The 140,193-nt window shown below is 35.4% G+C and overlaps 7 protein-coding genes across 11 annotated transcripts; 3 read left to right on the plus strand and 4 right to left on the minus strand.

The window, feature by feature from the left end:
• The first annotated feature begins 2,502 nt into the window (after positions 1–2,502).
• LOC110371131 (titin) lies at positions 2,503–11,338 on the plus strand. 3 transcript variants are annotated; one of them, XM_049850130.2, is made up of 7 exons: positions 2,503–6,415; positions 6,656–6,867; positions 7,264–7,471; positions 9,357–9,475; positions 9,840–10,018; positions 10,310–10,419; positions 10,658–11,338. In XM_049850130.2, exons 1-7 carry the CDS (start codon positions 2,611–2,613, stop codon positions 10,954–10,956), a joined length of 4,932 nt encoding a protein of 1,643 aa, XP_049706087.2. In that variant the 5' UTR covers positions 2,503–2,610; the 3' UTR covers positions 10,957–11,338. The 3 variants fall into 3 exon arrangements, with proteins under 3 accessions (XP_049706087.2, XP_063897305.1, XP_049706088.2); XM_064041235.1 differs by having other exon boundaries at positions 9,843–10,018; XM_049850131.2 differs by having other exon boundaries at positions 2,504–6,403.
• Positions 11,339–12,277: 939 nt separating this feature from the next.
• Positions 12,278–40,097, minus strand: LOC110371171 (hyaluronidase). 2 transcript variants are annotated; one of them, XM_064041163.1, is made up of 8 exons: positions 39,865–40,097; positions 23,465–23,802; positions 20,806–20,945; positions 17,685–17,860; positions 16,169–16,358; positions 15,223–15,757; positions 14,567–15,129; positions 12,278–13,203 (listed from the first exon to the last, which is right to left on the minus strand). In XM_064041163.1, the coding sequence occupies exons 1-8, from the start codon at positions 39,921–39,923 to the stop codon at positions 13,096–13,098; spliced, it is 2,109 nt and encodes a 702-aa protein (XP_063897233.1). In that variant the 5' UTR covers positions 39,924–40,097; the 3' UTR covers positions 12,278–13,095. The 2 variants fall into 2 exon arrangements, with proteins under 2 accessions (XP_063897233.1, XP_063897234.1); XM_064041164.1 differs by having other exon boundaries at positions 14,545–15,129.
• Positions 40,098–40,613: 516 nt separating this feature from the next.
• LOC135118633 (uncharacterized) lies at positions 40,614–43,416 on the plus strand. Its single transcript, XM_064041165.1, has 6 exons — positions 40,614–40,809; positions 40,894–41,106; positions 41,398–41,475; positions 42,141–42,206; positions 42,910–42,996; positions 43,214–43,416. Exons 1-6 carry the CDS (start codon positions 40,764–40,766, stop codon positions 43,399–43,401), a joined length of 678 nt encoding a protein of 225 aa, XP_063897235.1. The 5' UTR covers positions 40,614–40,763; the 3' UTR covers positions 43,402–43,416.
• Positions 43,417–60,584: 17,168 nt separating this feature from the next.
• LOC110371150 (uncharacterized) lies at positions 60,585–77,438 on the minus strand. Its single transcript, XM_064041027.1, has 19 exons — positions 76,587–77,438; positions 75,205–75,352; positions 74,758–74,949; positions 72,091–72,162; positions 71,457–71,567; positions 71,074–71,180; positions 70,434–70,583; positions 70,001–70,120; positions 69,388–69,498; positions 68,726–68,849; positions 66,598–67,184; positions 65,521–65,647; positions 64,651–64,839; positions 64,296–64,367; positions 64,080–64,187; positions 63,627–63,733; positions 62,551–62,703; positions 62,017–62,136; positions 60,585–61,066 (listed from the first exon to the last, which is right to left on the minus strand). The coding sequence occupies exons 1-19, from the start codon at positions 77,207–77,209 to the stop codon at positions 60,739–60,741; spliced, it is 3,549 nt and encodes a 1,182-aa protein (XP_063897097.1). The 5' UTR covers positions 77,210–77,438; the 3' UTR covers positions 60,585–60,738.
• A 3,576-nt stretch (positions 77,439–81,014) lies between these two features.
• LOC110371128 (uncharacterized) lies at positions 81,015–115,563 on the minus strand. Of its 2 annotated transcripts, XM_021327242.3 has the most exons (10): positions 115,403–115,549; positions 97,188–98,774; positions 96,529–96,693; positions 95,929–96,127; positions 86,887–87,100; positions 86,368–86,495; positions 85,665–85,810; positions 85,071–85,161; positions 84,057–84,101; positions 81,015–81,784 (listed from the first exon to the last, which is right to left on the minus strand). In XM_021327242.3, the coding sequence occupies exons 1-9, from the start codon at positions 115,455–115,457 to the stop codon at positions 84,083–84,085; spliced, it is 2,604 nt and encodes an 867-aa protein (XP_021182917.3). In that variant the 5' UTR covers positions 115,458–115,549; the 3' UTR covers positions 81,015–81,784; positions 84,057–84,082. The 2 variants fall into 2 exon arrangements, with proteins under 2 accessions (XP_021182917.3, XP_021182916.3); XM_021327241.3 differs by lacking the exon at positions 84,057–84,101 and having other exon boundaries at positions 115,403–115,563.
• Positions 89,448–91,566, minus strand: LOC110371130 (uncharacterized). Its single transcript, XM_021327243.3, has one exon. It carries the CDS (start codon positions 91,192–91,194, stop codon positions 90,238–90,240), a length of 957 nt encoding a protein of 318 aa, XP_021182918.3. The 5' UTR covers positions 91,195–91,566; the 3' UTR covers positions 89,448–90,237.
• An 11,666-nt stretch (positions 115,564–127,229) lies between the features above and the next one.
• Positions 127,230–128,822, plus strand: LOC135118600 (uncharacterized). The gene is made up of 3 exons (XM_064041028.1): positions 127,230–127,612; positions 128,126–128,142; positions 128,659–128,822. The coding sequence occupies exons 1-3, from the start codon at positions 127,230–127,232 to the stop codon at positions 128,820–128,822; spliced, it is 564 nt and encodes a 187-aa protein (XP_063897098.1).
• Positions 128,823–140,193: the final 11,371 nt, after the last annotated feature.

The following is a 140,193-nucleotide window of genomic DNA, read 5'->3' on the forward strand; positions in this document are numbered from 1 at the left end:
TAATATAAAGAGTTTTGCATCAAGTTGCCAAACATTGTCTGTTTGGTGTCCACGCCCCTGATCGATATGTCAACGTTCTTTGATACATAATCGAATAGAGTATTTTTGATATCCGTCTATCAAGTCTCTTGTTCACACAATGTTTTGTCTGCCGGTATGTAGGCACGGGGGTTAGTTATATTAGGGTCGAACCCGTGAAAAAGATCTCTATATAGTTAGGAAACTAACTACTCTCTCTTTTATCCCGCTGGACCGAAGATTTGAAGATCGGGAAGTGGGTGCATGCAAGCTACCCATGACAAGGATGGCCGAAGCGATTGGAGTTATATGCTTTTTAGTGGAAATTTAGTAAATATATCGCTAGTTTTCAGATTCCTTTGTTTTTTAGTTTTATACTTTTATTCATTCATAATAATCAATATTAATCTATAATAGGGAAATATTAAAACTAGGTATCAAAATATTCATCCGCATCGCTGTCAGCTGGGATCGTGCCCAAAAGGCTGGCTGCATTGCCACGCTGGATGGCAATGCATATCCTTTGACCGAAGTATAGGCCAGCCCTTTGGTCACGAGTGGACTCCACTAATCGCTTACTAATTTCTCGAAATAGTCTGTGGGCACTTGGGCCCCATGGTCCCAGGGTTTCAACCCCAAACGGCTCAAAAATGCAATTGCCGGTGAGGTTTACATATTTGTGCCGCTTGAGGTTTTCCGCGGCCGCAGCAGCTGCACCGACACAGCTCGCCGTACTGGGAAGGTGGGAAGGTGCAAGGGTGTCGACGCAGGTTGCGTCCCACACCAAAGACCTTCCCATCTTCCAAGGCATTATAGACATCCCGTCTGGTCTCTTGCCATCGTCGCGTGCCAAGCCTCTGGGTTCTAAAATGGCTGGCACTCCGGCGGTGACAAGAGCACGACGGATAATGTCATTTATGCTGGCGTGTCGTGCCATGCGACCAGCACTTTTGCTACTTTTGATTCCTTTGTTGTATTTTCTGATCTTTCATTTAGAATTTAGAGTATTTGAAATTATTATCAATTTACAACAAGTACATTTATAGTTTTAGTAGTTTTATTTGCATTTGATGAATAATATTCGGAGTGGGTCTTTAATTAGTGTTTATCATTTTCCTAAAACTATGTTAATCTTATAGTGATGTTATTATGATGCAGCTCGTGCATTTAGCTCTTCAGATCTCCAAAGCCCAGTTGTCATATAACCCGTAAGACTGGTTATCTGACAAGCATAACTTAACCTTGATAGATTGACTCGTGCTCCTGAACCACGAGCCACGAGCCCCCTCTAACATTGTACTATTCAGTAAAACCTGCTTTAATATTAAACGGTGACAAATAAAAGAACAGTCGCGTGCAAAACTACTTTCGAACAATAAAAAAGAGAGCTCCCGGACTTTTTACGAAGGGTTCCCTACGCCAAATTAGCATTTAAAATAAGGGGGAGAAAAACCACATTTTATCTAACACTTCACTTTGACAAAGTTCAATCTTATTCTGCTATAAATAGAGACTATATTTGCTTGAGTTTTAGTCGCCCAACTGCAGTTTTAACGTGGTTTATTTTGGTGACTATACTGAAACTGTTGCTAGCTCTTAGCTTACTCAAAATAAGGTTGAATTTCGCTCGATTTGTGTTGCTTGAGATGTAAATGAAATTAGTTTTAAGGCCCCTTAGCATATGACAGTAGTTTTCAAGTGACCAGGGGTCCATAAAAGATTTATGTAGGTCACAGAAAATGTTCGATTGTGACGAGATAATATTGTTAGAGTTTTTGACTCGGCTTGTGTCAGTTTTTTCAAAAGTGACGCATGAATGGCTTTGTTACTTCAAATGACGATGGGAACTAGTTTTGAAAAAAAAGTATATATAGTAAATAAATATAAACAAATATGAAGCTAATTTGAAAATGTATTAGTTTATTACTTATTATTAATCCATATACAATACATATAGATAGATGTTTTGAAGCTAAAATAGTGAAGAAGAATGTTGTAGACTTCACTAGGTTATACACGGATGATGAAGTACCAAATAAGATGTATGAGATTATTACTATTATTGATTACACTATTATTGGTTAATTAGACAAGATAACGAGATTCTACACTAACAACATTAAAATCAATTTACTTGTAATTAACGATGATTTCGTTCGGCGTTGAAGTACAAATTAATAACTGTCAATAAAATACATCAAGATGATTTATCCCTTTTCATTTTACATTGTTGACTTCAAAAGCCAATACGTCAAATTGTCAAACGGTACAGTATTGAAAATCGATTCGCATACAAAAGTGACATATTTATAGAACGTATGTAACAGATATATGCACTTTTGGCACCCGTCTCTTCCTTATGACTCGGAGCATGCACAAATTATGCAACAACGCAAACGAAAATAGACTACAAAACAAGAACAATAGAGTCGGTATTTCCATAGCAAGTTTCCAGTGACATTTAGTAATTTCACGTGGACATTTCTGACTAGAAATGCGGCCCAACATATCGGTCAGACAAAATCTGTATTTAGAAGCTCAGTCACTCCGATTTCCCTGTAAACGTTAGTCGTTTGTGTGCGTTTTGTGAAAATGAATAAAAAAGGTAAAAATAAAAAAGGGAAGGTGCCTAATCCTGTGCCGGTACAAGAAGATAAAAGTGGCGATAAACTTGAAGATGTGGGGAAAAGTGATAAAGTTGAAGATGTAGCCGTTCCTCTTGGTGACAAGAAAGAAGATATCGGAATAATTGGTGAAGTCATTCAAAATATAGAACAAAAAGTTGAAAGTGATAAAGAAAAACGTGTGCCAGAAATTGTTAGTGAAATTATAACACCTGCCGCAGATGTGAAGGATGATGAGGCTCCTAAAAAACCTAAACGAAACAGAGGAAAGAAGAAAAAAGGTAAAGATGATGATTTCGATGATAATATTGAAGAAAAATCAAAAGAAAATGATAACCAAGTTCCTGCAGAGGAAACGAAAGTTGATATTCCAGAAGCTGAAAATAAACCAGAAGAGTTACCATTGATAACTCCGACTGCTCGTAAAAAGAAAAACAAAAAGAAGAATGCTGATCAAAAAGGTGAAGAACTTATTACAGGTGAAACTGACCAAGAACCAACTAATATTCCGTTGAAATCGGAAGAAAAGGCACCGGAGGTGAAAGATTCCGTACCAGAGATAAAACAAGAGGATTTGAAAACTGAAATAATAGAAGAAGTGAAACCCGCAAAAAAGAAAAACAAAAAGAAAAAACGAACTGATTCAGAAAAATCTGAAGAGTTTTCATGTACTGCAGCCTTCCAAAAAATACTTGATGACAAAGATGAGCCTGAAGTCAAAATGGATGAAAAAGTTGAAGATTCTAACATTCTGTCGGAAAAAATAACAGGTGAATTTGAAAATATTGAAATCAAAACTGAAAAGACTGAAAAAACTATACCAAAACCACCTCCACAAGAAAAAGCAGCAACCCCAATAAAGGAATTGGAACCAATACAAGAACCGCCGGCAGCTGAAAGTAAATCCAAAAAGAAAAACAAGAAAGATAAAAAGCAACCTAAAATAGAAGAAATTCCTAAGCAAGATGAAATAAAAACAGATCAATCTGAAACGTTAGTAAATATCGGGACTCCAACATCCAGCGCTATTCCACTCGGACCAGTTGAAGGCGGGCCAGTAGATATACCTAAAGAGACTGCAGTTGTAGAATCACCTGAACCTATAGTTGGTGATTTAAGTCCAAAACCAAAAGCAAAAATAGCTAAACCTGTAGAAAAGAAACGCAAAGGAAAGCAAGAAAGTCAAACTCCTGAACCGCCACAGGATATTAGTATATTGGAAGCTTCAAAAGATACGGAAAGTTCTGTTCCAGCTCCGTTAGAATTACTCGAATCAAAACCCGTAGAGACAGAAAATACTAGCAAAGTTGAGATTCCTACTCAACTTGAATTAACCAGTGATAGTACTTTAACAGCACCTGATGAAGATGAAAAACTTATAGCACAAGAGTTTGAGCTGCTCGCTGAAAAAGCGATGGGTAAGAAACGAAAGAAGGGAGCAAAAATGCCAAAATCACTTGACATAGCTGCTGGAGTTCAGGAACTAAAAATAGAATCTGATATTAAACCAGCTGATGTAAAAGATACAACAAAAGAGCAATTGGCAGTTATAACAGAAATTCTTACCCCACAAACTGATCAACAGGAATTCATAATAATGAGTCAAAAGTCTGATATGCCCATAACAGTTGACAATGTAAAAGAAACAGTACAAGAAGCACCTAAACCAATTGAACCACCTGAATCCAAAGGCAAGGAATTATTTATGCCTGACTTCAAAGGTAAAGAACTACTAATGCCTGAATTCAAAGGTAAAGAACTATTGACGCCTGAAAAAGTCGATGAAGAACTTGAATTTACCAAAACTGAGGGAGCGGCATCACAGACTGAAGATAAACAAAAGACTGATAATAAATCCGGTAAGAAAAGAAAGAAGTCTCCTAAGCCCCCGAAAAAGATGGAAGAAGTTCCTAAAGTTGATGAAAGACCTGTAACTCCAACACCTGTAGCTAAAGAAACATCAAAAGCAGAGGATGTTACACAACAAAGTTTATCAGAGAAAATAGACGCTTCTAATATAACAAGAATGTATGACATTGAAATAAGCAGTATTAAAGCTGATGAATCTGAAGGCTCTGCTTGTGAAACCGTACCAGACATCACATATCCGCGCGCTTCTAGTCAGCAGTTACGTGATGATAACAATAATACTGTTATCAGAGAAATATTTCCTGTTGAACCGGTATTAGGAGATATACCAGTTAGACAAGAAAGGGTACAAACTCCTGTAAAACAAGAAGAAATGAGAATGTCACCTAAAGATGAGAAGACGGATATCAAATCGAAAATGATGGAGGTAAACCAAGACATGGAAGAATTGAGGTTATCTATTGAAAGATCATTGGCAGAACTAACATCTATAGAAAAGAGTGAAGAAAATATTGAAAAAGAATTTGAAACGACAAGAACGAAAGCTAAGAATGTCTCAGATCTTTTATTTGATACTGGCGAAAGTGCCCCAAAATCAACACCAATAGTAGAAAAAGAAACAGATAAGGTTTTGTCACCAGAAAGCAGTATGAGCGTTCCTTTAGAAAAAAGCAAGGAAAGAAGCAAATCACCGATGGTTTCTAAAAATAAACAAAAAGCAGAGGGTAAACACAAACATATTCCTGAAACAACAACTCCCGACCAAAGCAAAGCTACCTCTATTCCACTGCCTTTTGTCGAAACTATAGTAGCAGAAGCAGCATTAAGTCCTGACAACAAAACTATTGAAATGCCCCCGAAGGTGCAGGAAAAGTTAATAGGATTTAGTCCTACTGAAATGTTACTAGGCTTTGACAAGCCTCATATTGAAGAACAAAAGCTTAAGGAAAGTTCTGTACCATCAATACCGCAACTGCTGGTGGAGGAAAAAAAGACTGAATCCTTAGATAGCGAGAAAAAAGTTACTGAAGAACCCAAAGAACAAATTACAGAAACAGCAAGTGATGTACCACCTGTGTGTCCTGCAAGAAAAGATAATAAAGGAAAACACAAAAAGAAGAAAGGTAAACAAGATTCTCAAGCGACCCCCGCTGCACAAAGTGCAACACCAGCAACAACGTCACAAACTACACAAGAAGCAAAGAAAGAAGAAAAAACTGATTCCAAATCTGAAAGTAAATCTGATTCCAAAGGTAAAAATCAAAGTTCAGAAAAAGGTAAACAGCAAGCAAGCAACGTTGATTCAGAAACTACAGACGATGCATTGCCTGACGCGGACTATGAACCAATCGAAAATTTTGAAGACGCTCTGACATCTAGCATCGATGACGTGAATAAGACTTTCGAAATGATTGTTAAGGAATCTCAAGAACAAAACAATCCTAAAATAAATATAATAGCACCAGATGAAGAAAAATCACCAGTTTCGCCGCCAAAAAACTTGCTAGGCCATCCCGATATTCCTGTACGATCGAATAGAAGGGATTTCAAAAAGGAAAAAGATAAAATACCAAATGAAATCACAGCTCGGGTTAAAATAAAAGATTCTGTGGAAGTTGAGAGGAAACAGTCTAAAAATACACAGACGAACAATTCTGAGTTGAGTAAAGATTACAAGATGGATGATAATAATGATTTTGTGTACAAGTATAGTTTTAGGAAAGTGTTTCTGCAGAGTTCTTGTCACGTTTGTAAGAAGAGTCTGAGTGGTGTTCGCGTGCCGTGCAGTTACTGCAATCTGTTGTTCTACTGTAGCAATAAGCATAAAGATGAAGACTGGCCGCAGCATCAAGCTCTGTGCTTCGCCGTGTCTACCATTGTTCATCTGAAGGGTAAGAGTTCAGGCACGTATTCTTTACTTGTCATCTTTTCCTGATTTCTGAGTGATTTATCGTAGTATGTACTAATAAGCTTCTTATAGAAAGCTCCTTCGCCTATATAGGAAATAATTCTGAACTTCTCTGATTTGCTATTTATATCAGTGCTTAGGTGCACTGAAGTTATACATAATGTAAGAAAAACACATTAGGATATTTAGATTCATAAATACTATAAGATGATTATAGTAAGAATGCTCTTCACAGATCAAAAATTCATATACGGAGACGCAAAGAACTTGACAGGCCACGACTACCGATTGATCAGGATGCAGATGATAGTGTCCTGTGAGAAGGTTCTGAAGAGAAGGCTGGTACCCTGGGAGCAGGAGGCGCTGTTGTATCCCAGGGTCTGCGCTCATGTGCCGTGCAGAGAGTGGAGGCAAACCAAGCTTAGTGACTGCCAGGGATGTGGGCAGGTCAGTTAACAGAATATGGTTGTGTGAGAATTCAGATGGTATAAGACGAAATCATCATCATCATCATCAGCCTATCGCAGTCCACTGCTGGACATAGGCCTCTCCAAGTGCACGCCACGAAATCACTATACCATACTTAAATTTTTAAAATTATGAATTTACACTAGCACAAACAGCACGCTCCAGTTGTTAAACAACGTACGAAGATAGTATGAGTTATTAATTTGGGTACAATGCCTGATGAGTTTGCAGCAAACATTTTAAATTTGAATGCGGGGGTCCTATATACAGCAGTAGATGCTGAACATAGCTGAATGAATTATGATAGTGATTATTTTTTGTACTCACATTGATATGTCACCAATTGTCAAATAACCCCTTTTATCTTGTTCTCAGATATCATTCTGCACAGAAAACCCCGACCACTTTCCAAAGACCCACTCCCGCTGGTGCAAGTCCTACTCCCTTTACGAGAAGTTGGTATGCTACCAGCAGACCAAGGGTCGACTGGAGCCGAAGATGCCCACCAAAGTGCTGAGAGAACCTCAGATGATACCAGAGAAGATAAATGAAGTACTCGCTTCTATGTACGAGGAGAAAATCGGTAAGATCTTGAAGATGTTGCTTTATGTATTAGTAGTGATGCCTAATTGTTGATTGGTTTTAGCAGTATTATGTCAAATGCATATTTAAAAACACTTATGGACACACTCAAAGTCATTTAGTTGTTACTTAAGCCGTTCCTTGAAGTGCAGAATTTTATATGAGAATCTGTCACTAGGAGTGACTTAAGCAATCATTAAATGTCTCTGAGTGCGGGGATGTTGTATATGAAAATGTAGAGAAAATAAGAAATAAGGTGATGTTGATAGACGAATAGGTAATGCGTTTCTTAATCGCGATAGTTAAGGATGAAAAAGTGGTTGATAATCTACTAAGATATTTAACCTTATACCCTCAATGAGACATGCAAACAATTCATGATTCCTAATGGCACTATTAATAAAACTTATGGTACATGAAACATTTTGCATCAAAGTCATCTGTTATCTTTGCAATGAGATTGAAGTACTCATTTTTAAGCTGGGAACAAAACGCACAGAACATTTGTTGATGAATAAAGAGAAAGCAAAGGGGTAGTTTTAATAACAACTAAAAAGCATCATGAAATTATTCATTGTCGAAATCGTTGGGGAGTGACCCTAAGTCTGGTTGACCTAGATTTTAATATAATAAAGTCTGACAGTTGGGGGACTGTATTATTTAAAGTATTGCAAATTATTGATCTTGAGCTCAAATAGTGGTTGGTTGACCATGTGGGTAAAAGGATAATGAAAAATGTTTTATTAAAAATTCCATAGAATAGTTAATCCATTAAAGCTTACATGGGGAAAAAATAAGCATTATAATTTGGAGTATCGATTATTTTGTCAAAACTTTCACCTTAAATCTATCTAACACTACACTTATGTATAGCAACTAAATGCGCCATCACACATTCCAAGTTCTGCGTGCTGTGCTGCTGCTGCCGCTACGGCTGCGGAGAACCTCAAGCGGCGGAAATATAGTGGCCTTGTCGGAAACTATATTTTCGAACCGTTTGGGGTTGAAACCCTCGGGTCGTGGGGTCCGAATGCCCACATTCTATTTAAAGATCTTTTTAGGCGGCTGGTTGACGCTTCTCGTGACCAGAAGGCTGGCTATTACCTCGGACAAAGAATCAGCACGGCGATCCAACGAGGTAATGCTGCCAGCCTCTTGGGTACGCTCCCAGTTGACAGCGATGGGGACGAATTTTTTGACGCATTTTAGTTGTTTGTTTTACTAGGATAGTTTTTGATATTTATTGTAAATATATATTGTAAATATCTTACTAAATGTACATTTCAAAACGTTGATCCATCAATGTGAATTTCCACCTTTCTTTTAAAATAATCAAGATGATGACGAATTATAATTGCATTTTATCTCTACGCAGTTGAATATCCGCGATATTTATAAACTCGCATCATGCCCATGATTCAGGCCACTAGCTTGTACGAGTAATAATGCTAACATACAAACAAGAATAATATAATACTACAAGTAAATGAAGAATAGCATAATGACGAAAACCTATAAAGCTCAAACATTAGTTGGTATTTGTGAGTCATACATACTGTAATAATGTTTTGTGTTTCAAATGTAGGTGATGTTATAGTAACGGCTGTAACCAAGTTATGGATTTTAGATACCCATGTATAACTAGGTACACTATTTCCTACAGTTTTGATCTTTCTAATCAATGTTATTTTCATTTCTTCCTGCCGTGCTTCTAAGTTATGTCTGCGCCATATGTTTTCCGCTTCCATTTCTCTCTATCAGCGGTCATACTGACATGGACTCCCTTCTTATTCATGTCTTCTTTTAGGCAATCAATCCTTCTTTTCCTTCGTTTAACTTTGTATCTCCATCCATCCATATTCATATTTCTTGTTATTTTGTTACAGATATAAACGATATCCAATACGCAGCGTTAACTCAGTTAGCAACAGCTCCTCTCACTGCTGCCTACTGCCACCAGCTCTGCAGGTCCAAGGCTGGGTCCATTGCCAATGGTGTTAATAAGGTAACAACTAAAGCAAACTTTATGTTCTAATGTGAACTTTAAGTGCAGATGAAGAAAGTCTATTTTACAATGACAGTGGACTGAAAATAAACTTTTATGTGAGTCGAATGAATTACATCTGAATTTAAATTCTTCAGACTGAAATAGGCTTTTAAAGTATTGTACATCCAACAGTACAGAGTCTGCTAGACTTTAGATTCCAAAGTTACCAGAGACAGCTGAGTACCAGTGTACTTTCATAAAGCGATTCCCCATCTGTTCTCTTCAACTCATTAACTTGGGCAACACAACACCCACCACATTAACCTTAGCAAAAAACACAGCTTTTATAATTATTATCATTGAACATGAACCTTAATTCCAGAAGACCTCATTCACCATCCACGTGGTAGGAGCAGAGTTACAGTTCGAAGCTGATGCCCTCAACAAATGGGAGGTGTTCTTCTTGCACCTGAGACCTGACCTGCAGGAACTGAGAGTCGTGCTCATCAACTATAACCTGAACCCTTCGAATTTGCCGCTGGAATTGCTTGGGAAGATTAAGTAAGCTTTTTATAAGTAGGTGTTTAAGCATCGAACTAATATCGAGTTATAAAGAAATAGAACCAAAGATAAAAATTCGCACAGAACAGTGGATCCCACAGTGGTACAGTGGACCCTCTCCAACAGCGCGTTGATCATATTATCATTGAATATTGTAATTCTAATAAGGGAAATTCTAAGCGATATAAGATGTCTAGCAATTGAGTTTAAAATAATTACACTGACGATATATTAAAAACGGTCAAACCCCATCATTTCAATTATTAAAGTTATTATATTTGTGTTTATCAGGTTATGTGAGAACTGTCGTCAGAGCAAACGTCGTGTGGTGTTCAGCTTCCAAGACAAGAGGACCTACGCAGATTACAAGTCTAGCGATGACTTTGTCATCCCTGATATTGGTGAGAAACAGATGCAATCACTATGTCATTAACGTAAAACTTTTGCCCACATTGGTTAACAAGATTTCACCAAGATGGACAGAAGTACTATGTCATGTAGCCTTCATAGATTACGCTGATTCCTATGTATTTGACTATCTGGGTGCAAATATTGTTACTACAATCTTTGACCATAATGCAATATTTCACACCCTTTTTGCTGTTCACGACAATTACCTGATTTTCTTCTTATTTGCAGTATGTGCCTTCAATCCCAGCATCCAGCGTTCATCAGTCTACAATGGCAAAGACCCCTGGCCCTCTGCCATCAACGCCATCCTTAAACTGAAGGTTCCTTTCATCATCACCGGTTATACCATCACCGAACTCCACAAGGACTGCATCAGGATCAAGGAGTGCTCCGAAACTGGATACAACTTCATCGCAGAACCGAAGTATAACAACTTTGCTAGCGTCAGACCTGATAGGAACTTTATCTCTGATGATGAAATGCCTTTGTTGTTCAAAAATTATTGTTTTGCTATTATTTCTGCATGAGTTTTTTAATATTGTAGTTTGGGTGTAAGAGAGTGACAATATTCATGATTGGAGGTGTCCTAAGATTCACTTGTGTCAATTCTTTCAATGAATTTCTTAGGAGCACCTGTATATGTAACTTTAGGTACACGACAATAATCTTCTATCTCTATCTTAAAATTGATGATTCTAATCAGTGTGATAGGGATAACAAGTGTTTTGTAACTTCTGTTTATTGCTGTAGTGTTTGATTTTGTATTATTAGTACTAAGTTATTTATGATTGACGTGTAACTCTGTGTCAGATGGTTTGTAACGTAATTTTACTTAATCATTGTTGTGGTTTCTGTTTCTTCAGTTTGTTTCAGTTTTGTCTTCAATAAACGTATTTATGTGAATGGAAATACTGTTTCTCTGAATTATACCGAACCTACAGTTCAACCTCAAGGCCTTGTTTGCCACATTACTACTTATTGCTATCATTTTTTAATTCAACACCATTCTTCACTTTTAATCTCCTTATTACATGCTTCTTCTTTCTCCTGCCCTGTTCCCAAATTTTACTTGGGGTCGGCGCAATATGTCATTTTCTTCCATTTTCCCCTATCACTCGTCATACTGACACTCACTCCTTTCCTATTCATATCACCTTTCAGGCAATCCATCCATCTTTTCTTAGGTCTTCCTCTTCCTCTCCATCCATCTACATTCATACTTAGCACACACTCCTTATAACATGCATTACACATTTAACAATACGGATACATTCATCTATTCAAACATTGTCTCATACTCCACTTACCGGTTATTTTTGTCCATAGCGCCACTTACAATTGTCACTTGCATTTGCAACCACAGCCAAAAATACCTCGCTTCAAATTGAGAGTGTTAGGATTCTCCGGAACAAATTGTCTGCGAATGTCATCGTACCTAGTTTGACGAGAATAGGAAATTCTGTTCTCGTGGGTGGGATAAACAAAATATTGGCTGCTGTACAAGTATTTGGTTATGAAGGTATATGCCAAAGTATTAGTGTGGTTACGTCATTATATGTGACATCATCGATACCACGACATATGGTATTGATTGGGACCTATGTCTTGCTGGGGAGTTTGTTGAGCCAATTCTTCCCAGAAAAAGCACATAGATAGTGGTGAAGGGCGGGCGTTTTGGGCTCTTTTGTTTTGACGTTCTAATAGTTCGATTTATCGTTCTAATTTGGATCAATATTTTGGGTTACTCATGTTGCCAAGAATTATATTCAGATAATTTCTAATTTAGATCTTCTACAGCTGCACCGGCCTTTTTTGACGAAAAGAAGTAAGAGAAATAAAACTAAAGAAATACATCAAAATATAATATTTTAATCCTAGATAACTGACAATTAAATTGGCAATATTCACAAAAATATCTAACAAAATTATATTAAACATATCACAGATAAAATGATTAGTCACAAATTATACATTCTACTTAGATAATGTACTTTTTCAAAACTTACTTATTGGACCAAATCTTTTAGCTATCGAATTTTGTCAGAAATATTCAATTCATGACAGAATTCTCTCTCTAGTTGCTTGAAACCAATAATTAAGTGATTGAAAATAGCTGTAGGTATGAAGCTAACGATTGGTTGTTGTGATTCAATTGAAATATAATAAAATACGGAGAACTGTCATTAATCATATATTTTAGCTGTCGCAATTTTTATGAACTGTATGGGTTTATAAAGACATTTCAAGAATAGCTGGTTTGTGACCGGATTGCACTAAATAGTCAATCCCAATATCAAATATAGAACTTTCCTCATCTCTCCATTTAAGGCAATCAGTCAACATAAGTTTACCACTAACTGAAACCTAATCCTATAATCTCGAATACTTGTGATCTTAAATTGTACAAATAAGTACGTCAAGTCTTTAATATAACCTTACCCGATTTAACTGAGGTAATAGAAAAATAATACAGTGATGCTAAAGATTAATCTACTAATACTTTACAAGAAATAAATGAATCTATTACAAATACTAATGACTTTTAAACAATTGAAGAATATAACGTTAACGATAGAAATGAGAACGAAACAGATTAATCAGATAATAATAAGGTAATTTGTGAAGAAATAAATGATGTATTACATAAGAAACCAATCGTTAGCCCCTTAGCAGGTCCCAAGCAAGAGGCAGAGACATTTGGTGATAGAGTAGAAATAGAATAGAGAACACGCGAGCGGCTTACTGACGATCGCTCTGGATACAGACCCCAACACCTACACACAGATATGGATTAAACACAGGTCTCATTACCCATTTTATAGCAGACTGATGAGAAAAAACTGGCTTATAGCGATTTTGACTCGCACAAAGGGCTCCTTACCAGTTTTGTAAAATGTACTAAAAAGACGTTTGTGGTATGGGAGCCACTTATGATTTTATCTTTATTTAAGTATTCAGTATTTGTTGTTATTATGGCAAAAGTCTGTCTTACTATCACGGTTCATAAGATAGAGCCTGGTGTCAGGTGGACAGACGGACAGTGAATCTTAGCAATAGGGTCCCATTCGATCCTTTAGGTATAGAACCCCTATGTATGGTCTTTATAAATGATAAGACTTTCCGAGACAAGGTGCTGCTAAAAATAGGTATTCGAGACTATAGACGAACGTAAAAAGCAAAGTAGAATAAGAATAAAATAATTGTAAATTGACACACAAGAAAAATAATAAAGACATTGTAATAACATTGAACACAAAGTTAAGTGCAGTGTTAATAACATTAACTAATAACAAACTTTGAACTGAAATGCCAGTTAATGATAAACTTGAAATTGGTAAAGTTGATATATCTAGATTCAGTATTGATAACGAAGACACAAGCAAATTAGTTTGTATAGTTAAAATTATATGGCTTTTCAATCCAGGTTAACAATATAATGCAAAAACAAAATGCTTAAAACTTAACATAAATACATTAGTGGTTATTTAAAACACTGTGAAATTAATCAGGCAGGTATTAAAGAAATCATAATAAAATTAGTTGTGCAGAAAATGTAAGTGTACAATCATTCATTCACTGAGCAAAATAAATCAGATTAGCTAAAAAATTAACAATGTTAAAACTGATATTAAATTAGTGGAATTAAGTACAGCAGATGCAAATTAAATTGTAATTAGTATGAACAACTATCTACTAGAATTTTGGTTTTAGGAAGAATCAGATCTTTTCAAACACTTGTAGGAGCTAGTCGGTTAGTTTTCAATCATGTCTTTGCTTTTGTAATACGATAGTTAAAGGGCAAGTAGGCTCTGAATTTTTCTGAAGGGCTTCACATAGTGCATACGCAAGTTAGTCGACTGATAGTTGATTTGATGGGGCTCATTAACCGGGCCAACGATCATCCGGTCGGTATCAACGTATCAGACTTTCGACCGACCATTTTAGTCTACAGTCATTAAATGCTGCCAAAATTTCATCAACATTGACATTTCAGAATCCTTCTCAACAAGAAAATTACTTTCAACACAAGAAACATGATCCTATTGACATTACTCTTAAACTAGTAGACAGTTGTTCTTCAAAACGTAAAATTAAAACAACAGTTAACAACAAACCTTAAACAACTGAAACAACAACCTGTTCTGTGATCATCGACGCCATCGTTGTACTGCTATCGCTTGTATTACTATTCACATCAACTGTAGTACTTTCTACAGTACTAGGATTAAGAGTACTAGTTCCATCAACAACATCAAATTCGGTTTCTACTGAATTGAAATTTATACTGCTTTCAAGTATGTTATCATCATTACTAAATGCAGTACTTGTTTCTTCTGGTTTTTGACTTGTAGTTCTATAACTAGTACTTGTATCTTCTATGCTAGGTTCAGTAGCACTTGTGGGTGTACTACTTTCAGTAGTACTCGCTTCAGTAGAACTGTAGGCTTCTGTACTTAAATCTTTTATATTACTTTCTTGTGATTCCATTTTAACGGGTTCTGTAGTACTAATAGTACCACTTTCTTCATTACTTAAACTTATAGTACTACTTAATTCTGTACTTGTACTTAATGTAGTATTCTCAATACTTTTAGCGGTTGTACTTATATCAGTGTCTTCAGTGACATACAATTGTCCTACAGTGACGTCACCGGCACTTGTATCGTAATCGTAAATATCTTCTTCTGTCATCGATGGCACTGCAATATATGAAATAATAAATTAGTTTTCAAAAACATTGTAGTTAAATTCATTATCATAATTTTATTTAGCTTTAATGATCTCAAACTTACCAGTAATTCCAACGGCAGTGGAAGTTTTCTTAAAAGGATCTTCAGTAACTAAAACTACTCTAGATTCATTTATATTAACGTCATCTCCTTCATCAGTCCTTTGCACTTTACTCTTATTATCACAGCCTTCAGCACAGTAATTAGCTATCTTATGTAAAATTATATCAACTAGAATACTTTCTGTTTTTTCTTTATCTTTATGTATTTTCGCTGCCTCTGCTTCTTCCTTTAATTCTTTTTCTACCATTTTTTCAACACTTTGAGTGTAGTTTGCAGGTGGTATCCAGGTATATTCTGGGTCGTATTTGGATGCATTGCTGGGCTTAAAAATAACGTTGTACGATTCATCAGGGTTATCCTCGAGTCTTATAATAGGTTTAGTGTATTTGGCTACAGCTGGGCCTAGTATATCAGTGACGTAGGCTTTCAGGTTTTTACATTTTTCAACAGTGTTGACGTCGTTGGAACTTCCCCAGATGATGAAGCCTGAGGCGTTGGATTTGTAGAATGTGCTGAATGCTGTGTCCAGGTCACTCTGAAATAGAGAAAGCAATGTGTTAGTTAATTGTTCATATCATGGTGAGACTTTCATTTACCGATATCTTTAAGATCTTATTGATTACACTTTGATATAGCAATGTTTAAATTCAGTTACTATTAAAGATAGTAAGTTATGTATTCATTTTGACGACAGATTTCATCATAATTCAGGTCACAGTTGAATTAGTATGTATTGACATGTAAATGACTTTCTTCAATTGAAGCCTCTTGTAGGTAACCCTTTACGACATTCTTAATTTTAAACTCCTAAACAAGGGTTGCCATAAGTATGACTGTATCAGTGGCACCATAACTCTTAACCACATTTTTTGGTTTGTCTATGAGGTGATAGATTCACCATTGCAAGCAGTGAAAGCATTTATCTAGACACATACATCAGTCTCACCTCATTAAAATACCCCTTATCCCTATACCGGTACCAGAAATACGGCAGTATGGTGGTTCCCCCCGCCGCCACTCTTGCAGCTTCGCGCACGCGCCCGCGCACGAGCGCCGCGAGCTGTGAGGCGGTAATGTCATCGCTGCTGTACACTGATGGGTACAGTCCTGTGCTTTCTTCCCAGAGCCAGCTTATACTGGAATTAAAGAACATGAGTTCACATAAGTGGAGGCGGTATAGTGGGAAAAGAATTAACCTCACCCATTCTTCGATAACAGGTTAGGTAAAGCACCAAAGGAGCTTAAAAGTGACGGAGAACATCTTGAAGAAAGCTAAACTGTAAAATCACCAATGCGCGTAGAGTAAACGTTCAATTATTTACGTGTGAAAGGAGGCCGCAGCCCAGCAATGGGTAAATTTTTTATATTTTTTTAACCACCGACGCAAAAAGATGGATGTCACAAATTTAATCACTATGCGTCGCTAGTAGCACTGTTGCGATTTGGATGCTGTCTTTTAGCTGTAAACTGGTCTTCTAGCCGTAGTTCCCAGATACGTTTCATCAAAATAAGCTAAATCATTTTAAAGTTTGCAACAGCGTAAACGGAGACTCAAAACTAAAATACGATATTAATAAAGTAGGAGATATTAAGAAATATAGTATTTTTTAAGTTTATTAAATGGCCATTCCTATTAAAATCATATTCGATTATTATTAGTTAATTAGGATGTTGTTTGTGCGTCATAAAATAGATGAACCGATTTTAAATGCCACTCAAAAATATTGCAACCAGTTTTTTTTTTCTTGTTAAATGTCACAATTTTCCCTAGTCTTCCTTATTGTACATTTATGTGTCTGACGTCGATCTATGTGCATTAGTTAACATGCATTAAATTGAAATGACCATATTATTACAGTCTATTGAAATATTTCCACAGGTGGAATTATTATGGCCATGATCTTCGTTTGGGTCTCAAATTAAAATCACTTCATTATTTTAATCAGTCAGTATTTATTTTTTCTTTTTATGTGCTTTTCTAAATGACGAATTCGTTAACGTTCTTACCGGAGCAACCCTTTATGACCAACAGTCTTATTATTTTGTAACATTGTTTGTCAGACTTACTGACTTCTAACTACCTGAGATGATTGCCAAATATGTTCAAACTAAGAGGAGAGAAACCGCTACGATATAGTCGCTCTTCAACGGACAGACGGCTTACACAGAGGGCTTCCGTAGGATCGGAGGTAGGTTTTAGAAAGTAAAAGTCTGACACTCCCTCACGCTGCACCCACAGTGGGAGACATCATTTGATGATTCAAAATCAAAATCAAAAGTCATTTATTCAAAGTAGGCTGAAAATCAGCACTTTTTTAACGTCAAATCTACAAAAGACAGCCTCCAAAACGCCCGCCCTTCACCACCACCTTTTTGCTGGGAAAAAGAAGTGGTGGAACAAACTCCCCAGCAACACAACCCATTACCCAACTAGGAGCAGATGAAGGTCTTAATGTACTTACCGATCATTCTCCTGAGGTACTTTATCGGCACAGGTCTCTTTCCTATTATTATAAGCCATGTTGAAGCAGTATGGGTACCCATAGTAGCCCCATAGAGCTTTCGGACGCATCTTCTTAGCTAGAGAGATGGTCGCTTGCATGAACTCGCGGCCGGCCCCTTCGAAACGACGTTTTGCCTGAAAATTGAGAATTGGTATTTTTATTCTTTTATTTCTGTTATCGATAACTTTATGCGGAGACGTACTTTTTTTGTGAGACCTAGTGCATATATATTTAGCGCCTATGTTACATTAGCCTTAGTGAGGTATTACATTATAAATAACATAGGTAATGTAATAAGTTCACCAAAATAAACGTCAAACTTACAACAGTAAACTTTTTCGAAGTAAGTTGACGGTGAAAATGTGACTTATGTGTCATACTACATCATACTGAAAGTTTCGACGTTTGTTAGAGACGAACAAACGCTATATGTTCTTTTCGCGAACTTTTTATTATAGGGGGTGCAGGGCAATCTGCTAAAATGATGCCGATTGTTTGTGCGCAAGACTTTTGGCATGTCACGCGACTTTTTGGCTTGAAATAAAATTTACATTCATTCAAGATTTCGGGCACTAACCTGCATTAACCTTTATTTGAATAGGTTAGGGGTTATCACAAACTGGATACAAATAGACCAAAAGGCCATCTTTGTATCACTAATTAATACCGTGCGCAGTTAAATTCTAGATCACTTGTCTAGACTATAATGTGTCTAAAATAGACCGGTCTAGACTCAGATCAAATACAATACATATTTGTTTGTGGCATAAATACAGGAACTATTGGACGCGGAAGGCGACGTAAGGTCGTTTTGTAGTTGAAGAATGTTAAGCTTCTTAGGAATTTAGAAGTACCTCTAGCTTATATAAATATGTTGATAGCATATATTGTATAGAGGACCGTATAATGTAACTCTATTTTCCAGTAAGACCAAAGATCACTGACAAAAACGTAAGTATTCTTAGGACTGTTGAGGTGCCTACCTATTATGAATTTTACCGTTCAATTTTCGAAAACGGATGAATATCTTCCCTGTGAAAATGGACCTTGGATTACAAGTTAGTAATGCATGTACTTGTCTGATTTGTGATACCTTATAAACTATCGGCCGACTAAAATTTTGCAGTGCGCGGGTACTGTAAGTCAAAATCTACTTCTTGCAAACAAACAATCAAATCTTTGCCTTAACAATACCAAATATAGATGACAGCTATACAAACAATCAGACATATGTAGTTCACAAATAAATAAACAGTTATGAGGGCACGATGATGAAGCCAGATGTAATGCAGGCGGTATTGTCGGAGCTGAGATCTCAATGATCGGTAGGGGATTGTGCAACGGGATGAAGCGTGTAAGTGTAGCTATACACGGACTTGTTAAATCGATGACGGGCACAGTCAGAAGTCAGTTTAGTAATTTAGCGTCTCGTTTATGAGTAAATAAATAATAGTTACTACATAATGGAGTCAATAGAAGTACGTATATTTCGGAAAAAAGCTTTTGATCGAGAACTGTTGGTAATTTATTCTCTAGAAACAATTATCAGTATTTATTCATTATTAAAAAAAAATCTCCAGTATATCTCCAAAATATCCGCAAAATTCAAATAGTTTTTTTATACTGTAATTTAAGTCATTTAATTATACTCTTTTCACTAGATAAAAAATATAATCATTATTTTAAAAAGGTAAATAATGAAAACACATTTTTATAACCCCGCACAAGATGGGTATCATAGTTAGTCGATCCATTGTCCGAAGACCGTGTATGAGGGCTCTAACTATTTCGCCCTAAATACCCAAAGCATTAGTTTGACGAGTGCATGCCGACGTCTGATTGATAAATTACTATCTTACTATATTTGTTGCGTATCTGTGAGTCAAGCAATCTGCTGTATGTTTGTTTGATATAGTCAGGGAGCTTATTGTTTATAGGGTTTATGATAATGTCAATAATGATTCAGATCTTCCTTCGAGCCTATATTGCAGAATAAACCTACGATACATACTAACACATAAACTACGTATTAAATGTATTAAATTTAGAACAGCGTCCCGTACCCAGATAAAAGGTATCCTATTTCCGTGTCCAGAGTACAACTTTCCAACCGCATCTCCATGTATAAGTATCACGTTTCAGCGTGAAAACGTAATAAATAATCTTGCTTTAATAAAGGTAATTGATACAAGTGATTTCTCCCACTCTCTGTAACTACTTCCCGCACATGGATAAAAAGAAGCCTAAATACTACATATTCTTATGTATGAATAAGCTATATTACGTCAAGCTATATCTAGTGTTTATCTAAACTCTACTCGGTCATTTCTAAGAAGTACCTAACAAACACACACACACACACACACATATACTTTCCCCTTTATTAGTATGATTACTAAAGACTATAAAGCTAAACACAATATGGAGCACAGCAGATTCCCTTCAGTTGGGCCGGCCTAATTAACGCGAGATAATTGTTATTACGATTGAGCAATCACACAGATGAACTTTACGAGTATTGTTTATATGGAAATGTACGGCTACGGTATTCTGCGGATGTTTTAATGAGATAAACAGTTAAAGCGATAAAATTAATATTGTTGAAATAGATGTTTATTAGTAAAAAGTATTAAAAGTAGGTGTAATATGAAGAAAGTTATTTTGTATTTTATTTTGCCTGACACAGGGATCAAACCCAGCTGACCCAAGAGAGCTTTTGATGAAATCGCAGATTTGAGTCATTAACGGTTTAATGCAGCTAGTTTTTTAGCTTAATTATTTACTTCGATAAACTATATAATGTTTGACTAGGAGGTTAGTTCATCACCCTTTCTTCTTTGCAGCCATAACACTACGAAGTGGTAAAGAGAGCATTTTTGGAATACTAAAAATACACCTGTTTTAATTAACCAAACAATAAACGTATTTGACTTTGATAGGATCTTAATACTTTTAAATTAAGTGCCTAGTTTTTTATCTTGAGCAAAAAATATTTATTTGACTTTCATGAGAACTTATATTTTCTTAACTTAATTATTTAACTTGAGCAGAAAACGCTTTAAAAGTTTTAAACACATACCTCTTCCTCAATCCACTGCTTCTTCCACCACCAGTGGCGTTTCTTCTCGATCTCGTAGGAGACATCCTTGTATGGAGTCAGGATGCCGAAGTTCTGACGGAGGACCGGCTTCCACGACTCGAAGTCTATTATACCGACGCCTGGAATTTGTAGAATATGTTGTTGAGAGAAGTTTCAGTTACTCCTTAAAAAAACTGTTTGAAGTGGCTTTATAAGTTGGTGGAGTAACACAGCAGTCACTTCAAGATACCGATGAGTCGATAGAAAAGTCGAAAGACGATTTTTTTTCAAAATAAATCATTATCTGCCTAATCTTTTCCTGGATAACTGGATGCAACTGAGTAGGTACCAGCATGAAGTTATTACCTATATGTAACCTTTGATAAAACTGGTAATCAGATTTTCTGGCATACGCGGATAGTCGAACCCGTAAAGTCTACTAAAAATGTTTAAATGACAGCCTGGCCCAACCAATTTAACCTTTCTTCCGAAGACTTACCTATTAATAGAACGTAATATTTTATTCTCATGAATGACTCAACCAACTCAATCACAAAGTACCTCTAACGAAGGGTCTAACTTCAACAGCGAAGTTGACGTTATTAAAGTTCTGCCAACACAAATGTCAAGTTTAATTGGTGTCTGTCGTTAGCACAAAGTTCTAGCCGAGGGGAACTTCAGCAATACAACTTGTTAGCTGATGTTTGCACGTTGCAGCTTACAGTGGTACAAGGTTTCAGGAGAAATATTATGAATTATTTCCTGCCAGCGGTATTATTCGAGACCCTTAAGAACAACTTTGGGTACACGGATAAAAAACCTAGCCTAAAGCTTGGCTTGTTAAATGGGCAACTTTATAATGAAAGAATGATTGAAATCGGTCGAAAAGTTCCTAAGATTTACGTGTCCCAGCAAAACCTAACTGTTCAGCAGGTCCAATTATAAAAATCATTCACTCCCAGCCTCTGTTCTGGATTTATGAATAGGCCGTATAGGCCGCGGCCTAGGGGCGGCAGCGTCACAGGGGTGGCAGATTTCTGAAGATAAGTAAAAAGGTCCTCTTGGCCGAATTTACTACAAATAATGGAAAATTATTATTTGTAGGGTTTGAACATAGGGCGGCGGAAATAAAGTGGCCTACACTCATTAAAAATATGAATCCGGCGCTGCCGAGCCTAGGAAGAAAGACTAAAGACGAAATTTTTCCCGGTACTCGAGTGAAAACGCTAGCGGTAGAGTGCTATAATATTTTGACAGACTATGCAATAGAAAGTCAATTAATTCATCGAAGCGTTAAGTTGATGACATTATTAGCCTTATCTGGCTCAAGGTCGGGTCGGGCTGACACTGGATTTATAGGGATGGCCTTATAGGTATGTATTATACTTACTTATGTTCACAACATCATGACAACTACAATCTTACCTACTGGGTAAATAAAAAGCTTTTTCATCTTTAAGTATTAGTTGTTCCCTGAGGTTCCAATTACATCTCAAGGGACCAACTTCCCACAAGCGGAGAAAACGAAGTCTACGAAAAACTATCTGTGTACCTTTCGTTAGTAAATTGGTGCCAAAGTTTTGGCCCCAAAGCGCGATAGACCGACATATGTACATAAGTATCTTAAAAGTATCAAAAATATTCTCGGAAGATGCTTTCGCAAGAACAATACAAAAATTCTTGCATTTCATATGCAAACCAGGTGCACCATATCGTTGCAAGCGAACAAATTCGACGAATTGAACAATCAACAGATATGGCGTTACGAAAATAAGCGGAACTGTTATGGCGGACATATTGAAACGTTTTATAAACAAATAGAATGGAGAAAAATAATGTTTGTTTTTTAATTTTCAATAATCGTGTTAGACAATCTAATGGCGTGATTCCAATTAAACTGATCTGCAAATGTATGTGTATGCATTGTCGCGAGTCTACAGTTAGCATGTGTTTCGTTTCGTGGACAGTATAGAAATGTTTGTCCACAATTTTTTACTGTTTACTAAAGCGAGTAGTCCTGAAGAACATTTTCACACCGGTGAAATTTTTCCATATTTGTGTTGTTGTTCTCACACGTCGGTTAAAAAAGTCTTGAGCGCGGATTGGACCCACTATTCATACACGTAGGTATGCAGCACAGATAGTCGTTAATTGACAACTTTAACTATTTGTATTCATCACTGCTCCTACAGAACACAACTAATTGGTTAATGAGTAGCAATTAAGCCCGCACACCAGTTAGATGTAATTATTAAATTCTAGGTGTTTAACTAAAATAGATGTAGCACAATGTCACCCGCATCACAGTTTATAGTTGGATATGTTTAAGGAATTTCGAAGGTTCCACAGCCTCTCCTTTTATATATTATCTGCTTTTTTATCTCTTTTTCTACAGAGAAGAAAAAGAATGAGCGGCAATTACCATGCTTGCTCTAAGCGGATGAGACCAGATCTTTTGGAGTTCGGAGTTTCCTCAAGACGTTTTCGTTTACTTTTACTCAGTCATTGGTGTCAAAGATATAATCAGAAAAATTACACTGTTTCTAGCCTGACCTGCAAACGAACTCTTTCTCAGACATGGCTTTCACAAAAAAATACTGGTGGAAACTAAGTACGCAAACATTGAAGTACCGAAAATAAAATAACAACAAATCCTCACCATTAAAATCCTTATCCGGCACACTCTGTTCCAGAACCTTCTGAAACGTATCCAAATGCTTAATCAGATCCCCTTCCTGTGGAACTCCCCCATTCCTATACTTCAACTCCCCACTGGTGCTATTCCTCAACAGAGCGGGAAAGTCCCCCGGATCATAAAGTATGGAGATTTTGTCCCCTCTGAAACTATCGCCGGTGTTCTGGATAATGCCGTACTTTTGGTACAGGTCTTCGAAGTAGATGCGTTTAGACTTGCACTGCATGGTGGGGACATTCCAGTAGACTTTGAACTCTTTGGTGGGGAGTACGTCGTTGTCTGGCATCTGGACTACGTAGTAGCTGTAACAAGAAGAAGGCTTTGTTTAACTTTGTTAGTTTACAACCTTTTTATCGACATATTGGACATATCTGTCCATTGGACACCATAAATGGTTTACTGAATTTCTGCCCAAATTTTTCATTGAACTTACAGCAATTTTAAAAGTACAAAAACGTCAATCTTTCTAAAACCCTGTTTATGATGTCTTATTTTCACAGTTTTTAAAGTAAAAACTTGTTTAAAAAAAATAGGTTTATGTTGACGGTGAACTTAGGTCTTAGTCATCTTCGATTTGAGATACGTAAACGTTAAATTATATTTTTACATACACTAACTCTTACTGCATCCTTTAAACTAAAGCCCAAATACCAATTTTATGATACGTGAGAATATAATCCGTTTTAGTATCATGAATGAAAAATCTGAAAATATTTCTTTGTAAGACAAATACCGACTCACTTTTGCGTTTCGTAATATTTACTTACGAGTTATGAAATATGTACCTACTACATATAATTGATTTCTACGTATTATTACATGACACATGCAGCGTCAAGACCCAGTTTATTATTTATGTTACAATAAAATAATAATAAAACTGTATGTATCGTCATTGTTTAAGTCAATGTCCGACGTTATGTCATGTGGTCAACTGACCCTAATTGATTGCAATTGTTTATCAATATTAATTAGATAGTCATTATTGTGTGTTTTTTCATTGAGAACGATTGATTTGTTCTTTGTTTTACAATGTATAGAGTTAGTGAGAGGAAAATTTATTGACTAAAATACTCTCCTTCGGCAGTTGGGTAAAAATGTAAACCCGTGTTTATAGGACGCTGTAACGATAACGATCTTTCTTATTGAGGTTTCTCTTCTTAAACATCTGAATAATACTTCATCATTATCTGTCATTGACAGTATTTAAAAAAAATACATTTTCATTTTAAACCTAAGTGAAAAACAGCAAATGAAATTGATCACTTCATTACATTCACTATACTTACATACAATAACATAGTTTAAGTAGAGGCAATATTTAAAGTGGTAAATAAACTTAAATGACTTTACAAGTTCTCACTCATAAGTCCTTAATCATCAGTCTGCCAAATATCCTGCTTTGCTTTAATTTACCTTCAAGAAACATTAAAAATTAAGGCACCCGCCCACTAACATGTAATACGCACTGCAGGTCGTTGACCGCACATTGTTCTGTTCGCGTTCGGTTCGCACTTGATTGAGCTGTGTGTTACTAGTATTTGTGTCGTACACTTGACCGTGAAGCTGGTGAATGAATTTATTATGATGTCATAATGGATATGAGTCTTTATAGTTTAAGAGATCAATTAGGTACGTGAAGATTTTTTGTGTGTTGTGGTTTTTAGTCTAAAGGTTTTCATTGCGGGTCTTTTGTTAAGAATGTTTGTAAGGATAATAATAAATAATAATTTAAAGTTGATCTATAGTTCTGTATTTTGGCTAATGTATTATTTTAATTGAAGAAGTATTTTTAACATGGATATAATATGATAATAAGTAAACTCACTTTCCGTAGGTTTAGTTACCAAGATCAATTCTGTAGTATAATTTATACTCATTATACTGTATGTAATATAATGCAGAAGTTACCAATTGCCACAAATTTCATCTTTTATAGTATACAGTGCTGGGCCAAAAATGTTTGCAAACTATGTTTGTCTCTCCCTGTGACATTTCTTAGCCATTGTTCCGATTGCAGAAATCGATTAGTTGCCTATATTTCCTAGCTATAAACTTAGACTAGCAGTTTACGAGTTTATGCTCTAGTTCTCACTTTATTTGTAGTTTCGTACTTAAGCTTCGAACAGCTTGGTTGTGTTGGTGGAAATTCCGATTTGATTTTTATAAATTCTGAAGGGTTTGGGGTTTTTAATTGCACTCCCAACTTGGATAGTTCAAAATAAAAAAGAATGTGGGTACTGTATTAACAGTAATTTAAGGCAAATAAATGATTCTATTCTACTTTAATCGTCTGTCTTCTTTATTGATTATTTGTGTGTACAAAAAATTTAAATAAAATAAATAGTTTGTTAGTATGAATATGTATATTATGTAACGCTTTTTGTAATCAAAATGTCATAACTTCCTTAAACAATATGTCATTATTTTAGAAATAATAATTCAGTCATGCTTTTTTAAACTATGCCTTATCATGAAGGTCTAGAAACATTAAATACCATTTAGCTAGATCGCTAGAGGTGTTGTTTTCCATCAACAGTAGGTATTTTTTCTACTGTTAATCACAATAAAATCTCCAGTAGTTTTAATTACGAGCGAGTGGTGACGCAACGCACAATGTTAAGGTTAAATTGATATTGGTCTAACACTGGAAATAGATTTTTGTACGTTATTTTTGTAGTAATTAAAACTGTTACGTATGTATACTTAGTAGGTATAACTGAAATGGTGAGAAGGAATATTGCTTATGAGAAGAGCTTGGAAGAAGAAAACAGCTGCGCCAATCCTAAATAAAATTGGGATTAAGGCAGGAGGATGATGATAATATACCTATAGACATCTAAAAAGTTGTAAAATTACTGAAATTATTGAGATAGAATTCAGTACGATAGTTAATGGCAAACTGGCGATGGTTATACTTAAAATCTATTTTTTATAAGAATATAATAAAATCTCGGTTTTGTATAAAATGTGATTGATTCCGAACGATGATGCAAGAGGCAGATATTGTTATTGTAGGAAATATACTGAGACGCTTTTGTTTATACTATTATTGCCATGCACACAAAAACTTATGCAAATTGAATAAATGTTTTAAGCATTTATTCAATTGTTTATTGTTTATTTCTGTAAACTAATAGTTAATCTGTCTCAGTATTTACATATACGTGACCGTTTTAATACGCATTTATTTAATCAAAGATGCATTTTATTAATATTGATTTTATTATTTATCTGCTATTTTTAATACCTATGTTATGTAAATTGGGCAGGTTTAACTAGATAATATTAATACTAGGTACTAAAAATATCTTAAACAATATTTTGCTTTGAAATTCTTTAAAAAATTGCGTCATTTTGATAAAAGGGATGTATAAAAAAATGGACTTCTAATAGTAAACAGTGTTACACTGTAGTGGGCGGAAGTCTTTATATAAAATAATAAATAGGCATAGCGACCACTTACGATTGTATTTACTGAATGAATTAGATGTCACTATAAATTATAGATACAGAATTACAATCATAAAGTGTCGCACTCTAAATAATCGACTATTTTATTAATCAACGAAAGCCTTTTTGAATCACCGTGCTATGTTGGGGTCGGATCCATTTCAACCGAATGTAACGAGTACTAGTGTGCTACAAGGAGCGACTTCCTAATTGACCTCCTTAGCCCGGGTGAGTTACCCGGGCAACCAATACCCCTTGGAAAGAATGTTTGTCAGGGTTCCTGGCTTCTGACTACCCGTAACAACCGCCAAGATGTACAAATGGCAGCCGGGGCCACCAATTTAACGTGCCTTCCGAAACTAATTAAAACATACATAAATCAAAGATAGAACAGTTATATAAAAGTTAGCATGTTAACTTGCAGTTTGGTAGATTTTATTGGTCGATTTCTCGTCACGCGATTGACTACATTTCGATAATAATTATCCTTCATTAATTAGTTTCGTATCGGTATATTTTTATTGATTTATTTCAGGTCACGAGCCTCTTCTCATAGAAAAGAAAATAGCGTAAGACATTACTCTTGCTTAAGGCGGATTGGTGATTTCAGACTTTTCAATGTCTAGATTTCTTCAAAAATAGTTTCATTCACTGTCATTGATATCTAAGATTTAAACTTAATCCAGGTATTTGCCATACCTGGAATCAAACCCGGTCTTAGTTAGATATTATATAGGTGCTTTAAGCTGTAATAACAATCCCACTACGAATAAGTTGTCATATTACTATTTCGAATCCGCAATGTTGTATTTCTGTGAAATATTTTGTTTAGTGAGTCTAGTTTCATTTATCGCCTACTTGCGAATAGTGACACTACGTATAAACAATGTTATGTAATTATTTATCACGCACACATGTGAAGGTATGCAAGGTCAATATTATATTGAATTGTTTATTTTGTATAAGGAACTATTTTGACTTTTATATATTTTACTCTATTAGTTTACTTACCGTGGTTTCACCCGTGACCTGAAGGAACGATTTCCCGCATCCAGATAAAAAAACTTCATCGATAAATGGGCTATCTAACACTGAAAGATTTTTTCAAATTGGACCAGTAGTTCCTTAATTACCGCGTTCAAGCAAACGACGCTAAAATGTCCAGCTTTATAAGATTAGAAGTAACACAGATTTGTACAAATAGTGCGATATTCTTATTTTTTGGTGGAATTCAACATTACCGGGAAATAAAACAAATGAAACTCAATATCACAAACAAAGCTGACCATGTAAATATTGGTTTTAAAGTAAATAAGTAATCAGTATTGATTCGGAAGTGACCTCTATTTTATGTCAGTTATGCAAACATTGTTGCTTTGAGTGACATAAGTCATTATATTGATACCGGAATTATGCAATAACGTAATATAAGGGACAACAAGGTTTTTGAAGAGCAAAATTAGGATATTATTTAGTGTTGTTCTCATATGTGGAGATTAACCCGCTGCTCAGAATATAATTATTACAGTGCACAAGAATTTGCGTAGACACAGGTTCACTCCGTGCACTCACTAAGTATTCCTTTACTCCCTGCGCCCGATGGATGGGACAGCAATCCGACATGACCGGAGAGAGATCACAAACAGGACCGACATTTATATACACGGGTGTATTAATCACCAACTTCCAGACTCCGGGCTGCTTTTTGAAACTTTTTCGAAACCATCAAAAAAAATCCTAGAGAGGAATCATACCCGACAGGGGTCTACACTACCAGACTAAAGACCAAGAAATAACATTATGCCTTCCACCGAACTGACTAAGGTTCAATGACACAGTTAAAATGACCGACACACATCAAAGGCGCCGCCAAGCTGTTAGCAAAGCAAATGTTTATGTAACTTGACCGTTTGGTTAAGTTAACCGAGTCATATGCACTCGCTATCGATTGCTGTAAGTGGGTCAGTACTTTGACCAGTCAATTCTAACTAGACGGTCATTTATTATTGTTTTGTGTTTTACGTCTCATTGCCTATATTATTTTGAAAGATAGTTGCTAGGGAGCTTTTTTCTGCCACTTTTCTTCTTCCCAGAAAAACACATAGATATTATAAATCATTCAACATTAGATGCTATCTGGCAATTTTGACAAAACTGAAACGAGGGCTCGTTTGGTAAAAGCAACTCCCTCAATATGAAAAGGACTTGGTAATATTATCAGATATTGCTCAGAACTGTTAATTTGAACTTAAATAAGTATTATACCCTACACTAACTTGCGTCTAAGGTTCACCCAGATTAGTGCTTTCAATAAACAAAAAAACTTCAGCTTTATAATATTACCTTTCAGATAAAAAAATAAATTATAAACGTTTATCAACTAATTTGAAGAATCACTTGAAACCACTTAAGACAGTCAATATTAGCTCAATATAACTTGATTAAGTTATTATCTAAGTGGCTGCCATTATCGATGGGCTCGGCAAGGCGGGTCCGATAACTTAGGGGACATAAACGAAATACCCATGATTCATAGCTTTTTCACATTGTTTGAGAAGTCATTTAATAAGTATTAACTTAAGCCGGTGGTTTCACTCGAGTTTAGAGGGAACTACTTTCCGCAACCGGATAAAATCTAGCCAATTAACACTGCTTTTTTGTATTTTTTTCCATTCGGACTATTCTTGATAATAGCGCGTTCAAGTCATCATCTTCTATCTAGCCTTTTCCCAACTATGTTGGGGTCGGCTTCCAGTCTAACTGAATGCAGCTGAGTGCCAGTGTTTCACAAGGAGCGACTCAAGCCAGTTACCCACGTTGGTTGGTTGTTAGACTTAAAAATTTTCAAATAAAATGATAGCGCGTTTAAGTATAGACGAGAAAATCACACTTCTAACTTTAATTATTAAACCAAAGTAGCCTATTTTTGCCATTATTAAACGGCCTAGAGCCACGAGGTTGCATGACATAAAGACATACAGATCTGTCTATTTACGTATATGTACATACATATTATGTTCACATGTAGGTACTGGAATTGTCTGGTATGTGAATAGTTGTGGGCTTTATCTAACAGCCTTGACCATGGTATGAGCTATAGACATACCTGTAAAGATATAGTTAGCCATAGGGTTTAAAAGAACTGAGATATAAATCGTGGATATATTGAATTTACTGGTTTCCACTCGCGGTTTCGCCTGCGTACAGTGTAAAATCTTTGCGCTCCCGGATTTAAAGTAGGTAGTTCTTAACTTTTCTCGATGTTAGAAGTTGTAATTTGTGAGATTAGTAAACAAAGTAAGCTTTAACTATATCGATACTTGCGGTTTAGTAGATTGTCGTTTCACTATAATAATATAACGATGTTCGATGTAGAATTCGCTACCTACTGAATATTTGAATCCTGTTTTTGGAACCAAGGCTTAAAGCCTATGCGGCCCATGGATTGGATAATGACTTTTCAAAATTGACTCAGTAGTCCTAAAGAATATTACGTGCAAATAGATATACAAACAAAGTTATCCAACTGCGTAGTGTAGGCATATGTACTTGTATTCATAGGCAGTGATCTGATATGTGGGAGTGGACCGAGCTTTGTGAACTCACCTTGATAATCATAAGGACACATTGTTAGGGCTGGCAGCGAACTAGCATTTTTTGTATTTATTTATACTAAAGATTTTATTGTTTGTTTCAAATCTAATCAATCAAATCAAATCGTTTATTTTGCAGAGAATATGGGTACAAAATACTAATGTTAAAAAATACAAAATAATAATGTTTTTGATGATGATGTTTGTTTGAATAGGGAAATAAAGTTGAGAACTACTGAACCGATTTGAATAAGTCTTTCAGTGTTAGATAACCCATCCCATGAGGAAGGTACTTAAAAGGATTTTATTATCTGGGTGCGACAAGTAATGCTCATGTATCGCGAATGAAATTGTTGTTGAGATCGAAATAAGGCGGTGGTGGCCACACATATTGATGATCGGTCAAACAGTTATCTTGGGCAGGTCGGTTTATGGATGGGTGACCACCTGTCTCGTAACGAGTAGGCGTCAATGGCTGACGGTAAAGGGAAACATCTTTGAGGAAGGTTAAAAAATCTTAAATCACCAATCTGCCATGAGCAAGCGTGATTACATGATTAACGCTCATTCCTTCTCTGTATGAGAAAAGAGGCCATAGCCCAGCAGTAGGACAGTAACACATAGGACAGCCCTAATACGACAGACGTATAAAAACTCCATAGCAATTCGGTAGTGATTTATCTGTAGTTTTTACTGCGAGAGACACACGCAAGGTAACAATTGATGACTAATTAGCCCGACTTGTGTTCACTCTAATATACAGGTTGAATGAAACTTCTTAACCAACTTCACATAAAGGAGGAGGTTTTCTATTGTGTTTACATTTTTTAAATTACAGTTTTGAATAAATGGTATTTACATGTTTTTGAAGATGGAAGTAAACAGATGTTTACATATAATTTATTGTAACAGAAGCGATTTAATAAAAGGAATATTCTAAAACAAAACAATAACAATGAGAGAATATATTTCAGGTAGAAATAAATAATGAAAAAATATTTAATTTACACATGTGCTTTCTATGAATTGAGGTCTGTATCGTTACATATTTATGTAAAAAAAATACATCGATTTTTTTTTAAATAATGTATCGTTACCTTTTCCATTGAGAAAAAAATCTTAGTGACTTTTATGACAATGACACAATATAATTTTCAAATTGCTCTCACCCTGTATACAGCCTGACTTCATTCCTATTCTTTTTGGGTTGTCAGTAAAGTCTGCAATTTGATGAATTGCCTCATATTGTTTAATAGTTGATAGTTACCGCGGTTTGAAGAGCGTTATTATTTCTTTATATCGGCCCTTGGTTGGTATATTAACATAAAATTGCTCTCTGGAGAGTATATTTTTCACTTTTTTTGTTGTTTGATTCCGGAATAAATTGTCCTAGCTCTACAGAACGAATTCATTTGTTTATTACATAGTATATTTATGGGAATAAGAAAATCGTTAATGAGTAATTTAGGTCCTTCTTCTAATATTATAAATGTGAAAGTTTATGTATGGATACATGTACTTATTAATATTTCTGATAGCCATCCATCTTTCACTCTTAGATAGTACTGAATAGATTTTTAGGAAATGTGACAGTGTGCTACTTTTTATCCATTTGCGGGAAATTGTTACCTCAGAGTTTGAGTGATTGAGTGACAAAATTGAGTGTGTACAAAGTATATAAAAAAAAATTGAAGAAGATAAATACACAGTTACCCATCCATATTCTGACCGCAGTTAACTCAGCTTAACGTATCAGATATATCTTCATATTGATGTATCTATCTGCATAAACAAGACAGGTCATTGCTCCTGACCTACTAACCTATCGTATCAATATTTGTTTAGTCTTCTCGCAGTTTGTAACGAAAAGTAATAATATTTATACAGAGCAAGTTCATTACCGTTGGTGTTTAATCAGGTGTGATTTTCTTTTTAAATAAGGGCTTTTACACACGATATGTGTACCTGTGTGAAAGAATTTTTCGAATCGGTTTGGTAGTTTAAGAGCTTTTTAGGTACATATAAACAAAAAATGTTTCCTCTTTATTATTATATTAGTACAAAAGTATCTAGATTTGATGACGATTTTAAATGATGCAATTTCCTCTAATAGGTATGCACAAATTAAATCAAAACAAGGAACATCAATGCACTATGTAATGAGATCAGCTGTAAAAAAATAAACAAACCTACATACCTACGTATTTGTAAATACATTATCATATTTTAAAACAATGCAAGCATATTTTATTTATCTTAGAAATTGGAAATTGAATCTTATTCCGTTCGTGTAAAGTTGGATATAGAATAAAGAGTTTATTTCTCTAAAAAAATTATAAACAATTGAAATTCAATCTTATTTTTAGAGTGCTAAAGTTGTTTTTCCGGTGAATTAATGAAAATTAATCTGTAAATCATTACCAATAAAAACAAAAAAAAAATCGACTGTATTACACATAATTTTAGAGTTGAATTTTCAATGACATAACTTGCTCTACTTTTGCTGACTAAATCATCTGTTCTCGTTGCCTAGCAACGGATAAACAAACAACAATAGATTTTCCTTTTGTTTTGACTTTTAAATGTGTTCCCGCTTTCTTTGTCACTAGTTTCGAAATGTTTCATTTGAAATTAAAATATATTTAAAAGAGAGTTTTCTTAATGCAGTTTCTGGTTGTATATTTCTTTTTCAATGAAGTGTTTTAAAACTTAGGCTTAACAAAGAAATCGAAAAAGTATTGTTGGAGTTGTTGTGACAGTTTCTCGCTTGTAAATTCGCCTTAATGACGATACTAAAATACTATCTACCTTATCATCAATTAAGAAGTATGATCTAGTAGGTAATAATCTTTTAATAGGGCAACGATAGGAATGTTTTTAATTACCCTAATTTTATTAAAATCAAACTCAAAATCATTTAATCAGACTTGGTTGCAAAATAGATCTTTTTGAATGTCCAAATTTTACCTCTATATAACACAACTTCATCACCTGTTTTTACTGGGAAGAAGATCTTAGTATTCGAACCCAAACCTCGAAAGCAAAAATCCAGATCCAGACAGACTAGCTAAAAACCCCAATACCACTTTACCCCTACCTGACATCGAACCCCAACACCCCTAGCTCTCTAACCACTGCACTCGTGGTGTAAACATATAAACGTCACTAGTTTAGGAAGTGACCGAGTCAGTAATGTGGTTAGCTCAGCTCACTGAACACTGCGCTTGTGTTCACGGTCACTGCCGATGCACTAGTGCACTTGCACTTTTAAAAGCGATGCTTTGATGTAATTAATTATGAGCTTAAAAAGACATAAAAATTTGGCTTGAATATTGAAAATACATATCTTTATTTAAAAAAATTTAAAATCATTTTTCTTTCATATTACTACTAGCTTCTGCTATCAGTTTCACCCTCTGAAAACTACTCCGCACACGCAGATAGAAAGCCTACCTATACCCTTGATAAATGACCTACCTAATGCCTAGTGAAAAATGATTCAAATTAGATCAGTAGTTCCTGAGATAAGGACGTCCAGCTTTATTAAGTTAAATAGATAGATTAGACTTTGTTTACCGTCAATTTTTCAAAACGAATATAAAGCCATTAAAAAAAGCTTGCTGCAATACATTAAAAATCTAACAGTTGTAGTATAAAATGTAAACAAATCACGTGACAAAAACATAGTTGCCCTTAAAGTAACTGGAAGCTTATGAAAGAAGCCTTCTAACTGTAGCTAATAGAGTAATAGCATTACTAGTACATAATGCTAAACATTACATTGTAAGGTTAAGGACAGGACCTACGTAGTAATGAACTTGTATCTAATATTAGATATAAAACTATTTTTGTTATTTAAGAATGTCTGAATCGAAAGGTCCTACACTGTAATAAAGCTAAAGAGTTTTTTTGATTTCTTGAACTCGCAAATCTCGGGAACTAATGAGCCGATTTAAAAATTTCCGTGGTAGATATCCCATTTATCGAGAGAGGTCACGTTTTATTTAGGCGCGTTGAAATAGCAGTGAAACCGCTGGCAAAAGCTAGTTTTTTATAAGATTGTATTCTACAACTAACTGTGCTTTTAAAACAAGTAATAAATTAGAAATATTTTCTTTCTTATTTATAGATCTGTTTTTTATCGACAATCGATTTTATTTTCATTCGATTATGCCTACAAACCCACGATTTATCGCACCTATAAACAAACTCGATTCTCGCACTTGAACTTTTTACTCCATAACCATTATGAGTCATTGACTTTTTAATTTAAAAATAAACATTGCTTTACTGCCAACTGCCAGAATATTGGACAAAGGAGTTTTTATGTCCATTAGTTGGTAATTGTAGACTGTAGTGAAGGGCGGAACTCTATGGTACCTATTTGTTGATTACCTCATACATGACTGTAGAATTTGGCTAGGAAGATAGGTTGATAAAAACGGACAAGTGTGAGTCTGACTAGCTCACCGAGTGTTCCGTACATAGGATCATTATAAAAATTATGTCTATACTTTATTATAACTATAGAGGCGTGATACAAAAAATCTATAGGAAAAAATGGCTTGTCCAAAAAATATAGAGCAAACTATAGAGAACACGCAAAGCAATAAGCACGCCCTTCATCACAATTAAGTTTATTTTGCTGAGTCAGATCAACTCGGTACTTTAGGTAGGTACTACTCTTTTAACCACTTACGCGTATGTATGACAATTCATTGATATTAACTTGTCTATATTTCTATATAAAGAGGAATTCGATTGTTTGTTTAAATTGAATAGGCTCCGGAATATCTCCATCCAAATCTATGTATTGTCCGGGTGTTGGTGTTAAGTTTACCCAGGAGGCGGGTGAAACCACGTGGAACAGCTAGTCCTAACTAATATCATCGGTCACAAAAAGTGTTTTGCACAGTCATATTAATATTGGGTCTTTTTATCGGGGTGATGGGAGAAGTTCCAAGTTAGTTACTAGTTGTAAGAATTGTAAAGTTTATAAAATTGTCTTAGCGAAAATACGTGCTTGAGATACGGTAATAAGTTTTCTGAGACGCGATCAAAGCTACGACAAGAAGCTAGTAATACTATACTAGTAGTAATTTGTCATTAGTAGTTGTCAGTCATCATATTTGGCGTGGTGACAGTGATGTGAAGACACGTGAGCACTTGTTTTAAGTGGATGGTATAGTATCTCAGTTTTTTGTCAATGTACGTATTTGTTAAGAATTAGATCATCAACTGGTTTGGAAGAAAATACTGAGAAAGAAAATTTTTAATTAAAAAAGAATGAGTTTTCTATGTCTTGAGAAGTTTTTATGGAAGCAACAGATACCCGTCTGGTTCATCTGTATTTTATAAAACTTCTCAAGACATGTAAGTACAATTTTATACAGAAAATAATAACAACAATGTATGAAGGTTTTTTGATGTAATAGGGAAGCATACACTTACCTATTCTTTTAAAGCTGTATTTTATATAAAACTCAACTGTTTTATTTTATAAAGCTCGTAAAAGCAAACAATGATGACGAATGTTTTGGTACTTGTATTATTAATTAATTGAATATAATTTCTATGAACACTATTTTTCAGTAATTACCCTATTAGTAATAAATACAAACATGGGTTATCCTCCTATTAAGACGTCACACGCGGTTTTATGATAAAGCTGTTTACGACAGACTTACTAAGTATGACTGTAGATTCAAATTACGCTTATCTAGTTTATAATTGTTTATGAATTAACGAAGAAAAATAAACATTATTGAGAACTGTGAAGTTATTTGACGAGATAAAAATACGCTAACAATATTTCCACTATACCTAGTTAATCAACTTGGAGCTTTAAAAGTTAATTATTGCCGAGAACTGCAACTAGCCGCAGAAAACGGCTAATCTAACAATTATAGATTAACCCGCACCCAGGAGGGGTTTTTTCCTGTAATCGGACAAAATATAACCTTTGTCTTACCTTTAGGTAGTGTAGTCTTTGTCTTAGGGGACAGTGCTTCCCAACAATGAAAGAGGTTTACAAAACGGCTTAGAAGTTTCGGAGTCCTTTCGGAGCAAAGAAAAAAAAAAACAGTTTCTCGTTACTACGTTATATTAGTTTACACTTTAAGACTAAATGAGCTTATAATTACGATTTTCAGGGTTTACTTATATTGGCATTATGCAAGAAGTTCAGCATTATTTTTACAGCGAGAAGATAAATAGAAATTGTGACAAATGACGCGCTTCACAAGTGCGTCTTGCGTGCAATTTGCATTCCGATAGATTTTTGTACTATTTTCGTTTTCAGAACAGAACAATAGTAGGAACTCTTTTATTAACCCCCGACGCAAAAACGACGGGGTGTTATAAGTTTGACGTGTGTGTGTGTGTGTGTGTGTGTGTGTGTGTGTGTGTGTGTGTGTGTGTATGTGGCATCGTAGATCCCAAACGGATGATCCGATTGTAATGCGGTTTTTTTTGTTTAAAAGGTATGTCAGTCGGGAGTGTTCTTAGCTATGTTTGGTGGAAATCGGTTCAGGTCTTCAAGGTCATCAGCTCGATTGTTAGGTGTGATAGGTGTGTGACACGCTCAGTTTACTTGCAAGCATATGTGGGATCTGAAATTTGAAACACTAATGTCTTCTGGAACCACTGAGCTCGTCTGCTGGTAGGGCACGAAGGTAGGAGACGTAACCCTGAACTGCCTTTTAGTAAACCCATCGAGTTTGGGCTCGTTGAATTTGTCTTGACGAGTTCTCTTCATGTTTCTGATTGACGAGAACCTGATGCTGGAAATGGGATGTGGCGGATGAAACCCTGGAATGCCGGAATGAAACGGATAAACCGATTTACATTTTTACTGAAAATCTAGAATGACCAAAGGTTAATCTTTATTGTTTCTCAATCTGTGCAATTCTCCCAGAGCCAGTTTGTCATGAGGATTGTTAAACAGCTTCGATCGAACAGGCTGAGATCGCATAGGTATAGCGACCCCATCTTAAAATAAAAGAAATTAAACGAAAGAAGGAAAAATTAAGGAGATCCTTCAAAAAGCATGAAATAAAATTAAATTATAAATTTAAAAACCCCAACCCAAAAAGTACGCAATAATTATGACAGAATTTAAAATGCTGAACCCTATAAAAAGCATAAAATAACTTTTAACACTACGTAAGTACCAACTAAAGCATGTCAGACTAAACTAAATTTTGACATGTCGGGGGACCGCTTTTTACCTTCAAAAATACTTGCATAAATCAAATGATACCTACCTAATTACAACATTCGTATAAAAAAACACGTATCTAAAGTAATGAATTAGAGCGGTCCCCCGACACGACAAAATTTAGTTTAGTCTGACATGCTTTAGTTGGTACTTACGTAGTGTTAAAAGTTATTTTATGCTTTTTTATAGGGTTCAGCATTTTTAAATTCTGTCATAATTATTGCGTACTTTTTTTGGGTTGGGGGTTTTTTTAAATTTATAATTTAATTTTTTTACCAACCAATTTTAAAGATTATTTATTGGTTTAAAAATACACAATATTAGGGCAAAACAGCAAAGTAATGTTCCCTCATATCTTCTAAACTAATGATCTGATTTTGATGCAGTTTTTAAAAACGTATTTGTGTTGTATGAGTTCATGTTCTTAGATAGGTGTCATGACTGTAACACACTAGAGGGCGCCACAATATTAGGGCAAAACAGCAAAGTAATGTTCCCTCCTATCTTCTAAACTAATGATCTGATTTTGATGCGGTTTTCAATAACGTATTTGTGTTGGATGAGTTCATATTCTTAGACAGGTGTCATGAATGTAACTCACTAGAGGGCGCCACAATATTAGAGCAAAACAGCAAAGTAATGTTCCCTCCTATCTTCTAAACTAATGATCTGATTTTGAGACAGTTTTCAATAACGGATTTGTGTTCCATAAGTTCACGTTCTTAAACAGGTGTCATGGCTGTAGCTCACTAGGGGGCGCCACAATTTTAGTGCAAAACAGTAATGTTCCCACCTACCTTCTAAACTAATGATCCGATTTTGATGCGGTTTTCAATAACGGTTTTGTGTTCGATGAGTTCATGTTCTTAGATAGGTGTCATGGCTATAACTCACTAGGGGGCACCACAATATTAGTGCCAAACAATGTTGCAATATAATCAAAACGTCTGATTACAATTCTGTTTTCATCAGCAATGTGTACGTGCTTAATGCATGTTCCCAAATAATAAAAATTACGCCAGTAACTCACTAGAGGGCGCTACAATATCAGTGCAAAATAATATTGCAATAACATATTATGTAGACTATAATTCGTATATGCTCTCTAAAAAGTCTGAAATAAAATTAAGCAAAATTAAAAATTTTGAAAAACCCCCGACGGTAAAAATCTTATTGAAAAATAATAAAATAACTCAAAACCCCCGACTTAACCCAATTATATAGGAATATCCGTCGGGGGCTGCCATTAAACCAGCTAAAGGATTCCTAGTGTCGTGAATACAATTTTTGAAGAATTGTAGATGTTTAACGATGACATAAAATACACTCAATTAATTATTGAATTTTCATATAGAAAAGGCAGCCCCCGACGGTTATTCCTATATAATTGGGTTAAGTCGGGGGTTTTGAGATATTTTATTATTTTTCAATAAGATTTTTTTTGAGGTATTGTTGGTGTAATCTGTTGATTTATGAGAGTATGATTTTTCTTTTTCTAAATATAGGTTACCTACGATTAACATCACCTAAATACAGTTTGTTTAGGTTTGTTTTTTTAAATCGGCAGTCAAGGTTTATCTGAAGAATATGTTCGTCATTTTAAAGTTTTTTTTTTTATTTTTTTTTAATAGAAAATTCACCAAACGACTGTATTAATTATTGCACTGATGACAAAAAATCGACCGTTAGTAAATTATTTTTTTAAAGTTCAGTTGTAAGTTTGTTTACCTCTAGTGGTATTGCCGGAAAGTATGGAGTTATGCCAAATAAAAAACAAAGAAAGTTGAAGGCCAAGTAAACGCGCTTGTTTTAAACCTTAGTATTTTTTTCCGGTTGAAAATATTGTTACTAATTTATTATTCCTGTGCATGCCTAAATGATTTATTACGATTAAAATAAGTATGTATAAAGTTTATGTCAAATAAGTTTCGCCTTTAGTTTTATTGCTTTATCTGTGTAATTTAAGTAGACAAGAAATAAATACATAAATAATCCAGGTAAAACAAAATTAACAAGATATTAAAAAAATATACACGCTCTTTTATTTACTTTTAAATTATTTTCGTTTATTTTAATCTTAAATTAATAAATAAACTTACTTAGAATCATCGCATCTCACAGCGTAGGCCGCCAAAAAAATAAACAACAAAGTTCTCATTTTCACAAGCACTAGAACACAAGAAACTCCTCAAATCAATCTCCATTCAAAACTAAAAAACTGTTATTCATTTCACTAAAACTAAAAATCCGTTAAAAAAAATTACGATGAAAAATAAAAATGGCGTTTCGCGCCAATTTTTGACGGATAGTGATGTGCCGTTGGGAGCGCGCTCTCGACCAGGGGTGACAATCTTAATAGTGGCAAACGAGAAAACGTATCATTATAGGTCTGCAAAATGAAGTGAGACAGTAAATACATTGAGGTCCTTACATGGAAGTGTCATTTTAATTTGGTAGTATTATAATGTAAGATATTAAAGAAACTGAAATATAGATGGCGTTATTTGTAATGACGATGATGCGCGATTGCGTAGTAGTTATGCTTAGGTGTGTAAGAGGGCGCTATCACATCTTTTATTGGTTCTACTCTTACCCTATCTTTTTTTTCAGCTAAAATAAAAAAATAAATAATAAAAATTTTGAGTTGCATATTGAAGCAATTACTAAAATTTAATGTTTATTATCAATTAGCCAGAAATAAAATAAAATTCAAGAATTTATTTTCTACTGGCAACATTAAATCCATTTTCTACATGCAACATTATGCAAAAATTGTCAATCAAACAAATTTGGCTGCCGGTTTGCGCTGAAGTGCTTTTCGGTGTCTTGTTTGTTTTCCAGATTTTATCCCTATTAGTGCTTTATCCACCTAAGTCCGTTAAGTTGAGCCTCTGCTCCTTCGGCCGTGTCGATTTTGTGCTTGAGGTGATCGAAATCTTGTGAATTTTGTGCTTGAGATAGGACTCGTTGACCCGTTTTGTGATAATTAATATTTATCATGTCTAATAGAAAGTGTTGTGTTCCCGGATGTACAAATGGCTTAGGTAAGCATTTATCAACATCCTTAAAACAAATAGTCGTCATTTTGTCACGACTCCACTGAATTCTAACTTGTTACCCTTTTTCAGACACTACGGGGTATTTACATAAATTCCCTAATCCAGATAAGGATAGGCAGCTATTTAATACATGGGTCTTTCATATTGGTGGTGACATTTTGCAACTTGAAAATAACCATATTTTCAAATACCGCCGCGTCTGTAATGATCATTTCGAACCAAAATATTGGTGCCGGAATAACCGACTTGCCAAAGGAGCTGTACCTACAAAAAACATGCCAGGTTAGTTTTAGTAAAATACCCAAATTAAGGTACCTGTTTACCTTAAAGAGTACCTAAGTCTCAAATTTCTAGAGTTGATGTTAGAAAGAAATAAACAGTCATGTTATTTGAGTTTAAAGTAAACTTTCCAAATCACAAAATGAAAAGCTGCAGTAAGTCTAAAACATCTGAATAGAGATTTCTTTGGAGCCACAATTTCTGTATGTACGCAGTATGTCATACAAGAGTTTCTATATTACATTTCAAAATTTACTATATTTATAATTCATATTATTTTATCGTTGTTTACAGGATTATCTTGCTCGAAATTCAGCATTGAAAAAAGAGCACTAAGACCTCTTCAGATTTCAGGACCGTCTACATCAAAAGGTATATTTTATCATATACATATAAACAAGCAATTCATTTTTATACATACATACATACATTTACATTACGTATGTACTAGCTTCCACTTGCGGCTTCGTCCGCATGGTGTATTGATAAAAAGTGGCCTATGTCTTAATCCAGGGTATCACCTATCTACATACCAAATTTCAACCAAATCGGTCCAGCCATTTTTGAGTGAAGTTATTTCAAAGATCATTTATTCCTACAAATTAGGCTGAAATTGAGTAACTTGAATGTCACATTTACCAAAAATCCTTTGCTATTTTTAATTTGTTGTAATACTTAAATAGCACTGCATTACACAATTTTGGTACCCTCTTGACTGAATGAATAGGTAATGAATCATAGATCAAATGTTCCAAACATAATATGTGGTATCCATAACGTCTAGTTTTCAAGGTACATGTCAATTATGATTTCTACTACTCTCACTTAGGCATACAAAACCATTACCATGTCTGAAATAATTTACTTTTGTATTACTTTGTTTTGTTTAATACTTGTTTCTTTTCAATAATGTCAACATATTTGTGCATAATATGCGGCACCCATGCGGACAGCATATAGTGTAATTGATAGATAGACACTAGCAATAAATGATGTAATAATAACATATACTAATCACTGAATATTATTATTTACAGAACCTGCGCATCTACATATACACTCACAAGGTTCAATTGAAGATGTACAAATGAAAGAGAATCTTGGTGAGTGATCCTACATACAAGCATTTAATCAGCAATTATTTTACACATATTCTGTCCTGGAACTCCTTCATGCGCCCGGATAAAATGTAGCCTCTCTCGATAAATGTGCTAATTTACCTTAAAATCATCTTAAATTGAATTATTTTTGTTGTTCCTGAGTTATAATTTTGCAAACAATTAAAGTAAACTAGCCTCTCTATAAACCTATCCCTTAAGACAAGAGTGATTGATGAAATACAGTTTGTTAAATTACATTTATATGTCATATGCATAAGTCCTAAAATGTTAACATCCTTATCACTACATAGTATAAAACAAAGTCGCTTTTTCTGTCATGTGTCATGTTGTATGTCCCTATGAACGCTCAAATCTTTAAAACTACGCAACGGATTTTGATGCGGTTTTTTGTAATAGGTAGAGTGATTCAAGAGGAAGGTTTTATGTATAATAACATACATTAAATACTGGGAAATACTGTTATCCCGTGCGAAGCCGGGGCGGGTCATAGTTGATATTATAAACTATATAAAAGAAAAAGTAACTTTGTCTAGTAGTGGGCTGGCTTTAATTAATTCAATATGATTCAAATAATGGTTACTCAATATGAACTGCTACATTCATGATGATGGTAATGATCATCAGCTTAATTGGTTTGTATATAATAGGCACACATTTCTTACCAAATATGTTAATGACCTTTCAGATCCTGTCACTTCAGAATCTCAGTCTGTACACAGTGATAGACAGCCTCATAGTGAAGAAGAAAATGTTGAGGTGGTGAAAGATCTTGGTAAGCAACACAATTGTAATCAAACTTAATAACTTCAAAGCTGAGTTTGCTTGTTACACTCACTATCATGGTTTATTAACTAGGTACTGATTTATAGATTTAATACATATTTCAATCATGGGATACTTTCACACACAACTAGCTTTGATGCTATCTCACTCATATGTACTCTTAAATTCTGCAATTTTTATTCATATGATTCTTATTATTTTTTCAGTGCATCGCAAAGTTAAATGTGTTAGTAAGAAGGCGGTAAAACAGGTTGCTGTTACGAAAACTGAGCGTGCTCTGTATCAGAAAATGCTGCAAGTTGGTGTGAAACTCAGCAAATGCCGTAGCAAGGTTAAAAAGCAGGCAATCAAGATCAAGGCCCTGCAAAATATTACTACAAACCCTCAATTTTAGAAACTCTAGACAAAATGTCTAGCACATCAAAAATTTTAACTTTGCTGCAGTTCAGGGAGCACAAAAGGAAAAAAGGCCGGCGTTTCACATTAGAGGAAAAATTGTAGCTTTGACTATCCTCAAGCAAAGCCCAAAAGGATACAGATTCCTGAGGAAAATCTTTATCCTGCCATCACGCCAAATTTTAATAAAATTAATTAATATGGCAGATATAAATGCTGGTATCAATAAAAATTTGATGGCACAAATAAAAAAAGCCACACTTAAAATGAAACCAGAGCACAAATTATGTGTGGTTCTTTTGACGAAATGTCACTAAAACCGAATGTGGCATACAATGAAAGGAAGGACAGAGTGAGTGGGTTTGTAACCAATGGGCAAGAGACACTGCCTGAGTATGCAGATCATGCGCAGGTATTTATGATAAGAGGACTTATAAAATTATAAGCAACCCGTTGCATACACATTTTCTCAGTCTGCCACAAAGGGACCAGAACTGGCAAAACAATTAAAGGCTGTCATCACAGAACTACAAAATGCTGGTCTTAATGTGGTAGCAACAGTGTGCGACCAAGGAACAAATAATGTTAACTGCATTAAATTCTTGTTACAAGAAACAAGAGGTATTCTGTTAAGAAAATCAGAAGAACCTGAGGGAAATATTATTTTAATAAATAAACAGGAAATCATTCCCTTGTATGACCCACCTCACTTAATGAAATGTATAAGAAATAATTTAATAACGAAAAATCTACTATATAAAAAAGACAACAAAATGCTAATGGCAAAGTGGGAACACATAACTGCACTGCACCAAGAAAACCCAGGCTACAAAGGCATAAGACTGGTGCCAAAATTAACAGACTCCCACTGCATTCCCAGTAAAATTCCACGGATGAAAGTTAAATTTGCTACGCAACTATTCAGCCAAACTGTAGCATCAAATATGGGCTACCTAGCAGGTAAATAAACTTTATTACATAATGTTTTCACATTGCATTATTTTATCGATACTTATATATTATAAAGCTGAAGATTTTTTTGTTTGTATGTTTTCTTAACCATGCTAATCTGAAGAACCAATCCAATCACCAAGGTCGATCAGGTCTAATTTGAAATAATCTTTCACCGTTAGATAGCTCATTTATTGAGGAAGACTAAAAGTGACTTTTAATCTGTGCGCGAAGTAGCTTTCACGGGATGCGGTAGAACCGCGGGCGGAAGATTGTATAGTAAAAGTTTTCACAAATTAAAACTGCTCCCAGTTCAGATTTAATAATAACAAGTTTCTTATTGATGACTAGATGCCATAGTAGCCAGTGTATCTGCCTGCCACAGGAGGTCGCGGGTTCGATTCCCGCATAAGTCAAACATTTATGTGTGTGGGTGTTTCTACATATGTACACTATGTTATGTTATTTATAAAATATTTATATTTATATAAGTTCATTTATTGGTTGTCTGCTGTACCCAAATTACAAGCAAGCAATGCTTTGTTTGGGACTAGATTGCGTTGTAAGAACGTGTGAGGAATATTTATTAATATTTTTTTCTTATTTTTGCAGAAAAGGAATAATCTCTCAAGATGCGCAAAATACAGCGGACGTCATCTTGTTTTTTGACAAACTTTTTGACTCCATTAACGGAAGCTTCGGGAAAAGGAAGCACAGTAAACCACTGCTGGGACCTGCGACGCCGAACTCAATACATCACAAAACATGGATGGAGGCAAAAATATTTTTAAAAAATATGAAATTTGTGAATGTAAAAACCTCGAATGTGGAGTATGTTCCCACCTTAAGTAACTGGGTATGGACACTAGAAGGAATAGAACTGCTTTTAAAAAATTGCTGCGAAGTACGGAGTGACATCGGTTTGGTTGCGGCATCTGAATCAGGATCCAATAGAAAATTTTTGGATCGATAAGGAGTCAAGGATGCCGCAACGTAAACCCTACTCCAGATGGATTTGAAGCAGCATTTAGCAGCCTTTTAATAAACAGCCTATCTAGTGTCCATGCCCCAGGGACAAATTGTGAGGCAGATAATTGCCACGCTTTGCATGAAGTTCTCATCACAAGCGGGGCCTGCAAAGAACAAATAAATTGTGAGCTCTCTGAGATTCCGGACATTGAATTTACAGCCCTTGAAGACAAAAGCGACCCCGTATAATTGGGGGCTACAATATGTTAGCGGTTATTTTATTAAAACCGCTAAGAAGAAAGTCTTCAAGGGTTGTAGTGAATGTAAAAAATTTAATGTCCGATCAGGAACACGATTATTTAAAATATAGAGAGTATGCTAATAAAAATGGCTTTGCAGTCCCAGCGACTCTCTCTTAAATTGTGTTTCGAATCTGCAGGATATAAATTACACAATAATTAAAAATGTTTGGAAAAAAATATTTAAAAGATTTCATCAAAACATTAATATTTATACATTTGAAATTCGATTTCATAAAATGTGAAATTCATAAAGAAAAATTAATAGACTTTTTAATCAATATATCCTGCAGATTCTTTATTTACAATTACTGTAAAGATATTAATAAAATATTAATAAATAGGAGAGAGTGTGATGATGATACGGATTCCTATAAGCTAAAAGCGAAAAAATTATACATGAAATGTTTTAAAAGAAAAAAATAAATTATATTAAAGGTTATCAGTGTTTTATTTATTGAAAAACATCTTATAAATATTAAACAAAAAGAAACAAAAATCTACCTAGACCCAGTAACCACTGCTTTATGTAGCTATATGTATATATATTGACAAATAGTTTCTTAAACCTGCGTTCAGAAGGCGCCACTTGTCTTACTTAGTTTGGTAGTCGAGTTGGACCTCTATTTCATAATATAAAAAGTACTCTGTGCTCTCGACTGCACGTGCGACTCGATTATGACAATATTAAATACTATAGTGCTCGATTGTTGAATGTAGTACAGGAGTCATGGTGCGTTCCGCGTGTCTTATATGTAAGTTAGGTAGTGTTTGTTGTTACTGGGTCAGGTTTTTACGTACTAAGTATTTGTATAATTATTTATTTACGTTATAGAATTGGTTATGGTATTAAATATAAGTTTTTTTTTTCGATAAATCTTGACCGAGAGTTCGGTAATCGGTCTGTGTTGCAGCATTAATGGAAGTAAAAAAAGAAATGTTTTAATACAATTTAAGTGTGTATGCTCTTATTGTTAAATACTTTATTGAGGTTAATTTTGTTTATAAACAAGAGCACTGTTTATGTAATAAAAACTTAATCAATTATAGCGATAACACAGTTCTTATTAAAATCTGAAGTTACGTTAATTCCCGAATAAAATCGTAAACATATTGTGTTGGAATACTATTTAACGGTAAATAACAAATGGAATTTTTCAACTTCTTAGGATAAACAAAGTAATAATTTACAAACGTTCAATTGGGATTTTTACCAAACATATGGCGACAATATTTTGGATGGCAAACTTTAAATAAATTAATAGTGTGGAATAATACCTAGTTTGTACTATTATAATTCTTGTCACATGTTAAATTGTAACGACATAATTAAATATAGATTTGACTGGTTAAACCACGTTTTTGTTCCCAAACTTAAATGACTCTACCTTAAACATAAACTATTTTTGAAAAGAAATAGTAGCGAGACTTTTATCTCTTACTGTGTGAAAGTAGGACATGCGATTAGATAATATTAGATCAGTCTGATAAAACGCATCCATTCATGTGAAACTTTAAAAATAACAATAATTATAACAAACAAGATTAAGCACTGATTTCTAATTGCACAGAAGCAAATTTATATAACTTGTATTTAGGTAAAATTCATTAATTATCGATAAAAACTTTAATTCTACATTTAAAGAACAAGCATAAAGCCAGTAACTCGCAAGACAGACAGAAAACTGATATTATGATACCTACATCAAATAGTTTTTTGTCATGCCCAAAGAATTTTACCATATAAAACGCATACGACCAAGACAATACCTATAGTCTTAACAAAAAACAAAAAAATCCCTCACGATCATAGCAAGCAGTTCTTATTGTATTATTTTTCTAGAGTACGTGAGCCGAATGTGTGTTATAAGGAATTTTCAGTACTTACGGCGTTGACAATAAAACTGCCGTAGACTCGTGTGTATCAAATGTTGTTTGTAACTTTCTGTAGATACAGGAAATTATAAAATTTTATGTCTTAGTTGTTCTTGGGAGGTATTAGGTCATATTTTTTTATTATTCTTTATTGCACATAAATATATTTTGTATGACGGCGAGCGGAACCCAGTGTTGGATTCTCTTACAGTCAACCTTATAGTGACAGAGTGATTTATATTTTTAGGTAATAAAATAGACCTCTCAAAAATATGGTATCGTTATCTAAGTGAACCAATATGATGAAGCCTCATAGTTATATTTCAATAACTTTTTGAGGTATTCCATTACGACTTAAGTATTACTACTACATATTATAATACAGGTCCCTGTTTATAGGTCTTTACAACACACTGCCTAGTTCCTAGGTAATATAATCTGGGGTAAGTAATCACTAAGTCAGAGCAAGTCAACTGAAAACGAGGGGTATTGCATATAGGTCAAGGGGAAGCTGAAGGTTGCTTAACCTATTAGAATGTAATAGCGTTTGCTATTAATAGAGAGAAGATTATGCACTCGTTGGAGATTCGCGAAAGTGGAAAGATATAGACTTATAGCATACTTATAGCAAGCTATAGGATTTTTATTGTTAAGTTTTTAAAATAATCAGTACAATTCTGTAGTTCTGTAGTAATTTGCGAAAATAAACTATAGTTAAACATGTGCTTTCTTTACCAAGAGTTTGAGTTACTACAAACATATTAAATTACTAATATATTCATGAACCCATTCCTAAACTTCTATGATTAGAAGCAATAAATCTGTCCTGTCCTACCGGAAAAGTACCGCCAAGAAAGTTTATAAATAACTAAAAAAAGTTAGAAAGGACATTGACACGATCATACTTTCAAATCCAATTAAACGTAGCTGTTTTGTGGTTGCTATGAATATTTTAAAACAATTCATAACTTATTTGAAAGTTATATACACCAAAATAATTTTTATTGAATTTAAACAATGTTGTCCTTAAAATAATACAAGAATCGAACATTTAATATTCACTTGTTTTATTTTCTCTTAAGCACACATTCCTTTAACAAATTATTGCTTAGTCATGATCCAGAAAAAATAAATCTTATCATAGCATGTCCAGCTGTCCATTGAGATGTGCCTATCTTTCTGTTTATAGATCACAAAGACAAATCAATCATGTTTGTATTTTTTCTATACATTGCTCAACCATGTATGCTTATCCTCTAATAGCTTTGTAGTCTTCGCAGTGAAGATAGATTATAATTATTTTTATCTACCATTTACCAATAGGTATATTCAAAAAGCCTACTTTCTATATAGGAACAAATATGAAGTGTAAATGATTCAAGCTTTTTAACCTATGTAGATACCGGAAGGAAAAATTGAAACACTTAAACTAAACACATACCTAAAAAATCTTCGGCACCTATTACACTTTCTCCGCACAAAAAAAACTTATACATACCTCTGATATGACTACAAAGTAGGTACCACCATGTAGCTCAAATTCTGCTGACCACTACAAACAATGCCAATGTTATTACATCAACAACAAACACTCTGTCAGTTTGTTTACTTATTACAGTGCGTCCTAAGTGAGAAATCTGGACGCGAAAGCGAAGTGGGGCGGTGCGAATGCCAATAAAGTGGCCAACATGACGTTGCGCGGTTCGGCATGGACTCAGCATCATTGACGACCTTTATGTTCCCAGGTTCGATTCCCGGTTCAGTCGGCATTTGTGTGATGAGCATGCTGTTATAATATTTACCACTATATGTGTCATCAATATGTAACATCTATACTTAAGTAGTTTACCAGTTGAAATGAAATCATTTATTTAGCAAATTGGACATTACATCACTTGTACACGTCGGTATTTCCCAAAGACTATAAAACCACTTGACTGCGCATACAGTGCCCCGACGCTCGCCAAACGTTAGCGATTTTGCGCGTACTATAAGGCTACGATCAGTACGATCCTTTAGTAGCGACCAAGTCTATGACCTGCGAACACGCTGAATTATTGAGGATTTTATTTAGTAAAAAACAAAAAAAAAAATGCCTACATGCGCGATGAAATGGTGCGGGAAACAATCCAGGACATCTAGTTACAAAAAGGATGGCATCGGCAAGTATCAATACCAAAATTTGGCTTTGATTTAATTGTATTACGAAATACCACAGGGGTCTATTTAAATTGGTGGTTGGTGAACCGCGCTCACGCTCGTTGATGTCTTTTGAAAAAGTCCCTTTCTTTCAATAAGAAATTCTAATACGTCCATATCTTTCTTGCCCTTTGTATTCTTATCGATGAAATTTGGGCTGTTGCCTTTAAGGATGAAGTGGATATCGATAATAGTAAAATTTACATTGATTAAAAATGTTTTATTTTGGCTAATGAGGTAATTAACTGACCATAGACCAAATTACTTTTAATGTAATAAAAAATATATATTTTCATTTTAGATTTTTTAAGATTCCAGAAATATGGAAAATTGGTCCCCAACAATAACAAAGTGCTGTTTGCTCGAGGCACTTCACTCTCAATTGTTTTGAATATTTAAAACAATGCCGACGTTTATTTAGTTCAGCGATTCCAACAATGTTTTTGCCCATCTTAGTTTTTATAAACCTCATAATTTTGGAATAATTACATCGTGTACCTATTTAAAATATATCAAGAAATATGTAGACGTTCGATTATCGTTTTTTACCGAAAACAATCAGGACCCTAAAACGTTAATTCGAAAAAGTTATACTAAATTAATTAGTATAACATTTTAAGAATCAATAATTTTCTTGTACGGAGGTCTTTTTTGTAATAGACTGATTTTTATTAATTATTCTTATACGATTTTTATTGAGTATTTATTACTACGATGACTGCCTCGTTGGTCTAGTTGTCGCAAGTGCGGCTGCTAAGCACGAGGTCTCGGGTTCGATTCCCGAGTCAGGCCGAAATCGCTTTGTGGGTTTTAGAAGACTTTCACAAAGCAGCCCGTAGTCTGGAAGTTGGTGATTGATTCACCCGTGCATCGGAGAGCACGTAAATGTCGGTCCTGCGCCTGATCGCTCTCCGGTCGTGTCGGATTGCCGTCCCATCGGATTATGAGAGTGAAGGAATAGGGAGTGCACCTGTGTCTGCGCAAATGCTCGTGCACTATAATATGTCCTGCGCAGCTGGCTGATCTCCTTACATGAGAACAGCCGCCGTAGCCGATAATCGGCTAGGAGGACATCACATCATCACTACGATGAAATACATTTTATCGATATTTTTTAATTGCAAGAGAGCAATCCCTTGCTGAGCGTATTCATGCAACTCGACCTTGAACTGACCAATAGTAGCCGCGGATTATGCCGCGTCCCCCGGCCCGCAGCGGTGAGTTGCGTTCTTAGAAGAAATTGGCGAGTGCGCTCTCTAGTGGTTATTTACTTTATGGTATTTCCTAACTGACTGAGAAGAAACGCCGAAACAAACTCAAGGGTAGCACCATAACACAAGTCAATTAATAATTTGCCATGGGGCTAAAGTCAAAGTCAAAGTCAAAGTCAAAATCATTTATTAAAATAGGCTAATACGATTAGCACTTTTTAACGTCAAAATTTTACAATGACAGCACCCCCAAAACGCCCCCCTTTCACCACTTCCTAGTGTTATGGCTGGAAAGAAGAAGTGGTGAAGAACAAACTTCCCAGCAACACAGCTGTCTATTACAATTTAATTATTATTAATTTATTTTACAATTATACAATTCAATTTTATTAATTATTAATTTAAAACACCGACAAATACAAAATAAAATAAAGGACTTTTGTTCCACTTCAGAGCTGCCATCTGCGTTTATCTGTGAAATAATCATTAACATTATAATATGCCTTTTTAACAAGAATTTCTTTGATTTTGTTTTTAAAAGAACTGTCCGTTAATTCCAAGAGATGAACCGGAATCCTGTTATAAATGCGTACACAAAGCCCCACAAATGAACCGTGCACCTTATGTAGACGATAATTAGGTGCGGTTAACTTATGTTTATTTCTAGTATTAAAATGATGTACGTCGCTGTTTTTACTATAAGAATCTAGGTTTTGCCTTACGTATATTATATTGGCATAAATGTATTGAGACGCCACAGTCAGAATACCAATATCCTTAAACCTTTCCCTAAGGGAGACTCTAGCACCAAGTTTATATATAGCACGGACAGCGCGCTTCTGTAGTACGAAAACATTCTCGATATCGGCAGCATTGCCCCACATAAGAATTCCGTAGGACATGATGCAGTGAAAATAGCTAAAGTACACTAGACGCGCCGTGGCTACATCGGTGAGAGCTCTTACTTTCCTGACAGCGTACGCAGCAGAGCTTAATTTACCCGTGATGCCAGTTATATGCTCACCCCATTGAATTTTGGAGTCTACTGTTATCCCTAGAAAAGTCGTAGCATGTACCGTTTCAAGTTCCTCATTGTTCAAAATTACACCGGGACCGAGATTTTTTACATTAGGCAAAGCAAATTTAATACATTTTGTTTTCTTCGTATTCAAAACTAAATTATTGGCTGTAAACCATTGCGTTACTAGTGAAAGACAAGAATTCACGTCATCAAAATCTACTCTATTCCTATCAACTTTAAAAATTAGAGACGTGTCATCAGCAAACAATACTACATCACACAATGATTTTAAATAATATGGCAAGTCATTAATGTATACAAGAAACAAAAATGGACCCAAAATCGACCCTTGCGGTACGCCCAAACGAACGGGTAGATTGGACGATTTGACACCATTAACGTCAACACATTGCATTCTACCGCTTAAATATGAGCTAATAACACTAAGTGCGCTGTCTCTAATACCATAGTACTTTAGCTTCTGGGTAAGCGTTTCATGTTGGACGCAGTCGAACGCTTTAGAAAGATCACAGAACACCCCGATAGCATTCTGTGACCTCTCCCACGCACTGAATATATGTTTCAGTAGAGCAACTCCGGCATCCGTTGTGGAGCGACCCTTTGTAAAACCGTATTGTTCCGCATGTAAAATATTGTATGAATTAAAATGCCGGAGGAGTTGATTTAAAATTAGCTTTTCAAAAATTTTGCTCAACGCGGGCAGAATTGAAATCGGTCTAAAGTTGCCTAGATCGTTCTTGCTCCCGGATTTAAAGAGAGGTATAACTTTACTGTATTTCATAAGTTCAGGAAAGGTACCTGAGTCAATGCACTCATTAAATATACGAGCTAAATAGGGCGCAATATCGTCAATAATACAGTTTAAGACTATAACAGAGATACCCCATAAATCACCTGTCTTTTTTGAATTTAATGACTTGAAGGTTCTTACTATGTCATAAGGTGAAATATAACTAAAGGTAAATGTGGCTTCACATTGACTAACACTACTACGTAAAAGTTTTCGGCGTTGGTGGCAGAGGAGTCTAAGCCGCTAGTGGTCTTGATTGGAATATTAGAGAAGAATGTGTTAAATTCGCGAGCTACATCAGAATCTTTCTCGTAAACTTGATTCTCATTAATGATTTTATACTGATTATCACGCTGTTTGATTTTCCCGGTCTCGCTATTTATAATATTCCACGTCGCTTTTATTATACTCTTACTATTCTTAATTTTATTACTGAAATACATTGATTTTGCCGCATGACAAACTTTTTTAAACAATTTAGAATAATTCCTAACATATCTAATAAAATTTTCATCAAAATTATAATTTTTCATTTCATACAACTCATACAGCTTAGCTCTACTCTTGTAAATGCCGGGGGTAGCCCACTCATTGAAGTTAGCCGTTTCTTTTAGTACGAGCGTTTTGGTTTTAAAACTAGAATTAAATTCGTATTTTATTATATCAAATAGTGCTCCGTACATTAAATGGGGATTGTTTTTATTGAATATTTCATTGTCTAGTTTCGCGTTAATATTATTTTTAAAACTATTAAAACGACTGGTTGTTAAGGGTCGACATGTTATTTCCCGCTTGATTTTATTCTTTTTATCAGGAAACCGTGCCAGTTGACCACGGTGATCGGAAGGAAGGCCATTGGTAATCAGAGTCTCTGTGGCGCTACAATTAGTAAATATATTATCTAAACAGGTTGACGAGGTTGCCGTAATTCGAGTTGGTTCTAGAAATAAATTTACTAAGTTAAATGATTTAAATAAGTTTAGCAACCTTGTAGTTAAAGAAGATGATTCTAAAATATTAACATTGAAGTCACCGCAAACTAAAAGTGATTTACTAGTGGAATTAAGTTTAGAGAGAGAATTTTCCATTACTGATTCAAAAGTGTTAAAATCACCTGAAGGAGGCCTGTATACACAAATTATAACAAACTGCTCCAGTTCAACACATGATAATTCTACATTGCGCTCGACTGATAATTTTACTATATCTGAACGTTCCTTACACTTTAAATTATTAGTTACAATTATAAGAGAGCCGCCATGGATGGCTTCCTTTCTAACGAATGAACTTTGTACTGTATAATTACTGTTATTAAGGAATATTATTTCACTATTTCTGTGCCAGTGCTCAGTTATGCACATAACTTGTACCATATAATGTTCAATGAATAAACTTAATTCTAAATCCTTGCCGGAAAGGGCCTGAATGTTTTGATGTACAACATTCAGTTGATGTGGCCCACCCTTTGTCGCACCATGTAGTTTAAACTATCAGGTGTATCAATAGTTGTATTAGTAGAACTACTAATATTATTAAAAGAAGAGGTTACCGTAGTAGAACCCGGGTCAATTTGTATATTATTTGCTATCAATATAGCAATTTGTCGTTTATAATAAAAACTTAGATACATTGTATCATTTGTCACTACAAAATTATTTATAAATTTATTTGTATCAAAGTACATTATTCTATTATTGTAATGCCTAGTTATATTGTACATTAATAGGTTTAAATTAAATATGTACTGATTTTGTTCTATAGTAAAATTTTTAGAATATGGTAAGGCACAGATTATAAACTTGCAATTGGTTGTATTATTTAATTTTATCATTGATTCAACACTTTCTATTATATTTTGTTTTTTGACTGCTAGACTATCTCCAAATAGCATAATGGCAGTTGAAGTGGTATTAAGGTTTGTCAATTTAATTGTTTCTATTATCTCATTGTAGCTGGCACCGGGTGAACAATTGTTTATTATTTTACTTTTACAATATTGAGAGATTAATTTACCAAAACCAAGACCAAATCTATCAGAAAATATTTGTGATATATTGTTTTGATTTTCCGAATTATTATTATATGAAATGCTTGATGGTGGAATTTTGCACTGAACATTGACAACAGGTGGTATTATGTCACTGCTCACTGCTGACTGCATAGTACTAGGCGACGTTAACTCTGGGACAGCTTGTACTGCTGGTTGTGAACAAGTACAGTTGGTATATTTATTTTTAAGAGAATCAAGACGGTCCATATTTTCACTACCTAACTGGAGCAGCTCATCGGTAGCCAAAATATGTGCCTTTACTTGATATTGGGCTGTCTCATATTTGTGTGTAATTTTTGTTAATTCGCGTTGCAGTTCAAGCATTTCCTGTTGCAGAACTAGTGTGTCTTGGTCATACATTAGCCTACTTTGTAAAAGTTGGTTAGTGCACAAATTTAACTGATTTTTCAAGTCAACTTTAGTTTTAAGTAAATTATTTAATTTATGTGTGGATTTATGTTTATGACACACTTTCTTAATTTTTTGTATCAATTTGTTTAATCTTATGTATTTTTTAATCTTTTTGTGACTCAAATTATTAATATGAAGTGGATTTGAAGTAACAAGCTCACTGAAAAGGCGGTGAGTGTCATCACTTTCCTGTTGTTGTTGGGTTTGCTTGAAGCATATTATTGACTTGTGAGCATCATTTAAGCTTGTCTCCAGTACCTTAATGCGACTCAAAGCCCTCTCATGAGCATCACTACATTCACTAAAAGAACCTACAAAATCCTGTAACCTATCCCGCTGATCCAGCTCATCCATATATTGGATGTGTAATTCTGCAAGTTGAGACTTCAATTCAGAGTTTTTACTAATTATTTTCTGAATTTCTTCCTCGCTGTCATCACGTTCTAACCGACCGTGTGTGAAAAGATGTCCCGATATGAATTTATTTATCTCTCAATTCGCTTCGGATCGCTTTGCCCATTCGAGATTCGCCCTTGCAGGACGCAGCCTTAGTGATTGTTGTTTGTACTAGAACGTATGTCACAGGCTTATTGTAGACTGAGCCTTATCGTTATGTTTACGTCAGCTAAATGTTCCCGGGAAGTGCATAGTTGCATGTTGTGGCTGGATGACGACGAATTTATAGGTAAATGACGCAGAATTATGTTTAAATAAATATTGGTTTTAATAAAGCACAATAAAATAATAAACATGATAAAAAACGCTTTACTAAAATTATTATTTTAATTAATTCAAAGGTATCATAGTGACATAGAAAACTGAGAATAATTATTTATGTATTACTTAGGGCACACTTTAAATAAGCCCCATATTCATTAAAACTATTATTTCCCATAATAAACAAAACACATAAAACATCCTTTTACAAGTCGTGATTCACAGAACAAAATCTCAGTTTCTATAACAATGAAGAGATACAGATATCAATGCCTATTTACATTTCATAATAGAAAACAATAATGTACAGTGACAAACAAACATTACAATAACTTTGCATATATTTAATAGGTACATCTTTAGCATATAAATCAACAACATTGCGTATTTATCCCGTTACTAACAGTTTCCTTAACAAAACTGGTTTTCAAACGTAAATTATAAACGTTTATTGTTTTATTGACTTATTAATACTGAATAATAACGGTTGTTAAAGTAACTGGGACAAGTTAAACGTCATAGTTAACTATAAATCATTTTTATTGACGCAATATTTTAAACTAGATTTTTTTTTATCATCCTTCTTTTAAATATTTAACTCATTATTAAACAATTTTACCAAGTACCAACCAAAATATTAATAAAAAAGAAAAAAAAAACGAAAAAAAAAGAAAAAAAAAAACACTTGTAATTAAGTAAACCAAAATCACACCCAGCTCTCTTACTACAGCAAGGCTGAATTAATTGCCATAGTCAGCAGACTCCGGAAGCCAGACTAGGTGCACATCGGTTAATATCGATTACTCATCCTGTGATTCATTCGATTGTATATCGATACTGTTGGTTGTTGCCGAGTTTCACATCTCTTCAAGGGCTTCCAATTTCAAGATTTATAAAAAAAAAATACTAGTGCTTTAATTGGCTGAATGGTTACCTTAGTAACTTTAAAACACAAGAGTTTAAAATTCGATATCCAAGTAGTATTATTGACTCTACGGAAAGCAAAATACAGTGTAGATGTGATCCTAATTAAGGCACATGGCCCTCTGTCTATCAAATAATTAAAAATGTAAAGAAAAGTAGGTAGGTATTAATACTCTGTCTATCATTATTACAAACTTGTTGATATTATGTGATATTATGCATTCTAGTAATCCTACGTGTTGATGTAAATAACAAACAAATTGCTTATTAAACGATTAAGTTATTACGTACATGTCAAACTGTTGATATGTGACTGAACTGTACTTTATTTTATATTGAAGAAGTTAAAATAATCACGATCCATTTGGTAACAAAATATCTGATGTTTTGTCTAGCTCATAGTTCGATGAGACGGCAAACTGATAAGACCGGAGCACTTGAGCTTGAAAGCCAGGCTTTTAATATAAGGATCTTTTAACCGACTTCCAAAAGGAGGAGGTTTTCAATTCGGATGTTTGTTTACTTTGTAGCTTGACCTAGCCAAAAAGAACCACGATTGGTAAATACATTTTATCAATGAAACTCACCAACTCAACTCAACCCATTTCCTAAAGAATAACTCCGATCATCTGGATAACAAATAGTACCTAGTGTAAATTTATCTCAATAAATGGGTATTTAACTTTGAAATAATTGTTCAAATCGGACTAGTACTTCCTGAGATAAGCGCTTTCAAATAAACTCTTCAGCTTTATAACATTATTAATTAGCATAGATAATAATTTAATGAGCCGATCTCCCATACTACATTTAGGAACTATCAAATTCGTAATAACCTTTTTAGATAAAGTTTCGTCGGTATTACAAAACGACCTACCTACTTAACTTGACACCTGCAATTCCGTACATTTTATAGTATTTTTATCGCATTTCCGTACAATAAATGTATTTGATAGATCAAGTTTGACTGGTTCGTTGCACATCAACTGAAGTTTCGATAATTTTTGCCAACTTATTTTTGCACTCAATTATGGGAAAATCGTCTTTATTTCAATAGTCATAAGGATTGTTTTGGTAGTAATTATAAGGTGGTGTATTCAATTCGCTGTTTTTATTGCAAGTAATTGAGCTATTAGACACAGTATACACGAATGCAGTATGTCAGTCAAGGTTGTGCAAATATTTTGGTGAAGCTTGTTGTCTTAACCTGCACAGGTGGACTGATTTACTGTGTAAATATGTTTGCGGAAAATTTACACGCACAATAAACTTATTGATTAATTATTTTGTGTATCGAAAAGGAGGTTTTAATGGTTCTTTGTTCTTTATTCCAATAATATCGTATTAATAAGTAATTTACGCAGAAATTAAATTTGGATGAATTTATAGTCTTAACGGTGTTAGTTGATCTCTCTATATTCTTCAAAATAATATCTCTCCATAGTCATAATAGACCAATTATCGAACACAATTTCTGGACTATACAGGAAACGTAAGTAAGAGTGTTATAGTATTCGTCATATTTTATAGCAAACTCTGCTGTGTTGCAAGCACTATTGAGATAGGTACTAACTGTTCCATAATTTTTAACATCTTCCAAAATACAACTTAGTTATTTCACATTTTAAAACCCAACCCACTAATAGACAACTGAATAAACTTATAGAGCTAAACTATTCTTATTAGGCGCAATAATTACATTAAAAATTATTTCCAACAAAACATCGAAATTAATATGAATTGTCATACTGCTATAACTACTCTGTGACAACTAACAGAAGCGACAAACATTTGTTTAACATTGTAACAATTACAAAAAGCTTTATCAACTGCGATAGGACTGTTACGAAATCATAGGACATGCGAAGGAAACATTAATTAATAGTTCGTTTAGTGTTAATTGATACTGAGATGTAATAATAATGATTGATGGCTGATGTTAACGGGTTAATAAATTAGAGTTTCGTTTTAACTGTGTGGTTGCTAGGTCATCTTATGATAGATGTTTTGTCTGGATTACCCAATATGTATTTTCAAGAGTTAAAGTTTGTGAAGTAGTACGAAGTAATCTATAGTGCTTAGCCTTTTTTAAATTGTTGATATATTTCTCCTACCTTTATCCCAATTTTATTTCGGCGCAGCATGTTTTCCCTCCTTCCATACTCTTTTATCTGCCGTCATCTCACAAGTAACATTATTTCTCATCATGTCGACTTACTGCATTTTTCAAATCTGTTCAGTAGTTACTGAACATAGCATGATGATGTAAAAAAACACAAACAAACTGTACTGTTTTATACAGATTTGTGTAGATAAAATGTATCGGTTTAAATCGACTAAAAGTCGATTAACAGTCGTTCTATCCCGTGCTCAGAGTATTAACAATTGCATTAGATTCTCATTACCTCATTTTACTTAATTACCATAAGGATCTAAGACAAAATCAATTATTCAACAGCCCTAAATACATTGACTATCACATTAATGAACCTAGTTATTTTTTTATCTGAGGGTCAAATATGGAGTTTAGGAGAACATAACGGGTCAAGGCTTATTAAAGTTACCTTAATTACATTGCAAAAACATTAGTCTAAATAGTTGCCCAGTTAAGGAAGTAAGGCCGTAGCATACATACATACTTTTAAAATACATTACCCTCTTTTTACAAGCTATAGTTGGTTAATTATGGCGAATCCTTACGCGTTGAAGAGAGAAAGTTACTCTATAGACTTACCTAAGTCTATGTCTTACTTACCTAGGTACGTGTCCGAATTCTTGTTAGGTATCATAATGCAAAAGGCATGTACCTATATTTGTATACAAATGACTAAGTAAATGTTACGGATTTTTTTTGGAGGAACTGGGATTTTAAAGTCTGAAATCGCCTATCCTTGGTCATTCGTTGTCATTTTTACTTAAAAAGGTTGGCAATGATGATGATGATGATCAATTAATGAAGAATTAATGCAATTGGAGAATGAATGAAGGTTTCTGATCAATTTGTCGGTTAAATAATTTAATGACAGATACATATACTATTGACGTATATATTTTACTGTTGTTAAGTTGGTAGCATTTTTAGCCCTTTGTCTGTAAGTAGTAAGTTTAAGAAAAATGTGGTAAAAGCAAGTGACCTATAAAATTTTGGTCTCCCGCAGGCTTTCGTCCCACAAAATGCCCATATGGTATCAATAGATAAAAGTTACGCATAAATAAATTTGACACAGAAAAAACTCTAAAATGTGTGAAAATATCAACTCGGGCGAGAGGTGAATGACCCGAGTTATACAGATGTTGTTTTTTGTGTAAATATTATTAAAACTGCGTGTAACGGTGTTGTGGTATATTTTGTTTGTATACAGGATGTTTCTAAATAAAGAAGGAGTTTATATGGTGATTTTGGACGTCTTTTGTTTCGGAACAATGTTTTTTAGTTGTTTGTTTATTGACTTTGTGTTTGAAAAACAAATGCTGGATAAAAAATAAACGATTCATCCTTCTTAGATATGTGTTAGGCTATATTTCGGTGTATCGGGAAAGTTTCTTCTATATTTCAATAAGATACCGACTCATTAATGAGTGATAAATAAGCAAGACCGTTTTTTATATTTTTATTTTATTAAGTTATATATAAAGGAGGTATAATTAATTTTACAATAATTATATTGAAATTGACTAAGTACTAGCCTAATGTCTAGATCTAAGCTAATATGATAAAAAATAAAACATATTATACTAAGACTAGAAAAATAATAAGACCAGGTAAGTAATTGATTTATAACCTGCAAAATAAATGAACATAAATATCCCTATTTTGAGCAGAAACTACGTGATTTTAATCTTCATTAATAAACGAATTAAGACCATAATAATAGGCATTGGAATACAATTTTCCGGTTATTCCCTCTTCTCAAAATTCCCCACATACTTCTCAGGCCTGAACCTTTTAAAGTTCCATCCAAAACTCCTCTGCGTCCCCGTTCTATTCAGAGAAGGAGTCGAAGGCACGGAATCTCCCGCTCTAGAGAGAGTAGAAGAGTCCTCAGGAATAGACAGGTCGGTAGGAGAGACGGACATGTTGGGAGTCGAGAGGAGATTGGTGGAAGTCTTCAGGTCCTCCTCGAAGACCTTCAGGTAGCTGGCGCTGCAGAGAGGCGTTTCTACTTGTTCTACTGTGTTGAGGTGCGCTTCGTCTATTTTGTAAGCTTCTTCTCTTTTGCTGTAGCTGTGGGAGAATTTAGTAGCTTTAAATAATGGTGTTTATTATAGCATAGTATCTAAACTACTCACAGCTTTGTCCTGTCCAAGATAGTGGACAGATTCTCATTAGTTAAAAGGCGCTGGATGCAAGCCACACATAATTAAGAGTGAAAGAGTGGTGTTATTTGGTCCTGGGTACTATATATGTACTAAAGTCTTAAACAATACTGTAAGGAATAACAATCGTCAGGGATCGAGTTCATCAATTTAACCTACATGGTGCGAAACATAAAAATAGACATATAAAGAATAATAATAGCAACAATATGACGTCATCAAATGATGATGAATAAATGCACGCTGTTGCAATTGCAGTTTTTGCGTCAAAACCATTACTCATGAAAACGATCGGATAATGAACTTCTCAGTAAAAAGGTCAGGTTATATTGAAACAAATTACTCGTTTATGATGTTGCAAACGATATAATTTGCGAACAAATATCAACTTCCTGTCGACCTTTTGGTAATAATGACTGAGTAATGAGTTAATTTGTATTTTAAAGGTCACTGAAGATTGAAAATTATATCAAAAGTAATAATTGGTATCTCTAGATTAGTTGCTAGCTTCCGCCCCCGATTTTGTAAACATCCCTGCTTTGTGCACCCGTTTAAAGTAAAGTCTTCCTCAAGAAATGGGATGAAAGAATTAAACACTATATTATTTGCTTTTACTGGACCAGCGGTTCCTAAGATTTGCTTTCATGCAAACAAAGAAACTAGAGAGGCAGACCGCATGGTCAGCAAAAGTGCAAAGAGATGTAGTTACCTAGGTCTCTTCAATCTTCATTGACAATTTAATGCTTACAAGCAAAATGACTGAAGCAGAATGATATAGAAAGCCAACTCCCATTGACGGCAGTAAAATGCGAAGAAAAAGAAGAAGAATAGTCTGCTTATGCTATATATAATACTTACTGTACTACATTCTTGAACCGGTACCCCCACATGATCTCCTTGGAGAGGTACGAAGTCCTGCTTTGTGTCGTGGTGCCCATGTTCTTGGAGGCGCCGGTCAAGCATACCACGATCTCGAACCTTAAATAGGAGATAACAAAGTTCAATTTCTTTTCACACACTTCATCACATTTGCGACATAATTTTAATGTAACTGCAGGCTGTGAATTCGTTGGTGAAATTCTTAAAGATAACGTTTTAATGGTTTTAATGTAGGTTATTCAAATTAATATATTTAATATTAACTTTAAAATATTATTTTCGTAGGAAACTGAATGTAGTGCATTAATCGTAATTGATACTAAAATTGCAAGGTTCTTTCGATTTTAACTACGGGTCTACTGAGGCCCAAAGTAAGGGAAATGTTTGAAAGCACCAAATCAGAAACACTTATAAATCAAATACTATAATAATTCAAAATACATATACAAAGCCGTAGAGACATTACAATATGTAAAAATAGTCTACTTATTCCAATAATTGTATCCATAGTACCTGTAATCCATCATATCCTGGGCCGAGAAGTCGTACAGAGGACTGGCAGCGTTGATGACGTGGACCACAGTGATCGGCCACAAAAGAAACGCTCGGGATTCCTTCAGCTCCAGCTGGTGCATGTAGTTCTGTACCAGCTCACCTTCCAATGTTCTGAGGAATGGAACATAAAGAATAAAAGATAGGAGAAGAACGTAAAATAGGAAAAATTCGTTGAGAATCCTTTCTAGCTGCATTCATAATTATAAAACAATGTCGGGTCAATGTTGGGACACTTTTTCACACATTGCTGGTTAGCCCCATGGTGAGTTTTTAATTAACTTGTGTTATGGGTGCTAACACAACTGATAAACTTCATATAGCTACATATATATATATATTTATAAATACATATTATAACACCCAGAACACGGCCAACAAGCATGCTCATCACATAAATGTCGACCGAACCAGGAATCGAACTCGGGACCTCAGGTTCGGCAGTCCGGTATGGATTGTCAGGAACAGGTTTTTCTATTCAGAAACTATTTTTCACTTTCACATGTATAAAAAATATACACATAATGTCTAATCTATTAGCTTTCGCCAGCGGTTTCATCAGCGTCCCATGGGAAACATTTCGCAAACCCGGATCAAAATAGTCTATAGCCGTTCTCAATAAATGGGTTATCCAATACTGAAAGTTTAAAATAGAACCAGTAGCTCCTGAGATTAGTGCGTTCATACAAACAAACAAATCTATCAGCTTTTTATATGGTCGCGCGAAGTAATTCCCACAGGTCAAAAAGCTGACACAAGCTAGTAATGTTACATATCATTAGAAGAAAGATAGACATGTGTTGCTAGGGAGTTTGTTGCATCACTTCTTCTTCTCAGCAAAAACACATAGAAAGTGGTGAAGGGTGGGCGTTTTTGGGGCGGTCTCATGTAATTCGGACCTTCGAAAAGTGCTGTTTTTCAGCCTAGTGTTATAGTAGGCTTATAGCTAAGAACAATTGTGAACCCTGCAATTGTGAATATGCTAATGCCACGATTTCATGTGGTAATGTGAAATGATGGAAGTCTAACAATAATACCTAATAGGCTTCAGCATATAAGCAGTGATGGTGCTACCGATGAGGTGTACGTTCATCAAGTCCCACACCCTAAACTGTAGGCACAGCTCTCCGTCACGACGACAAACCTGTAAGAATGAACAGCATTTTTTTAGAAGGCGCTTATAAAAAGTGGTGTAAGAAAAAAAAACCGTTTGATATTGGGAGCCCACAGTAAAATACCATCAGTGACAACTGCCTATCATGGTTTTTAAGATACTCGGACATACGTGACATACGGACAGATAAGTGGACACCGAGTCAGTGGTAGGGTCCGGTTATTCCCCTTGGGTAACGAACTCCAAAAATGTAATAAAACTGATCTTTACTGACTACTGTATTATATGATATCAACAGGTACCACAAGTTTCAGGTGCCATTGTCAAAAACAAAAATAAAATGTTTCCTTCCACTTTATAATGTGATTGTACTTACTGCAGCCTTCCTACTGAAGCCAACGGAGTTAACATGTCGGTTCGGCCTGATGAGCTTCGTGAACAGCAAACTGGATAGTCCGCCGGAGAGAGCTGTACCGGCTACTATCTGAAATGAAGAAAAATAAGCGATCATGATTCTTACTGAAACATTTTTTTTAAGTCGTTTAAAGACTACAGCATTAAAATTTTTATACAAAAGTGGAAGATGACTTACCTCTAGTACCATGATTATGATGGCTTCAGGACATTCTTCATTTGGAAACCGTGTTCCGTATCCAATAGTCATCTGAAAATTAAACAATATTGTTTGTCAAAACTATAGGTACCGTAATCTACTTCTTCAAGCCCTGCTTGGGTCTTACGTGTGTAATATCATCGAATATTTTAATTCTTAAGATTTATCAGAACCCTACACATAAAGAGAGCCTTGAACACGTATGGATATACACTGTATAATTTATTTTTATTTATAAGAAGTAAAATCTCATCAAAAGTTGTTTCAGTAGTTTGACAAGAATATCATCCTCTATTATGCCATCTTAGAAGCAATAACATCAGTCATATACTACCTGAGTCTCAACCGACATCATAAGCAACCCAGCGAAGGAGGTAGTCCCGGTAACACAGTGCTCCTTTCCATCCCCTATGTCCTCCTGGTAGGAGGAGGAGACGGCGTACCAGATCGCCGCGAACACGAACCAGAAGATGAAGTGAGCAGCCACCATCATCAGGAGTATGAAGCGCCATTTGCTATTGATCTGAAGGGGAGAGGAGTACATATTATTTCAATCATGTAGTGGAAAGTTATGACCAACAGTGATACATTAAATATGGTGACCTGAATTTCCTCTTGTCACTAGAGCGACAAGATCCACACATCTCTCCATGTTGTTTTCCTGAATTGAGTTGTTTTGAGAATATTTAAGTGTCAGTTTGTTTTAATAATTTTAGGTTTTCTTCACACAAACATTCATTTTATCAAAATCATCATCATCCTCCGAGCCTTTTTCCCAAACTATGTTGGGGTCGGCTTCCAGTCTAACCGGATTCAGCTGAGTACCAGTGCTTTACAAGAAGCGACTGCCTATCTGACCTCCTCAACCCAGTTACCCGGGCAACCCGATACCCCTTGGTTAGACTGGTGTCAGACTTACTGGCTTCTGACTACCCGTAACGACTGCCAAGGATGTTCAATGACAGCCGGGACCTACAGTTTAACGTGCCATCCGAAACAAAGTCATTGGTGTCTAAGATATACTTAGAAAGTACATACAAACTTAGAAAAGTTGCATTGGTACTTGCCTGACCTGGAATCGAACCCGCGCCCTCATACTCGAGAGGTTGGTTCTTTGCCCACTAGGCCACCACGACTTTTTTTATTTTATCAAAATAAAAGAATGAAATTATTAGATGCACTTATTTACTCAAAGTTTACTTACGACGGTAGTGACAATATCCCTCATGTATTTGATGGACTTGGCTGAAATATTGCTCCTCACTGGAACATTCTCTTCTCCATTCTTAAGCACCACTCGCCGTGAACGTCTCGGTCGACCGTGCCTTTGTCTGAAAGTTAATGCAAAACGTAATCGGCCAGTTTCGTCTTATATACTATCGAATATCGTGTAGTAGTTTACGCTACTATGGTTCCTTTTGGAATTATGTTATTTGAGATATGTACATGACCTTATGAAATGCAATAAAGTTATTGAGTATTGAAATAATAGCCGTTGGGTGAAGCTCTTGCACAAGCAGGCGCGCACAGTCTCTTGCTGTTTTCAAGAGTATGGTGAAGAGCTATTATATGAAACTTTAACACTCTCTCTACTTTCTTTATATTTATTTTTTTTTTTCTCCCATCCAACTTTCCTTATATATGTGTATGTATTGTTTATTTGCTTATACTTGTATATATACCTTTTTAATCATTATTTGTACGCCTACTACCCGTAATATATCTATTTAAAATCGACTCCATCCAAAGGTTGTCTGTAAGAGATTGCTTTTGAGCGATAAGACCGCCTATTGTACTTACACGTATTTTTTTTGTAATGTCCTTTTCTGTTTATTTTGGTGTACAATAAAGAATATTCTATTCTCTTCCCGTTTCCAGATACCCACCAAACCAGCCAAACATACGATTATTTCTCCGAAAGGTGACTATTATTATTTTGAAGGGTGTTCCTATATTTTTTGCTTTGATTATTTTGACTTCCGATGACTCAGTCATTCGCAATTCTTTTACCAATAATTTCGATAATCTATACTACCCAAATATTATCTAATCTAAAGTCATGGTTCGCCTTAACATCGACACATTTCGATACTGTGACTGTTATTTTGCCTTTCAATATTGTTAAGGAAGGAAGGAATTAATTTTAAGAAATTGAGAAAGTATACCAAGATTATTTTACAATCTCAGTCAGGCTTCCAAAATCATATTTAAGTGACAAACAGTTTCATAACAGAACCCATTCACATTTTCAAGTCGTAAACGAAAAATAACAAATCCTTACCTATGTGTAATCCTCTTCCTCCGTTTACTATAAGGAGTGGAATACCCGTGAGCTGACGGTCCATACGTCGTCTCCCTCCCATCAAATATACTATCAGGGGTCTCGATCGTCTCAATAGTATCATAGATATGATTAGTATTAGTATCAACACTAGAACTGGCTATCGGCAAAGTAGAACGCTCAGAAAACGGCTTCGTAACATCAGAATCTTTTGGACTTTCTTCCACATCAATGGACATAACCAAACCACGGTCTGTTTGGTCATCTTCACTTGAGTAAATAGAAGATTCCTGTGATGCTTCATCTATAGGTACTTTTAAATAATTCTTGTTGTCAGTATGTCCTGATGAGAAAGCTATTTCTTTGCCTTCAACGTATGTTTGGGAAATTCTGTAGTGTTTCTTAAGTTCTTCGTTTGTGTATACATCTGTGTTGACGATATTTGGTATTTCTATGGAGGATCTGCCTGAGCCGTTGCCTATGGCTTCGGAGTAGCTTAGGGATCGCTCTAGTGCTCGGTTTCGACTGCCTCGCCGTGATTCGCTGATGTCGTAGTTCATCATTGTGAATTCACAATTGGCTACTTTTTATGAACTTTATTTGAAAATGTCTGCTTTGGAAGGTAAAGTTGTTTATGACCTATTGTGTTGTTAAAATCACTTTATAAAATACACCAACTTAGAAACCTATATCACTATTTTATTTGTCTTTAAAACATCACAAAAGATTTCGCTGTCAGATAAAGAAAAATATGTAGGTAATATTTTATCACGTATTCACTCTTCTATCATTTATCTGGCGAATCCATTGCTAGTTCTTTTCATAAAATCTTCTAGCACCAACAGTTTATCTCGAAAGTCACCACATTTCACTGGCTTTACAAATAAATGCTTTTATAACACCAAAATATTGACAAGATGCGAATTTCTTACACCTCCACACACAACTAAAGGTATCGTGCTCACTACAATAGTTATCTTTGAAGATAAGGAGCACACCTTTATCCGAAGATAAGAAACGAATATATTTGTACAAGTTGTTTTGATCTAATTATGGCCTAGAAACTTAATGGGACGTTGACTTAAATTATTGTACATTCTGATGATGTTTCTCCTTATCATCTCAGTTTGAGTATTCTACTTTCTTTATAAGCCTTTTCTAGACAGGAAATTTATACATGATTCCTCTGCTGGGGGCAGTAAAATGGAGTACCTATCAGATATTTTCAGACTTAAACTCACCTTTTTTTTTACAGGAGCCCTGTGTGCAAGGATTGGGGATTCTCTTTCCTTTAGTCTCAGAGGATCTCTATAAAAAAGTTATTTCAAAACCGCTCGATGGCCTCTGACATAGAATTGTAAAGCTGTGGATAACACTGCTTGACTTAGGCTCCAATGAACCCAGCTCCCAATGAAGGGTACCCTGCCTTCAATTGTCCAAACACCATGTTCATCACTTTCTTAAAGAAATTGTTAAAATTTCCTTGCATGCCGAAACGCGACTCCAAGTTAATAATATTTAAATTGCTAATTGATATAAATTTGTAAATTTTCTTACTGTTTACAACAAGTAAATATTGCTAGACAAGACGGTAGACTAGAGAAAGTAAGCACGTGATATAATACTCACTTATGTAAGTGTTTCTAAGAATACAATGGGAGAAAATTACTGTCGTGATAAGATTGATAAAATACAGCTCTTATTTCAAGTTGTTTATATTGTGTCATATCTTTGTCTGCAGTGCAATAAATAATTATGTTTTATTCCTCTGTCATTTCTCATCGAGACATCGCAAAAAGGAGGACTTAGATGGTTGAAAATAATCTGGAAATCAAACATTAGCATTTTTTTTAAAACAATTCTATTTCGTACAATTTCGCTACAGTGATAATACAATTATTATTAGGTATATACTTTCAATATTAAAGTTTAATACATAATACTGATATGTAACACAGTTTTTTTTAAATATTACTTAACAAATTCATCAAACAACACAACCGTCCGGGACCACGTCTGGAATCGAGCGCAAAATTAATGTATTTTAAATACCTTACAATAAAACTTATACTAATAATCTCTTTAAATAATAACTGTGATAAACAATAAACCTACTGCTAAAGAATTATCCTTTATTATTGTTAGTCTTTTTCCTGAAAGACGAGGATCTCTCGAGATGGAAGCCGGAGACAGTTTCGCTGAAGGTGCCAGGAGTACTGGGAGTGGGGGGCGGGGTCTTCACTGGTGTAGAACTGGAACAACAATTAAAATATTATGAAAGAAAACTTATAACTATTAAAGGAAATCTGAAAATTTCTCCTCCATGGTTGTCAACTGGCAAATAAGTTTATGTTGTTTTAGAAGACTGTTCATTTAAAAGCAGGCCATATACCCAAGTTATTTAAACAGAAGTCAGAAAGTTTCATAACCAGTCTACTGAAGGTTATCGAGTGCCCTGGATGATTAGCTCAGAAAGGCAGTTACGGCATTTGAAACACTGCTACTTATTGGACTGGAAGCTTATCTCAAAATAATTGAGATGAGTATGCTAGCATTTAGAACTCATGCACAATTATTTAACTGATATTATGTATGATCCACTTTCTCTAAAAACAGTTTTAATATTCCAAAACAATACTCCTTTACAGGTCTGAATACTAAATTGCGACGTTATTGTATCAGATCGTCTCTACGCAAATATGTTTAAGGAGGATCCTACATGTCATTGGTTGATAGTACACTGGGTTTTTTTGTTAGAATTTCATCAAATAATGTCCTGTAACTACTCACGTCCTATAAATATCCCTGGCACAGCAGTAGGGAGTATCAACAGGCTCGAGAAGATCCAGCTTCTTGTGATCGATGACATATTTCTGTTTGTGCGTGTCGTATCTGAAAACTCTTCAGTATTACTTCCCATGAATTCTTTTGGCTAGGCCGTTGGTGATTGTTGACAATTTTGATGGGAAAATGATCTTGGGCAGAAGTAAATAGATGTTTGGATTCAGATAATCTTTAGTTAATTAAAAGTTCACTTATCGTTAGAAAAGAAAATTTCTAGAGCTGTAAAGTGGATTCCAAACAATCTGTCAATGATATATTATGTACCTAAATACATACATATCTACATTATCCCATGAGAGATTTCTTGCATCTCTAACGGTGATAAGTCTGGTGACCTTAATGGTAGTTTATGTAGAAACTTAGTCTTATCCATAACTGTACAGTATACAACTAAATTTTCTTATTGCTTTCGCAGATCGCTTAAACCATCTTTGTTTTCTCCCTTTTCCTATCAACAATCTGTTATGTTACCTCAATTATCGATCTATTGTTTTTCAAGTCTTTTGAAAGACATCATCCAAGTAATAAATTCATAATAACTAATTGTTACTGCACTCACTGCACGACAGGCGGGAAGCGGTACCCCCAGGACACCTCTTTAGGCAGGTACGAGGTCTGGCTCTGTGTGAAGGTGCCCATTGATGCTGATGCTCCTTTCAAGCTTACTGTTATCTCGTAACTGTGAGAGAAGAGACAATATTTTGTATTAGCAGATTCCGACGATTTGAGAACCTACTCCTTTTTGTTGGGAAGTCATTAAAAGCTCGTGACCATAGCGAAGATGCATAATTTATCTATAAGTAAAACCTAGTAGAGTATACTGTCCTTATGTGTTTAATAAAAGATCATCTTATCTATCTAACAGGATACAGGACAGGACTGAAGTTCAGTACCCGAGTTTGTTACATAGGTTTTGAATTTATTGTAAGCGAAACTGCCACCCCTTACGAAAGGATCACTATATACACTAAAAGTTTGAATAAATTCCTTACCTATTATGAGCAATAAGTTCCGGAGTGTACCCATACAGCGGGCTGGTGGCATCAATCACGTGCACCAACGTAACCGGCCACAACAGGAACTGCCGCTGCTGCAGCGTCAGACTGCGCGCGTAGTACCGTATCACCTCGCCTTCTTTAGTTCTGAAGCAGCAATGGATGAGGTTTAGCTTTAGATTCACGGGAATTTTTAGTATTGATATGATTATGAAGTTTTAGTAGCGTATGGATGTTATCGTTTTTTGGCAAGTTTTGCTGAATGTCGTGGTATTGGAAGTCCTTTAGAAGTGTAGAGGATGGCTAATCTAAGGCTAAGGTCCGCTTTATTCCGTTGAAAAAAAGAATAAAAATCTGTTAGCTGCAAAAAGCTTTAGTAACACCCAGGTTTAACAGTCCATTACTATGCTTTCCAGTTGCCAGACATTATTTAAGAGTTCTAGCTGTAGTTATGAACACAATATGAAAGAATGGCGTGCTAGCTACGCTACATGACTCAATAAAATCAGAAAATTGGTAGAAGTTAGCTTAAAACCAGAACACAAACGTAGGATAATTTTTATCCCCTCATCCGGGTACGAGAAGTAGTTCTCTCTTGATGCAGGTAAAATCGTAGAGAAGTTAGCATATACTCCACCTGTAGGTATTAACGAAGTGCGCAGTGAACTCGGAGCTGATGATGTGGTCGTAGTTGAGGTCCCAGGCGCGCATCATCAGGCACAGACGACCGTCACGCATGCTGATCTGTAATATAATCCATATTGGAATTAATGAAATTAAAAGATTTGAAGTATTATAGCGAGATATCAGAGATTGGAGAAAATACAAGTTGGCCAATGTGCTTAGTGTCGCCATCTAATGTTATTTTTCAAAATAAACTCTTGATTGATTCCTGACATTCTGCAAATAGTTTCATTACAGGTAGTTTATATCTAGTCTGGGAATAAAACCAGAATAAAGAATTTGGCCCTTGAACCGCTTTTAGAGTAGGAGGAAGAAGTGAAAAGAGTTTAAACTTACAACAGCCTTTTTACTGAAGCCGACTCCATCTCTAGAGAGTTTCTCTGGTCTCGTCAGCTTCGCATAAACCACACACGTTAGAACTCCTGATAGACCGGTGCCCAGGATCAACTGCAATCATGACAATAAAATGATATAAATACAAAATTAAATTAAAAAAAAAAAGCTGAAAAAGTAGGACTGAAATGACTTTATCGGTATTTGGTATCATAGCAACAAAAATATAGATGGCGTTGATACAAACTTTTGAATGTAGCGATTCTTGTCTGCAAGTTTCAATTCTCATATACTAGATGGCGCCTCTTGTATAACAATAAAACTTAATTTGTTGACAATAATTTACTCAGCTGTGACATAATTACTAACACGATTTTCTATTATTTTAGTTAACAATGGTTAACCTTCAAGACAGTAAATACATACTGTGATGTATGTTTTGTAATACAGTAACTTATCTTTTGTAACTGGTTAAGATTTACCTACTTCCTACGTTCTTGTCTATGTCATTTTACTTGTAAGATAAGAAACTACAATTTCACCAGTAGACTTATTAAATACATATGATTAGTAAATAAGATAGGTAGATAGCACTAGAGTACCTACACATCTACAGAAATAAATATACACATCTTACCTGCATGATGAAAAGGAATATGGATTCTGGACACTCTTCATCTATGGCTCGATCTCCAAAACCAATTGTTGTCTGAAACATATTATTATAATATTAAAGTTAAAAGATTTATGTTGCAAGGTGATCGATATTACGTTTATACTGGTAGACCCAGGGTTTGCTTTTGTCGTGTTGCTATAAGCCTAGGATCACTTTAGATGTCAGAATTCTAGAAGGGTTATTATTTGTATCTTGGCCAGTCAGTTACTCAAAACACAGAAATCTGCAGTCCAAACCAATCCTCAAGCAGTAATTTCATGCAAAACACTGATACTCATCTGCATCAGCTGCATCAAGTAAAGCACGAATGCCTAACGTTATTGGGAAAAGTCTAGCCTTATAAAAGTGTCATAAATTATACCCAATCATTAAAGGACCCAGTTAAAGAAACTGGTCTTTATCCTCTTCAAAGACAGCAATTTCCCGATGCTCTCGCATATTGAAGTAAAGCAGGATGCGCCGCTCAATAGTCCTTGATTGCTACAATTTACTGTTTGGCGGTAAATGTGTGGACTAATTGAGTTAAGTCGCTGGTGTGCTCAATTATGTGGTGCTTGGAAGTCGTGAGCTGATTGGAAATTGCAGTTTTTGTGGGACTAACTGTTGTATGACTGATGTTTGCTTGTGAGTTATGTTTCTAGGATGTCGAATGCTTGAACATACTGTGCACGTGTCTAGTATTTTGGATATGTTACTTGTTACTTCTTACCTAAGTACCCCTAGTTACTTCTTTCCTACCTTTATCTTCCATTTACCATTACCTACCTATATCAAATGATATTATATGTGAGGATCATGAGGCACTTCCTTATCAGTACTTTTTCATTGTTTGCTTTAACATATACATTGAACATTGATTTCTATAAAATCCATAATCCAAACCCATCTTAGAATATGCAAGTTCTTCATTGATGAAAATGACCAACCAATTTTCTATCTCTGAGATAACAATGGTCAAACATTAGGCTTATTTTTAGGTCCTCCCACATTGCTACTTGCAAATTCGTGTACCATTAATCATGGGCCATTGTCAGCTAACAGGCACACCTTGAGACAATCGGATGGGCTTCCTCATTCTGCAGCTGATGGTGAATCTATTTCTACGTGATTGTCTATTTGGCGCCCACGTCGTGGGACAAATTGTCCACGACCAGCGATTTGGTGGTTTCAAGATTGTGAGTTATGGTTCCTTTAGTTTTTGGCTGTCGTGAAACAGTAGTGTGTTCTATCCGTGTTTTTGTAGCTTCGTTCGCGAAAAAAACAACTACCTTGTATCTGATTGGAAACATAAATTGGTCAATGCCATCGCTGTTATTCTTGAAATTATTTAACTTGGATTTAGGTTGACTTTTTCAATGATAGTGTAGCCACTGTATATGTGTACGCTTTTAAATAGGACGCTGGTAAACTCCAAATCAGAAATCTAATATTTGCAGCGTGGATATGGACTTACATTAATCTCTTATTAAATATCAAAAGCATCGAAAGGATTTCGGGTAGAATATGACACAAAGATTTAGCACATTCCTTATACATTCTTGTATGAATTTGAACCCTCCTATCTGTGACTTCTTGAAACGTGAGTCTCTCTTTGATACCTCTGAATGGACTGCACGCTTTGCCGGTTGGGTTTTGTGAACTAATCTGTGCAAACTACATTGATTACACACAAAGAAACTAACTCCCAATGCACGTGATGCTGTGTGGCTAAGAATAAATCCTTTCTGTGTATCACGTGTGTCCTTTGACACTGTTAGTTTAGCTGCTTTTATTGGTGGAGGACTTTATTGTTGATAAACAAGAATATGCGGAAAAAAATAACAAAATATTTTCTGAAGCTAAAGAGGTCTTCGTGGTAGTTAAACTGTTTTTTAAGACACTGGGTACGTATACGGTAAATAGTTAGTTTAACAGCCTTCAGTAAGACAGATAAATCGATCTACAAAAGGCTGACGGTAAAGACGTGGTCCAATATGAAAAAGGATAAGAGATGGAAATCGGTGACTGTCAAATCGCGGAAGAGGTTCTGATATGACACAAATTCATGATCTGGATTTATTGTTCCTCTAGTTTCTTATACCTTGTTTCTTCCAGCCCTTTTTAATGTGACACAAACTTGCGTTGTGGGCGTTGAAGTAAATCCTCGCTAATGTGATAAACAGGCAATCTGGACTAATCTGACAGCATGTCTGTCTGTTCGTCTGAGAACGAGGGCAACGCCGTTGTTGCAACGCCAATGTTTTATTGTGGTCATTCTTGTTGTCTCGACTCAATGTGTGCAATTTACGAATTATTTTGAGCCGTCTGGTATTTGGCGTAGGTCTTTAAACAGGTCTTTAAATACCTACAAACGTCGGGCCTTACTACGGTAGTAATTCAGTAAGTTGAATTGATCCTTGAGGCAAAACTTATTGATCATTTAAACATTGCTAGCTCCTGCATGCGAATACCCGCGAACCGGAACAATTTGAAGAACCTGTATAAAAAGTAGCCTACAATGACCCTCGATAAATTGCCTGTCTAACACCAAAAGAATTTGAGATTTAGACCAAAGGTTCCTGAGATTAGCACATTGTAGCAAACAAAGAAAGCTTTTTACTAGTCTAGATAGATATCAAAATTTCCCACCTGAGCCTCAACAGAAGCCAAGAATATAGTAACAAAATCCTTGCCGCCGGTCACACAGGTCCGCTTCGGAGGGTCAGGCTCGAAGTCGTAGTGGGCCAGCGCGGTGATGTACCAGAACACTGCGAAGACCAGCCAGATGGCGAAGTGGACGACGATAGTGCCGATCACGATCCAGCGCCAGCGGAGGTTGATCTGTTGGGGGGAGGAGTGTGAAGGTGTGATGAGGGTCTTTGGTTGTTGATTGAGATATTGGTTCTGTTAAAAGTTTCCAATAAAGCCATTTGTTTCCCTCGAATTACGCTTTTAATATTGCAGTACCTACAAATGTAGAACTAATCGTGAAAGATTTTATTTGAGGCCGTTCTACAAGCACCATATTCACGGTAGAAAGGTATTTTGTTTAGCAACAGTTGATCAATATTGATTTAATTTCATTTCAACACTTACCAGCGTATGGAAAGTATCGTTGAGCAGTCGAATCTTCTCGAAGGGCACGTTGGAGATGAGCGCGACGTTCTCCATGCCGGTCTTGGAGACCAGCCGCTTTGGGTGCTCGCCGTACCCTGGCCGAGTGCGCTGAGGGTGTCTGAAACCACTTTATAGGAAAAAACATACGTTTAGTTGAATAAGGATGTTGAAATTGATATAAAGATTATTAGGCCGCATATTGTTAGAAGGATTTCTAGAAAAGTTTTGTGACGTAAAGAATCATATTAGAGTACTGTTTTCATTAATAAAGTTATCTGCGAAAAAAAATTTATATATTGTTTGAATATTTTGTTGTCTTTGAAACTTCAATCACCAGAATCCATATTTTAGACTTAATAAAAAGGCATCAAACACACCACCGAAATATCCAATATTATTGTCTGTCTCAAGCATCAACCCTAGAACCTCACAGACAGTCAAATTCTCGTCGTTGAATTGGTCAACAAGGAAGTTTTCATTCATCCTTTCCTTCTCAAATGTTGGACACAGACCTTCCAAATGTTTGCTTTCCATTTAACACACTAACAGTCTGGTGACATCGACCTTAGTGCTAATCATTATAATCCAGCTAAACTCGGATACGATAAGCTATACAAACGAACCACTGAAAATAGTGTAAGGCACCTTACAACTTTAATGATGGAGGGAAAATTCATTTACTAATTACATTCTTTTTGCATTTATATCGAAGATCATTTGTCAGAAGGGGCTATGCCTTATATGTGTAAAAGCTACCTCACCTCTTAAATCTATAAAAAGGGAAGGGTTTAGTTAGTAACACTAGCATTGCCTTTAGCTTTACCCATAATTAAAAGAGATTATTGCCATCAGAAAGGGTTTCTCTTCAAAAATTTGTTATGACTCCCAAATCTACTTTTTTCTTCCAAACTCTCACAACTTTTCAAAATTCATATGACGACATCAAAAACATGAATCATATCACCACTTAATCCAAATTCCTATTTACTTCTCAGTTTATTATCACGGCTATTAAATGACAAACAACAGTCAACAGTATTGTCACCTGAAGCTGAAAGTGACGTCATACTAGCGTATCTTTGTGTAAACTGAACATTTCCTTAACATGTAAGTTGTGATAATATTACTGCATGTTTGGGTAATAGGTTTTATCTATGTGTATGTTAAATCATAATATAAGCCCTCAAGATCAATGGCTTTTTGGCAAGACTATTATGGCTTTTGGTCTTATGATTGGTTGGGTTTGATTCCAGGCAATGTTAAAGAAAAAAAATATATTTAGAGAACGAGTACATGACTTCGCTCTCATAACGCTGACTAAGAAAATGAATGAAAAAATATAGAGATAAAATTGAACTTACTTGTTAGGCAGGACTTTTTTCTTCTCTGGAGGTACATGGTTGAAAGGTTTCATCACCTTTGGATTCCTCCGATCCAAAGTCAACATACTCTGCTCATTTTTGGTCAAAAACCGATCACTTTGAGTCAAACTTCGATCACTTCGCAAAACATTCCGATTTTCATGATGACGATTATGATTCATTTGTGGCAAGCTATATTCATTTCTAGGCAAATGTCTATCGATTTTAGGTAACACTCGATCACTTTTCGACATATCATTTCGAATGGGCACCATTTTCATATCATCCCTTTTAAAATCTAAGCTTGTCGTACTTTGGGTTATTATAATCTTTGGCAATTGTTTTGATAATTTCCTCAGTCTTTCGGATCTTGGTTCTGAAATCACTGAGTCTAGACTTTCATTGGACTTCTCATTTTCGAGTTTGAAGACTGTTTTTGGTTCAATTTCTTCATTTTCGACTTCAACTTTTTCTTTTATAGTGTCATAGTCAGGGTCTTCTACAGAATTTTCTTCCAAAGTATTATCTTCAATGTAATTTTTGCTGTCTTTCAAATAGTTTAAACATTCATCGTATAGTTGGTTTATTTGCTCGTATTCTACATCTCTCGATTCGACTTCCATGTTTATCGTTATTTTATACTTACTGCTATGAAATGAATATCCGATTTTAAATTATATTACTATCACAATATTTTTTTACATGCCAAACCAAAATGATTTGCACAAAACTCATTAACACATTACAAAATTCACTAACACTCACTCACTTTCATTTTTTTTACCAATTTTTTAAACTAAATTTGCCCCAAAAAGAGTGACTTTCACGTAATTTTTCCCTTGCAACTGTGGTGGTGATGTCGTAACGCCTGTCCTGCTATCTCTGTTATCTTGTTATCTCGCGCTAATTGTGAGCGCTGTAAGCACAAGATCTCAAGTGACCTTGCTCGGAGACCAACTGGGTTAGTCTGCTACGAAATGTTGTAGTGGAGTCGTCAATTGTGAACGTTTTGCTAGTGGTACCTTGCAGTGGAGTGGCAGCAAAGTTTTATAAGAGTTTAGGTAAGTAGTTCATTTATAAAAGTTTATGAGATGAGATCAAAATGTAAGTAGACGTAAAATAATGACGATGAAAACTATTTTCAATTCTTATTTTGTTTGTTTACACATTGTTTTCGTTCCTTCGGAAATGTAATAACATTAGAACTAATTCGAATTAGCCATTATTATCTACTTCAAGACAGTTACAGTTAAATTATCGAGTTACTGAAACAAAAAACTTTAATAACAAAATAATACTCAACTTACAACAATAATACATAATGAATTCATAACCTCCTTATTCTGACAAACTGAAAACCTCGAACTCCAACTCGAATTCAAGAAGTTTTCAGAATAGCCCAGTACGGTAACAACACAGAAGCGTCTAAATTCCTCGCGGCGACGCACAAAGTGATTTATTATTCGTTATTTAACAACTACTTGCATGTTTGTAGTATTTTGTCAAAGTATTATGAGCTATTACCTCTACTGAAAGATTTTAATGTATTAGTTTTATTTACACTAGAAACTTATCGAACGCCGCAAACGATATTAAAAAAATCTGGGTACAATAGGTACCTCTAACACCAGTTATCGAAACAGTCAGTCAAGCAAGCAGTCATTTTGTACATTTTTTTTTAATAAAAAAAAGTTGAAAACATTTTGAAAAGAGGAAAAAGGGTCAACAAAGTGGATGAGATATACATAGGTACCAGAATCCTATTTTTTCCGCAAACAAAGAAAAAAGAGGTCGATAAGTTTTAATAAGCATAGATATAATGACAGCTAATAAGGAACTTAATAAAATAAACAACTGAACGTCGATTGGCATGAGTTTATTATTGCCTTTTTATTATTATTACATTTCACATACATGTTATATTAATGGTGTTCTTTGACAAACTCACTCACACACTTGCGTTAAACTCATTTTAATAACAATTTAATGGGATAACTCATTTCTTCCTTATTAGTATTAATAGTTTTATATTTGCATTTCCTTTGAAAAAAAAAATATTTGTCTGTATTTTCACGACAAATAAAGCGATTTTCAAATATGTAAATGATTGGCATGATACTTTGTGTTTTGATTTTATAAAATCTTTTTTTTTCTCTCGCAATATATTTTTGAACTTTGGCTTGACCCTTGATGATATTTTCATATACTCATTGTACATGGGATTAGTTAAAGCAGTATTGCATATAAATAATTATATTATCAAAGTAACAGCTCTATATGAGTATATATAATATAGAGCGGCCATAATGAAAACATTGTTTAAGTATAGCACAATACACCAGTTTTTTATTATGCTGAAATAATTAAACTATCTTTGTCCAATTTCAATAATGCACTAAAAACATTGGATTACTGACAAAAACATGTCTATTAGTACATACGCTCAAATTGAACCTACACGTCTCAATATTTATGACACTGCTGTTCAACATTTCTGGGATATAACTTTAACAACATATTATAATAATAAAAAAAAAAAATTAATTAACAAAAACTGGTAAATAACGCTTAGTTAAAACTAAAATATAACAGTATGGTAATGAGATTTAAAAAATTATGTTGTATTTCGTTTAACCCGTATCTAACCGTTCTTTGGTACATAGAAATTTCGACTTCAATAACATACTGTTAAGTTTTATTTTTAATCATCGCTGTCGTCTCTCATAGATATTAGTTACAACAATAAATCCACAGCTAAACAAAACACTGAATAGATTAATATGCATAATATTCTACACACATTAATATTAAATTTATAACAATATTATGAACACAAACATCACGCCTTACATACAAAAGGAATAGGTAAAATTGTTTAAAACTAATTTTCCCTTTTATTGGGAATAGAAACATCAACTGGGAATCAACATTTCACAATAATAACACTAAATATATTTACAGAATAAAAAAACGATGTACTTATCAAAACAATTATTATTTTATTTAATAAAGAATATTTTATTTAATGTGATTTTATTCTTAAAACATATTTTCGAAATTATTATTTTCCCAATGGTTAATTTAATTTATCTTCTTTTCAAGACTTGATAAGTGTATACTTGCCTACTCTAACCTTATTTTGTGTGAGTTAATTCATGTAATAGAGAGGGCTAGTTACCCCATCTATCATTAATCAAGGCTCCAAGCTTAGTTAGCTTAATAAAGTAATAATCCCTTGTAGGTTTAAAATAAAGGATTTTTTTGTCTTAGCAAGTAAATAAATATTATAATTTACTTTAAATATGCCTATGTTATGTTAGGACCACGTTAGAATTCGAGGTATATTTTATAACGAGTTTGGCATGAAAATTGACATTAACGTATTTATAATTTGGCAAAAAATGTTTTAGACACCGAATGGGAATATTTTCCCATTACATGTATATTATATTATAGCCAATAGCAGTAGCCATATTATATGTTTTTGAGTTTCTCCATTTATATAATTATTAAATGTATTACATGATTATTTTTTCCAGTCAATCAAGAACTAGCTGATACTTCTTAGAAAACCATAATGTAGATCGGTTTTCTCTCGATTTTGGTCGTTATTTCATCCTAAATATAATTTATATTTATTTAGCGGTTTATATGGACATCTCACAGTATATAGATTTTTTATATTAAATGATCTATCTACGATATTTCTAAGGAACTATATTATGTTTCAGGTATCAAGGTGACCACATTGACCTACTTTATTATACGGTTCTGTCTTCTATATTTTATGAGGTTTTTACTATCTAAGCCATATCTAGTATTATGAATATACATTTAGACAATCATCTGGAAGTGGCCTCCGAAGCAATCGTACATTTATCTTGTCAAGCGAGATTTCCAAGTAAATCATATGGTAATTATTATAAAATAACCAATCTTTATCTTTGCTATATTTTAATACATATACATATATTAAAAGGCAGCTTCTTTATAATCTACATTATTTTTTACAAATTATATTCAGCATACTATACTAGTTAATACTTGCTAGCAAGAATTGCAAATAAATATTTAATATATTTTTACTGCTAATACTACTATATTTTGTATATTTTATGCATAGGTTTTTGGACTAATTTATAAATATAATTATATATTTGGATAAAATTGTTAAAAACTCAATAGAAGAGTAGGATATATGGAAAAATCGATATCTTAGGAAATGTTTTGTGTCACAACCCTATTAAACTCTGAAAACTACAATAGGCAACAAAAACCATGTATTAGGTGATTTAAAGTTTTCTTAATGAATATAAATATACCCCAATCATGACAGTTTTTACCTGCCGACGCGAGTCAGAATGTGTCCATTTAAATTTTTGATTAAAAAAATAATAAGAAGAGAAAAAAATAAAAAGTCACACAAAATAAAAAATAACCATTTATTCGTGAATAAAACTGAAAACAAAAATAATATAAAATAGAAATAATTTACAACAGAAGTTAAAGTTTTTTTTATAAAAAAAATAATAATAAAATCACAACGTTTTTATTATCATGTACTTTACAAAGTCTAGTTGTATGTATATTTATATATCTATTAAGTATACAACGGTATAATATCTATTTATTACATTATATTATTTGATTTCTTGGGAATATTGTCGATAAAATATTTCAAGGTTAATTACAATTAATGAGTATAAAAATGGAATGCCAAAATTCAATTAATCAAATTATCATAATTAGGTGTTATTTTTAGAAGTAAATTACTTAAGTAAATGCAATAACTTTATGTTTTTTAATGAAAGATAAACGATAATTTCTTTTTGGAAGAAAATTATATGAAGGAAAAAGCATATGGCCAATTATTCACTATACTTTAAAAATACTTATCGACAATATTCACAAATAACTAAAACTATTTAAAAATCACATAAAATCAACAATTAAATCTTACAATATACCTTACTACGTTATTTAAATTCAATCTAGTCATTCATCGATATCGATAAATCGACCGATAAAACAACAGAATTAACATTCACAATATATTTAAAGCGATATGTTGTATAATGTAAAGCACGATAATATGTATCGATAAGTTCAGTCCATTTATCGATATCGATAATGTGTGGAATATCCTTACGTACACCCCTTACGCGTCATAGAAATCCCTCGGACTGACTATGCCTTTCCTGGAAAAAGAAAATAAACATAGGATTAGTTGTGAAATGAGTCACAATCTCATAAAAGTATTTTCGTAATTATCAAACATCTTTACTCCATATTTTAAGTAGGCACTTAACGATAGATAAACGATCTCGATCATGAATTATTACACAAATATTCAAACTATACGATCTACTTTAAATAATAATTCCATTGACTAAATAGAAGATATTATATATGTCGTAGCCATATCGTAGAATTGACCACTTCATGAAAAACTCGAGCATTTCATGAAATGGTCGCGTTTCATGAAATGTTCATGTTAATTTGACCAGATCGTTAAATCGTCATCATTTCTCGATTTTGTCATCCATGTCTGGCCTTATGGTAAAATAGGGTATCCATAAAATATTTAATATAAATCCAAAATATTTTGGGATGGGGGAAACTCGCGTAGACCCATTGGAGTTTAATTTAATGAAATCTGGTAGTTGGGAAATTTTTCACAGCTCAAAATTGTCAGGAGGCAAAAAAACTTAGGTTTTATTTCAAAACTTCAATTGTAAATATTAAGAGTAAGAACTTGTTCATTGTCCTTTATGTCCGATATACATTATTATTTAAATAAAAAAGGAACTTTAGTAACATTTTAGGAATCTTAAAATAGAAAACACGTAGTCTAAAATGACGTGACCTGTAGGTTCACTGCCTAGTTGGTCTAGCAATCGCAAGCGCAGCTGCTGAGTACGAGGTCTCGGGTTCGATTCCCAGATCGGGCCGAAATCGCTTTGTGGGTTTTAGAGACTTTCATGAAACAGCCCACAGCCTGGAAGTTGGTGGTTGTGCATCGGAGAGCACGCACTTAAATGTCGGTCCTACGCCTGATCTCCTTCCGGTCGTGTTGGATTGCCGTCCCATCCATGCCCATGCCGTGTCGGGTTCTGGGAGTTAGGGAGTGCACCTGTGTCTGCGCAAATGCTCGTGCACTATAGGTAATATGTCCTGCGCAACTGGCTGATCTCCTTAAAATGAGAACAGCCGCCGTGGCCGAAATCGGCCGTGGACGCCATTATAAAGCCTATCTTTTATGTGTCCAACAGTTTTATGAACTTCCTTTAATATTTCAAAATACTTCTCCATTGGAATTATACGGATAGTAGGATCGTCGACATTTTTTTTAAATATATTTTCCATAACGTCATATTTTGACAGTCAGTAATAGTCCATGGAATTCCTTCGCGTGGTCACCCTACTGTTCTGGATTTGTTTTATAACCTAATAAATAATAAAACGTTGTTATAACTCTCCAATGTAGAATTATATCAGTTACATAAAAACACGATGATGTTTGCTAGTATGGATTTTGAACTATACCAAGTAAATGATGGTGTTATTCAAAATTTTTCGCTGCGAGAATTGTCATTGCAGTCAACGGCCGCCATCTTCAAACATAAACAAAGCGCTGGCAGCGCCCCTAGGGGCGCATTTACATAACTATTTTACGATGTGATCAATTAATTTTTACCATTTCATGAAGAAGCCGAGTTTTCAGTTGCACATATCGAGAAACGATTTCTTATCATTGATTTGCCCAAGCCACATCATGATGTGGCCAATAGACAGTGAGACATTTCATGAAACGCGACTATTTCATGAAATGGTCAAATCTTTTCATGAAATGGTCAAGTCTACGATAAGGCCACCACATATACATAGATTGTTATCCACATTTTATTTTTGAACAATCAAGATTGATTATCTCTAGATATGTGTCTATTAAATGGAACAATTATAACAATTTCAATTAATGACCCCAATTGAGACCCAGAAGCAAAGCAGGCAAAACATTTCAAATTATTTTAAAAATACTTAGTGACGTCACACCGTGAATTAATACATACATCAGACTCTGATTACAATACATAATCAGTTAAAGCAGTAGTCAATATAGTATAGTTTTCGCCAAACTTTATTGCGGTTCAGAAAAACCTACAGAAATCAATTGAGGCCGTTATTGGTCCTGCCGGGGCTGCGGTGTTGTTTGAAAGAGTTACCGCGGCCCTGGTACATAAAAGGCCTACGAAGGAACATGGTGGGTTTAGTCAGTGAGTCTGGCACTCCCTCACTTGGAAGAGAGGCATAGAAAAGAAGCGCAAACTTGTGCACGGAATATACATAGTTGCGAACCGCTCTTGAGTTTGGCGAGAACTATAAACGATAATGAGAACAAATAAAAGAAGAATAAAGCTATAAATGAATGTTAAGCGAAGTGTTAGCAAGTGTTAGTAAAAGTCGTACCATAGGAGCAAACACTATGAAGCCGGCTACACGTTTGTAGCATACCTGAAAGGTTAGTGAGGAAATGATATGTTAGTAAGTACATTAGGAACACATTACATAAGTATGTAGATATGAAACAATATACAGGAACAATAAACTCCAAATTCCATCATCCTCCGAGCCTTTTTCCCAAACTATGTTGGGGTCGGCTTCCAGTCTAACCGGATGTAGCTGAGTACCAGTGCTTTACAAGGAGCGACTGCCCTGCCTGACCTCCTCAACCCAGTTACCCAGGCAACCCAATACCCCTTGGTTAGACTGGTGTCAGACTTACTGGCTTCTGACTACCCGTAACGACTGCCAAGGATGTTCAATGACAGCCGGGACCTACAGTTTAACGTGCCATCCGAAACACAGTCGCTGGTGTCTAAGATATACTTAGAAAGTACATACAAACTTAGAAAAGTTGCATTGGTACTTGCCTGACCTGGAATCGAACCCGCGCCCTCATACTCGAGAGGTTGGTTCTTTGCCCACTAGGCCACCACCAAATTACACAAGGAATAACAGACTCCACTTAACACAACATTTAAATACGGAATATTATTCTAGAGGTTAAAAAAGCAAGTTAATTAAGAAAGCAGATTTATAAATGAACCCGTAAATGAGGATGGATAATGAGTCAAAAGTTAATTTAGAACTTAAATGTATAGATTAAAATACAAGCAAGAGAAAAGACTTCAACGCAGAAATTTTTATAAATGCTAAAGTAAAGCTCTGTCTGTCGCCAAAATTACGGAACCAATTTAATTGTTTGGTAACAAAGAATAATGGATTGGGTTAAAATTTTACAAACAAAGAAAACCATTAAGTATATGTAACAGAATGTAAGTGATTATGTTAAACACACATTGTATAATTATTATGATAATGACCCGGATTCGATTTACCCAAGTGTTCACAAAACAAAGTCTCTAAACTCCAAGCGAGAAAGTCAAGCGAATCTGAACCTTATGCAGTTACAATAAGTACCTGTCGCGTGGCGTGATGACATCTTCGTCGGAGTCGAGGTCATACAACTCGTCCCGGATATAACTCTTGTTGGCAAAGCCTCCCATGTCCACTGGAATTAGAAAAAAAGTTATTATAAATAATGCCGGGACACCTTTTTATAAGTAAACTAGTAATTATCTTGATTAGACTAGTAATCACAAACTAGTCTATAATTAAAGCTAATATTTTCATAAGTATTGTGATTTTTTTTTGTAGTTAACTGGAGAATTAAGTTTTGGCTAATTGGTTACTTTGTCTCTGTGTAAAAGCAGAAAATATCCTTATCAATCAAACGTCAAATCAAATACTCTATTAATGTTCTTGACTTTTGTAAAGCGAACAGTGCATCTTTTGACGAGCAAGGATTCTCAGCAAAATCAGAACGAATAAACCTCAAGAAGTCATGGATAACTACAGAAAGGGCAAGTTTACTGGCGCGAACTATGCATAATCGAAGTTGCAATAAGGCTTTCATCGTCAATCGTCATCATCATTTGTCTTAACTATCTTGATTGTCTTTGTCTGTTACTGTACCTATTGCGGTAACATTAAAATATTCGTAGGAATTCTCACCTCTGGTAGAATCATCGTACTTGTCATCGGCCCACTTGTAGTCGTTCTCGGCGTAGAGCGGCGGGAGCGTCTGGTGCGGCGTGGGGTACAGGTCCAGGTGGCGCTTCTCGTTCTGGATGCTGTCTGTGTCTCCGTACGGCTTCATCCTGGAATTGTTAGGGAGGTTTATTAGTAGGTGTACTGTGCTAAATCAGCGTCAAAGGTGAATCTAGCTGCTTATAAGGATATAGTTTTTTGTCCAGTAGTGGCACCAGTAGTGATCGTGCCTCTTATTTATTTATTTATTCACAAGGCACACCAACAAATTATTTACAATTGCCTAGACAGATATAAATTCACAAATGTTAGTTTTGTGTAATTGTATATAAGTTAGTTACAGGTGTGCGTAAGTGCCTCTTATAACATTCTTAACTTTAGCTTCAAAAGCTTATAGTAATATCTTCTTAAGCTCGAATCAATTCTGTAGCCCATGGTCTTATTTTAATTCCTTGATATTTATTATCCACACTTTACTTATAGAAGAAAACTTAGTAGAAAACCCCTTATAGTCTTTTTACGCTTAATCACACTTACCCCCGCACTCGGAAACATTTGATGATTACTTAGTCATTCCTTAGTGACGAATTGTCAAAGAAATACTTCACTAAGGAATTAAGTTACAATTAAATGTCTCTAATACTACGAGAAAGCCCAATATATGTACCTGGAGTAGTCCTCGAAGCAGTTGAACCGCCAGAGAGCGACGGCCAGCATGGCCATGGAGATGAGCACACCGATAGCTATGACCAGCCACACCAGCAGCACCGACCGGTCGTCAGGGATCGCGTACTCCTGGAAATGATGGACAGGATATCAGATGGAGTGTAGATGAAGATGAAACGAAAACAGTGCAAAAAGGTGCAGTCAAAATGTACATCTAAAGAAACCAAAATAAATGTTGAAAGGCTATTAATGAAGAGCAGAGATTTGAGAAAAAGTAGTCAAGATATGTGAGAGACTGGGATTGGCCCAGCGAAAACTGTTCAACGTCTCTAATTACATTACGTCAACTCTGCTAGCTTCTTAAAAAATTAAGTATACAGAATTTATTTCTCAACATTGTATGAAACAAAAGAGTATTTCATCACACTTCCAAAAACAAATAAATTAACTATATGATGCAATAAAATGAGCCTATTGATGTTCTGTATCACATTATATGAAACTACTGTAACCTACTAACCGTGATGCCCAAAGACCTTAGTCTCTCAGAGAACTGTTCCTTTATAACGTAAGTAGTCCACATGTCATCCAGTTCCTTAGCACTGAGCCTCGGCCCTGACTCCGACTCTTCATCATAGTGCAGAGGCACCCCGAAGGTCACCTCCACGCAGTTCTCGTACTCCGGCCATTGGATGTTGCAGACGCCAGTCCTGGTGATCTGAGTGACTTCATACCTGAAAACAGTGAAGAAATTGGTCTTTAGAATGATGAAGAAGGCAGATATGAGATTGAAAAAGATATTGCAAAACAAATTGAATTGAAACGTACAGTACAGATTGGCTGTGACACTACATTTGTTTACAAATCTGTTTACGAATTTGTTTGCAAATCAAACAAAGATATTAAAATAGATTGTGACAACTTGTGAAATATCCTAGGAAATTGAACGTGATTTTCATATTAAAACCAAGTCTGTGTAGCATAGTAAAATCAATGTTTATCCAGCTGCGCTATTAGAAGCTAAAAATGATGTAAACCCAGAAGTAAAAGCCGGAGAAAATATAAATGCGTAATATAAAATCGATGAACGTAAACAAATGATCGATAAACGTGTTCATCTGAACTTATTAATAGAGCAGTGGCGATGTTTATTATATCTACTCGAAGGTCACGGACAATATGATTAATATTCCTCACACTACTAACAAGATCGCATACTTTTTAGCATTAAGACTAGTTTCTTTGATAGATTTATGTTTACTTATATTTGCAAGTCTAAATGTTTCTTAAATTAGGAAACCAGCTTCGTTAAAGATCTAAAATGATTTGATTATAAACTTGAATTTTAATGAGTGGGACTGTGACAAGTATTCTCTTTTAAATACAGCCTTTATAAAAGTGAAATCTTCCACTTTGAAGGTATTTGGTAGGTTGAATCAAATACAAGAGGTATTGAGAACGATTGTTCTAGAATAAGGGCATATCAAACATTCGTGGATTTCCCGAACAATGGTGAGATGGAATGCGAGAACAATCTCTCTGAGATAAGGACATGTAGAGAGGATACATCTACAGCCACACAACAGACAAGTGAATTGATAAATACAATGTCTGTTACCGAAGTACTTACAGCAGTCATTGAGAGAAACACGAATAATGTCGTACAAATAGATAAGATAGGGCCTGTCAATTTTAACAATATGCAAAAATCATTTGAAATTGACATTTTGGAACACAAAACGCTAAATTGACAGCAAAATTCGTATGTCTATATGCTAAGTAATGATACAAAATTCTAAGAATTAACGAAAAAACTGATCTTTGACCCTTGAAATCCGACTAAAGATAGACAAGAGACAGACAAAGTTATGAAATTAAAATTTAGAAGATCCAACTATGTATAAAGATTTTCTGTTTACCTAATTAAAATAACGAAATTACAAAAAAATGGTTACCCAGTCTTTGAGATTGTGTCAAAGTTAACTCCTGATGATTTAAGTGTTTTTGTGCAAATCTACAATATTGGTCGATAAGTCACACGATTTAGGCTGAACATTGTACCTAGCTTGGTTGTAGAATTTCGTTTGACATCAAAAACTACATATTTTTTATAGGTATTAGTATCAGCATCTACAAAATTAGGGAATCAGAGAATAAAGGCTTAAACAAAACTACGAATCGAATGTTCTTCCAAACAAAGTGAGTCCAAACGTCTTTCACTAATATAATTATCTATTTTTATTGTTTATCGGGACGGGTTTATCAATAAGCTGTTATCGCTCGCTCTTTATCAATTGAATGACATGAATATACAATTACTTTACGACATTATTTTCCACTGTTATTTGTGCTTTGACTATTGCTATAGAAGTTAATAATAAATCAACATCCTTTAGCCCATAACCTCATTTCATTTAGGGTCTGCGAACACACATTCTTCTTGTATCCCTACCTATTCAAGTCATCCATTCTAGATATATTGTCATTCACATAATGTATTTATAGTTCTTTCTGCTGTTCCTTTGCTAAATACGAGTATATATCCTGATTTATATTAAGTCTTCAGCGTTTAACATATATATCCGAATTGTTACGACTAGCACTTGTGTGTCTTAAAGAATCGAGGAAAGTCTTTCTAGAATAGATTCACTTTCCTAACAATCAACTACTTGAGTTCAATCACGTAGTTTAAGATTAGAGTGTAGAGAGGATATAGATAAAACTATTGACAGCCTTTAGTACAGCTAAATCAAAATATGACATCAAATCATAAACAGCAAATGTAGTTTAGTAGAGAGAATCCATTACTGTTAATGCGTTTTAAGTAATTTTTATATGACATAGTTGGCGTTTGCTAATTGCACATAAATCGATCTAGATAAAGCAGAACATAAAATAATAAAAACGCTCGATGATAAAGAAACAAACAAAACTCAAGTGCTGATTGATACTAATACTTTATAATCATGCAAAATTACTTTCTAAACTCACCAATAACATACTCTTCTAGGATCCTTATGAAATATTTTAAGACATATACTTAAATCTGTAAATCTAACAATTATTCTAAGTGAGACGGATTCCATCTATGGTATGAGGACTTTACACTTATCACATCTAAAATGTCTCTCCGACATTACATTTGTTCATTATTTTGGCAGTCTTTACATCAATCGCGATATGTCCATTTAGGCTTCAAGTATCGATGCCAAATTCTAGATAATCTAAAATGTACAGAGAAAAAAGTTGTCTCCCAATCTCATACAAGCTTCTCTTCTGTGAATTTTACCGGCTGGTTCACCAATTCAATCGCATTGTCTGTCGTTATTTCAGTTTTCACCGTATCATTGTTATTATAATTGTCTTTCTTAATATCTACTACTACATCTTCTGGAGTCGATTCATTATTGTTATCTACTTTAGGCTCTTGGAGATTCAAGTCTGTTTTCTTTTTGGCACCTGAAGTGCTCTTTAACTTAAGTTCATTATTAGATACTTGAGGATAATGATGCAATATCGCGGTTGTGTTAAAAGTAATTTTACCATATTTAACTATCTCTGTAGGTCGTTTTGCGTAACTAGTACTAGGAACTGCTAAATCTATGTTCTTTTCAATATCATTATCAGGTGTGTTCGCAGCGCTATAATCCCTCGTCTCTTCTATAAGTCCTAGGGCTATGTGTTTACTTTTTTTAATATTTTCCATATAAGTATTGTGAAGGTTCATATCTACAGTGTTGTTGTGTTTGAGTGGCAACGAGTTTGGCAGCCGGTGTGCTCTGTCCTCGGCTGTGTATCACAATTGTTTCTGGTTGGGGTTCTTGATGATCTGATCGTTAGCCGCGGCGAGGTCGCGCGCGGCGTGTGTTAGCTATGTCTGGGACTGCACCATGGAGATGCTTGTGGTCTCCGTGACGATGGTGGGCGCGGGGAACTCCTCGGTCGTCGAGTCGTAGATGGGGAACTCGCAGCACATAACGAACTTCAAGAACCTTGGCACTTCCACGTAAATAGCCGGCGGGATCGGAATCAGGGGCGAGGTGGACGCTTTATAATACAAATAATCTGGGTTATCTCTGTATTTTTCGTCGGCGGATCGTTCGAGCAGCGGTATACCCGATAAGAAAAGTATGATTGCTGTCGTAAATAATGGTGATAGTATCGCGATCCATTCTACACCGTTAATCACATTTAAAGATATGATAAATATTCCCCACCACAGAACAACTTCACCGAAATAGTTGGGATGTCGCGACAATCCCCAAAGGCCATCATTGCACCATTTGCCCTGGTTGGCAGGCTCCTGTCTGAACGCAAACTTTTGCAGATCAGCATAAGTCTCAATTAACAATCCTATGACAAATATTCCAGCACCAGCCGAGTCTAAGGTCGTCATAGTTTTCGGAGACTTAGGAAACGAGTGATGCGGGGAGTTCATAATAATAACTGGCAGACTAACTATATATACCCATACTGCCTGAAACGTGTAGAACACTGCGAACCTTAGAGTATTGCTTTTCCGATCCTCGAACTGTTTATCTCTACCTATGTGGTAGATCCTGTAGATGAGGTAGCCGGACAGCCTGACTCCCCAGAGGCACACGAAGGCAGTCACCATGAGCTGCCTGCTATCGTAGCTCTTGAGGTGCGACCCGCCCTGACCGAGGAAGAACGTGAGCAAGGCTATAATAATAAAGTTAGCCCCTCCAGTGAAATCCGTCACTTTATCATTCTGGAACAGCGAGGCGATGGTGAAGAACAGTATCTGCATAGCCACCGTCACCATGGCGCTTATAGCGAAGTTGTTCCTGTCTATCAAGGGCTCCATCCTGTATATATTTGACACTAAATTCTGTATTTGGCATCAGGGAATGTTCGAATCGATTCGTTGGCGCAATGCTGCATTTTGGAATTTCACTCTTATTATTGACATGTTAGAGCTTATTTTTATTGCACATTATACACGAGTTTCGCGATCACCACGCACTGTTATTTAAACGTATTTAGAATAAGTTTTTGTATAATATTTCGTTTATAAGCGTTTTTGTAAGCTCGTCGCGTAAGCTTTACTGAAATAGACTTGACGTTTGGTTCGCGCATGCGTGAAGCTTGCTACTACGCATGCGCAGTACCTTGAACCCCGTCTTTGATTTGAGTAACTTTTTGTTGCAGACTATTTCAACTTTGCAGATATTCAGTGCTAAGATTTTTCTAAGTCTTTAAAGAGTTTTTGAAATAGCAAACGTTTGGTCCAGTATAGGTTTTGTGATTCAAATTGATACGCATGTAGGTCAGCGTGACGCAAATGCGCCGAGAATAGAAATGCTCTTGTTGTGTGTACGTAGCTATGGCTAGTGAATGACTTTGTATGCGACAATGTTCAGAGTTCCGCATACGGTATAAATAGACCGTTTATCTTTACACTGCAAGATTTCGGCTCTAGTGTACCGTAACACTGTTGAATAATTTTGTGAGGAAAATGATAGAGTTTCTACTGATATAATAAAACAAAAGAATACAGAATTGCCTACTTCATTGAGAGTTTTATATAGGTAACGCTTATACATTGTGGAATGGATATTATTAAAACAATTTTAAAAGTTTGAGAGTTTGTTTTTTACCATTATTTGAATGGTCTGATGTTTTGAAAGGTCCTAGTTCAAACATCAGAATAATATACAGACTACTTTTTCTCTGGCTACGAGAAATAGTTTCCCCGGAATGCGAATAAAACCGCTATCGAAATCTAATGGACATGGTGCAATAAAACAAAAGAAGAATAGTTTTAAAGAATGAAAATAACATATTTTGAAATAACCAGTACCTATAGTGAGTTTTTGCGACACAAAATTCTAAATAAAATAATGAAAAATATGGAATGCATATTATTATGACAATGAGACAATAAACATAATTATTGGTCTCGATTCGTCATCCTGAAGTAGGTTATAAGTGGAGTAAGTTATAAAACTCAATATTAGCTAGTTAATAACTGAAAACTAACTACTAATGAAGTAGGTATGTATAGTAAAAAACAAATATTTTCCTGTTTGGAACCATTCACTTGTTAAATGAGACATTAACGAAATATTTTACTTAGTTTCAAAGAATTAGATGACTGTGTTGTAAAGCTATGTAATATTAAAAACTTTTTATATTAGTAGGGTCAAGGAAAATACTTTCCGAGAAAAGAATTTTACATTGCAAACTTTCAGTCGGCCGATAGTTTGTTTGGGCTCATAAATATGTATGAAGATGAATGATTGCACGCATATTACAAAGATATGGTATTTATTCGATATCAGACCGACAGAAATTATTATTTCTTTGTTTTGCTATAGTAACAAATATATTTTTTATATGCTTCATTAGAAGTATTTTTGTAGTTTCCTGTGAATTTGCAAGGCTGGCAATTAATTCCCCTTATCGGCTGATTTATCTAGATGTGCCAGTCGATTGGCTTTTGTTTATTTAGTGTTTTTGCAAATGACATAAAATATATGAGATACATGAGAAAATATTATAACAATACTATTTATTGAATTGATCTGATGTCTTTTAATTTAAAAATAACAGAAGTCGGTCAAATTACTATATTCGACTTATTTTTGAAAACGATCTCTGGAATTCCTTTCAAAGTTTTCATAACAATATGATTGATATTGATATCAACGAATCGTATTTAAGATAAGTAATTTTTCATAGACTTTCTGTTTCATGAAAATTGCTCTATTTACAAGGAAAACGCGCAACATATTTCAAAACATTATTCAATACTGAGTAAGCGATCAAACGCGTCGACGACAATTGATTTCCGTCATAGATTACTTAAATAGCTAATTAGTGACAAACTAATAAACACGGTTTTAAATTCATGTTTAGATTAAAATTTCGATAAGATAGTCTATGATTTCCAATAAGGATGTTTTTTTAAAAATAGGTTAAAATTTCTCGTCGGTCAAAGACATGCGAGAACAAAATGACTAGCGGAGATGTCATAATGCAATCCCTTAGCCTGGACGCACACATTCGGTTTCCTGATCAGGAATTCAGATTCGGAATCCCATGAGATTTCGAACCGAATGTCAGGTTTTTTTCCGTACGACATGTGCTCTTGTGAAAATTTTTGAAGGAGCATTTCGTTTCCGAATCTAAATTCTTGAGCAGGAATCCGGAAACCGAATATGTACTTTCTTGAGCCCAGGCTTACAAACAGGCAGCGCACAAACACCGACTGTTTAATGGTTTTGTGTTTTTTTGCAGTATTTCAGTTAGTTTACCTTATGATTCTAAATCCAATAAATAAGTACCTTGATACTGATAGTTAATCCAAATTAGATTTTATAACTACATCAATAGAATTTAAATTAGCTCAAACGACCTCCTTCCACATAAATTAAGGTGAAACAATAGGTGACATTAGTGCATAATACTGCGATTTATCAACGTCTTAGAAATATTTCCAAAGAAAACATTTGCATATAAAATGTATGACATCCGGTGACAGCATTTTTATCCGGCTATTCAGAGAACCTATTTTTATAATCTAGACATAGCATTGTATAATAAATAATCTTTGATATAGGTAGGTAAGTAGAAGTTTCCAGTTTGTAGATTATGATGATCATGACGCCCTCCTAGCCGATTATCAGCTACGGCGGCTGTTCTCGTGTACAAGGAGATAAGCCAACAGCGCAGGACATATTATAGTGCGCGAGCATTTGCGCAGACACAGGTGCACTCCCTATTCCTTCACTCTCATAGCCCGATGGGACGGTAATCCGACACGAACGGAGAGAGATCAGGCTCAGGACCGACATTTACGTGCTCTTTGATGCACGAGTGTATCTATCATACCAACACATCTACATACTTACAAACTTTCGCATTTATAATATTAGTAGAATCTACTTGTCATTTGTAATACAATTAAATATCAATTACGTATTCTTGTTTCTTAATGTTCAACACACACAAACAAAACTCACGCGTGTGTGAGTACCAGCGTGGAATGAACTCTGATTGCGAACTGATTAATAAGTTTGAAAGGTCAATGTATGCTGGTTATATTTGTCATTATCGCCAAAAATAAATGCTTGTATTATAGTTTTATCGTTTCTTTGTCTTCCGTGCGATAATCCAATATGTTTGTTATCTGTATTGAGTCATAGAACATCCGCCAAACTTGTTAGATCGAGATAGAATAATTATGAGAACATTTCATAAATATAAGCATTATTAAATAAGACTGATACTTAATGTTAAAGGTCTCTACTAATTATTCTAAAACAAAGTCCACCACTGGGTCTATCTGGCTGTTCGCGATGAACTCAACTGCTGCACGGAATTTAATCAAAAGATCGAGTTGTTTATGAGGAAGGTTAACTCTTGTAAAAACTCTTGTTACCGCATACCGATACCATGCAGTCTACGTGCGCAGTGGACCTAATTTATGCTAAGTTACTCAAAAAATAAAATAGTTTTTGACTAAGCTTCCTAGAATAAATGCTAAAAGTTACAGTTTGTTATCAAAACAAATCATTTCATGTTGTTTCATGAACCGGGCGTTTCGCGTCTTTCACGAGTAGTTTACCATTAAACATAGCAAAACATTCGCTTCGTTTTGTTTACATAAACAAGCTGCAAATATATCAATATACTTATGCACTCGTAATAATGTAGTTGTGAATTGTATGTAAATGCTCTTGAAAGGTCGCATCAAGTAACTAATTTATCTTTGTTGTATACTTAGCTATGTGACATAATAGTGTAAGTGCGTTTGTATTTAGTGGTGACTGTTTGAGCAGGTGATATATATTGTTGCTTGGAGGTTACTTTTACTTTTTCAGGGCTCATATTGTTCAATATACCTAATAAAGAGGAAACGTTTTTTGTATGTTTTTAAGAGCCCCGAAAGTGCTGAACCGATTTTATAAAACCTTTCTCTGTTGGAATGCTGCACTCTTCCCGAATAATGTACCTAGGCTATATTTTATGTCGGGACAGACAAGTAGTTCTTACGGGACGCAGGTGAAACCGCGGGAAAATGACTAGTATTATGATACAATAAACTCTTCCAAATCATTTGTCTGTACCTACGCGATAAACTCAAAAACTACAACACTGATTCATGCGGTTCACACAAATATGTGGAGTGATTTATGTAGAGGTAGATTTAAATACATACATACCTACTCCGGGCCGCTTGTGTACAAAATATAACACTTTGTCAGTCACTTAAAATAACAGTTTGTCGAGTGACAAATAATTTTTAACTGCCACCAAATTATAAGAGAGAGATGAACAATTTCAGAAGAGTCATTAGACTATCTATGTAGTTTTGCCTAACTTTCTGATTCTTGTAGTATTTATTTTGTATGCCTACAGAAGACCACGGGACTAAAGCGTGCCGAATTTTGGAAGGCGAACATGGGGCCGAAGCTAACACAACGAAGCCCTTTTGAGAAAAAAATAAAGGAATGGTGACTCAAAATGATTATCCCTGTACACACTATATAGTAATGTACATTTAAATTACTAAGTTTAAAGTATAGGTACTCACGTGGTATTAAGTCCTTGATCGATGTCATTTTCAATGATGTACGCCTTGGCCATGTCAGCGATGAGCTCGATAAAGTCCTGTTTGATCTCCCTGAACTTCGGCAGGGTAAGTCCAGCTAGGTTGAGAGTTAGAGTCTCCTCGGGTGGTCTGATCACGGGCTCTGGTTCCGGGATCTCTTCACCGATTTGAGGAAGAGGCCCTGGAAGGCGATCATGGTGATATGATTAGACTTATGACACTTATTTTTGTTGGGCACTTAACATGTTCCTTCTTAAGCCCTTTATGTACCAGCTGCGGTAACACTTTCAAACAACCTCGCATCCCTGGCAGTTATGATATTTTTTGAGTAACACATCTTGCTTCAATTCTTACTATATTTAAGTTTTGTAATGAATCAGATTTTATTATCAGTAGGTAGATACTTAGATATTATTTTACGATTAAACCAAAGTTCGCAAACAAAAAGTGTAGGTGCGTGTTGGTGCAAGTCCACTGCATGTGTTTGTGAACAAAGGTTGATATTTCAATTTATTAAAGCGAGCAGACCAAAAGAAAAGGATTATATTAGAATTTGCGTCTTTAAAACGAAGTTCTACTTACACATAAGTTTAACGCTGAAAGAGAAACCTTTCTGGATCTGCCAGAAAGACTCTTTAGCTTCGAACCTCACGAACATACGGTTGACATCGGAGAAGCGATACTTGCGCACAGAATTCAGGCGGTACGAGAATATCAGACCATCATTACCACTGGCGTCCACACCACCTGAGAATATAACACAAATTAATTCCAAATCTTCTCGGAAACTTGCTAGTTCCTATTGACATCTTCAAGAATGACTTATTTACACTAATAACATATTATAAAGAGGAATAATTGTTTGTTTGACATGAATAGACTTCAAAACTACTTGAGCGATTTGAAAAATTCTTTCACCATTGAGAAGCTATATTATCCCCAATATTTTATCCGGGTAAGGTAATAAGGTCCTTTGATGCGAGAAAACAGCAAATGTATTCATATTAAGGTGCATCAGGTTGAACTACGTCTATGTAGATAAAATACGGAAGAAGTTCAGAAAACGCAGTAAACAGCTAGCTTTAAATACATAGGTGATTGACTTTGGAAACAAACATTATTAATGATTCATCATCCATAACATTAATTAAGTTGTCATTCGGAATAACAATGAATCACGAATGTAGACCATGATTCAATATTGAAATTACTTCAGTAGCTTTTTAAATCAGAATAATTACCTGGTTTCACAAGAAGGTAGTCGCCAATCGCTCCGTTGACAGCAAAGTCGGTGATGTTCAGCTCAATACCAGTGCCCGGGCCTTCGAATATCCAATCAATGACAGTGTTCGCAGGGTAGGGATTAGGATATTCAGGAGAAGTCACAACAGTAGGCTCGTCTACTGAAAGAGTTACATGAATAGGAGCTATATGCTTCGAGAAAGTTTCTGAGTTTACATCCAAGTCTTCACTGTGGGCCACAACAAACTGTTTCATGATTTCACTGAGCTCTGCACTCGACAAGTCATCGACCATCACGGTTTTGTTTTCTTTGTCGTCAACAGCTTCAAATTCGACAGCATCTTCGTTCTTCGGCTGGTTCTCGTCAACTAAAGCGTCATTTCCGTATGGTTGCGGATTTTCTATCAAGCTAGCCCTTTGTTCAACATCAAGGTCAAAAGCCTCCTTAGCTTCGTCATTTTTCTCAATTGTTGCTGTTGTTGTTTCTACGTCAACTGTTGTGGTTGTTGCTTCGAGAGCAACAAGTTCTTGATCTAAAGCCTTGTATTTTTCAGGCGCCACAATGTCAGCAAATATTTCAGATAGATTGCTATCGTCTATTTGTTCGTAGTCATCGCTGTCATTCTCTTCATCTGAAACCAGATTCTCTTCTACTGTTTCCTTGTTGACGTCATCGGCAGTTTCATCGTCTTGGTTAGAGTCTTCTGGCTCAGCCGCGTCGGCTTCTGCGTTTCTCCATGACATGACAACATCTTCTTTGTAAGGTTTGCCGTATTTCTCTTCATAATCCTGTATATCGTCATCAGCGGCTTCTTCAGCAGTATCCTTATCCTCATCCGAGTCTCTTAATTTATCGAATGTTTCTAATAATTTCGCCAAGTCAGCATTCAGGTCAGCATATACTTTCTCCGGTGTGTCTTCCTCAACTTTGTCATCGTTTTCATTGAATACGTCTTCATCACTGTTGTCCTGTTCCTGTTCATTAGAGTTATCGAAATCATTGTCATCAAACGCATCATCATTATCTGACAATAGTTTGTTTGTTTCTTCAATTATGTCATTGATTTCCTGATCATCGACTGGTGCCTCTTGGTAGAACTGGTCTAAGTAATCTTGGGCTTCGTTTGAATTATCTGGAGTTTCATCAGCTTCAACCTTTGGTTCTGCAGCTGGCACCGGTAGAGGAGCATCATTGTCCTCTGGCTGATCGTCAAACGTGTCATCTCCGATGCCGAGATCTTTGAACACTTCACTGATCTGATCTGGTAATCCTTTAGGCTCCTCAAGGGGTAAAACTTTGTGAAGTTCAGCTTCCTCGTCTACAATAGTATCATTCTTTACTTCGGTCAGAATTTCTGGATCGATTTGCTTGTTTTCTCCAGAATTTGACCTGTTGTCTTCGATCTGGTAGTCTGGGAAGCCAACAATTTTGTCCGCTTCAGTATGTGCTTCAGTCTTTTGTTCAACATCTAGTATTTCAACTGGTTGGTCAATGTCTTCTTGTTTTGAGTCTGTATCATCTAAGCCATTATCAAAGTCATATTCATTCTCGTAGTCCCAGTATTCTGGGCCATAGTTCTGTTGGGCTGTAACAAAAAAAGAAAAACATTATTAGTTTATTCCTTCAACAGCACATGTAGTAGTAGTAAATTAATTATGAAGTTAATAGAAGTGTCTGATTATTATCAGTTTAGTAAGCTTGACTATTCTTTATAATTTTCAATCATATAAATATTATGTATCTGTCGATGTAAATTCCCAGAATGGAGTCATGATCCTTAATATTGTTTACCTCTTAATTTAAAGTAAGCATAATTTATTATTATTGAAAAACTACTGACTAATGACCGTGTAGCAATAAATATTTGTTAGTAATTAATGAAGTCATTATATTAGTCACTGTTAAACTGACCATATTCATTTATTTTCAAAGTTTCTTAAACATTTATTTTCAGTTGCGGTTTGATATTTATGACAATTAAATAAAAATTATCTACTTGTGTAGGTATGTGGTTTCTACAAGAAATTGGTTTTTGTCGCAAAGTTTATTTCTCGCTACTCGAGGCTTATTTTTGTTGTTGTCAAGTGTTCCTCTGACTAATAAATAATTGCAAAAATAACCTCTCATCTGTATTATACTGCCGATTACTATATACGTGGTTAAAAAGCAACGCTTAGCTCGGTAGGTTTATGGATGGGTATGACCATCTATCATTATGAATTCCTCCCTTTTTTGCATGGTAAAATTGATGGGTCCCGACTAGTTTTGCCACTAACTTGGTGGAGAACGCTAGATAAGCAGTTCCTTAAATAATTGTAACCGTGGTACCTATATGGGCCTAAGTATGTACGAATGACTGGAAAGATGTGTTTATATCATAGATAGTAGAAGTCTGGTAGATCAGTTAGTATTCAGAAACTGTGAGTTAACTGGGTACCTGGCTATAAAAATGATGGTAAGTTAGTCATCCTTATATTTACAGATTAAATTATTATTTTCTTAATCAAAATCGACAAAAGTAAAATGACACACATTCTTAATTGTTGATGGTATTAAGGTTGCTGTTTGCTTAGCAGGAATGATATGATTTAAAATGCGACTAACTGAGGTGACATGCGGCGCGCGTCACAAACACAATGTACAGTTACAATACAGATATAACAATAATTAAGAAAACCTATAAAACATAACAAACAACGATTTATAAACAGATGTATTTATTTAACTAATAGATATAACTATGAATAACCCAGTAACTACAGTTTTATTGTCATGATTCATTCGCTTATTTTCATTAAAACTATGTGGTCAGTGGATTAAAACTAGGAATACTGTTACTAATAACTAATAGGCAATTTTAACCGCAATAGAGGTATTTATTGTCCAAGACTAGTAAACGAAATAAGCAGTGCCGTAACTAGACTTTTATGCGCCCGGTGCGAGCTTTCAAAACTGTGCCCTTGAAAAATGCTCTAACCAGGCTCTGACAATAAAGTGGACAAATGTGCATAAAAATAAATCTATCTATTTTTTGTTTACGAAGGTATAGGTACTTAGTAGATTTCTTTAAGATAAAAATTGTTTATTCAAAATCAATCTCTCGCACGCTAGTGCGTCAGTAATGCCGCACGCGTAGTTAATGAATAAAATCAAAGATAAAGGGATTTGCAATTCAAACCCATACGAAAAACAGACACATACGTAGTTACCGATTGCGCGAGCGAAGCGAGCGCGAATTTTTTTTTTCATAGTTCACAAGTCCAAGCAAAAATTACCTAAAATGTAGCCCAATCGTACATAAGTTATTGCTGGTTGGTGAATGCAAAAATACGGGAACACAGGTTCTGATTGCGCGAGCGAAGCGAGCGCGAAATTTTTTGTTATATTTTAGAACTCAACACAAAAATTACTTAAAATGTTGCCCAAACGTAGATAACTCTTTGTTGGTGTTGGCGCCTATGAATTAAAATTTTGGGACTTAAAGTAGTACTACCATAAATAGAAACTAAAAGTTACTTTCTAATTGATAAAAGGACTTAAAAACGACGCTACCTTTTTGCTAGGGTAGACAAAAAAATGTTGAAAAATAAAAACAACTATAAAGTGAATCAAGCCCGAAAAAGCTTTTTTGAGATTTGGATCACTTAAAAGTCCTTAACATATATAATAAAAGGCGACTGAGAAGTGAAGAAGCCGCGAGCGAAGGGAGCGTGAATTTTTTTGAGTATTGGGACATTAAATTAAAAGTAGCTATATGTGAAAAAAACGTAAGTGTAAAGAAACCGCGAGCGAAGCGAGCGCGAAAATTTTTGAGTTTTGGGACAAAAGTAGTGTATCTAACGCGCCCGGCATTGTATGACAAAACATTAATTTAATTGAAATTTCTTGGTCCAGGAGCGTACCGCGGCGCCCGGGTTATTCGCACACCCTGGACCATAGGTTAAGGCTGCCCTGATGCTATCCATACATTTGGATACAGTTCTTGTAAGCTGCGATCTTTGATGAAAATTAAAACAAAAATAGGAGTAAAATTCTGATCAAGGATTGGTTGGGGGCGCCTGCGGCGCCCCTTATGTCCGTCGCCCTGGACCGTCGCCCAACCGCGCCCTACCCTAAAGCCGCTACTGGCTACAATTTATAAACATATTATTCGAAATACTAATCCTGCGCAGACGAAGTCGCGGGCACCACTTAGTACTAAATGTATGAAACCGATGTTCTGACGCGTCACGTCACGACACGTCAGACAACCTTTACAAGTGTTGTTGTTTCAAGATCGCTTGAAAAATGCCATGATATAGATAGTACAGAGGGCGCGTCTACACCATATTCGCAATAAAACAAAATGTACCTACTAACTACCAGACATAAAACAAAACTAGATACTGGTCTGGTCATTTCTGCGCCCCTCCAGGGTCTGCGCCCTGTGCCTGGGCACCGCTGGCACCGCCCTAGTTACGGCACTGGAAATAAGTATTGTTATTTCCCTCGTTTCTTTGTCTATGAATAATATACTAAATTATTTTATTATCCCGGAGTGAATGAGTATAAACCATCACGCTTGCTCAAGTCTTATTTATAAACTTTACATAAGCCGTGTTTTCTTCTCAAAATATTTAAGACTGGTTTGTTTTGCTTGTATGCCTTAAGGCTCCGAAACTACAGAACTCATTGGAATAAATCTTTCACTCTTCCCGAGTAACAGCCTAGGTATATTACCTACGTTATCCAGGTACGGAAAGTAATTTCTACGGGACGCAGTTGAAACCGGGAAACAGCTACTAAGTTATAATTGAACTTTACCCATCGTGGCATATTATTATGTCTAGTGAAGATGTACATGATAATTATATTAATTGCTACAAGCATTCAGTCGTAAATGCTGATAACCTTGGCCGGGGAAAGTTACCTATATCTTCGCGTCTTTGTGTGACAATGTATGTCTGTCTGTACCTACAATATCTACTTACTTTGTATGGGAATATGGGATGTTGCTCACGTAAATAATAAATAAATATATAATGTCATATGTGTGGTGTGAATCTGAACATGTATTTTTATGAAAGGTTAGTTTAACTTCACTGTCAACGAAACAAAAACATTGTTAAACAATCGGTGTTTATCAGATATGGACTCATGGGCCATGGGACAGGGAATTTATTACAATTCTTTATAAAATAAAAAAATAAAGAAAACACTGCTATATCTTCACTGGACTTTATAAGATGAAATTGTACTTAAAAATGTGTCATTTCATGACAAGATGACCTTATGGACTTTGGCGCTTAAGTCATTTGAAGATACAAATTCTACAATCTTGTTTAGACTAAAAAAACATAATGTCGTAAGTGCCAACACCCATAAGGTACCTTTTACCGCGAACTGACACAAATAAACTATTGGGCATGAAGCAGACAACGCTGAGAGAAACATCTGTTCACAAATATTTCTCCATCTGAGATGATCATTGTACACGAGGTGATTAAAACCCAATCCTTCTCTATATGATTAGAAAGCATCGGAGAGCACGTCAATGTCGGTCCTGCGCCTGATAACTCTGCGGTCGTGTCGGATTGCCGTTCCATCGGGCGCAGAGAGTGAATGAATAGGGAGTGCACCTGTGTCTGCGCTGGCTGATCTTCTTACATGAGAAGAGCCGCCCCGTGGCCGAAATAGGCCTTGTACGCCATATGATTAGAGGTCCTGCAGTGGTATATAAATTATGATGTTGCGTTTCTCTGTCTAAGAATCGTCTCCAAGGTTTCGTGATTACGAGTATTCATTTATGTTAGTAAAGTATATATTGAGTCAGCCATCGACCTGCTTGCCATGTTATCTGAGAACAACAGTATCGCTCACGTATGTACTCTTTATCATTGATAAATAATACATTATATTTTATTTGTACAGGTGAAAAACCAAACAAATTTTGCTACAATTTGTTTCTCTTCTTCTTAGACTTGTTTTGGCTTAATTCACATATTCCTGCTTTCTCGCTTATTTACTAACCCCATAAACAGTTAACACGAATGTAGGTAGACTTATGTACATTATGGATATGAAAACGATTAAAGTTAGTAAAGTTTTTAACATTTAGATCTAGACAATTATCATCCCATTTGTTAGTTTGCTCTCAGGATTCCTTCTGATGTTCTTCTATTTAGTTTCGTTTCATTAAAACATAGTCAATAAATAAATATTATAGTGTTAACTAGTACCTAATACTTCAAACTCTAAAGCATAAAGCATCTGCCTCGTTTTGGCCACAAAACCGCCAGTCTCAAGGAAAAAGCAACCAAATAACAGTAACTAAATACTTTACAACAGTTTATTACTTCATTAAATATTTCTGAGAACAATAGGAAAAGTGTTAACATAAAAACGAGCCTAATTAGTCATCTTATAATTCGGCAAGTCTTGTGATTGAGACTAAGCAGGTTTGGTATGATTAATGCAGTAATAATGCACAACACAGTTACATCAGGTGATGTGAGGTTTTACTTTAAACTAACGGTTAATTTGCAAGTTGCATCATAGATTTAGGAGAAAAATTATGTAGGTATGTTTTCCCTATTTTTTTTGCATATCTTTATGCATATAGATGTGTGTATTCATCGGCTGACAATCTGAGATGATGATGCGGTAAATTAAATACGTCTAGATTGGAGTCTTTGTAGTATGTAGTATTGTTCGTTTTTTCACAAAAGATTCAGCAGAGACGAAACTGTAACTACATCTCTTCGCCCACGCCCCAGGGAATCCCAATGTCTCTGAAAAACGTTTTAAAAATAAACCTAGACACAGTTTTTACAGTCGGCCATTCGGTCACATCACTGCGCACATTCTTTTAAAATATCATATCATAGTGGGTTTATTTTTCTCAGCTATTTCAATACGTCATCATCTCCCGAGCCTTTTATCTTCGGGTCGGCTACCAGTCTCACCTGATGCGGCTGAGTACCAGTGTGCCACAAGGAGCGACTGCCTATCTGACCTCCTCAACCCGGGCAACCCAGTACTCCTTGGTAAGACTGAATTTGAGCTTTTTCCTAGACGTACTTAGTGCGTATTTTTTCAGATGACATGTGTAGGTAGAGTAGATAGTTAATTTACTTAGATTGAGTTTCGCAAAAGATTTCCTTCAGAAATAGAATAAAGTCGTAGGAAACTAATATATATAGCGTGACTGCAAATAATGCTGTAGAATATAAAGTAGGTATAGACCGATAAAACGTATACAATACATATATGATGATTAAGTATTGTTTTTAAAATGCTATTAAAGTTAATAAATCACGCTGATAAAACCATTTTTTATATCGCATATTTAGGTACTAAATACTATACTAGAATATTGTTATTGATCATTAAAAACGTTTGTTTTTCCTAAAACGACTGTCAACAGTTTGATTATATGTCTGAGTCAGTTGTTTTCAGAAAACTGACGATTACGTTGTCTGTGAATTTGGGCCTTCGGTAATATTTGAACCAATTGATTACAAGCAAAGATTTAATTGTTTTTCCGTAGAAATACACGGGGAAGTCATATCACAAAATACCAATGTTATAAGTCAGCAAGACAATGACAGACTGACAGACTGTAACAGGTATCAAATTCGTCAATCATTTTATCCTTCCAAGTAAAACTTTGTAAGATTGAAGTATACTGAACAAAAAAATAATTGCTGTGGACGGTGGTAGGTTGACATTTTAATGAGACAAGGAGACCGAAATGATGGCTTATCATCATCCTCCAAGCCTTTTTCCCAACTGTGTTGGGGTCGGCTTCCAGTCTAACCGGATTCAGCTGAGTACCAGCGCTTTACAAGAAGCGACTGACTATCTGACCTCCTCAACCCTGTTACCCGGGCAACCCGATACCCCTTGGTTAGACTGATGAGAAATGATGGCTTATGGTCGTTCCCAATTTCTATCTAAGCATATGCTGTTACACTTACTACATATACATAGAATTTTGAAATAAGCTCCATGCAAGTAATATTAAATTACTATCTTTAGTAGGTAAGCAAAAAAACACTGATATAACTATTTAATATTGGGAACAGTCGTAAGCTTGACAGGCTGAAATGATTAACTAGAAGCAACGATTAACCAAGGCACTTTTTACACAGAATTTCACAATAAAAATGCATGTAGATACAGACTTCATCACAAACAAACTTGCACATACAAGTTTTCCAACGTCATCACAAGGTTTGTTCTTTGACACAAGATCATCAAGATAAAAGAAAAAAATAAGGTAAAAACAAATGAATAAAAACACGAGCAGAGAAACACACACGTCACAGCCTTTTTTTTATCGTCCCACTGCTGGGCTGCGGCCTCCTCTCACACGGAGAAGCATTGAGCGTTAATCACCACGCTTGCTCAATGCTTGTTGGTGATTTCAGACTTTACAGTCCAGAGTTCCGAAAGATGTTTTCCTTCACCTTTCGACAGATAAATTTATGACGTCATCATAAGATACGTCAGAATGCGTCAGTTTTTGTCACAATTAGCAACACCAAATTATTTTGACGTAAAAAGATTAAGAAAAACTTACGATAAGCTTTGTTAAACGTCAAACCGTGCGTTTTTTGTTCTATTTCTACCAATTATCATAAAATTCTATCGTCATATTTAAGAGGTGTGGCGTCTGAGCTACAAAAACTTAATCAGACGATAAATTAAAATTAATTTTCTACGCCCAAATGTAGGTATGCGGTCTGATCGTTTTCTGGCGCAGTTGACAGTCAATCTCTTGAAAACTGACCACTGTGAACTGCACATAAAAGCGGTGGCACATACATACTTCACATAGGTACTTTCTCAGTTAATTTTGGATGCTACTGACTCACGATAAATGTCAAACGACTTGAGGAAAACTAGACTAATGAAAAAAACACGCCATGATGAAAAATTAAGCGTTGTGATCAGTCTGAAATCGCAATATCGTGTGGGTTAGTGCTCTTCTCCATGAGACCCACTTTTTGGAACCTTACAACTAGCCTGACTTTTCATGAAAGCCCACAAAGGCCTAATAAAGAGGAATCATTTATTTGTTTTTGTACCGTAAAGGCTCCTAAATTACTGGACCGTTTTGAAAAATTCTTTCACTATAGGAAAGCTACACTCTTCCCAAGTAAAATAGGGTATATTTTATCCAGATACGGGGCAGTTCGGCTAGTTCAAAATAAAAATAATTAAACATTACAATACGATATAGCCCACCGGATTAGCAAGTTGAAGTGGCAATGGGCGGGCCATATTGCTAGCAGAGCAGATGGCCGATGGGGTCGAAAAGTGCTGGAGTGGAGACCACGGACTAGCAAGCGCAATGTAGGACGTCCACCAACGAGGTGGACAGACGACCTTATAAAGGTCGCCTTAAGACGCTGGATGCAGGTCGCCTCCAATAGGTATCTGTGGAGATCTAAGGGGGGGGGCCTATGTTCAGCAGTGGACGTCCTATGGCTGAGATGATGATGATGAAACATTGCAATGTTAAATGCAATCATTACTGTAGGTATTTTTTTCAAATAAACAGACGTATGACGTTCAGGCCTACCAGAGACAAAAACTATCATACCTTAACCTGTACAAAAAATAAGTACAGCAATTAAATCTGTCTACGGTCTCTACGTCATAAGATGGATGGGCGTTAACTGGCCTCCACTTAATTGATATGACGTATCAACGCGCATGCTATGATTATCCTACTAATATTATAAACGCGAAAGTTTGTATGTATGGATGTATGGATGTATGGATGTTTGTTACTCTTTCACGCAAAAACTACTGAATGGATTTTAATGAAACTTTACAATAATATAGCTTATACATCAGAATAACACATAGGCTACAATTTGTAAACATATTGTTCGAAATACTAAACCAGCGCAGACGAAGTCGCGGGCACCAGCTAGTTAATTATAATAATAACTATCAACATATCGATTATCGATATTTATCCACTGTCCTAACTCTATGACCTATAAGCAATCGCAAAAGACAGGCTATCTTTTTCTAAACGTATGAGTAAGAAAGGGATAAAATGGAAGATAAGCTAAACGTCCAGAGTCGTGGTGGTCTAGTGGGTAAAGAACCAACCTCTTAAGTATGACTGTGGGTACGACTCCAGTTCCAGATCAAGCAACTTTCTGACTAAGTATATCTTGGACACCAACGACTGTGTTCCGGATGGCACGTTAAGCTATAGATCCCGACTGTCAATTAAACATCTTTGGTAATCGTTACGGGTAGTCGGAAACCATTATTTCTAAGCAGTCTTACCAAGGGGTATTGGATCGCCCAGATAACTGGGTTGACGCTCCTTACAAAACACTGGTGCATCATGTTAGACTGGAAGACGGCCCTAACATAGTTGGATTAAAGGCTATGCTAGATGATGATTCATATTTTTCCAGGACCCAAATTCTAAGTAGGTAAAAACCTCGAAAGCTCTCACGATGATATAAACATATTCCCGGTAAAGAAAAAAATCATTGTCTTTCCCGTAATTAGGCAGGCAGGTCGGATTTTCCCCTTAGTACCAACTCAGTAACAAATCAAAATGACATCATTATTGGTGATCCAATTTCACTCAAAATATATGAATGGTACTACTATTGTTGATCCGTGTTGGACATTATTTTAAATTTTTTAAATGTTTTTTATGATTCACATTTACATGTAATATGATAAATAAATATCTAAATAAGAATGACATCATCCCTGTCCCCAGGTCACTCAAAATTTATGAATATAATACTATTGTTGATTCTTGTTTATCCAACATTGAAAATTCCATCATCTTCCGAGCCTTTTTAGGGTTCCGTAGCCAAAATGGCAAAAACGGAACCCTTATAGTTTCGTCATGTCCGTCTGTCCGTCTGTCCGTCTGTCCGTCTGTCACAGCCGATTTACTCGGAAACTATAAGTACTACAGTGATGAAATTTGATGGGAATATGTGTTGTATGAACCGCTACAAAAATATGACACTAAATAGTAAAAAAAAGAATTGGGGGTGGGGCCCCCCATACATGTAACTGAGGGATGAAATTTTTTTTTTCGATGTACATACCCGTGTGGGGTATCAATGGAAAGGTCTTTTAAAATGATATAAAGTTTTCTAAAAAACATTTTTCTTAAAGTGAACGGTTTTTGAGATATCAGCTCTCAAAGTCGTAAAAAGTATGTCCCCCCCCCCTCTATTTTTATAACTACGGGGTATAAAATTCTAAAAAAAATAGAGGTGATGCATGCTAATTAACTCTTTCAACGATTTTTGGTTTGATCAAAGTATCTCTTATAGTTTTTGAGATAGGTTGATTTAACTGTAATTTACGGAACCCTTCGTGCACGAGTCCGACTCGCACTTGGCCGGTTTTTTTCCAACTATGTTGGGGTCGGCTTCCGGTCTAACCGAATGTAGCTGAGTACCAGTGCTTTACAAGAAGCGACTGCCTATCTGACCACCTCAACCCAGTTACCCGGGCAACCCAATACCCCTTGGTGAGACTGGTGTCAGACTTACTGGCTTCTGACTACCCGTAACGACTGCCAAGAATGTTCAATGACAGCCGGGACCTACAGTTTAACGTGCCAACCGAAACACAGCCATTGGTATCTAAGATATACTTAGAAAGTAGTAGTTGGTTCTTTACCCACTGGGTCATCATGACTTCGTGTTTATCCAACATTGATAATTATTAACTTATTGTTTTATTATTTTATATTAGTTTTAAGTTGTACATATAAGTTTATTTTTATTTTTTAAATTAATGTAAATACTATGTAAATAAAACCTACTTATTGAATGTTATTTTGACCGTCTGAATTTTATTACTGAAATATTTAACCGCTTGCGGTTTTAGGCCGTGTCCTGAGGAAACTAATTTCCGCAAATTGATAAAAAGTAGCCTATTTGTGTATGTTATTGCGGTATTTGTTATAAGCTATATTATTAAACACATAGGCTTATTTTAATTTTAGTTAGAAATACGTTTGTAAGCCTGTTACCCAACTTAGTTTTCCAATGATTGGTGACTCCGTATTTCCACGAAAATTTTGTTGTTCTACTTTAAATAGTTTTGAATGTTGGTTTTTACGAAATTAGTCGTAACAACACTTACCAACTTATTGTGGAAAAGAGTTCCACGAAACCCATTTTTTTCTTATTTGGCCCTCCCTGACTTCATTTATATCTTCCTAATACAAAACCTTAAACGAGCGGTTTTTTTCTTACACTTTCGCGACAAAGAAGAAGAAGAATACCTTATTCACGCGTTTGACACATGGACTTACGAAAAAATGGAGTTTCAACTAGTTAATATTATGATATTCAGTACGAAGATAAATAGCATCTCGGGCAATATTACCTATAGCTTTCCCTATTACACGGGAAAACCCGCAGTATAAGCTAGTACATTACTAAACCACGTGATGAACATGCGTTCAAACAAAGTTAGTGAATCAGTTCCGAGAACACTGTTTAGATATCAGTTATCTGGTAACGGTAGTGTTTATCTTAACTGCGTGTTGACACTAACTGCTTCGGTAAACCCCTCATCTTTATGTCTATAAATAAGCAGTTGTTTACCTTACTTGCATCCAGAGAACTCTAGAGTAAGATTGTGTTCTCAATTTCCATTCGTTTTTAACCGACTTCCCAAAAACATCCTTGTCGGCTTCCAGTCTAACCGAATGTAGCTGAGTACCAGTGCTTTACAAGGAGCGACTGCCTATCTGACCCCCTCAACCCAGTTACCCGGGCAACCGTATTGGGTTGCCTGGTGGCCTGGTACCCTTGGTTAGACTGGTGTCAGACTTACTGGCTTCTGACTACCCTTACAACTGCCAAGGATGTTCAATGACAGCCGGGACCCCAACCCACACTGAGTGGGACCGACTTCCCAGAAAGAAGGTCATCAATTCAAAACGAGGTTCTCAATTCGTATACGTATAGGCTTGCTTTTAGTCTAGCTCCTACGTAATACAACCTTAAACAAAACAAAATATTGCAAAATGTAATTCAACTCCCTATTATTAGGTATAGTTCTGAAACCCGACCTAGGCCTATTTAGTTTGTTTTTGTTTGAATCACGCACACGTTTGAAACATGTATTATAAAACACTAGTCGTTTTCCCGCGGTTTCACCCGCGTCCCGTGGCAACTACTGCCCGTACCGGGATAAAATATAGCCTATGTCCACCGGGGATAATGTAGCTTCTCAACAGTGATAGGATTTTTCTAATCGCTCAAATAGTTTCGATCCTATACATGTTAACAAACAATCAAATCTTTCCTCTTCATTATATTACTGTAGATGTAGCATAAAAAGTATGTTAATTAAGTGGTGCTTCTCACATAAGTCGGTCGTGCAAGGACCTATAATCTGTATGCACTTAAATGACATTGTCAGATGACGCACAATCTGCAAAAATAGAATATTCTTTCTCCATTAGACAATGCACATCATTAAGAATTTTAAATTTTCACTTTGGACTAGCACTTTTGAACATCTTTGGCGGTCGTTACGGGTAGTCAGAAGCCTGAAAGCCTTACGACCACTTACCAAGGGTTATCGGATTGCCCACGTTATTTGGATAAGGAGGTCAGATAGGCAGTCGGTTCATGTAAAACACTGATACTCAGCTGCATCTGGTTAGACTAGAAGTAGCACGGCAGATGAGATTCCAAAAAACCTCTAAGCTTATGTGGGTGAATTAATAGTAGGTCTCTAGTTTTATACCTACTGCAACGTTACTTGCATACTATTCACGCAAGCCATCACACAGTGCATCGGCATGTAATTAAAAATTAAATGTACGATAGAGGTCAAAATAGTGTAGCGGTAAAACTACTGTCAACACCGCCATCTCTATAATTGAAGATTGGTTTAATAAGTCATATCCGGTAATTTTGCATATAACGAGGTTAGAAACATGTGACCACGTTTTGTGATAAAACCGAATGAACACCTAGGAATCAAACTTATATTTTAAATAGCCATTGTCCCATATGAACTGTTCCCCGCACCTGGATAAATAGTAGCCAATAACTTTCTCCGATAATACGTCTGACAGAGAGGTATGGAAGAAAAAGACAGATATATTGCACCGACCCCAAATGACTTGGGAACAGAGCAAGAAGAAGAAGAATGATCTTTCCCCGATAAACAGCCTATCTAACACTGAAAGAATTTCTCAAATCGGACCAGTAGTTCCCGATATTACGGTTATCAAGTAGCAAATTCTTTAGCTTATAAGTAAAATTATATAAATGACCAACAATGGTATTGTTTTCATACCACTAAAATTTGTTTTCATACACGTATTGCGTATTGTCAGAGATTTGTACATAACTACCTCTATTGTCACGAATTTGTTGGTTCTGGCTTTCATTTTAACCGGATGCAGTTAAATACCAGTACATTTTACACGTGTGACTGACCATCTTTTCAACAACAACATAAAGTTGAACAAAATTATTTATAGGGAATTGTTCGAAGAGAACACTTAGGAAAATCTTTGGATTTTCTTTTTCAAACAAATAAGTATCAGTCGAGAAATCTCTCGAATAATCTTAAGATATTTTAAGAACAATTCCTGAAATCTGGTTAGCCAGTTGATCTAAGAATGAAATATGGAATTTAACAGGATCGAAGACACCCAAGTTTATGCCACTTAGGCTCCACACCATCGCGGAAAAGAATGAAGGTGAAAAATTCGCAATTTCTTTGGCACACTATTGGCATATTTTACAAGGTATCTTATAGCTAAGCCGTAAGCATGTCAACTTTGTCAAACAAACGTTCCTAACTCTCAGTATACAGATCTAATAATATACCCTTAATCATAGACCAATCGGTCTCCTAAAACTGTATCAAAATAATTGTGTGTACGTGACAACTCGCTTGTAGTCCAGTGGGTCTATCCATCATCGTGACATCATACTGAAAACCTGTTTCGACGTGTATCATTAGTAGCCAAACTGAGAATGGGAAACTGAATGTGAATGGGAAGCATACAAATGTGTGACATGATCTACTCGCTTTAACATCATCATCTCCCAAGCCTTTTCCCAAATATTTTGGGGTCGGCTACCAATCTAACAGGATGCGGCTGAGTATCAGTGTTTTACAAGAAGCGACTGCCTATCTGTCTTCCTCAATCCAGTTACCCGGGCAATCCAATACCCCTTGGTTAAACTGGTGTCAGACTTACTGGCTTTTGACTACTCCCTACAGAAGCCAATGCTCTTTCCTAGGTAAAAATGCGATTTTTTTATCTATTTTTATATGCATCAAAGATTTTTAACTTTTAACTTTTTTAAATTATTTATTTATCATAGGTACCAGAAACCAGGAAGTTTCCTTAGAATGCGAGTGAAACCCCGACCGAAGCTAGCAAACGACAACGTTAGTACTAAGTATGTGTTATGAACAAAAACTTTCCTACTAATGCAAGTTATCAGTAGAATTCGAACAATATTGCTGCGATTTGAACCTGTGACCTGTCACCTAATGACGGCAGCTCAACTACTAAACCTATCTCTATAGATAACCTAACGTATTGAGGAAGAGTTTATCTACACTTGCAAATTAATGCATTTTCTAGGTTCCCTAATTAAGTGGCTCAGTATATTAGTAATATGATTTTGCAAAATGGCACTTGTAGTTAACAATAACTGCCTTTTCTTCCTGAAAAGTCAATGTGTTCACGAAAGTAGATAAGGTTGTGATGCTACATATTTTGATTTTCTTTCATTTTCAGTGCCAAAAAATAATATTTTATCAGTAATTAAAAAGCTGAATCAAAAAGCTCGTTCCTACACGGAAATCCTACACACCTATTTCATTTAAAATGTCGTTAAAATATCTACATCGTCCAAAACATAAGATTCTGTATTTTAGAACTTAATATATTCTGCAGTATGCGGTTAATAAGCAGACTAGCATTAGTCATCGAACCCGAGACCGCACGACCACAAACTTCTGAACTACCAGTAACTAGACCAAGGCAGCTCAAAGATTCACGTATGTATGGGTAATGGTTATTTCAATAGATTTGGATTTGTATTTGCATTTAGGCATAGTGGAAATCAGTCTCATCTGTAAGAATTATTCTATTCTATATAAACAAGTACATAATATACTGCACCCATAGGTTTCGGCAATATTTTGTCATAAGTGTACAAATTCTATGAGACCATTCTAATTAAGACCAACTTATCAACTCTAAAATCCATCACAAATCTTCCATGTGGGTATCTATGTTTAACCTTTCATGAAAGAGATCTAACACTTTTTTGTTTGTTCTCTAAATACTCCGAAACTACTGAACTGATCTGAAAAATTCTTTCACTGTTAGAAAGTTACCCGAAGTAAGATTCCCGAATAATATCGACTATTTTTTATCCAGGTATGGACAGTATTTCCCCCGAGACGAAGCTGAAACCTCAGACATAGAGCTAGTATTTTTTAAGTAACGGAAAAATTAAAGGATTGTCTAAGTTTTCCATAGTATTGTATAGCTACTTGATACCCAATGCTGCTTTATTATGTCTGGTCTATCACGCCTTAGATAAGAAAATACAGTCTTAACACAGGGTGTTAAGGTCATAAATTAATTGTCAGATTACGATAAACACATGTACATGTACTTACACATAAGTTTTATTTACTTGTATCGGTAGTTGGTAGTAATAATGTTATTTTATTGCACAACAAATACTTAAACTATTAACAATAGAGGACTTTATTAAACTTTACTAAGCAATTTAATTTGTCTAAAATATCATCTACCTAACCTTCCCCCACCTATGTTGCTAAGATCCCTGACAGCATAAAAGTTTTTCTTGAAACAACTGTTTTCTTTGAAAATTGAACCTGAAAATTCATACTAAACAGTGTCTGCCGTTTATTTTGTACATGAATTTGGGCTTAAGTAGATTTGCTATCAGCTATTCTTTGTGTTTTAGTAAATGTAGGTACCTAATGTAAAATAATGGAAATAGGTATTAATTCGTAGCTACTAATAACAAAACGTTTGAACTGAAATGAGAGTTTCCATGTTAAAGGAAACATTATAAGGAAAACTTCTACTTTGAGTAAATATGATAACACTTTACTTTGTTACCTACTTATACTTTTGTTTTTGACTTTTCAGTAATGTTCAACCAATTATTATTAAACAATCATTAAACGGGGGAAATACATGACAACAGGACAAAATTTCGCTTACAACAACCTGAAAAAAATTTGTTTGTTTGTTTGAACTCGCTAACCTCCGTTACGACCTACTCCTCAGATTTAAGAATTATTTAAGTGTTAAACAGTCTATTTAATTATAAAGGCTTGGAACGGATTAATAATGTTACTTCGTAGGTAATAGGTTACATTTCTATCCGGGTGCCTGAAGTATGTAGTTCCCACGGGACGCGCGGGCAACAGCGGAAGACGGAAGCTAGTTTTATTGATGGGTTCGTAATAGAGTTGTATGTAGTATTTAAGCATGTTTTTTATTGTTTTTCTTTTATTGTTAGAGAGGAGGCAACAAAAGACAACCTAGAATTAACTGCAATCGCAAATTCTTGGTGGGTAAGTACCAACCTAGGTATATTTTCAAATTTACCCACCCTGGGCGTCAAATCTTGGACCTCACGGTCACCAGTTGCATTCAAACCACTAGACTAACATGGCATCCAAAATACACAAAGAACGATAAATTAAAAACAAACTGTTATCACTGATAAGACAGATAAACGTCATATTATTATCTGTACATAGTAGGTATGTTATCAATCTATTAAAGGAATTCTATAATCTTGCCAAAAACACAATAAAAACTGTGACTAATTTTACAATATTGAGAAATATATAGGTATTTCTTGACATCCTGTAAAACTTTTCCGAGTTTTGAAACTTTTCGACAACATCTAAGTACTTAATTTGTTTTCAAGTTAAAACACAACAATGCTTACTTTACACATAATATTATCTGGTCATTAAAACTGTCTCAAAATAAATTATCTGTCATTATACGAAACCACAACACACACGAATACATATAATTAGACTATATAAATAACCCAACTTTCGTTACTGAAACTTTTCTAAAGGAATTTCCACAAATCAAAAACGTAACCGCACGCCGTAAACTTGAAAAGACGTATCAACTTTGACACTTAATTATATATTTGACATTACCTTTAACAGCGCCGCCCACCGCAAATAACACAGCACAAAATATTAATAACCTCATAGTTTATTTATTAATCACAATCTCATACCGGTGTAAAACAATACGACTTAATTTAGCCAGCGCACGTCCGTTCGCGATCGCGTGTGAAGGGGAACTGGTGAGCCCGAGTCAAACAGTAAACACATTGATAACGGTGACGTAAGGGCGTGCATCCATTTCGTTGGCTTTTGATGTTTAAAAATACATGTGGTGCAGGGTTTTGTGTTTTTTGGATGTTTTTGTATTATAACCGTGGATGACGGGGCAGTCGGTCCCATGGACTTTTAACATTACAATTTTTGACCTGAGTAGTATTTATTAAAAAAGTCGTGGTGGCCTAGTGGGTAAGGAACCAACCTCTCGAGTATGAGGGCGTGGGTTCGATTCCAGGTCAGGCAAGTACCAATGCAACTTTTCTAAGTTCGTATGTACTTTCTAAGAATATCATGGACACCAATGGCTGATAAAAAGGTGAAGGAAAACATCTTGAGGAAGCCTGGACTATATAATCTGAAATCACCAACCCGCATTGAGCAAGCGTGGTGATTAATGCTCAATCCTTCTCCGTGTGAGAGGAGGCCTGTGCCCAGCAGTGGGACGATAAAAAGGCTGTAACAGTAACAATATTTAATCAATGGACGGTAGAAGGCTGATTTAATAGTGAGGGTAATTTGGCCTTTCTTGTGTTTGGAAGCTGAATGAGTCAAATCACCAACCCGCACTTTGGGACTAATTGATGATGTCCTCCTAGCCGAATATCGGCTACGGTGGCTGTACTCATGTAAGGAGATTAGCCAACTGCGCAGGGCATATTATATTTCTTCACCTCTCATACCCTGATGTTAAGAAAATATTTACAAAAATATGACTCAGAGCGTTTACTTCAGTAGAATGCGATTTCAGTAGGCACTTAATTAAAATATTAAAGAATTCTACCATCTATCTATTTTGAACTGGGGAATTACCTGATGATCTGACTGTGGTAGCAGGAGTGAATACCAGAGTTTTAGTGAGTAAACCAACGGTTTTTTTTTCTGGAGCCCTTTCTGTGCCAGGCCCGCAGTAACTCTTTCACGAGCACCGGTAGGTTCAGCGTCTGCCTATCTATTACTAACCTACACACATGTCAGCATTAACAGTTTCAGTCAAACCAGGTGCTTCTTCTTCTTATCTAGCGAGCTGCAGGTTTAATCACCTAGCTAGCCCTGGTGTCCGAGTTTTCTCAAATCCACCTGACGGCCTCTGACGTGGAATTGTAGCAACGACCGTACTGAGTAACATTCGGGGTCTTACGTGTCTTCTCAGGCACGCAACACCGCCAACTTCCAACTCTGGGATGCTTTGTGTAAGTATCTAAAACCCACTAAGCGATTTCGGCCCGACCCGGGAATTGAATCCGAAACCTCGTGCACAGCAGCTGCACTTGCGACAGCTAGACCAACAAGGCAGTTTTACCTGACTACACATATGTCAGTAGAAAGATCTTCAGTCTAACAAGATGCTGAGTACCACTATATAACATAGAGCTACTACCTATCTGTGACTATCATGTAACCTTATGTAATCTGACATAAAATGCAACATTAAGTTTAATTCCGTCCTTGAATTGTTAGCAATGCAGCAGTCAGAAAAATACAAAAGGTCATAAATAGAATTCACAGACATTAACTTTATATCCATTTAATATTATTATGATAAACCGAAGTAATAAATGATTTTATGAATTTCTGAGAAAATATCGAAGTAGTGTTTACAGGCCATGTACAATGTAGGTACGGTAGACTGCACATCGGTGGTAACTGTCATGCACCTTAACTCAATAGTAATAAGTACGATTTTCCTACAAAACTGTTACCACTGACCTGAAGTTGACTGTACATTTCTGTTTCTTTATGACCATTCAAGTGTTCATACATACTATATGCAATATTCCTTTGATTAACCTGAACAGAAATTAGCTTATCATCTCCTTAGTTTAGGCCGTAAAGAGATCTACCAGGCACCCGGGTATCTGGGTACTGGGTTGGGATTAAACCCAACGTACTCAGTTTTTTTTTTTTTTATGGTAAGCGACGATGTGGCCTAAGATGGAGCACGCTTGTCAGAGAGAAGAATCCTGTTCTCTTTTGATTTGAACTCTCAAGTTATGGGGAAAAACAGACTCTGGAAGGGAATTCCCCTCCTTAGTTGGACGCGTAATAAGGGTATTACTAAATCGTTTTGTGCATTGTAGTAGGTACGTCTAGTGGTCCGATGATAGAACGGGTCAGCACTTGCTGAATCCGGATAGACTGAAAGCTGAGAAGAAAAAGTTGGGAAAAACTTAGGCAGATGATACTCGAATACACAATAAAAGCGCATTCCCACTGGTGAATATCCACTCGGGTTTCGAGGGCGTAGCCAAACCAAGAATATACACGCGACTCATTCTGAACACTAAAAATCTGCGTCACGATTTTGAACGTCATCTGTGACCCACCGAGACCATACGCGCGACACATGCGCCAAAAGGGTGTGTCACGGCTTTAAACGTCATCACTGTAGGAGATCGTTTATCGGGAGTAGTCAATTGTTTGCTTTTGCGCATATATACGTCACGCCAATACGAGACCAGCACGCAACCGCGAACAAACGTATCAATTTGAACGCTTGTCTATGTTGCACCACATTGTGTGAAGACCTTTAATTCGTAGCATATCTGCGTGCTATTGCTTTTTGTATAGACGTATCTTTACCGATATCCTGTGACTAGCGGATGGACTTCATAATATTCGATGAGTTCCGTAACATAGGTACATAAACGTTACGCAGGTGAGAAGTTTACCTTCCGCGCTTTCCGTCAGTTCGGCTGCCACCAGGCTGTCTCGAGAAACGTGCGAGAACCCTACTTAAATATTTCAGCAGGGACATTTTTTACTGAACATTATACAGGAAACCCTGTATGACTCGTACAGGGTTATCAGGTAGATAGTCTGGATAGTCATACAGCATGACTCTCTACTCGTACTGACGCGACGGCGACGCTCGGCAGATTCAGCGCCGCAGGTTCTATTCTGTGCTGTGTGTTTGACGTCGGCAGCGGCTGCGACTAGGGCTGCGGCTACATAACATAAGCATTACTCATCTAAAAAAAATTTACAATCCGTTTCATTCTAATCTATGATTACCAATTTGTTAATGATTCTAGTTTTTTAAATAATTTGTTTTACAAATTAAAATAGGCGCCTATTGATGAGGACGAAAATGCTATCTAGTGTGGAATAGTAAAACTAAACAAGGTGAGTTAGCAGATAGTACTGCAATGATCGGATAGATGTCGCTTTATACAACTTTCAGACAAGCATTTTTTTTGTTCTATTTCCTACTAGGTATACGATGATACAAATAGTAGCCTGTAGCTGCATCACAATCTGAAATTGCGCAGGTCAGTAATAAAACTCATGATACTTCTATTTCTTCAAAAAGTGACGTAGACTAATAGCGTCAGTGACCTTGAGTCAAGGTCACAATTATTTTTTAACAATTTTTCAGTAACTCCTTCAATTAAAGCTCTGAATTACAAACTGAAATTTTTAAAATTAGTGTAAAAGCTTGATTTTTGCAAATTGACCTTGGCCAAGGCCGCGTCCTCGACGCAAGGTCAGTTCGCAACGCAAGGTTGGTAGAAGGTCGACCTTGGCAGGATCGCCATTGAACTTGGCAAGGAACCTTGATGGCAAGGCTATTTGCCTGTGCGAATGATTTTAGCGGAAGCATCACATAATAATTATGTCAGTAAGTATACATATATACGTAGGTAAAGTTATTGATAATTATTAACGTTGTTGTTACATGACGGGATCTGTGACGTTAAAACTACGTAGGTAGGTAGATGATTTTTATGTTTTAAGTAACCAATCAACGATTGTCATTGTCAATAAGTTAAAGATGTTATAATTACGTAGGTAGGTATGCGCTTGCTATTTTATTGAGCTACTTATTTTAATTATCCATATCAAAGATCTTCAAATCTAAGAGAAGAACAAAACACACAAATAATAATGTTATATTAACAAAGCTGCAGAGTTGTGTTCAGGCTCTCTAGATGGCGTTGGGATCGAGTTAGAACGCGCTATGGTTTCGTTACACGCAATCACTCTTGTACTATCATGCCGCTAACAAGGTTGGTTCCTATTCATACGTTGACGTAACATACTACGTTGCATTACGTTAATCATTTTTTGGCAAAGTCGCGCATTAAGTGTTGCGGCTTTGAATCATTCGTTAAAAGATTGATGCTGATTAAAGATACCTGATACGTACGTAGGTAATTCAAATGATACGTACATATGCATAATGTTAGGTACAAACTAATGATTAAAAACTATTTGTTAAATGAAAATGTCAGACTGATTTAAGCCTCAGATAATATTGCACTATTTTCACAGAGCGATGCCGTCGGATATTCGTTATAGCAGGTATCATTCCAACAAAAATCAATTGTTTCATTAATTATTAATTCTCTAAGAGAAAAACAAAACACAGCGAATGAGATTTCATGAAAATACTTTTTTCATAGGTAGTTACGTTAGATAATTATATGGTAAGAATTAATGTTAGGTACTTGGGAGATGACGGCAGATAGAAGAATATGGAAGAAAAAAACATGCTGCGCCGACCTGAAATAAAATTTTGGTATGGATGACGATGATGACTTTTTTATAGTTACAAAAAAAACTACAGAGTTTTCTTCACACTCTACAGAGCTCTCTAGATGGCGTTGGGATCGAGTTAGAACGCGCTATGGTTTCGTTACACGCAATCACTCTTGTTCTATCTCGCCGCTGTTTGTCGTACTTGACTAGAGATATAAATGCCGGATTGGTTTTTTTAGATGGAATGGATATTTTTGGAAAAGTCGTGAATCTAGTTTTGCGACTTTGAATCATTCGATACTTACAATAGATGCTGAGATGATACCTAACTCAATTGATTCGAAATAAAATTATATTTGCATCTAGTACCTTATTGAAATAATACGTACGGTACATGTAGTGCAAACAAATGATTAAATACAATTTAGTTGATCAAGAAAATTGTTTGGCTGCTCAATAATATTGTTCTAAAAGCTGTCGATTATTATTATTATTCCAACTAAATTAAAATGTTTAATAAATCCCCAAATAAGTTTAAAATGAACAGGAACCTGTTGTCCTGTAGGTTTGTCCTTAAGTTAATGACAACAAATGTAGATACCCTACCTATTTAAGTGTATTTTCATAACATAGAATAGAAGGGATTTCCTATAGTTTAGTTATTGTCAGCCATTAAATTCATTGTTGTATCTAACAAAATCGAAATAGATAAAAATTAAAATTAAAAGACCGGGAAGTGTGTCAAATTAAGATTCCAAGACTTTCTTTGAATCTTAATTTAACTTCACTTGTAACTATGTATGTATACATAGATACATAGTTACAAGTGAAGTTAAAGCGAGTTAAAAATAGGCAGCTTTTCCCAATTTTTTGAATTTATCAGAGCAAGAAAATTATTTATCAAACTTTTCCCAACCCGGCATCCCCTGGTGAAAATTGCCCGCTTTCTTGCAGGGGAATTATATCAATTAATTCGTCTTCTAGTTTATCTATTTTTTTTTCAATTGGATCAGTAGATACCAAATATACAAACAAGTCTCAGCGTACTATTTACTACTAGGTACTTAAATAGATTCATTATTCGTTCTATTTTCATTACCTATAGTTGTTTTAGTTGTTAGTACATTGATGTTATCTTCAATCAGGATACTACATTATTCAATGGTTTCAATTAATTTAACAGCCGACGCCTAGGGCTACCCTCTCGAATTTCGCCAAACCCGGACAAACATTAAATTAAACTCGGACATTTGGCGTAAATCCCATTTTCTCCCCGGACGAGTTTGAATTTTTTTTAACCAAAAAAGACCTCATTTTTAATCCATCCATTTACTATTACCATATACTTAAATTCAATGATAAATCCTTACATGAAAAGTGTCCGGATTTTCTCGGACACTTCTTAAAACCCGGACGGCCTCCAAACGAGGACAAATCCAGGGAAACCCGGACGGATGACAGCCCTACCTACGACTGACCTGTCACAAACTTAGACAATACGATGTTAAGTAATAATTCCGTCAATAAAATATGTTAATGAACTTTTGACAGTTTTAGTACAGTGCCGACTGTTAGACCACTTGTGTTTCATTCAAAATTACTTACTAGTATCGTAATTAAAACAATGAATATGAACCAAGAGTTTGCTCCAGTTTTTACTGTGGATAAAGATGTGCAAACAATGCTGATGCCTTTAAATCTTATGCAAAGTGTGTTCTTCAATAAGAAATACCGCATCAAAGACAATACAATACTGCCAAATAGTTTAACATCCAATGTCTTATCATTCGTCGCTAGTCTAACATGCACACTGATATTCCTATATCGTGTGTATCTAATGAGTGCATTGGAAGACAGTCGGTTTACATCTATCTTGTACTTGTCTTCATTCTTTGACTGCGTCTACTATTGTGTAGGATACGTCATCAACTTTGTAAGTGGGGTCATTTTCACAAAGAAATCAATCGAATTTGTTTTTATTTTCCAAAAAGTTCACAGGTTCATAAACAAGGAGACTGATTTTAGAATTTTTGTTATATGGAACTGGGTGTCAGTTGTAGTAGCTGCCAGTGGTTATGTGTTAATATGTATTTTTTTAATAATGAATGCGGATTTGAGCGTATTTAACGGGTTTCCTTGCTTGTTTTTATGCATCTTTGATTTCAATATAGTTTATGCAATGCGACTTATACAACTGTTAAGGAGTAAACTAGTGCTATGGAACTTAAAAGTCTTGAAACTACAAGTATCTAGGTTTTCCTATGATGAGAATTATCTTGAAAAACTGTTCCAGGCATATTTAGGCATTTTGGACTGTTACAATATAATTGGAAAATGTTTTCAGCAATATGTGAGTATCTAGTTTGTAACAAAATGATATAAATAATGATATGAACAAAGTAACAAAATAAATGTTTTTTCTATGGTTTAACAGATTCTGTACTACGTGATAGAGACATTTATTCATTCGATGGTTTATATTGAAGTGATTATAGTATTATCCAGGGAGACAGACTTGGTAAGTTTATTTCTGCTAATTTATTTTGTTATTAACTAAGCATACAATTTTTGTAGCTTCTTTCTTCTTCCCAGCAAAAACGCATAGGAAATGGTGAAGGGTGGGCGTTTTGGGGGCTGTCTTTTGTAAATTTCTAACGTTCGAAAAGTGCTGTTTTGCAGCCTAATTTGAATAAATGACTTTTGATTTGATTTGTAGCTTCCCACTTTGGCGCCCCTTAATTATGTTTTATTCTCTAGCGCTTCATTTCATTTGTAACTTTGTTTTTTTTTACAGATTATAGCTCCCTCCGCAATAGTATCAACAGTATTTGTCTCAGCATGGTTAATAAAGAATTTGTTTTGGCAATCCATGTTAAGCCAACAGTGTGAATATTTCTACATAGCCATTATTAAAGCTCAAGAGAGCTGTGCCCTTGGTATCAAATCTAATTGTTTTGGTAAATATTTTAGCTACTTTACCACCTTCTATTCTAGTTTTAATCTCTCTAATACAAAAATATTGGTGTAATAAGTTTGGCTTCTCTTTCTCCGTGTGAGAGTGGGAGTGCAGTGCAGTGGGAGAATAAAAAGGCTGTAACAACAACATTAACTTTGACCGCTGTGTGTATCAGTCTATCTATGACACCGAAGCTCACCGTTAAACTTAAATCAGTTATTTCATTTAGACCTTTACCGTCTTACCACAAAAACTTTTAAACGTCAGTTTATGCCTTGTCTAAAAAAATGTCAAATTATGACGTTGACATACGGTTCATTTTGCAGCCAAAATTTTATTAGACAAGTGTAAAGCAGGGTTTAAAGTTTTTGTAGTAAGGCCCTTAGAAGCACTTATGAAAATCAAAAGTTCTTAGACTTGTTTCATCAAAATCGTCTCAGGAACTAAAGAGCCACAAGCTGTATTCTAAGCAGCAACAGAGATCTTAGACCCAAAATGATTAAACACTTTTCATTGACTTTTACTTCATTCTTTAAACATTTTCTTTTTAACAGAAGCAGAGACACGTCTCTGCAAGAACGTGCGTCGCGTACACCGCGCGCGGTTCAGTAAGCTGCGAGTGTGTGGTTTGTTCTACGTCGGCGCGGCACTACAGCTGAGTCTAATTGCGCTACTAGCTGACTATACCATCGTGTTACTGCAATTCGCTTATTTATAAACCATGATTCCACTAAGATGTCCTCTTAGCCGATTATCGGCTACGGCAGCTGTTCTCATGTAGGGAGATTTAGCCAACTGCACAGGAATGTTATACTGCACAAGCATTTGCGCAGACACAGGTGCACTCACCATTTCTCCACTCTCATAGCCCGATGGGACGGCAATCCGACACCACCGGAGGCGACTTCACGATGTCTCGGGTATCGAACCCGAGACTTCGTGACCAGCAGTCGATAGTGCGACTGCGACGTGGTGGACTGATTTCGGTGTAAGTTAATGAAGATACAAACCTTCAATGAATAAGTCGGCTTGTTCCATCTTGTGCCAATATTGCTGGCTATTTGCTTGTTTCTGGTCGTCATGGCGACGTGAGGTCACAACGTCGATGGAGCTAGTTTTCAAAAGGAGTTCTGAAGAGAAACCGAGTTCAGGACATGATTTTGCAAAACAATCCGTTCAACCCGATTTATTGTAACCAATGTGATTATTGAAGTACTGAAACTATTATAGACGATGAGAAGGACTACCGTGGTATTATTTCATATCCTGACAAGATGCAACATCAAGTGTATCAAAAGATTCTTTCTAACCACTTCTAGCGCATCGTTAAATAATTTGAAGGAGTAATTATTCAAAATGTCCTGATGTCCCATAACCTGTCTGATGTTTTTGTTTAGAGATACCATCGCCTTCCATACACTACATAATTATACCTAAATGCCCATAAAATAATAAATTATGTTAAGGACCCTTTAAGTTATTGGATCGACTGATTACATTTTAGTCTACTTAGTATTGTTAAATATGTTATGTGCAGTTAATTTGTATACGTTCACCATCGATTATGGGGCCATTTGTTTGTTTGGATTCTACTGTTTGTGATACAATATGAAGTTTCTTACCTTTGGACGCATGCACCAAACATATAATGTGTCTATTTCAAATAATGTGGATAAAGATGTACAAGCGATGCTTTTTCCTTTAAATTTAATGCAAAATGTTCTCTTGTGCCCTAAGTATCGTATCAAAAATAATATTATTTCTCCTAACAGCGTTACATCCAATTTCATTTCTCTTATTGCAACAATTGGGTATATCATTTTGTTCAGATTACGAAACTACATAGTTCAAAACTACTACATTGATGGTTCTGGCGGTTTAACCGCTAACCTCTATTTCGATATTTGCTTCTATATCATTGGTTTCGTCATGAATTTCGTTGTTGGAGTCAGTCAAACCCACAAGAGTATTAGGTTTGTCTTGACATTTCAAAAAGTCCACCGATTTCTCAAAAATGATCCCCATTTTGACAACTTAATCATCTGGAATTGGATTGTCGTAATAATAGCAGCCACTTTCTACAATTCTGCTTTTATCTATTTTACTTATTACCTGGGTCTCCCTATGTATTTTATATACGTGTCAGGCATTCTGAGCGCCTTTGATTTCAATATTGTTTATGCCTATCGTCTTATGACTTGTTTGAGCCATAAGTTAGAAGTATGGAATATAAAAGTGTTGAGTTGTGGAGAAACGAACTGTGACATATACAGCAAGAATATGTTTCGAGCCTATCTTGATATACTAGAGTGTTATGATCTAGTTGAAGCCTGTTTTCAGCACTATGTAAGTATGTATATTTACTTGAAACAACATTTATTATTTGACTGTCTTTTATTTATATTTTTAGTTTTCTTTTGTTTTTCAGATACTTTTCTATATAGGAGAAGTATTCATTCATTATCTGGTATACACTCAATCATCAATTGATGCAGTAAAGATGGCTTGTCTGTTAGGCGAAATTGTAAGTTTTTTTTTATGATTAATTCATTGATTTATGACACCTACGCGAATAATGATAGTATAATATAACAAAATGTAGGGTAGCTGTTTGTAACTAAAATATTAAGACGACCAACATCTTAGTCTGCCCATGACCATGGATGTGGTAAAGGACCCGAGACGTCGGGTTTAAAAAAAACGAATAAAACATCGAAAATATCAGTGAAAGTAGTTTTATTTAAATTATTAATTCATTACTTCTATTATTGTTTTAATAAAACCACTAATGCTTATTTGCATTAAACATAATTTCAGGATCTGATGAGCATAGCAGGGATGGCAATATTTTCTACAGTAATCTGGTTGATGAAAAACTTGGCGTGGCAGATCATGTTAAGTCAGCAGTGTGAGAAATTCTATTCAACTGTGCAGAGCGCTCAAGATAATTATATGTTTGTGTTGAAATCGAATTGTTCAGGTAATTTATTATCTCTGCATACAAAGAAAAATTATATTGAAAAAATATATTTATTACAAGACTAGTATTTAAACTACCTATATTTTTACGAGGTTAAAATCAAATTTACATACAATCAGATCACCATCATCTCCCGAGCCTTTTCCCAACTACGTTGGGGTCGGCTTCCAGTCTAATCGGATGCAGCTGAGCACCAGAGTGCCACAAGGAGCGACTGCCTATCTGACCTCCTTAACCCAGTAACCCGGGCAACCAGATAAAACTAAAACAGTTTTTACATATAGATTAATTACTGGTTACATATTCATATTATGTTGACCAAAAATGTTAGTTAGTTAGACAAGATGTTTGAGTTATTATAGTAAGGCTGTAACTCTTTCTGCAGAATCAGTGCATCGTCTGTGCAAGAACGTGCGTCGGCTTCACCGCGCGCGGTTCAGCAAGCTGCGCGTGTGCGCACTGTTCCGCGCGGACGCGGCGCTGCAGCTGAGTCTGATGGCGCTGCTCACTGATTATATTGTCGTTGTACTGCAGTTCGCGTTCTTGTAGACTGAGTTATGTAATAAAGTTGAAAATTTTGTATTTTATGATTTTTATTAGCAATTAAATAAAGACGACCTAAAAGAAACTATGTTTTATATTCTCGCATACATAGGTTGTCGAAAAAAATCTATAGGTATGCATATTTACAAGTGTTTGAAGACCTATCACTAAAGACAAAACCGTCAATGCTGCCAGTCACTCCAAAGTCAGCGCCATTTTCCTGTCTATTTTTCTGGCGCCCCTTGTTTTCTGCACTGTGATAGTCCCATTTTGGCGATTTCGGTCGTTTTTACGCTTTCTTGCGTTTATCAATGTTTCAATTTACTTTATCATTCTCCAGATCATTTAAACTATTTATAAAAAAGGAAGCAAACGTGGTAGCATTTTTTTTTTTTCAAACTGGACGAGAGGCGTTGCCATACATAATTCATCAACTCGTGACACTTGATTGCTTACAAGACGAACGACAACAAACTTATTAATAAACCAAGCTTTTCCATATACAATACTATTAGTTAATTTAATTAAACCCGTTTATGCTAATCAAATAAATGTACTCGATGGATTGTTTTTTTTTTTGTGTATTCAACACACGAAAGTTCAGTTAACTCTTTCTTTTAAACCAACTTGATACAAAAAATCCTATTTTAGGGTTGACATGACTATTCACGACCCAAAGAATGGAGATATTTGAAAATTCAAGACAAATTAATTCAAACAATATAGTGGACAGTGATGTGCAATCAATGCTATTGCCTTTAAACTTACTACAAAATGTTTTTTTCTGCCCCAAATATCGAATCAAAAATGATTACATAACTCCAACAAACTTAATGTCCAACTTAATCTCATCGATTGCAACACTAGTGTTTATAATGATATATGCGTACCGAAATTATTTGATCCATTTCTCTAAAATGTCGCAATTGTCCACAGCCTGGAAATATACTTCATATTTTAACGGCTTTTGCTATTCTTTAGGTTTCATCATGAATTTAGTGATCGGCATCATTCAAAGCCAAAATTCGGTACAATTTGTTCTTACTTTCCAAAATGTGCACAGGTTTCTCAAAAATAAGAATGGTTTTCGAAGCTTTATTATATGGAACTGGGTAGCTGTGTGTCTAACATTGGTCTTTTACGTCTTTCTTTTTATTTACCAGTGCACCAGTAATACTGTCAGTAAGTTTCATGCATGTGTTGGTTTCCTTCGGGGCTCTTTCGATTTCAATGTCGTATATGCGACTCGATTACTTCGATTACTGGAATATCAATTAGTTTTGTGGAACAATCGATTCTTCAAACTGCGAGAAACAAGTGACATTCGCGATAAGGATATTATTCAAAAACTTTTCAAAACTTACGCGAATATATTGGAGTGTTACGATATTATTAAAATTAGTTTTCAGCATTACGTGAGTTTCACTTAACAATGAGTTTATGTTGCATTATTTTAAGCTTTTAATTAAGAAGCTTTAACTGAAAGAAACTTTACAGATACTGTATTACATCATGGAAGTGCTTATCCATTCCATGCTTTACATTCAAGTGACTATTGACTTATTGAAATACGCAGCCAACAACGACTGTCAGGTATGACTTACAATCAGGAAAGGTAAACTTAAATTGTTTATTTTTAAGTATATTTTCGTTTCAGAAAACAGGGATCAATGTCATTTGGATGTCAATATCTGTTCTGTTTTGGTTGATAAAGAATTTGATGTGGCAAATGACATTCAGCCACCAATGCGAGAAACTATACTTGGCCTATGAAAGAACTCTGGACCACTGCGCATTTATTTTGACGTCAAATTGTTCTGGTATGTCAAAAAGTATTTAACAACATGTGTTGAATAAAAATATCTTGTGGGTGAACTTAGGGTGCCTGCACGGTGCATGTAGCGGGACCAAGTTGACGTGCGCAAGTGACAAGAGCACGCGGGTGGGTATTTTGCTTCGGTACATGCGCGAGTCGCTGGACCCGCACGTTTTAAAGATGCATGTAACCTGCACATTTGCCTTAAAATACGCAAGTTACTTGCACCGTGTAGATGTGCTCTTATGTTTTCCTAGCGCCCTGAGAAGAATGATCATCAGTTTTTGTTCCAGGAACGGAGAAGCGTCTCTGCAAGAACGTGCTTCGAATGTCCCGCGCTGGGTTCAGTAAGCTGCGTGTGTGCGGTTTGTTCTACGCAGGCGCGGCGCTGCAGCTCAGTCTAATTGCGCTGCTAGCTGACTATACTATCGTGTTATTGCAATTAGCTTTTCTGTAAACCATGTATTAAGTGCCCATGTATTACTTTTGACAAATACGAGGTGTAAAAATATACTATCAGTACCAAAATAACATTTTAGCATTTCTATTTTTCTGGCGCCCTACCTCTACTGACATATTCTAACGCCCTAGATTTTGTATGCATAAATGACTGTACAAATAGCATGTATCAATTATATTTTCATATAGGTATAAGTAATGATAAAATAATATGCAGTTGTCGTGACCAGCGTATAATGCCTTGTTTGAAGGTCCCACTTAACTGATAAACTATATCGAAGGGAAACCAATTTAAGTAAGTTGTAAGACCATTTAAGTTTATGAATTCTATCTTAAGAAATTAACTTAATATTTTATTAATATGTCACTAATGTGTACTGTATCGACAGCTCTAAGTCTTCATTAAAAACGAAAATCGACATTGGACGCTTACAAAATAGTATCGTGATGTCAATTTCAAGCAATGTAGTTGACAAAGATGTGCAATCAATACTTTTTCCTCTGAATCTATTGCAATTTCTAACGTTTTGTCCAAAATATCGCATCAAAAACAATGTTGTATACCCTAATAGTTTAAAAGCCATCTCAATTATTGTAATTGCAACATCAATATTTGTACTATCGTTTGTATACCGCTCCTATTATCTTCTTTCAGCAAATGTTTTACCATGGTTCAGTGACTTCAGTGTGTATTTCGACGCGATTTTCTATTCCACTGGTTTCATTATGAATTGCTTTTTTATCATCGTTCAATCGAAACAGAATGTCCAGTTTGTCCTGATATTTCAAAGCCTACACAGTTTTCTTAAAGAGACTAACTTGAAAAACCTCGTCATCTGGAATTGGGTTTTCGTAATCTTAGTTTTGTTGGTCTTCCACATTATTTTTATATATCTCTTGGTTATTCTCAAATTGCCTTTCCATTTTCTTTACTACAGCATTCTTTTGAATAGTTTAGATTTCCACATTGTTTATGCTTCCCGACTCATGAAACTGTTGGAACATAAATTAATAGTATGGAATATCCAAGTCTTGAGTTCTCAAGGGAACATTGACGAAAGCTATGGGAAAAGACTGTTCCAGGCTTATATAGATATATTACAATGTTATGACCTTGTAAAAGTTTTTTTTCAACAATTCGTAAGTATACTCAAGATATACATATATTTAAGTAATTTTGTTTTGTGAGATGGGGGCAAACGTGTGATAGTAAAGTTATTTTTTTTTCTCTTACCATATACATTTTCCAGATATTATTCTACGCTATTGAAGTGCTTGTTCACTCTCTATTCTATATAAAAGCATCGCTTGATCTATTCATCATGACAGTGAAATTGGGACAAATGGTAAGCACCAAGAAGTAGAACAGAAGTTTTGTGGAACGACTTACTTTTATTAAAAGTAATAACATAATGTATTAAATGGATACATAGGCTGTTTGCAAATAGATTTACTATATTTTTATCCTGTTTCAGCATTGGATCGCCATGGCAGCTATATCCATATCTTCTATAGTGATTTGGCTGGTAAAAAACTTGTTATGGCAAATACAGCTAACTGTACAATGCGAGAGATTTTACTCCGTCATACTACATTCTCAGGATACTTGTGCGATTGTTTTGAATTCTAATGGCTCTGGTAAGTAGTGAAAAATATTAGACGCACATAACTCTGAGTTAGGGTACTTCTACACGGTGCATATAGCTGGAGCAAGTTAACATGCGCAAGTGACAAGAGCTCGCGGGTGGGTATTTTGCTTTGGTACATGCGTGAGTCGCTGGGCCTTCACGTTTTGCGTTTCACGTGCACAAGCTTCTTGCACCGTGTAGATGTACCCTAACTCAGAGTTGTGTTCGTAGGAAGAAGCTACAAATATTTAAAATGTATTTGACAGAAGCTGAAAAACGTCTCTGCAAGAACGTGCGTCGAGTAACTCGCGCACGGTTCAGTAAGCTGCGAGTGTGCACACTGTTCTACGTAGACGCCTCACTACAGCTGAGTCTGATGGCACTGCTTACAGACTACATCGTCGTGCTGCTACAATTTGCATTCTTGAACCCATAAAAATAACATTAAATAGCGAGGAATGAATACAACATTATTAGATTAACTGGAACATTGTCTTGAATGTGTACCTACAAAATTTTAAATAAATCATGCGTTTTCACAAACAACTGTTCTTAGCTGTGTAAAAAGGATCCAGTTTGGTGTACTATATTTGTAGGCACCTTAAATATCCTGGTGACCTGGTGCTTCAGATGTTTGGCTTTGCTTTTGGTCCTAATCTGTAGGTGTTATGACCACCTTAGCTAAAGACTAAAGGCCTCTCCCAAGGGTCGCTACATTACTCTCTCCTCAGTAACCCGCATCCACTGCTTTCTGGCGACCTTGGCTAGATCATTCATCCATCCCCTACACGGTAATATTAACATATTTTATGGTGTTAGTATACCTGAAGGCCTCGACTGCCTCGTTGGTCTAGTGGTCGTAAGCGCGGCTTCTGGGCTCGAGGTCTCGGGTTTCGATCGTTTAAACTATAAAAAAAGAAGCAAACGGTGGAAAAATTGCCGTGATACAGTTTTTTTTTTTTGAAAACTGGACGAGAGCCGTTGCAACACATCATTCATCAACTCGTCACACTTGATTGCTTACAAGACGAACGGCAACAAACATCATTAATAAGTCCAACTTTTCCATATACAACCCTTTTAGTTAATTTAATGAAACCCGTTAAAGCTAATCAAATAAATGTACTCGATAGATTGTTTTTTTGTGTAGTATTAATATACATATTTCCTCTGTTAGTGTTCAACTCACGAACGTTCGGTTAATTCTTTCTAGAAGAAATTCCGGAACAAGAAATCCAATTTTATGGATGATTAAGTAACGACCAAAAGAATGGAGATATTTGTAAATTCAAGACAAATCAATTCAAACAATATAGTGGATAGTGATGTGCAGTCAATGTTATTGCCGTTAAACCTACTGCAAAATGTGTATTTCTGCCCCAAATATCGAATCAAAAATAATTACATAACTCCAACTAACTTAATGTCCAACTTAATTTCATCGATTGCAACACTAGTGTTTATAATGATATATGCGTACCGAAATTATTTAATCAGGCTGTTCAAAACATCACAATTTTCTACAGCCTGGAAATATTCTTCATATTTTAATGGCTTTTGCTATTCTTTAGGTTTCATCATGAATTTAGTGATCGGCATCATTCAAAGCAAAAATTCGGTACAATTTGTCCTTACTTTCCAAAATGTGCACAGGTTTCTCAAAAATGAGAATGGTTTTAGAAGCTTTATAGTATGGAACTGGGTAGCTGTATGCCTAACATTGGTCTATTATGTATTTTTTATTATTTACCAGTGCACGAGGGATACTATCGGTAAGATTCATGCTTGTGTTGGCTTCCTTCTGAGCTCTTTCGATTTTAATGTCGTATATGCGACTCGATTACTTCGATTACTGGAATATCAATTAGTTTTGTGGAACAATCGATTCTTCAAACTGCGAGAAACAAGTGACATTCGCGATAAGGATATTATTCAAAAACTTTTCAATGCTTACGCGAATATATTGGAGTGTTACGATATTATTAAAATTAGTTTTCAGCATTATGTGAGTTTCACTTTACAATGTGTTTGAGTTGCATTATTTTAAGCTTATAATTAAGAAGCTTTAACTGTAAGAAACTTTACAGATACTATACTACATCATAGAAGTGCTTATCCATTCCATACTTTACATTCAAGTGATTATTGACTTATTGAAATACGCAGCCAACAACGACTGTCAGGTATGACTTATCATACATATGTATATGACTTACCATCTATGACTTATAATCAGAAAAACGTAATCTTAAAATGTTTATTTTTAAGTATTTTTTCGTTTCAGAAAACAGGGATTAATGCCATTCGGGTATCAATAGCTGTACTGTTTTGGTTGATAAAGAATTTGATGTGGCAAATGACATTCAGCCACCAATGCGAGAAACTATACTTGGCCAATGAAAGAACTCTAGACCACTGCGCAATTATTTTGACGTCAAATTGTTCTGGTATGTCAAAAAGTATTTAACAACATGTGTTGAATATAAATATCTTGTGGGTGAACTTAGGGTGCCTACACGGTGCATGTAGCGGGACCAAGTTGACGTGCGCAAGTGACAAGTGACGCGGGTGGGTATTTTGCTTCGGTACATGCGGGAGTCGCTGGGCCTGCACGTTTTAAAGATGCATGTAACCTGCACATTTGCCTTAAAATACGCAAGTTACTTGCACCGTGTAGATGTACTCTTATGTTTTCCTAGCGCCCTGAGAAGAATGAACATCAGTTTTTGTTCCAGGAACGGAGAAGCGTCTCTGCAAGAACGTGCTTCGAATGTCCCGCGCTGGGTTCAGTAAGCTGCGTGTGTGCGGTTTGTTCTACGCAGGCGCGGCGCTGCAACTCAGTCTAATTGCGCTGCTAGCTGACTATACCATCGTGTTACTGCAATTAGCTTTTCTGTAAACAATGTACTTAGTACCCATGTACTACTTTTGACAAATACGAGGTGCAAAAATATAATATCAGTACCAAAACAACATTTTAGCATTTCTATTTTTCTGGCGCCCTATCTCTACTGACTGACATATTCTGGCGCCCTTGATTTTTATCCATAAATGACTGCACAAATATAAGCATGTATCAATTATATTTTCATATAGGTATAACTAATGATAACATAATATGCAGTTGTCGTGACCAGCGTATAATGCCTTGTTTTAAAGTCCCACTTAACTGATAAACCATATCGAAGGGAAACCAATTTAAATAAGTTGTAAGACCATTTAAGTTTATGAATTCTATCTTTAGAAATTACATTAATGTTTTATTAATATGTCACTAACGTGTACTGTAGCGACAGCTCATAGGTCTTCATTAAATACAAAAAAAGCTCTTGACATTACACGCTTACAAAATATTAACGTGATGCCAGTTCCAAGCAATGTAGTGGACAAAGATGTGCAATCGATACTTTTACCTCTGAATCTATTGCAACTTCTAACGTTTTGTCCAAAATATCGCATCAAAAACAATGTTATATACCCTAATAGTTTAATAGCAATCTCAATTATTGTAATCGCAACATCAATATTTGTACTATCTTTTGTATACCGCACCTATTATCTTCTTTCAGCAAATGTTTTACCATGGTTCAGTGACTTCAGTGTGTATTTCGACGTGATTTTTTATTCCATTGGTTTCATTATGAATTGCTTTTTTATCATCGTTCAATCGAAACAGAATGTCCAGTTTGTCCTGATATTTCAAAGCGTACACAGTTTTCTTAAAGAGACTAATTTGAAAAACCTCGTCATCTGGAATTGGGTTTTCGTAATCTTAGTTTTGTTGGTCTTCCACATTATTTTTATATATCTCTTGGTTATTCTCAAATTGCCTTTCCATTTTCTTTACTACAGCATTCGTTTGAATAGTTTGGATTTCCACATTGTTTACGCTTCCCGACTCATGAAACTGTTGGAACATAAATGAATAGTATGGAATATCCAAGTCTTGAGTTCTCAAGGGAACATTGACGAAAGCTATGGGAAAAGACTGTTCCAGGCTTATATAGATATGTTACAATGTTATGAATTTGTAAAAGTTTTTTTTCAACAATTTGTAAGTATAATATATTTTAGTAATTTTGTTTTGTGAGATGGGGGCAAACGTGTGATAGTAAAGTTATTTTTTTTTCTCTTACCATATACATTTTCCAGATATTATTCTACGCTATTGAAGTGCTTGTTCACTCTCTATTCTATATAAAAGCATCGCTTGATCTATTCATAATGACACTGAAATTGGGACAAATGGTGAGTACCGATTCTAACTTTGAAATTACCTAAATCAGTCTTAAAGTTGTCTTATGTGCTGTGTAAATTATAAGTGTTTTGACAAGAACAGAACAGTTTTATAGAACGACTTACTTTTATTAAAAGTAGTAACATATTTAAATTAAATGGATACATAGAACACAAACTGTATTTTTCATCCTGTTTTAGCATTACATCGCTATGGCAGCTTTATCCATGTCTTCTATAGTAATTTGGCTGGTAAAAAACTTGTTATGGCAAATACAGCTAACTATACAATGCGAGAGATTTTACTCCGTTATACTACATTCTCAGGATACCTGTGCGATTGTTTTGAATTCCAATGGCTCTGGTAAGTACTGGGAAATGTTAGAGGTACATAACTCTGAGTTAGGGTGCATGTAGCTGGAGCAAATTAACATGCGCAAGTAACAAGAGCACGCGGGTGGGTATTTTGCTTTGGTACATGCGTGAGTCGCTGGGCCCAAACGTTTTGCGTTTCACGTGCCTTAACATGCACAAGCTTCTTGCACCGTGTAGATGTAAAAAACAAAAATATTGTTTGCTTGATGGATGGATTGTAGATGGCGCTGTGTGTCGTTTACGGGAATTTTTTCATTTATTTCGCATGGTCAGCTCTATGTAGCGTGTTCCCGGGTTTCCAGTGCCCAAAATCTGCATGTTTTTGCTCCACAAGGGAAAACGTATAATATAGTGTACCATTCAGTTTTGGTTTAACAACTAATCGTATCCAGCGTTACATCGCGCTTCTTAGATTTTTCCGTGGGAATGAGAAGTTTTCTTATAGTTGTGATTTATACCGCAATATAACCGAATTCCACGCGGGCGAAGCCGCGGGCGGAAAGCTAGTCATTAATAAGTCCAACTTTTCCATACAACCCTTTTAGTTAATTTAATGAAACCCGTTAAAGCTAATCAAATAAATGTACTCGATAAATTGTTTTTTTGTGTACCAGTGTTAATATACATATTTCCTCTGTTAGTATTCAACTCACGAACGTTCGGTTAATTCTTTCTAGAAGAAATTCCGGAACAAGAAATTCAATTTTATGGATGATTAAGTAACGACCAAAAGAATGGAGATATTTGTAAATTCAAGACAAATCAATTCAAACAATATAGTGGATAGTGATGTGCAGTCAATGTTATTGCCTTTAAACTTACTACAAAATGTATTTTTCTGTCCCAAATATCGAATCAAAAATAATTACATTACTCCAACAAACTTAATGTCCAACTTAATCTCATCGATTGCTACACTAGTGTTTATAATGATGTACGCGTACCGAAATTATTTAATCAGGCTGTTCAAAACATCACAATTTTCAACAGCCTGGAAATATTCTTCATATTTTAACGGCTTTTGCTATTCTTTAGGTTTCATCATGAATTTAGTGATCGGTATCATTCAAAGCCAAAATTCGGTACAATTTGTCCTTACTTTCCAAAATGTGCGCAGGTTTCTCAAAAATGAGAATGGTTTTAGAAGCTTTATTGTATGGAACTGGGTAGCTGTATGCCTAACATTGGTCTATTATGTATTTTTTTTTATTTACCAGTACACGAGGGGTACTATCGGTAAGATTCATGCTTGTGTTGGCTTTCTTCTGAGCTCTTTCGATTTTAATGTCGTTTATGCGACACGTTTACTTCGATTATTGGAATATCAATTAGTTTTATGGAACAATCGATTCTTCAAACTGCGAGAAACAAGTGACATTCGCGATAAGGATATTATTCAAAAACTTTTCAATGCTTACGCGAATATATTGGAGTGTTACGATATTATTAAAATTAGTTTTCAGCATTACGTGAGTTTCACTTTACGATGTGTTTATGTTGCATTATTTTAAGCTTATAATTAAGGAGCTTTAACTGAAAGAAACTTTACAGATACTGTACTACATCATTGAAGTACTTATCCATTCCATACTTTACATTCAAGTGATTATTGACTTATTGAAATACGCAGCCAACAACGACTGTCAGGTATGACTTATCATACATATGTATATGACTTACCATCTATGACTCATAATCAGAAAAACGTAATCTTAAAATGTTTATTTTTAAGTATTTTTTTGTTTCAGAAAACAGGGATTATTGCCATTCGGGTATCAATAGCTGTACTACTTTGGTTGATAAAGAATTTGATGTGGCAAATGACATTCAGCCACCAATGCGAGAAACTATACTTGGCTACTGAAAGAACTTTAGACCACTGCGCTTTTGTTTTGGCGTCAAATTGTTCTGGTATGTCAAAAAGTATTTAACAACATGTGTTGAATAAAAATATCTTGTGGCTGAACTTAGGGTGCGTCTACACGGTGCATGTAGCTGGACTAAGTTGACGAGCGCAAGTGACAAGTGACGCGGGTGGGTATTTTGTTTCGGTACATGCGCGAGTCGCTGGACCCGCACGTTTTTTAAATGCATATAACCTGCGCATGTGTGTCAACATGCGCAAGCTGCATGTACCGTGTAAAAGCACCCTTATATTTTCCTGGCGCCCTGAGAAGAATGAACGTCAGTTTTTCTTCCAGGAACGGAGAAGCGACTCTGCAAGAACGTGCTTCGAATGTCCCGCGCTGGGTTCAGTAAGCTGCGCGTGTGCGGTTTGTTCTACGCAGGCGCGGCGCTGCAGCTCAGTCTAATTGCGCTGCTAGCTGACTATACCATCGTGTTACTGCAATTAGCTTTTCTGTAAACAATGTATTTAGTGCCCATGTACTACTTTTGATTTGACTAATATGAGGTGCAAAAATATACTATCAGTACCAAAACAACATTTTAGCATTTCTATTTTTCTGGCGCCCTACCTCTACTGACTGACATATTTTGGCGCCCTTGATTTCTCATGCATAAATGACTGTACAAATATAAGCATGTATTAATTATATTTTCATATAGGTATAACTAATGATAACATAATATGCAGTTGTCGTGACCAGCGTATAATGCCTTGTTTTAAAGTCCCACTTAACTGATAAACTATATCGAAGGGAAACCAATTTAAGTAAGTTGTAAGACCATTTAAGTTTATGAATTCTATCTTTAGAAATTACATTAATGTATTATTAATATGTCACTAATGTCTACTGTAGCGACAACTCTTAGGTCTTCATTAAATAAAAAAAAAGCTCTTGACATTATACGCTTACAAAATATTAACGTGATGCCAGTTCCAAGCAATGTAGTGGACAAAGATGTGCAATCGATACTTTTCCCTCTGAATCTATTGCAACTTCTAACGTTTTGTCCAAAATATCGCATCAAAAACAATGTTGTATACCCTAATAGTTTAATAGCCATCTCAATTATTGTAATTGCAACATCAATATTTGTACTATCGTTTGTATACCGCACCTATTATCTTCTTTCAGCAAATGTTTTACCATGGTTCAGTGACTTCAGTGTGTATTTCGACGTGATTTTCTATTCCATTGGTTTCATTATGAATTGCTTTTTTATCATCGTTCAATCGAAACAAAATGTCCAGTTTGTCCTGATATTTCAAAGCCTACACAGTTTTCTTAAAGAGACTAATTTGAAAAACCTCGTCATCTGGAATTGGGTTTTCGTAATCTTAGTTTTGTTGGTCTTCCACATTATTTTTATATATCTCTTGGTTATTCTCAAATTGCCTTTCCATTTTCTTTACTACAGCATTCTTTTGAATAGTTTGGATTTCCACATTGTTTATGCTTCTCGACTCATGAAACTGTTGGAACATAAATTAATAGTATGGAATATCCAAGTGTTGAGTTCTCAAGGAAACATTGACGAAAGCTATGGGAAAAGACTGTTCCAGGCTTATATAGATATGCTGCAATGTTATGAGCTTGTAAAAGTTTTTTTTCAACAATTTGTAAGTATACTCCAGATATATATTTAAGTAATTTTGTTTTGTGAGATGGGGGCATTTTTTCTCTTACCATATAAATTTTCCAGATATTATTCTACGCTATTGAAGTGCTTGTTCACTCTCTATTCTATATAAAAGCATCGCTTGATCTATTCATCATGACAGTGAAATTGGGACAAATGGTGAGTACCGATTCTAAGTTCTAAATTACCTAAATCAGTCTTAAAGTTGTCTTATGTTCTGTGTATATTATTAGTGTCGTGACAAGAATGGAAGTTTTATAGAACGACTTACTTTTATTAAAAGTAATAACATATTTAAATTAAATGGACACAGAACACAAACTATATTTTTCATTTTTTTTAGCATCGCATCGCCATGGCAGCTTTATCCATATCTTCTATTGTAATTTGGCTGGTAAAAAACTTGTTATGGCAAATACAGCTTACCGTACAATGCGAGAGATTTTACTCCGTCATACTACATTCTCAGGATACTTGTGCGATTGTTTTGAATTCCAATGGCTCTGGTAAGTAGTGGAAAATATTAGACCCACATAACCCTGAGTAAGGGTGCGTCTAGACTACACGGTGCATGTATCTGGAGCAAGTTAACATGCACAAGTGACAAGAGCACGCGGGTGGGTATTTTGCTTTGTTACATGTATGAGTCGCTGGGCCTTCACGTTTTGCGTTTCACGTGCCTTAACATGCACAAGCTTCTTGCACCGTGTAGATGTACCCTTATGACAGGAGGAAGGGGGTAAAAATCTATAAAATATCTTTGTCAGAAGCTGAGAAACGTCTATGCAAGAACGTGCGTCGAGTAACACGCGCGCGGTTCAGTAAGCTGCGAGTGTGCACACTGTTCTACGTAGACGCCTCACTACAGCTGAGTCTAATGGCACTGCTAACAGACTACATCGTCGTGCTGCTACAATTTGCATTCTTGGAGCCATAAAAATACCACCAAATAACAAGAAATGAATACAAAATGATTAACCGGAACATTGTCTTAAATGTGTACCTACAAACTTTTGAATAAATCACTCTTTTTTACAAGCAACTGCTCTTAGCTTTGTAAAAAGGACCCAGTTTAGCGCTCTATATTTTTAGGCAGCCTATATATTCTGGCGACCTGGCCTCGTGCTTCAGATTTTTGGCTTTGCTTTTGGCCTCATTCTGTAGTGCCCTTGACCAGGCTTAAGACTAAAAGGTTGCCACATTGTCCTGATACTTCAGATGCATTCAGATGTTTTTCTTTGCTTTTGGCCCTAATCTGTAGGTGTTATGGCCACCTTAGCTAAAGTCTAAAGGCCCCAAAGGTCGCTACATTACTCTCTCCTCAGTAACTCGCATCCACTGCTTTCTGGCGACCTTGATCCATCCATCCTCTACACGGTAATATTAGCATATTTTATGGTGGTAGTGTACCTGAAGGCCAACTTTAGAGTTTGGTATAGAAAAAGTTGATGTTAGTATAATTTTGTTGTCTCTCATGTGATTCATCTAATTTATTATGGCATTATTATATTGAGTTACATGTGAACTCGGAAATCGATAGATATTATTTATGAATGTGTTCACTTTACTACTTATAATAAACTT

Source organism: Helicoverpa armigera, chromosome 24 (genome assembly GCF_030705265.1).
Source record: "Helicoverpa armigera isolate CAAS_96S chromosome 24, ASM3070526v1, whole genome shotgun sequence".
Classification (NCBI taxonomy): domain Eukaryota; kingdom Metazoa; phylum Arthropoda; class Insecta; order Lepidoptera; family Noctuidae; genus Helicoverpa; species Helicoverpa armigera.

Excerpts from the sequence above, each read along its gene's own strand:
- LOC110371131 (XM_049850130.2), top strand. The coding sequence starts at position 2,611 with ATGAATAAAAAAGGTAAAAATAAAAAAGGGAAGGTGCCTAATCCTGTG. Across the intron at positions 6,416-6,655 it reads TCTGAAGGGTAAGAGTTCAG|ATCAAAAATTCATATACGGA; the intron begins GCACGTATTCTT and ends TGCTCTTCACAG. Across the intron at positions 9,476-9,839 it reads TTGCCAATGGTGTTAATAAG|AAGACCTCATTCACCATCCA; the intron begins GTAACAACTAAA and ends CCTTAATTCCAG.
- LOC135118600 (XM_064041028.1), top strand. The coding sequence starts at position 127,230 with ATGGAGATATTTGAAAATTCAAGACAAATTAATTCAAACAATATAGTG.
- LOC110371128 (XM_021327241.3), bottom strand. The coding sequence starts at position 115,457 with ATGAGGTTATTAATATTTTGTGCTGTGTTATTTGCGGTGGGCGGCGCT. Across the intron at positions 96,128-96,528 it reads TTTCAGCGTTAAACTTATGT|GGCCTCTTCCTCAAATCGGT; the intron begins GTAAGTAGAACT and ends ATCGCCTTCCAG. Across the intron at positions 85,162-85,664 it reads GTACGATGATTCTACCAGAG|TGGACATGGGAGGCTTTGCC; the intron begins GTGAGAATTCCT and ends TTCTAATTCCAG.
- LOC110371130 (XM_021327243.3), bottom strand. The coding sequence starts at position 91,194 with ATGGAGCCCTTGATAGACAGGAACAACTTCGCTATAAGCGCCATGGTG.
- LOC135118633 (XM_064041165.1), top strand. The coding sequence starts at position 40,764 with ATGTCTAATAGAAAGTGTTGTGTTCCCGGATGTACAAATGGCTTAG. Across the intron at positions 41,476-42,140 it reads AGGACCGTCTACATCAAAAG|AACCTGCGCATCTACATATA; the intron begins GTATATTTTATC and ends TATTATTTACAG. Across the intron at positions 42,997-43,213 it reads TGAGGTGGTGAAAGATCTTG|TGCATCGCAAAGTTAAATGT; the intron begins GTAAGCAACACA and ends TTATTTTTTCAG.
- LOC110371171 (XM_064041163.1), bottom strand. The coding sequence starts at position 39,923 with ATGAGAACTTTGTTGTTTATTTTTTTGGCGGCCTACGCTGTGAGATGC. Across the intron at positions 23,803-39,864 it reads GTGAGATGCGATGATTCTAA|CTACTACGTAGTCCAGATGC; the intron begins GTAAGTTTATTT and ends TTCTTGTTACAG. Across the intron at positions 16,359-17,684 it reads GTACCTCAGGAGAATGATCG|TATAAGCTGGCTCTGGGAAG; the intron begins GTAAGTACATTA and ends CTTTAATTCCAG.
- LOC110371150 (XM_064041027.1), bottom strand. The coding sequence starts at position 77,209 with ATGGAAGTCGAATCGAGAGATGTAGAATACGAGCAAATAAACCAACTA. Across the intron at positions 70,121-70,433 it reads GAACTTATTGCTCATAATAG|TTACGAGATAACAGTAAGCT; the intron begins GTAAGGAATTTA and ends CTTCTCTCACAG. Across the intron at positions 69,499-70,000 it reads CGCTTCCCGCCTGTCGTGCA|AGTTTTCAGATACGACACGC; the intron begins GTGAGTGCAGTA and ends GTAATACTGAAG.